Source organism: Sceloporus occidentalis, unplaced genomic scaffold, assembly GCF_023333645.1.
Source record: "Sceloporus occidentalis isolate IW3139 unplaced genomic scaffold, rSceOcc1.0.p SCAF_38, whole genome shotgun sequence".
Lineage (NCBI taxonomy): Eukaryota > Metazoa > Chordata > Lepidosauria > Squamata > Phrynosomatidae > Sceloporus > Sceloporus occidentalis.
The window spans coordinates 5,778,688-5,894,726 of NW_028317018.1; the positions used below are offsets into that span (position 1 = coordinate 5,778,688).

Here is a 116,039-nt window from a genome sequence, read left to right on the forward strand (position 1 = left end):
TTACTTCCTAATTGTTCTAAAGAACAGCTTCTCCTTGGGTATTTCTGTTTTAAATCATCTAGCCCCTCCCTCGATGTAGATTGCTGCTGCAGCAGGTTAGGGCAGTTCTTGGCATGTATGGCCTCTTGCTGAATTTCTGTTAGCCTGAGGCACACGCATGATGTTGAAAAGATCCATTTATAAGTAGATAAAATAGACTGTGTGTACGTACTGCTGCAAACCTATAAATTCATATTGGTAACGAATAAATACTGGTCTCTATATGCATGCTTGCCAATATGTAGTGCCTCTTAGTCCAGGCGTGCGAAAGTATCAACCTTTTGCATAACAACATGTTGGAGAAAAAAAACTACAGTTTAAGGAATTTAAACTATTTCTGTTGAAATGTTGGAGGCATGTTACAATTAAATTAAGTTGAATATTTACACTGCTTTTAGTGTGTCCAGCTATAGAAAAAAATTACAGATCATTAATATGATTTAAAGAAGTTGCAGGGTATAAGCAAACAAGAACATGCCTCAAAGGCCTGTATAACAAAGTATGGTACCAGAGATGTATAGTAAGTAGAGAGGTATGTGGGGCCAACCAAGGGGCTCATTGAATGAAATATGAATACACTAGATCTGTGGCATATCCCTTGTTATGTGTGAGGGTATATTGTATTGAGCATTGTACTGAAGAGTTCTTTATTATCAATGAGACTTCCCTGATCAATATGTAGTGATGCGCTGTCTGCAGCAGCAAAAGTTGAAGCAATCAGTATAGCATCTTGTTATATACGTATATGTCCCTATATGTTGTTTGTCTGTCACAACTATCATTTTGCATCTGAATTTTTGTATGTATTCACTGACTAGAGTTTATGTTCTAGATGCCTCCCCATTCCAACATTATTTGTTCTGCTTTCTCCAGTTTTGCATTTAAAATTCTAGTGCAAAGCCCTGATAACGATTTCATTAACATTCAGGTTATAAAATATGTTGCAGATGTCTATGCAAATGTGTAAGTCTGACCTTTGAATGGGCTGAATCTCAGGCATACAGAGCGGAAATTGTGTATATGCCGTGTCTAGTTCTTGCATCACACACAGGAAACACAGCTTATGCCTTGCTGATACCAAGACTGAAAATAAATGTTTTTTTGTTGTTTTTTTTGAACGTCTGGTCACAACACCCATTCTTGTCTGCTTCGGTCTGGAACCTTATAACCACAGATAAAACCCCAATACATCAGAATTGCTGGCCACAACTTAATTACATTCCCCAACCAGCATTACCATAACAGTCATGAAACAACATACCTTATGCCGAGCCCACTTTTTTCCTTTTCTGATGTTGCCTGGGTCATCAAGGACCCTAGCCCAGTGGGTACTATGAGCTACTCTAACCCCATTTAGGTGTGCCCTTCCGAGTGTAAGCCGCTAAGACATGTCATAGGAACACGGGTCTTGATGGGGAAGGGTTTTCCAGGAATAATGTTTAAAAGCAGCCAGGCTGAAACAATATAGCTAATTTGCAGGGCCTTGGTCTCAGCTTTTCCCACCCAATAAAGTAAATAATTACTAGTACGGAGTGTCGCTCAACAAGAAATGATTTATTGGCAACAAAACTGTTTTTTTATGCATTGTACAACTATGGGTTACTCAATGTGGTGCCTCTTCCCCTGCTGGGCAATTAGTTGTTGGGGGAGTGGGCATGGCCAAACAGAGTGCCCCTGTCTGAAAAAAACCTGAGGTCAGAAACATTCAGCAAAATAAATCTTGTAAAGACTGATAATAGGTGGGACAGAATGATAACTTATCCAAAAAGCAATTTATTTTTTTTGTGTAGTTGCTATGTTTCAAAGGGAAGTATAACTTCCCCAATAACCAAATATTATAGTTGCTTCTTTTTAAACAGATGCTCCCATCTAGTGTGGGAGTGGCATCTGAGTGGCAATACGATAGAGAACATGTAAAAGAACTCTAAAACTTGAGGGGTTTTTAGCTTTTCCTCCTCATACACATTGTTTTTCCCTGGCACTAAGCTAAGTTTTTTATAGCCTCTCTGTAATATATCTCAGTGGAAATCGTAATTATTTTTAAGGTGTGCCCATTGTTAAAGGGTACATCTGGTCGCCCCATACTCAAGTGGTGCATTAATCGCTTTAAGTGGCCTGCAGTAGTATTGTGGTAGTTCACGCATCAGAGCTCCGCACAAAGTAAGTGTGTGGTGTGGTTGTATTGAAATAGAATCCCTATATGGGGAGATTTATGACATGGAGAGTGTCTGTATGTGTCAGAGCCGTAGCTAGCTCTTTTTGCACCCAAGGCAAGAATGGAAAATTGTGCCCCCCAGCTATTTTTTTTACAGAGGTTATTTTATTTACACTGCCCTTACACAGTCTTTACACACACCTGTCCATAAATGCACATAGACGCTGCCTTTACACACACCTGCCCATTAATACGCATATAAGCATACACTGCCCTTACACACACCTTCCCATAAATACACATAGAGTGCCCTTACATATGACTGTTCTTAACCACAACTGCCCATTAACACGCATATACTCATACACTGCCCTTACACAACCCTGCCTTTGCACATATACACACACACCAGTTTACAAACATTCAAATACCCACACTGCTCTTACACACACTGCCTATACACACACCAGCTTACAAACACACACATATGCATATACTGTCCTTACACACACCTGCTCATTAACACGCATATACACATACACTGCCCTTACACACACGTGCCCATAAACACACATATACACATACACTGCCCTCACACTCCCCTGCCTTTACACACTGTGACAGAAAGGCCGGTACAGTAGTGGATGGGTGGTATATACGCCCTACTTTGGCTAATTTTGCGTGTCCTTATATGTAAAATTAAAGCCCCAGGAAAAGAGAAGCACAATAAAGAAAACTACAATATAGGAAGTGACTTGTAAATTGTGTAATGGGTCCCTGGGGTGGAGTATCCAGAAGAGCAGGGTGGGCTGGTGCTCCAACAGCTTTTAAAATCCAGACCAGGATTTACAGGTGACCAAGTATAGCTCACCTGGTCTAATCAGGAGGGTTTAAAAAGCCCAGCTTGGTTCAATTCACTGGCTCAAGAGAGCTGGCAATAAGACAAGTGACTCTGAAAGATCTCTGACTAACTCCTTGTGCTTCAAAGGACGTTCAGTTACAACACATATATACACACACCAGCTTACAAACACACAAATACCTACACTGCTCTTACACACACATTGCCCATACACATACACAAGCTTACAAACACACTGCCCTTACACACACAAGCTTACAAACACACACATAAACACAGCCCTTTCTCCCCATCTCTTACTTTTCTCATCTTCCATCATCTTCTGTTTTCCATCCTGTGGTGGGAGCGCGAGGTCTGTCACTCCAGGCCTCTGTTTTAGTGCTCCCTCATCACTATGCGCCGGCTATTGATGCAGAGCGCCAGGGTGACGTCTTATCATGGCGCTCTGCATTATTTGCCGGCACACAGTGATTAAGGAGCATGGAAGCCGAGGTCTGAATTGACAGACTTCGTACTCCCTAATGTTGGGTCGGTTGGAGGGGGATTTTGATCTCCCCAACCATCCCCGCTCATCGGACACCTCCTAGCCAGACACATGCTCATGATGCCTGGGTGCGCACTGCCCATGGGGGCGTTTGATGAGCAGGGCTGGTTGTGGAGAGCACAATCGTGCATCTGCCTCGGCAGTCCCCTGTAGACCGGCCCATGGGAGGCGGCCTGTCTGCTCGCCCCCTCCCCTATAGATACAATTCTTTTTTTTAGGGGCTTCGTGGTTAATTACATTGCTGGCAGCTATGTGATTCACCACAGGGCCCTGTTGAGCTGGTTACAGAGATGCGTGATCTCCCCAACCAGTTCTGGAGGCTGCAGCTGCTGATTGGGCGGCTGTGCAGAGGCGAGGGTCTCTCTCGCCTCACCCTTCCTATGGCCCTGGTAAGTGTGAATGTATGGTGTTAGCATGAGTGTGTGTTACTGTATGGCAGTGGACTTGCGATCACAAGGTGGCTCTAGCTCTTTAAGACCAGTGGCTGACTGATGATGTAGGTGCACAGTCACAAGCTACGTTGTTATGCTTTGACATATTCAGCTGCTTTTGCCCAGTGTACCAGATGGCCAGTCGGGCCCGAACATTTCAGCTGGAGGCAGGAAGAGGCAGTGCCAGAGGTTTGAGTGACTCCCTGCCTTACCAGAAGAGCCACTTTGCATTACTCAGCCCTACTTAGGAGCTGCAATGGAGATCTATTCTAATGACAGGCTGGACTCTCTCCTGTCAACAGAAGCCAGTGTGGCTGCAACAGAAGCAACATTGTCCCCTAGTTTCAAAACTGGTGAGGTTAACTTGCTTTATGAGTTGTTTCAAAAGCCATGCAAAACTGCTTTTAACACCTCTATCCCAAAACACCTGCCCTTTGTGGGCTGAACAAGCCAAGCAAAAACCTTTCCTCACTCTCCATGGAGGTGAAGTAAAGAAGGCCCTGTGCCCCAGAATACAGGGGAAAACTTGTTGCGCACATGGGGGTAGATTTGAGTTGGGGAGGGGGCACTGAGGAATTCCTTTGCTTCTCTGCCCAGCCCCCTCTTGTGCCAGTCACCCTGTGCTCATAAGACCCCCGTCTGGTTTGACTCCCATGAACTAGCTGGCTATGGGGGCTCTAAATGGCCGAAAAAAAATCCATGGAACTGTGTGGCAGTTAAAAACCGCAGGGATGCCTGAAAACAATTAGAACTGCATTGCTACGGACACCTTTGAAACCCCGGTGGGAGTGTCGGGCAGCAGCAGAGGTTGTCTACGCCTATCGTGCAGACATCGACCAGCTTCCCCCACTAGACGCCAGGGAGTCTGGAGCATGAGGGGCAAGTCTTGGGATGCATTGGTAAGTCTGGTGGGGGAAAATGGCATATAGGGGGGTATAAGACACATCTGGGGGAGCAGAGTGACATATCTGGGGGTCTAAAGTATATGTGGGGGTCAGAGTGGCATATCTGGTGTGCAGATGTGCATAACTGGGGGGCAGGTTGGCAAATAAAAGGAAATAAAAACAAAAAATGCATTTTTCTCAATCAAAATAGTTTACATGTGAATTAATATGTACTAGTAAAATATTTTTCCTATAGGGTAGTCTTATATTCAGGCTTTTTCTTTTTTTCCTAAATTAATATTCAAATGTTGGGGGTCGTCTTGTAATCAGGGTTGTTCTAATTGAGCAAATACGGTAAGATAGACACCCTCTTATACCCTTCTAGCTCATCAAAACAGAAAAGTATCAGCAGTAGATGAATCTCAACCATGAACCCCCCGAATTCCCCAGAACAATATCTGTGTTTGTCTCCTCCCCCTGATCGAGTAAGCACATACTACGTGTTTTGCTCAAAGGCTTTGTCAGATGCGTACCTTACTGCTCCACCTTTATCATCAAAAGTCGATCTTTGTGATAGCCAATGTTAGTCATTAATTTGCATGAGAGAGGGAGGAGATGAGGGAGGTGAAGTAGGTTTCCTTAGCAATTTTGAGAGCAGAGTAGTAGGAACGTGTCATGAATTTATAGGGCAGAAAGTCAGACATGAAAAGAGCAGATGTGAGGATGGAATCATAGGGAAAGGTAGCGTTAGGCCATGACAAAGAGGAGAGCGAGTAAATTGGTTGAGAATTTCTGAAGGTTAAGGTGTCTGGTTAGGAGAGGTTTGGGGGGCAAGGGAATGAGTTGGAGGCACTGCTAGAGAGCATGATAGGAAGTGGTGGTCAGAGAAGGGGAATAAGAGAATTTAGAAAACGTCCAGGAGGTCCAGGGTGTGATCTTCATTATGAGTATGAGGTAATGAAAAGAAATGTTAAAGCCATGGGACTCAAAGGGCTGCCAACTGGGATGTTGAAGTCTCCAATGATGTCAGAAGGAACATCAGAGAAGATGAAGAGGGGAACCCATAAGGAGAAGTGGTCAAGAAAAATGTTAGCACAAGTTGGGGAAAGTAGGAAGCTTACCCCAACACCCTGTCATCAGGTCTGGGAGTTAGACTGAGGCCACTATGGGAGAGAGCAGCAGGAGAAGCAGCGTTACAAGAAGTTAGCTAGGTTTTAGTTAGAAGGTGCAGGGAACTAGAGGCGAAGTAGTCATGTAAGGCTGTTTGGGAATAGGAGTTGTGTGAGCAGAGAGGTTTCTGGGAGTAAGGGAGGTGGGGAAAAGAGAGGATGTGAAGGTGAGAAGTGCCTGGCATGAGAGAAGAGGAGAAGGAAGTAATGAGGGAGCAATACAGACATAGTGGAAAGAGATAACTGTTGGGAATGGGGCAGCACTCAGGGGAGGGCTGGCAGCCTAAGGCCTGGGGGGCAGGTCTAGTCAGCCCACCATCCATGCCCACCTTTTCCTGATTTTCTAACGCATATTGATGTAATGTGATGTGATTGGGAGTACATCAGTACACTAAAAAAAAAAAAAGGCAAAATGCACGGGAACAATTTTGTGCCACTAATCCTTTTTAAGTAGAGTAAATAACACAAAACTTTTCCTCTCACTGATTTCTGGGCCTTGAATGTTTTGTCCTCTGAAGTGACTACAAATTCAGGAGAGAGTTTTATCTCTTGATAAGTAAAAATTAAATGGTTCAGTTTATTCCTACAGTAAGTAAAGCGCCAGGAAACAGATGACCAAACATACACACTGACACCCAAACACACACACCAGGACAGGCTCTGCCACACCGACAGCCAAACACGCACAGCAGGACTGGCTCTGCCACACCGAAACCCAAACACACACACAGCAGGACTGGCTCTGCCACACCGACGCACACACACACCAGGACAGGCTCTGTCCCACCGACACCAAACACACACCAGGACAGGCTCTGCCACACCGACGCCAAACACACACACCAGGACAGGCTCTGCCACACCGACAGCCAAACACGCAGAGCAGGACTGGCTCTGCCACACCGAGACCCAAACACACACACACCAGGACAGGCTCTGCCACACCGACACCAAACACACACAAGGACAGTGTCAGGACCAGGGCGAGCAGGTCGGGTAGGAGTCCATGTGCAGGGGATACGGGGGACTCTGTCTGTACTCCTTTATGCATGGTGACAGAGAGATAGGTACAGACAGAGTAGCAGAACTGGAAAAGACGGGAGCTGAGGCACAGAGATGGGAGCAGAGGAAGGTGCAGGCTCGGGAGCTGAGGCAGAGAGACGGGAGTTGAGGCAGGTACAGGCTCGGGTGCAGGTGCAGGTACCGGCTCGGGTGCAGGTGCAGGCACAGGCACAGGTTCGGGTGCAGGTGCGGGTTCGGGTGCAGGTGCAGGCACCGGCTCGGGTGCAGGTGCAGGCACAGGTTCGGGTGCAGGTGCAGGTGCAGGCACAGGCTCGGGTGCGGGCCCACTGGCAGGTAAGCCCACAGGCAGGTTCAGGTACAGGCTCAGGTGCGGGCCCACTGGCAGGTAAGCCCACAGGCAGGTTCAGGCACAGGTACAGGCTCAGGTGCGGGCCCACTGGCAGGTAAGCCCACAGGCAGGTTCAGGCACAGGTACAGGTGAGGCCCACTGGCAAGGCGGACGGGAACGGAGGCCCACTGGCAGGGTGGACGGGAACGGAGGCCCACTGGCAGGGCGGACGGGAACGGAGGCCCACTGGCAGGGCGGACGGGAACGGAGTACTACCGGGCCAGGCACGTGTACAGGTTCATGCACGGGTACGGACTTATGCTCGGGTACTGGATCATGCACGAGTACTGGATCATGCACGAGTACTGGATCATGCACGAGTACCGGCTCAGGCACGGGTACAGGAACGGGCTCAGGCACGGGTTCAGGCTCAGGCACGGGTTCAGGCTCAGGCGCAAGCTCAGGTACAGGTAGCGGCTCAGAGCAAAGGCAGTCCTTTAACATCAATGCCAAGGCCCTGACTGATGGGCAGGGCATGTCTTATAAAGGCAGGGTTCACTCAGTTCATGAGGCGCAGCTGTACCTGATAATCAGGTTCAGCTCACTCCAGAGGGAGGAGGGTGGCCACTAGTGGTAGCAGATGTATTAGCTTGATGTATGATTCAGCCATGGTTCAGGGAGCAGAGAGTGGACCCTGACAGACAGGCTCTGACATACCGACATCCAAACACACACACACCAGGACATGCTCTGCCACACCTGCGCCCAAACACACCAGACAGCATTTGCCACACCGACACCCAAACACACACCAGGACAGGCTCTGCCATACCGACAGCCAGACACACACACCAGGACACGCTCTGTCACACAGACAGCCAGACACACAGACACCAGGACAGACACTGCCACACCGACAGCCAGCCACACACACCAGGACAGCCTCTGCCACACTGCCACCCAAACACATACACCAGGACACGCTCTGTCACACCGACACCCAAACACACACACCGGGACAGCCTCTGCCATACTGACACCCAAACACACACACACTGGGACTGGCTCTGCCACACTGACACCCACATCCACACAGGCTAAGCTACAACAATAAAAAAAAATCTATTTTCCACAGTGCTTTGTCGTTGACTTTTGTGTTTTTGCCAACACCAAACACACACCAGGACAGCCTCTTCCACATCAACACCAAACACACACACTAGGACAGGCTCTGCCACACCAACACCAAACACACACCAGGACAGCCTCTTCCACATCAACACCAAACACACACCAGGACAGGCTCTGCCACACCGACATCCAAACACACACCAGGACAGCCTCTTCCACATCGACATTCAAACACACACACTAGGACAGGCTCTGCCACACCAACACCAAACACATACCAGGACAAGCTCTGACACAACGACATCCAAACACACACGCACTGGGACAGGCACTACCACACCCATGCCCAAACACACACCAGGACAGGCTCTGCTTTATCCCACCACCCAGCCCCACTTTAGTATTGATTTATGTGATGTCCCCAGCCAGCACCCTCTTGTTAAATAATCCCCTCCCCCTTTATTATGTCAGCCCTGGCACCTTGATTGCATCCACAGGATCTGCCCAACACCCAGATAGGACTTGCCACCTTTGCCCCCAAACAGCCTGCCTGTGGCATCCTAGCCTCAAACAGCCTGCATGTGGCATCCTAGCCTCAAACAGCTTCCCTGTGTCATGCTTTCCCCCAACTTACACATCCATGCTATCACACACATATTCATTAATTTACAAACATTCATTCACTTAGTCACAGATATTCTTCCACAGAAACTCACTCCCTCATTCACAGATACTCATTCATTCCCTCAATCACGCATACCCGTTCATAAATCCTCCCCCACCCTCTTACCTGAACTGCAAGGCTCTTGGTGCCGTTTGCAGGCTTCCACTGTGGCTGCTGCTTCCCTCTGTGTTGCTTGCACTCTGTATGAACATCTTCTCTTTTACCACCCAGGGGAAGCAGGAACGGAGCAGGATCATGTGATGTGACGTAAATGCACGTGACTCCACTGGGTTCCTGCTTCCCCTGGGCGGAACAAGAGTTTGCTCCCACAGTGTTTGTGAGAAACGCACAGGTAAGCAGCAGGGCCCCTGCGGAAGTGATCGGGCCTGGTGGCAGTTGCCACATCTGCAATCTCGGTTGCTGCGGGCTTTTGCCCCGCAGTAAAGACAGCCCCGCACGGCCATTTGGTTTAGGTTTAGGTTTAGGGCGGCCTGGAGGGCAGCACTTGATCGCGGCTCAATGGAGTAGCGACTGATGGCAGCCTCCTTCCTCTGTGTCCTTCCTTGTTGCCCTCCTTGATGAATTCCTATTCAGTAGCACTTAGTAAACTGGCAGTTAGATGGAAAGTGGCCTGTGCCTCCAAAGTCAGATCAGATATAAGGGATGGATGTTTGTTAGGTATTTACCAATTTATTAATTACCCCACAGTAAAATCATGGACACATGGGAGAGAGGGGAGGATAGCTAACATGATACTAATAATTCCATATAGACAAATCAGGGGAGGAACAAAGGGGTAATACAAATCAGTTTATGATGATGAGTATGGGATGAGTATCAGCAGAGTATGCAGTAACATGAATACCTTGGTAAGCTCCCATTCAGTGGCACTTAGTAAACTGGCACTTTAGATGAAAACTGGCCATTTTCACATTTTACCAGTGTCAGACTTTTTAAGTGCAGGGGGATGTTAAAGTTAATACTTCCAGTACGGTTTTTTGGCCTAGGACTAGGGTGGCAGGTCCAGGGAGTAGTAGTCCTCCTGCTGCAAAACCAGGTTGCCCTCTTGGCTGATCAGGCCACCCAGTGTGCTGCCACTGCTTTTTGCTAAATTCCACTTTTTAAAATTGTATTCATAAAAAATAATGTCTTATGTAATTATACGTTCAATAGAAAGCCCTACTTGTGCCCGAAAAAACCCAAATGGTATAATTTGTGTGGGTACGCTAAATGAGAAATACAGTACATGGCAAACTCACAAAAATAGCACTGGTCCTTAAGTAGTTAACACATGAAGCGCCTAAGTAATATATAACCAAGTAATACAGATCATAGGGACTAATATAAAAACATGTTTTAATTCTTCTTTTTGAATGTTAAAGTCAAAGTGGGTAAATAAAAAAGGATGTAGGAAGTGCTCTTTATTACAGTGTATAAGCCTGCTTCATCTATTCCTCGAAAGTTTGAACAATTTGATGATCATTCTTATTTATCCAAATCAGAAGACATGATGGTTTTCCATGGTAAAAAATGTAGAAGGAACATCCTGTATTTTCAGGGAAACAGATAACATTTTGGATTAAGGTTAGGATATCCTGCATCCCTGTTTCACGATAGATTATATACACATCTGGCTTGTTAGGAATGGGTGAAAGAAATTGGTAGAAATCCTTTTGCACATACAGTATGAGTCACAGAGAATATGTGGACACTAGTACAGCAGAAGGTTGCCCTCAAGGATGGTACAGGAGGATGTCAGGACAAATTCACAGGAAGTATTGTGATGCAGAGTTCGAAGTTGGGTCAACACAGGCTCAAGTCAAAGGGGGTGTTTGGGTATCAAAGTGGAACTCTAATAAACAAGAATGTTTCAACACAGCATAAGACAAATATTTTTTAACCAAAATCACTTCCAGCATGCAATCCTTGGAAAACAGCCATGTGTACCCAATAAGTAGACACAACTACCTTCAATTGAGTACAGCAGAAATGAACATTTTATTGAACGGAACAGAGTATATTTATACACAGGAACATCAAGACAACAACCAAGATTAAACAACAGAACAAAAAGGCTCAACCATATCAGTACATAGCTGAATTACATCACACAATATTAACAAGATTTAACAAGAGGAAGTTTGACCATGTCAGAGTTGTCACTAGCACTTGACACCTTGATGGCTTTGTTTGACTACCTGCTGTGTATTTGCTAATCAAATACTGCCCTTCCTTCATACCGTTACACACAGATTATTTTAACTAGAACAATTTAAAAACTAGTTAATTTAAGATGCAGGGAAACAAAGACCATGGTAGGGGCCTCCCATGGTGCGACTTTTCATAATGGAGGTTCCAAGTTGCAGAGTCTCAAGTGCTACAAGTGTGGATGAGGTCAGATAACCCAACGATAGCTCTCTTTTGGAGCAAACTACATTATTCGTTTAAATTGGATTGGGTAAAAGTCATAGAGAGGAAAAGGTCAGATAGGTCAGGACAGTTCTCATCATAAACTTTATATATAAAAACTTTTTAATACACTGAATGGTATGGCTTATAGTTGGTACAAGGGAAATGGCTACTTATTCCTTAGAACAGAATATACAAAAACATAATACAAAACACATGAATGCAGGATGTCAAGGAATTAATCAGACCAACCCATGTTAAGTTGCTGTTTATTTTATTAAAGTTTGTTGATGTTTACCGTTTAGGTCACAAACATGAGATAACACCCCAGAGTCAGCAAATGGCACTCATCCAGAATGACTTCTTGCCATACCCTGGGAAAAGGCAGAAGTGAAGTACACGTGGTTTCAGGTAGCCAAACTGTTAGGCTTCTCATGGTGGATATGTTCTATTATTCCTTATGTATGTTTTCTTACCTGTGCAAATGGAAGTGTACAACGGTAAAAATGGTTATCCCAAGGTAAACCTGGGTTCTACTGCATTTGCTCAGCAGTACAAGCAGCTTTAAATGTGGTGGATGTGTTTGGAGCACCATAGCTGAGGTGGAAGTCATGGGAGGAGACACAAAAGGGCAGAATTGAGGTTAGCACATGGTTGCATCGTGTTGTGGCGGGATCAGGCTACAAGCAGGTAGATATTTTGCAAAGGAGAGGTAAACATGTGTTGTAGTGGCTCAAGATGACAAACATTTTATAGGTTTGTGGAGGTTTTTTAGGTGGATGAGGGTTGGAGGGGTTTGTCAAGGTTTCAGATTGTGTGGTGTCAGCCAGAGAGAGAGAAGTGGATATCTGAGAACATCAATTTAGTGGGCGACATTACATTTGGATATGGTAGTGCACTGGAAAGAAAGAGGTGTGGAAAAACTATTTAGAAGGAAGAGGGATTGTCTATAGATATAAGAATAGTAGATATAAAATACTTAAACAATGCTTCTGGTAGTGAACCAGAATGTTCAAACCAAATCAGAGCAGCCCATGAGGCAATTACCTTGTCACCCCCGTTGCTTATCTTTACACCCAACAGATAATGTAAATTATCTGTTCGTGTTTCTCTACTTTAAAACATATATTGTAGTCAAAAAGCACTAAGATAAAGTTTGGCACACTTGTGTTGTTTTCTCCCCTACACCATTTTAAGAGATCAGAGGCACAACATTGTTTTAATGGTACTGACATCTCTGTGCTATAGACAAATGGTTACAAAATAAATTACAGTACAGTCTTAGGAAGCCTGATATTTATGGTTCCCTTACTTCAGGAGAAGTAACATTAGGAGCCATTGAAGTAAAAATGGAAGAATCACACATGACATTCACCATCATGTGACATGACCAAGTGCATTATTACTGGTAATAACAATGGCTAGAAACTGAGGAAAGGCCGGCACATGGGTTTGAGCACACATACTTGGAAAAATAATTTGGTGAAAGGATTTTGTGCGTGTGTGCGCTTTTTTTTTTAGGCTTCTCCACCTCATCCACATCATGATCCCCTGTTGATACCAGGATCTGAGTGAATTAACCTGGTCAACCAGGAGAACAAGGGCAGCGCACATGGTTGTATGCCACCAGTGCTTAGTGGCCTCTGGTACTTGCCTGGATAATCAGGTCAGCATCAATGTGGCCAGGGCCATGTATAGCAGCAAATACTTTTCTCCCCCAATACACTGCTTATTATGATGGTGGCAGGCTTGGACTGGCCACCTGGCACACTAAGCAAATGTCTGGTAGGCCGATAGTCAATAGAGCCAATACTCACCAGATCTGGACTTTAGTGGCGAATCTGGTACCACGGTTTTCATCCACCAAATGGATATGCCCACCGCATGCTACTGGAGCATGAAAATGAAAAATGTGGCCTGTCATATGCAGTTTTCAGTTTATGTCTTTAAGTAGGTACCATCCTTAAAGTGTCATGGCCACCTTGTTATTCCCAGTCTGGCCTTGGATGGGGCAGTTTAAAATGCTTATGTATGTGAGGCATGGAGCTTATCTCATGTCCCCCCCACAAACTTTCCTACAGACTATGTGTGTGTTAGCTAATGATAGCAGATTTTGGAATTGGACTTAAATCTAATGGGTGCACTCACATTTTTGTAAATAGACCTCCCTGTATAGTACTGAAAATCCCTTCTTGACAAAAAAAAATAAAAATTCTTAAACGCTTCTGCACTACTTGCAGTCATCGTCTCCTATGTTTTCCAGTACATTGCCTTACATAAATATATGAAATGGTGTTTCAATAAGCACCTCATGTGTGTACAAGTGGTAGCAGTCCTCACAACTTCCTGTTCTCATTGTCTCTGTGAAACACCATTAGGTTGCTGATCCCTTGTTGTTAAGTTTATTCCAATGAACCTGCTTTCTGTATAGACCAAGGGGCTGTCTTTGTAGGCAGTTGTAATATTTGGGTGACTTTTGACTTCTTTAATCAAACACAACACCCAGCTGTTTGTGGTAATGCTAATAAAGTTGTCCTTATCCAGCGAAATCCTTACCACCATTAATTGCAGTTGTCCACCTGGATGATTAAGACATTCAGCTGCTTACTACAAGGTGGTATGAAAAGGGGTTTGTTTAGTGTACTGGGCTAAGATAACAGAGCTAGAACACCTACATATTGTTGACATGCAGCTTTCAATGTGTGTTACTTTGGTTGGGGAAAAGGAAATTGGGTGACACAACAAAATATTGAGAAATATTTTACATTTCCTTTGAGATACAAGTAAAGGGCAACTGTTGTGCTATTGCACATGCAGATAATGTTTGAAATACTTTGCAAAATTTTGTACTACTTTGCAAAAAAAAATAGTGAAATAGCCTTGCAACTGCAGAGGTAGAAGCACATCTTAAAAGGATATGCATGTAGCTGTGATCATTGCTTGTGATACCTATAGTAACAGGATAAATGTGACACAGATGTTATTAGAGCTGTTTTTAATTATAGTAGGACCTAGGCCACGCCTCCTCCAACCCAATTATACATATTCCAGAGACCATTCATCCTTGATTTATCTTTGTCTCATTCTTTAACATCACAAAAAAACTGGCATTTTAATAGGGATGTGTAGACTTTTTATATCCACTGTATATTACATGGTTATTCACCCATTTATCCTGAGCTTAAGAGTCTTTTTGTTTAGAATTTATGCTGCCCCACATTACTTTTATTATAAGCCATTTGGTCACTCTGCTGTATAGTCTACTGCACTAAGACCTTCAGGATGTCCATCAGAGGAAGGGCAGAGAGTAGTGCTGTGGCTTTGTCTAATGGCATTACATAATTAATCATTGTTTAATTGATGATTTTTGTATTTACTGAAGTATCTGATTTTGCAGTTGTCACTTCAAATGTTAGATCTATTATGATGGTTGATGGAGTGTGATCCAGTACATATGGAGCAATAGGGAATAATTCATAGGGCGGTGTAGTCATGTTATTAGCTATTACAAGCCATTGTGCTTAATTGCAGGTGGATTTCTCATAAGCAAAGAGTCTTTTTAGAGATGGGATGGATTCCAGCCCTTGGGTATCTAGGTGGAAGTTGCAGCAACAGTCTTAGGCAAGAAAAACACACCGACACACTGCTGCCTCTTATGGGAGAATTTTACAAATGACTAAGATTGCAAACTTATGATTCCATATCCTGGTGCTCTGAGTCATTGCTTACACAGATCTGCACTTAAAGCAGAGAAACAGGATACAAAATCAGAAAAAGACTTATCCCCTTCATACGGTACAGAAAATTGAGAATTGCTGGCTTCCCTGAGGTCAAATTAACAGTTTCCTTGCAAATTCATATAGTTTCAGTATATGTTGAAACAAATTATTAGCTTAGTGAATATTACAATGGAAAACCTAGATCATTCAGAGGATGGATTTTTACATTATCATGGGAGCAAATCAATATCATAGTGTAAGCAAACATTAAACTCTGATGATCTCACATGTGGTCACACTTTCTAGAAATTGAATTGCTAATTTTCTTATCTTTTATTTAAATAGAGATGATGTACGCTGTGATTCTTACAGTCCATACATTCTAAGAGTATGACAAAAGGTGAATTGACAGACAAACATATATTAGGTTAAGAGGGTCCCACTCGCAAGGATGGTCAGTCATTAACATAACTGGGAGCTCTCCTGTGGCAAGTCAACATGGCACTACATAATGTTAATTGGTCGGTTGAGGAGATAAAATGGCTTCAGAACACATTGCAGTTTGTTGAGTATTGGGCTGCACTTACAATGGTCACGTGAGGATAGACCACAGAGCAATGGAAGAAGTTAGCCTGGTCTAATGAATTATGTTTCTTTAACATCATGTGCATGGCCAGGTGCGTTTACCTGGAGAACACATAAGAACCAGGATGCATCCATGGATGCCCCACCTCGCAACTTTCAGGAGTTAAAGGATTAAATCTGCAAACGTCTTGGTGCCAGATACCAGAGCACACCTTCAGAGGTCTAGTGAAGTCATTGCCTCGATGGGCAGGGCTGTTTTGTGGCAAGGGAGACCTACACAGTATTAGGCAGATAGTCACAATGTTATGGCTGATCAGTGTATAAAACCAATTAGACATGTAGAATAATAGTTTGTTATGTCAATGACCACTTCCTAAGCTCATATCGGTGTTGCTGAAATGCTTTGACATTGAGGCATTCAACAACACAAAAAAAAGCACCCTTTGAGAATAACCATAAGCACCATCAGTGGGAGAAACGTTGCCACTCACAAGATAGAGGCACCAACTAAAAATCAAACAGGTTCACAGAGGAATGCAGCCCAGCTTTCTAATCACTATGTGATTAGTAAAATATATGAGGGGGGGAGAAAAGAAAAATAGTTAAACTCTAGTAGCCCCAAAACAATCTGACAAACATTTGCATGGATGGTACCACTGTACTCAGGAGTTGCTGAATACATATTGGGGTGTTTGTCAGTGTGACATACCAGGGGCTGTAAATTCATACATAAAATTAGTACATGAAAAGAGTTTTGTTTTTTTTTGTAAATTCTCCGTTTATTGACAGATTTATGGTAGAAGACAACAGATTGTAACACATTGCTGCAGGGAGGTACATAATGAATACAGTCAATATAAGGCATACAGTAAGACCGTGGAAAACAAAGCATTCATAGGGCAGTAAAAATCCAATGCAAAGAAGATAACTTTAAAATGTAACATACTTGTACCAATGAGAAGGTCACAGGTGCATGAGTAGCCCCAAGCGTCGGACTAGGGAGTAAACATAAACAAGTAAAGCCTCCCTCATGGATCACAGGCTTTGATGGAATTACCAATTGTGAAGAATAAGCATCCCAAACAGCTAGAGAACAATCAAGTCGTACGGAAGTATCGGAGAACCATGGCTGGGTAAACATAACACTGTAGGAACCCAGTATTACAACAAAACAAAGAAAGGAAAAAAAAAATGGGGAAAATAAAGGGACGAAAAGCGATGCGTGTATTGGTGTTAACAGCTGTCAAAGTGAAGGTGTATCAGGCAGAGGCACGCCCATACATGAGGTAGGTACAGAACCCAGAAAGGGTGCACCGGAGGACGCAGACCAGGAGGGAATACAGTCAATGTAGTAGCTCAGGGAATCTCTGGGAGGAAGTGAGATCCTTCCACCAGAACCAGCGCCGATTATATTGAAACTCCTTGCCTCGGGACGCCCAAACCAACTCCTCCATATGTGAAATAAATTGCACCTTACTGAGCCATATTTGTATAGGGGGGGTTACTTTCTTCCTCCAAAAGAGAGGGATGACAGCCTTGGCGGCACACAGGATGTGGTAGGAGACCGAATGTTTATATGAAGTGACTGAGAGGGAGGTGTGATGTAGCAAAGCTGCCTCCGGGGTTAGGATAAGAGCCGGGTCAGACACCTCTCGTAATGCACGCTCCACAACCTTCCAATACGGCACAACCAGTGGGCAATCCCACCAGATGTGCAGGAAGGTGCCCGGTCCCCCCTCACATCTCCAGCAAAGGTCGGGTATATCAGAAATAAATCTATGTAGGTCATGAGGAACACGGTACCACCTAATAAGTAGCTTGTAGGAGGCCTCTTGTATTTTACTAGCCAATGTACCCTTGTGTGTTAGATGAATGATTTTATCCCAGTCCTCGTCAGACGAGGGGGAGGTCTCGTTCCCAAAGGGCTAGGAAATACGGTTTGGACTTGGTGTCCAAGGCAAGTAACATGGAGTATAACACTGACATCAGATGGGCCGGTTCGGAGGAGGCGGTGCATAAGTGTTCAAAGTCCGTCAAAGGTCTACAGTAGTCAGAGCGGCGAGGCAGAGAGGTAATGAAGTGTGAAAGTTGGAGATAAAAGAAAGTGTCCTGTGCGTGCGGCGGGCGAGTGCCCAACAACTCCCTCATGGGTTTCACAGCGCTGCCCGCATAGGCATGGTGAAAACGCAGTGTACCCACAGGGGAGGGCGAAAAACGAGCCGCACGGCCAGTAAGGTACCCGGGCGAGAAGGCAGGATTATCAGAAAGAGGATATAATGGGCTAGGCTGGGCTAAAAGGCGCCCCTGAGAAATGTACTTTTTAAAGATACGGAGAGTTGGTGAGATGGTGGGGTGTCTGATGTTAGTGGTGCGGCCCAATACAGTCGGCAACCACGGGAAAGCATGAATAGGATGGGGCAGCATCTCCCCCTCCAGCAAAACCCACTGTTTGGGGGAGCGGATCGTCCACTCAATCACCCTACGCAGATGAGCTGCGTGATAATACAATTCCAAATGAGGAACCCCCAGCCCCCCACAGAGTTTAGGGCGAACGAGGTGAGCGAAGGCGAGGCGGTGCGAGCTGGAGGACCAAATATACTTCAGAAAAGTACGGTGACACTGTTTGAAATAGGCCCGAGGAATGAAAATTGGCAATGTATGGAATAAATATAAAAACCTCGGCAAAATATTCATTTTAATAACGGAGACTCTTCCGAACCATGACACATGCGGGAAAGACCATCGGCGCAGGCCTCTGGACACCCTATCCAAAAGGGGGAGAAAGTTGAGGGAAAATAATAGAGAAAGGTCTTCCGGGATCAGCAGTCCCAGGAATTTAAAGTGAGTATCACACCATTTGATGGGGAAACGCTGGCGAAGGGTACATGCAACAGAGGTCGGAAACCGTATTCCCAAAATTTCGGATTTCTCCAAATTTATTTTATAGTTGGAGAACTTGCAATAAGTCTCCAGCTCAATAAGAAAACTAGAGAGAGACGAAACGGGGTCCATCAACATGCCCAACATATCATCAGCAAAAAGAGCTAATTTATGTTCTACATCTGAGACCTTAACCCCTCTAATGTCGGGATTGGCGCGTATGGCGTTCGCGAGAGGTTCCATAGCAATGATGAAAAGGAGGGGAGAGAGGGGGCATCCCTGGCGTGTGCCATTAGACAGGACCACGGGCTCCGAAAGGGAACCGTTGACCCGAATTCGAGCGGTCGGGTTAAAGTAAAGGGCGGATATCCAATTACAAAACGTCCGTCCAAGACCCAAATGCCGGAGAGCCTGGAAGAGATAGGGCCAAGAGACCCTATCAAAGGCTTTCTCCGCATCAGTGGAGACCAAGATCATAGGGGTATCGTGGCGTTTAGCATAAGTAATCACATCAAGCACCCGAATGGTATTATCATGTGCCTCCCGCCCCGGGACGAACCCCACCTGATCCAAATGTATTACATTAGGAATGAGGGGTTTCAGACGGGTCGCCAATATCTTGGCCAGCAGCTTGATATCGGTATTAAGCAAAGAAATCGGTCTATAATTGCCACAGAGGTCCGCACTTTTACCGGGTTTCAATAAAAGGGCTATATGAGCCGTGTTAGTGAACGGGTCAAAATGATCGCCTCCCGCAAGTTTATTAAACAAAGTGACCAAGTGAGGGCCCAGTATGTGCAAAAATTTTTTATAATAGGCTTTCGTTAAACCATCTGGACCTGGGCTCTTTCCATGGCAGTTTCCACTTCCTGCAAGTCAATAGGGGCATCCAACAACTCTGAATCCGCCCTAGAGATGCGGGCCGGAAGGAATTTATTTAAATACTGTTTAAGCGATTCCCTAAAGGTAGGGGACGAGCCAGGGGCAGGAGGCAAACCATAGAGTGACTTATAGTAACTATGGAAACAAGACGCTATGTCAGGGGTAGAGTGAAAATTCCTGCCTGAGTGGTCCCGTATTTTAGAAATATATGACATCGCTCGCTTTGCCCGTATGGCTCTAGCAAGGAGTTTCCCTGCCTTGTCCCCCATTTCGTAGAAATGACTACGAGAGATGAGATAGTGCCTCTTAGCGCGTGCATTAACCAGGGATGCCAGCCTCTCTCTCAACACACCCAGTTGGATCAGAAGATCAGGTTTGAGGGAGAACTTATGGGACCCCTCTAGAATGGCTATTTCATTGGTAAGGTGCATAATTTCCCCCAAGGCAAGCCGCTTCGTGGCAGCCCCCAGGCGTATGAGGTGACCCCGGATAACAGATTTGTGGGCCTCCCACACTGTAGGGAAAGATATGTCAGGGGAGATGTTGGAAGCAAAATAGCTGCGCAACTCCTCTGAAAGAGTGTGCACATTTGCCGGGGAAGACAAAAGGGATTCGTTTAGTTTCCAACTCCACACTTTAGGTGGTAAATTAGCAAAAGATAAAGTAATGTGAAGGGGGGCATGATCTCCAATAGTCGTGGGCCCGATGCTGGAGGAGGAGAGCATGGGTAAGTGATGATGCGTAATAAAAATGGAATCAATTCGTGTATAACGGGCGTGAAGTGAAGAGTAGTATGTATAATCCTTAACTGTTGGGTGCTGAACTCGCCACGCATCGACTAATTGCAAGTCATGAAGGGTCCTCCTAACTTTGGAAATACGTGAATATGGGATGTGAGAGCGGCCAGAAGAACAGTCCAGTCTGGGGTCAAGCGGCATGTTAAAGTCGCCCCCCACCACAGAGATCCCCTCTTGGAAATCGGCCAGTTTACGAAACACCGACACCAAGAAACTCGTCTGATTTCGATTGGGGGCGTATATACAGGCAAAGGTAACCATCTGAGATATAATATATCCTTTAATAAAGACACACCGCCCCTCAGAGTCCCTCCAGGTGTCAACTAACTGGAATGGCAAAGACTTATGAAGTAAAATAGCTACTCCCCTAGACTTAGTGTCACGGGAGCTTGAAAAAAAGGCGAGGGGGGAAGCGGTAAGCGCATAATTTCGGTTCCTTGCCATCTCTGAAGTGGGTTTCTTGGAGGAAGGCCACCCTAGATTTAGTGGATTGTAAGAAATGAGAGAGACTGGAACGGCTTTCCGGCTTATTGAGGCCCCGTACATTTAAGGTGACAAATTTAACTATATTAGGCTGCATGAGAATGACACCTGAAAAGACACATAGGTGACAGCCGAAGTACACGCATCGCAAAGACTGCAGACAGCAGTCAGGGCTACAAACAACAGGAAAAGAACCAAACAGAACACTGTATTCCCGCAGAGCGGGTTCCAGCAAGATGCAGATACATCAAAGGGAGAGCCGTTCGATCCAAGAAATGGACGATACCGAAAACTTGACACACAAGGTGTCTGGATGGTCGGCTCAGGGGGCCAAACAAGTGAACATAAATCCATTGCGAACAGAGATACCATATATATAATGTAAAAGAAAGGAGAGAAAAAAAAAAAAACATGCGCAGGTTCCAGGACCCACTGCTGGTTACTATAACAAAAAGCTGACGGCGCAGCTTGTGAACATTGGCAACATTAAACATAAAAGGAGGTGTAGTGTAGGAGTGTATGCACAAATGTGCAAAGAAGGGAGCAAGACTTCCCAACACTTTAATGAGGACAGCAAGCGTGACATGGACATAAGAGTTGTGTACGAGAGGGTGACGTAGAGTCCCAACACATCCCACAGGAGTTGGGGAAGGGAAAAACACATCACTAGGCACTAAGGGCTAGAGGAATGTCAGCTGTAAGAGACGGGTTGTGCGTGAATGTATAGAGTGGGTGTGTGTGTAGGGGTGCATTGCAGGGGGAGGGGGGCCCCCAACATAAAGGTCAGAGCACAAACATATGTGGTATACAAACCCTCACAGCACAAGATAAACAAAGAAAATGTTAAAAATATATTAGCAACAAAACATGAATAAGAATAGCGTCCATAAAGATGCTGAGAGAAGCAATCTCGTTGATACCTGGACCCCGGGCATCGAGGAAGATCTAGATGAAGTCCCTCGTAGTAGGTGTGAGAGGGCATGCTGCAGCAGATAGGGTACGCCGGATCCCAGTAAAAACAGAGAAGCTGATTGTCCGGTGCGAACGCTGGGTGATCGAAGACGTGAGTAAGGTGAGGTCCAAACAACAGGACGAACGAACAGGCAACCCAGGTGAGTAATGCGAGTGCAATGTAGAAGCAACGTGGTGAAATTGCGATGTGTAGAACAATGTTGGTGTTGGAGAACATGCAGAAGCAGAGGGTTTGCTCAAGAAGGCAGAGGATGATTACTCCTGGGCCGGTGGCGGCGCTGCGGCCTAGAGGACCAGTCGCGAGTAGGGTCAGCCAATTTAGGTGGAGGAACATAATTGAGTTCCCAGTCCGGAACATCGATAGCCGGTAGGCCCAATTGTTCAAGCACTCCAGGGACATCAGCCGCACTACGTATAGTAAACCGGTCGGAGCCCTTGCGGACCATCAAGGAGAAGGGAAAGCCCCACTGATGCGGAATACCGGCCTCACGAAGGGCAGAGGTAAGTGGGCGCAAGGTCCGGCGATATTGCAAAGTTATGGGGGATAAATCAGGAAATACCTGAATTGGATGGCCGTCCCATTCCAGGGAGCCAGCTCTACGGTACTCAGCGAGTATGGCATCCTTTACCACATACTCCGAAAAGCAGCAAACAACATCACGAGAAGGGCGATCGTCAGGTGGTCGAGGCCTCAGCGCTCGGTGGGCTCTGTCAAATTTGATCTCGGCATCCTCTGGCTGCCGAAGCAGCCGGTTAAAGATGGAGCTGATAACAGGTATTACATCCGAACTGGAAACTGACTCCGGGAGCCCGCGAATACGTAAATTAGACCTACGGCCGCGATTGTCAAGATCCTCAATCTTTTGCTTCAGCTGAATAATTGTGGTAGCTTGCGTATGCAATTGACCTGAAATTGCATCAACTGTTGATCGGGCAATAAGAGCATCAGACTCCCATGTGTTGCAGGTCCTTCTTAATTTCGGAGAGATCAGCTTTTAATGGCGCTTGCGCCTCCGTGATGATAGAAATGAGGTCGGATTTAGTTGGCAAGTCCTTAAGTGCACTACGCCAGTTATCCTCGACCGGATTAGATATAGGATGCAAAGGATCTCGACCGGATTCAGACGGCAGGTCAGAAAATTGACTCCCAGGGCTGCCAGGCGGTGAGGCCTTCTGCATGGAGTCGTGGGAATCCGCATCCTGCAGGGTATGAAAGAACGACTTGACCGAGGCACATCCTGGCTTGTCTTTCGGTGGAGGATGCTTCGGAGTAGCGGTGGGTTTGTTATGTTTCCCCATTTGCCGAGGTGTAGTGCCAATGTAAGACAAATTAAAGCAGTGGGTCCGTGGAGCAAAAGATTTATGCGTCCATCTTCTACATGAAAAGAGTTGACTTGCTAGCATTTGAAATATCCTAGGGTGTCTAGTTAAAAAAAAAAAATGGTTTGGTGGGGGTGAATTAAATTGGCTAGCTTCAAAGATGTCCCAGATAGGACATGGGGGCAGGATGACCACAATAGAAAATGATTTTGCAATAGCAATACGCTACTTGTAATAATTGCCCTATAACTTCCAATTTATTTTTTTTATAATAATAGAGGGTATTTCTAAACTCAGGAAAAATATTAGAATCGATTCAGTGTTTTTTCCCCCATTAGCTTTTGTAGATGAGTAAAAGATTGTCAAAGATTTTTTCACCATATTTTATTATTTATTTATTTTTTTATAATAAATTAGATATCAAAATACTTTCTAAAGAAAGCCCTTCTTGTCCTGAAAAAGCAATATATAACTCGTGTGGGTACAGACAAAAGAGAAAAATAATTACAAATAACAGACCTAAAAAAAATAGCCAAAGTGTACGAAATCTAAAAAAAACCTTGTTATTAAAGGGTAGCAGAATCCAATTTGGAGCACTTTATGTCTGGAAGAAGTTTGTCCAGTGCTATTACTGGAAGTGATAAATTGCTTAATTGTTGCCCCCCAACCCTGAAAGCGCTCTGGGTGAAAAAACTCACACAAAACATGGAGGAGGTTGCTACAATATATATTTTTCTTTTTTTATGAAAAAGTAACACACAGAACTGTCCAACATAACATCTTAAAAAATAGAACACAAAAAAAGACTAACTTTTATTCCACAGCAAGATTGTCTGAAAAACCATGGTGTAAAAGGCAGTTAAGTGCTTTTATCTGGCACTGCGTACCAGCATGAAATCCTTGTCATTTAAACAGTAGCAGTTAGGTACAGTACAAATACGGTAGTGTGAGCTGAGCTTGTATTTATATATGTGTGTGATCCCAGGTCATTTACAAACACAAATTATGAAAAGAAAGAAAAACTTTTCTAGTCAGATTGTGTTAAATATCTCTCCTTTTTCTCTAACTGCAGAATGTTCACAGTTTTAAAATGTGTTTTTTAAATTTCTACATATATATATATATATCTATGGTGAAATATATGTATGTGTGTGTGTACATATAAATATATACGCACGCGTAATTTTTGTGTAGGTATGTCATATATATATATATATATATATATATATATATATATATATATATATATATGACACATATGCATACACACACATAATAGTGTGTGTGTAGATACACACAAACATGTACATACAATTGCTTATATTTATATATATTTATACATCTGTCTCAAAAGTTGAATTCATCTAAAGATGTACATGAACAGAGGTTTTGTCCAGAATATACTTCATGATCTTAATCGCCAATCTAGGTTACAAGCACACAGCTCACTTTCATCATGAATTATACTCCAGGATAACAATCTCTGAAACCTTTCATAAACCCTAAATATTTGTTTAAAAAAAATACATGCCTGTGCATTTCATGTATTATGAACGATTCTTATTCCAAGTGCTTTATGTTTCTATTTTTACTATTCACGACTGTCTCTCTCAAGTGACAAAGGCCTAATCACTGTCACTTGTCACTGTTATGTTGTTCATGAGTTTTCCCTCATTTCTCAGTTGCCTTCTAGAAAGCATTATTTATACGTATGAGGAAAAACCTAGCATTTACCCTACAATCTTTACAATGTTTTCTTAACTCATGTACCTGTACAGCGAGTGTAGACTATGCCCTAGGTAACATGCAACCATCAGATACTGTGCCTGTGTTATCAAAAAAGCTTTGCAGTCATAATTTGAAACATTTTCATTCAAAGCTGTTCTTATTTCCAATTACATTCCTTAGGAGAGGCATGTGCTAAGATCAGGCAACTTCTCTTTCTTACAACCGTTAGTGTATGAATAATCAAGACAAATGTCTGCTAGACTGGTTACATGCTCAACAGATTATATGATGACGGGCACTCCGTCTGTGTTAAAGATCATTCCTGTGGTGGGTTCATAGGTTCCAGCCAAGTAATAAAGATCCTCACTGTCTTGATACTTTTTTGTCTTTAACATCTGCTCATATTGCTCAAGAGCAACCACCAAACATTTGTGAGATACGGTCTGAACATCATTTTCATCCACATGAGAGGACTGGTACAAGGCACGCTGCAGTACAGAAAAGGACATATTATAAGACAATCACACTGTAGATGGAGTAAAAATATATCATGCAAATACATAAAAAGAAGTGCATCAACAAGATTGTAGTCTGTTTCAGACAAAGAAAAGTAGGATTCCTCACAAGCAGAACTGATATACATTGATAACTTAGACACTATACATTTCTATTTTATATGACAACTTCACTTACCTCCATAAAATCCTTCCTCAGACTGGATATGTGCAGACCAGATGTTGTGCCTTTGTTAGATTTGTGGTCCCTGCTCTGTTTGCAAAGAGAAAAACACATTTATTTATTTGGTTTTGTTATTACACACACGTTGATGAGGCACTGTTAAAGAGAAATATAATCGCAAACCATATATACTTTGTATGCAAAAATCAACTCCGTTCTTGTGTATATTGGGACAGTACAGCTTTCTTTATGGAGGAAAGAACTTTACATATTTAGCAAAAATAAACTATATGGATAAAAGAATTGGCCATTACACCAACAGGGCATTTGATGACATTGCATTCTAAATACATAGACGCTAATATTTAATTAGTCCCCCTTTTGCAGCTATAACAGCTCCCACTTCTGGGAAGGCTTTCTGCAAGATTTTGGAGTGTTTATGCGAGAGCTGCTTATTCATCCAGTAGAGCATTTGTAATGTCAGGCACTTATGTTTGAATGAGAAGGCCTGGCTTGCAGTCTCCTTTCCAGTTCATCCCAAAGGTGTTGTCACGGTCTGCCCAGGCTGCGGAGCTGCATATCTGTCCTGCTTTAGTTTCTCTGCTTTGTTTTGATCCATTCCTGGATTTCCTTTTGCTTTGTTCTATTTTCCATTCCTTGCTTCTGCTCCGACTCTTTGCTTCAGCTCTGCTTCCTTTATTAGGTTTGCCCCACCTGTGTTCTGTTTGTCTCAGTCTGCAGTCTGCAGTCTAAGGTATGTCTCTGTGCTGTGTTTGGTTTACATGATATGGCCATAGTATGCTTAGCCCACCACTACGCCAAAGTACTCCAATGACGGTGGGTCCTAACGCTAATCCCTGCTGACAAGATACAAAACAAACCACACATGTAAACCAAACACAGCACAGAGACATACCTTAGACTGCAGACTGCGACAAACAGAACACAGGTGGGGCACACCTAATAAAGGAAGCAGAGCTGAAGCAAAGAGTCGGAGCAGAAGCAAGGAATGGAAAATAGAACAAAGCAAAAGGAAATCCAGGAATGGATCAAAGCAAAGCAGAGAAACTAAAGCAGGACAGATATGCAGCTCCGCAGCCTGGGCAGACCGTGACAGGTGTTCAATGGGGTTGAGGGGCTTTGTGCAGGCCAGTCTAGTTCTTCCACACCAAACTTATCCAACCATGTCTTTATGGACCTATGCACTGGGACACAGTCATGCTGAAATAGAAAAGGGTCTTCCCCAAACTGTTCCCACAAAGTTGCATTGTCCAAAATGTATTGGTATGCTGAAGCTTTAAGATTTTCCTCCACTGGGTTTAGCCCAAACACTGATTTCAATAATTAATGGTATGTTTCAATACTTTTGCCCATATAGCAGTACACAAAGCAAAGTCCAGAATTGGAGAAAGGGAGAGAGGATAGAAAGATAAAGGTGAGAGAAATAACGAGGGGGAGCGATATAGAGAAGTGGGAGATATAATGAGAAGAGATGGAGACAAATGGGGAGGCAAAGTAAACAGAAGAGATATAATGAAATAAAGGTGAGTTAGTGAGTTAGAGACTGGGGATTGATGAAAAGCAGGAGAGATAGAAACAGTTGTGTCGGAAGGGGGGCCAGAGGGGCCCGTGCCCCCCGCGTTCCCCCCAATTGAAACGCCATTTTTTATTATTATTTGCAGCCGCGAGGGAGCATTGATTGACGCCGAGGAGAGGGGGACCAAGGGGTCGCTCACGAATACGTTTTCAGCAACTTGGCGCCCCTCACTCTCCTCTGTGAGGCCTCTGTCTTGGTCACGGTGCCGGTATTTCATGCTGATCGCCGGAATATGACTTCATATACCGGCGCTCATCAGTGAAGCAGCGCGCACTGCAGCGAAGCAACGCGCACTGCAGCAGCGGAGTGAGACAGAGGCCTTGCGCTCCCACTGCAGGACTTCTGCAAGGTAAGTGAACTACAAATGGGGGAGGGTAGCTAGTGAGAAAAGGGAGGAGAGGTAACTAGTGAGAAAGGGGGGTAGTAAGAATATTATAATAAATAAAGAGTAAGAATGAGGGAATGGATGAATGTGGGGATGCACTGTGTGAATGAGAAAATGAAAGAATTAGTGTGGATGGATTGTGTGAAAGAGAATGAATTAATGTGTGGATGAATTGTGTAAATGAGTGTGAGAATTAATGAATTTGTGTGAATGCATCAATTAATGTGTAAACTATTTGTGTGAATGAATAAGAGAATAAATGATTGTGTGAATGAAAATGTGAATTAGTGAGTGACTGTAAAAGTGTTTCTATGTATCATAGATATATAATTGATTTGTGGAAAGGCAAAATGGCACAAGCAGGGTGTTTGAGCCTTGGGGACCAAGATGGCACAGACAGGGCTTTTCTGGGACAAAGATGGTACAGGCAGGGCGTTTCTGAGACAAAGATGGCACAGGCTGTGTGTATTTGATTTATACCCTCAGTGCTGAGTTTACATGTGATTTCCAGTTGATCTATACCTGCAATGGTGGGTCTGTGTGTTCTGTTAATCTATACCTGCAATGCTGTTTCCATACATTATTGTATACCTGCAAATACAGGATTTGTATGTCTGATTCTGTTTATTTGATGTATACATACTTGCTAATTTACCCCCTTACCTGAACTGCAGATCTCTCACTCGCATACTACTGCAGGGGCCCTGCTGCTTCCTCTCGAACAACTTCTCTGGCCACGATCCCAGGGGAAGAAGGAACGTAGCAGAGTCATGTGATTCACGTGACTCCGCTGGGTTCCTGCTTTTCCTGGCCAAGATGCTGCTCGCACAGAGCAAAGCGCAGGTAAGCAGCCCAGCCCCTGCGGACGATTATTTTCGTCCGTTTTTGGTTATTTCGGCATTTTGCAGATAATGCCCTTTTTGGTCGATATATTTCGGCCACCGATATATTGGTGCATCCCTAGTCTGCGCGCATCGCACAGACACCCCCACCAGCTGTCAGAGAGGAGGATCCGGGTCCCCTGCAGCGCTGCCAGGGATCTGGATCTTAGTGTTATTATACAACCTCTATTTGAGGTTGGATTATTAGACGAAGGGTAATATAATTTATTTGTGGTTTTGTATGTGATTTTTCAGTTGCGCTATACCTGCTATACCTACCTATCCATGTGGTGTTTATTTAACCTATACCCAGAGGGAAAAGAGAGGTGAGGCACAGTGAATGTGGGGACAAAGGGACAAGTGAGATGATGACGGGGGGGGGGGCACAGGGCACCTGAGCACCTAAGGTGCTGCTCTTTACATCCTACACGACTCTCCACTCTCTAGCTCCTCTCCCTTGTCAGACATGCATTTTGCTCAACTCTTGTTAAGAACATTGGATGGTTTTCTTCCAGGGTATCTTAATTTGTATTCATGTTTTCTGAGGCTGTTTGAAAGACTGTGGACTGGAGTTTTATATTTCTTCAAGACTGATGGTGCCTTCTGGGGTGTTTAAATATAAAATATACTTTTACCAGACCTGTTTAGTAAACTCAGATGAATGTTGCAGACAGATATACTTGCACACTCTCAGATTTCTCAGAAAACGTATAGAATGGCACATTGCTATCATTATTACCGTATTTGCTCGATTATAAGACGATCCTGATTATAAGACGACCCCCCAAATCTTAATATTAATTTAGGAAAAAAAGAAAAAGCCTGAATATAAGACGACCCTATAGGAAAAAAGTTTTACCAGTAAATTTTAATTCATTTAAACACTTTTTTTAATAAAAGCTATGCTTGAGAAAAATATTTTGGTTTTATTTCCTTCTATTTTCCAACCTGCCTCCTAGTTATGCACATCTGCCCCAGAAGTGCCTTATACCCCCTATATGCCACTGTGCCCCATGATATGCCTTTTAACCCTCTAAATGCCACAGTGCCCCATAATATGCCTTTTAACCCTATATGCCACTGTGCCCCATTATATGCCTTTTAACCCTATATGCCACTCTGGCACTTAGAGGATTAAAAGGCATATTATGGCATATAGGGAGGTTTAAGGCATTTCAGGAGGCAGAGTGGCATTAAAGGGGTTAAAAAGCATTTCACAGAGCACTCTGCCTCCAGAAATGCCTTACACCCCCCATTTAACACTCCCCCTCCCTCTTCCAAACTTACCGGTGCTTCTGAGTTGGGGGGGCGCATAACACAGGAGGATCCAGGTCCCCTGCATCTGAGCCCCCGGTGCTTAGTCCGGGCAGCATGTAGAGCTCCACGCGATATAATCGCGTAGAGCTCTACACGATTGTATCGTGTAGAGCTCTACACGCAGCCCGGACTAAGCACCGGGGACTCAGAAGCACCGGTAAGTTGGGGGGGGGGGGTTAACACAGGAGGATCCAGGTCCTCTGCATCGCTGCGGGGGATCTGGATCTTAGTCTCATAATCAGACCTATTTGAGGTCTGATTATAAGACGACCCTGATTATAAGACGAGGGGTATTTTTCAGAGCATTTGCTCTGGAAAAAACCTCGTCTTATAATCGAGCAAATACGGTATTATTTATTCAATAATGTTCCTGTTTAGTTAGACTGGAAACATAATGTAAGGTCATCTCCACTCATTAAATTTTTTCACAAGAGGATACAAGAACTTTCAAGTATAAACATTTCAAAGGGTATTAGGAAGGAAGGAAGGAAAGGTGGGAAAAGAGAAGACTTACTTTGCCTTCATGCAGTTTCTTTCCAGGATTAGTTTCTTCTGGATGATAGAACCACTTGACTCTAACAACCATGTTATTGCCCCACGATTCCCACATACTTTGGATGCGCCCAATGTATGGCAAGTTTGGCCTCCCAGCAGATAAGAATACTGCACAATCTCCAATTCTGATTATTTCCTTGCCACGAACAATAGCCTTGTAGAACAACTTCCTTGCCTTTCCTTTCATTCCTCTCCTCTGTAAAAGCATCAAAAATATATTAGCACATTACTTCACAGTTATATAATAAGGGAATAATTTACATTCAGCACACATCAAATTAATTCTACTAGAATAACAACCTCACTATAGATCTTAGGGAGTCTAGGGTATAGGGTTTAATTTGTCACAGTTTCACTAAACTCTTCCTATAATATCTAGGGAACATACTTTTTAAGTAATAGCAGCCATATTATGCCCGCAAATGTTTACTGGAATTATGTCTGGGACACCTCTTTAAAATCAAATGTCTAAATGTCTCAGAGCCCCAAAGCATACACGCACGATAAGACTATTTAAATGTGTATGAATCATAGAAGAAAACTGTAAACCTTTTCATAGACAATTGGCAACATCTAGAGATCCCTACAGACACCTATCAAAGGTATCTTATGTATAGTTTTTCTGCATTTAAACTTCTTGTATATATAAAAGTATATGTTTCCTTTTAAAAGTGATGACATTTTTCATTGCAATGCAGTGTACTGATTAGAAAAGCTTAAGTCAGCTCTTCCCTTGCTATCCCTTTATCATACCTCTTACCTTAGGCTACACATATGTGAGCTCAACAAGGATCGCAAAACAGCAACTCTAGAGATCTGTGATTGAAGAGACACAAATCTTTGTTCTGTGGTCAACCAGGTGGCTGATGGTTGCACAGTGACATTTTTGCTGTTTGTTCGGGTTGCTATATAATGTTATATCAGAGACAGTGATGCTTTTTTTTCTTCTTTTACACATAATAATAATAATTTTTACCCTAATTATATATTTGTTTTTCTTCACAAGTTATAAATATTACAGCACTAAGAGATTTTAAAACATCTCCTGCAAGGCATTTTAGTTGGGGTTGTGGAGTGGGGTAAATGCATATGGAGGGCTTCTGCACACTCCTCTCATGGATTTGCAAAATGGGCAACATGGAAACTTAAAGAGACCACTCAACTATCATATGCATTAAAGTGCACACCATCAATTGTTAATAATTTAAAGAAAACAACACAACTAGAAATCAACCCCTAGCTACAAAATACAATACTGCTATGTGTTAGTGGGACTGTTAAATGCAAGCTATGGATTTAAAGATTGAGGTTGCTCTGAAATTACAATTTGACACATATTCTAAATTATGAAGATCACAAAATTAACCATCTGTAAATACCAAGCATACCTGTGTGGGCTTCCCAAACCATTTCCAGAGCTGTCTGGCTGGAAGGAATGCAGCAATCTTGGGTCTGTTCTCCACAGAGGGTAGCCTTTGCCTTTTGGCCAGCTCCTTGGTTGTAGGCAGATGTATTCCTTCTCTTTTCTTGGGTTTACCTTTACAACCTTTCTGTTGTGCTTGTTTTTGTGGCTTCTGGCTCTGAATATGGATGGAAACTTTGCAGTCACTGCTTGCTTTAATGTCTTTGACTTGCAGATGATGATGTGTATCTGCTGAGCTTGAAGCAATCTCTTGGGCTTCATCTTCTGAGCTACTAGAGGAGTCATCTGTTGTGGAAGAGGAGGAAGAACTGGAGCTTGAGGATGATGAAGTTGATGAGGAAGAGGAAGAAGACGATGAGGATGTTGACGATGAGCTACTGCTGGAAGAAGATGAAGTTTTACTTGAAGATACAGTTGTTGAGGTTGAGCTACTGCTTGTACTATCTTTCTGTGATTGGCTTTCTTTGGGATTTCTGTCATCATCTCCCTCAGATTCTGAACTACTGCTACTGCTGCTTTCATTCTCCTCTTTAGGCTCTTGAATTTCTTGGCTTTGATCAGATTTACTCTTCGAGCTGCCTCCAATACTATCAAATGCTTCAGTTCCAAATAGGGGAGTATGAGAATCCGGTGGATGAGTCTTTGATCTAGAAGACTTTTCTTTGGCTTCACTGGTGCACACTGTTGAGTAGCCTAGACTAGTAATATTTTTTTCCCCTCTAACTGAAATGTTGGGGTCTTCAAGCCTCATCATAGCCTCCTTAGTTGTTCTAGTTTTTGGAGACATAACCCCTTCATGGTCTAATTTTACCAGTAGTTCACCATCTGTCTTCCTTTGGCTTTTGGCACTAGGTACAAACTCTCCTTGTTCCTCTGTCTGTCTCCTTTTCTTTTTATTCACATTTGCTTCTTGTACATTCTGGCTAAACAAAGCTATGCCGGTGTCGGAGAGTACATCTCCACTGACCATATTTGAAAACACGGATTCTGGATAACACTTTTGTTTCGTACTGCAGACCTTAGTGGTGATCTTCACTTTTCCTAGCCTGGCTATTTTTGGTGATACAAATGAAGTTGAAGATTCTGCTGGCATGTGAGAGTTTTTCCTTTCTCTTGTTGTGTTTGGCTTTATTACATTTGGTTGGATGTCTTGGCCTGACTTGGAGCTCATTGAAGATTCATCTTCACCTGTGCTTTCTTGCACTGTTACTTCCCCTTTGACAAAAACAACTTGTTTAATTCAATTGCACAGAAGAAATAGTTGTCAATCATGATTATCCAGTTTTCCCCAAATACTATTAAACCTCAAGCCTCACATGATGCCTTACTTTGGTTTATGTTTAGGACAGCTTTATCCCAATCCTACATATCCTTAAAATGCCTGTATTATAAAATGTATTAATGTCCACTATTATGCTGGATGGCTATATCAGGCATCCACTAGACTCCCTTGTGAAGTAATACTTTTTTACATTACATTTAAGTGTAATCATGTTTTACACTGACCTCTTGTCGGAGCATTTATCCTTTTGTAACCTGTACTTAACCTGTACTGTGTCATTTAATAAGTTAGATTGATGATTAGTATCCAATACATGTTTTTAAAAGGAAATTAAAACAAAAAACATTTTTCTCAACCATAGTTTTTATTAAACATGAAAAAATAGCTTACAGGTGAATTAATATTTACTAATAATATTTACTAAAAAAACGTATTGGGTAGTCTTATATCCAGGCTTTTTCTTTACTAAATTAATATTCAAATTTTGGAGGGTCGTCTTATAATCAAGCAAATATGGTAGTACGGTCAAAGTCTAAAGCACATAAATAACCGGAATAGAGAGGGGAAAAAAAAAAAAAGAATATACAGAAGTTAACAATTTCCATAACAAGCCCTATGGTGATCAGACATAAGTGTAAGTTTTAAGATATCCTAACACTTGCACAGTTGGCTAAATCAATGGCTCCCTTAAAGATTGTTATGCAGCTTTTAGGTGTAATATATATATATATGTATAGGTTTAAAGATATGTATACGCCTACATATATTATCCAGTAAAATTTATTATATAGCCCCTGCGGTTTTCAGTTAAGAATAACCAAAGTTAACAATAATGTGCCCAGCTGTATACAACACAATTGTGCACCCGGTGGAAGCGTTTTTTATCCATACAAGTCTGTGTTTGTATGTGTGTGTGATGCTGTCACTTTGGGAATTGTTGAGAGAGGGAGATAATCAGAAAGTTGAGAGAGGGGCGGGCATGGGACAAGACATGGGTAAAAATTGTATTTAATTACGGTAAGGTAGAACATCCACATACCAGATATCGGCTTGACACTTGGTTTCCGTCCCCTTGGTTTGTTCTTTACCAACACCTCTTCGCAACCGACAGAGCCTCCACTTTTCCCTTCTACTTGCTCCTTGCTGGATTTCCTAACTCTGCGTTTTGCGCTAGGTACAAGTAAAGCTGGAGATGGCTCTGCACCTGCAGAAATAATGATATCACCAATGTCAGCTGTAGCTGCATGTAAACAGATAGGTCCAGGAAGCTTAACTGACCTAATAAAACAGTTTAAAAATGCAGAATAGCCTGTCTTTTTTAGTGTGTCAGAATATGTACTTACACTGTATTTTGTAATCTGGTGGTAAGAGGCGTATGTGAGACAGTGGAATTCGTCCTGTATCTCCATCATCAAACTCCACCGTAATAAGATCTTTATCATCCTCCTGGTCTAAGTCTCCTAACCAAAGAGAAAAATTATCACATCCGACAAACTTTCTCTGAGCCCTAAACATTGTTATAAGTCATTGTTTAGCCAACAGTTGACCCCTCACCTTGCATGATGGTGCCTGGATACAAACAACGATACTGTTGGCTCCAATAAGCCGCAATTCGGGTACCTTCGGGCAGGTAGCGAATTGAAGGTGGCTTAACATCTATGATCTATTCCAAAGGAAAATACATACTCAATGACAAGGGTAGCACTGTATGTTTACAAGTGACACCAGATAATAGCAAATACATAAATCTTGCTGTATATGATGTTAATACCATCAGAAAGCAGTATAGTCAATAATACAAGAGGGTACAATCCAGGAAAATCTGATACACACATATATTGTCTGGTTTCTATATAGGAGTAACATTTATTTTACGTATCAGTAGTACTTTATATGTCTTTTATTACATATGCACTATATATGCAATACGTGGTTTCTATTGTTAATCCTAGTTAAGGTAGATTTAATCCTATATACATATCCAATCTATTAAAATGTACAATCTATTTAAATAACCATTTGAATAATATAATGGTTGTTTGCTGTTTGTCACACATTCAAGTTAACATTACTCAAAATATTATTCTAGAACTTTGTTTTCCAGGCTGAACCTGATAATCACTGACCAGCACTTACGTCAGGCATTCCTGATTCTGGAAAATAAGTTTATTTATTTATCCAATAATTGTATCATCATATTAGGGCTGAAACAACTAATCGATAAAATCGATAATAAATCGATAATGAAAATCGTTGTCAACGATTTTCTTTATCGATTAATCGAATCGATTTTTATCGATTATAAAAATTATAATCCGACCTCAAACAGAGATCGGATTATAACACTAGAATCCAGATCCCCCGCAACGCTGCAGGGGACCTGGATTCCCCTCACTGTCGGCCGGTCTCTCACTTCCGTCTCTCTCCCCCTCCCATACATCACTCTGCCTCTCTACCCGGCTCCGTTACTGACTTCATAGAAGCCTCAGCGTAAGTGAAGGGCAGTAACGGAGGCTGGCTGTGCGCATCGTTTAGACCCCCACCGGCTGACAGAGGATCATCTTCTCTGTCAGCCGGTGGGGGGTCTGCATCGCATAGACAGCCTCCGTTACTCACCTTCACTTATGCTGAGGCTTCTATGAAGCTGCAGTGAAAGTTCCTGTCAGTAACGGAGCCGGGTAGAGAGGCAGAGCGGTGTATGGGAGGGGGGAGGAGTCAGAGGGGTGTATGGGAGCCACCCTCCCATACACCACTCTGGCTCCTCCCCCTTCCATTCGGCACTCTGCCTCTCTACCCGGCTCCCTGGTGTCTTGTGAACCTCAGTGGCTGACGGGAAGCAAAGTGGAGTATGGGAGGGGGGAGGAGGCAGATTGGAGTATGGGAGGGGGGAGGAGGCAAAGTGATGTATGGGAGGGGGAGGAGGCAGAGTGGAGTATGGGAGGGGGCAAAGTGGTATATGGGAGGGGGAAGGAGGCAAATTGATGTATGGGAGGGGAAGGGGGCAGAGTGGTGTATGGGAGGGGGAGGGGGCAAAGTGGTGTATGGGAGGGGGAGGAGGCAGAGTGGTGTATGGGAGGGGGAGGAGGCAGAGTGGTGTATGGGAGGGGGGAGGAGGCAGAGTGGAGTATGGGAGGGGGAGGAGGCAGAGTGGAGTATGGGAGGGGGAGGAGGCAAAGTGGAGTATGGGAGGGGGAGGAGGCAGAGTGGAGTATGGGAGGGGGCAAAGTGGTATATGGGAGGGGGAGGAGGCAGAGTGGTGTATGGGAGGGGGGGAGGAGCCAGAGTGGTGTATGTGAGGGGGAGGAGCCAGAGTGGTGTATGGGAGGGGGAGGAGCCAGAGTGGTGTATGGGTGAGTTATAGTGGTGTATGGGGGGTATTATGAATTTCAGGGCATATAGGGGGTATAAGGCATATCGATATTAGGCATATCAGGGGGGGCATAAAACATATCTGGGGGTAAAAGGTATATCAGGGGGCTCAGTTGCATATCACTGGCATATAAGAGGTATAAGGCATATATGGGGCAGAGTGGCAAGCTGGGGGTCAGTTGTGCATAACCGGGGGCAGTTTGGTAAATAAAAAAAAAAATTTTCTTTAAAAAAGCACCAAAAAAACATGCTGCCACTCTGCCCCCCCACCCCGAGATATGCTGCCACTTCCCCCCCGAGATATAATGCCACTGTCCTCCCCCCCCCAAGATATGCTGCCACTCTGCCCCCCCCCCGACTTACCAGAGCAGACTCCCGGGTGTCTTGCGGGGCCGGCGGGGGACAGCTACGCAATACGCGTATACAACTTCCGGTGCTGGCACTCAGCTCACCTCCCCCCGTGGGAATTCCCGGCAAGGGAGATTATTAAAGCACATCGTGCAGACGTGCCGGCAGCGGAGGCAGTTTACCCCCATCGCCGCAGCCGGTGACCGTCCGCACGATGCGCTTAGACAACCTCCCGTGCCGGCACCCCCCCGTGGAAAGTGCTGGCAGGGGAGGCTGTCTGAGCGTATCGGAGAGTAGGATACAGGTCCCTGCTGCAGGGGATCTGTATCCTAACCCAGCTGCCTGCCCGGCGCCCGGGACTGCATCAGGCGCTAGACCCCGAATATAGGCCGCACCCCCACTTTAAAGACTTAAAGTGGGGGGAAAAAGTGCGGCCTATATTCGGGCCAATACGGTATTTTCTGTTTTCCATTTTCACTGGCATCTGGCCAATGCACCACACAGACACTTCTTGTCTGTTAAACTTTTCGAAAACTCTTACTCCTTCTCATTAATACTTTACCTGGTCTTTTTGGTATTTTATGATCATCTTATGACAAGTGCTGGTATTTACTGTCCTTCCAAAACATGAAGGGAGCCAGATTAATCACAAAGAAGTTACTGATCAGGAACCCATAATCATGCACCAAAGTGGTATAGTTTCACCTCATCCTCCTTGTATCCTATTATATTGTAGTTTTGGATGAGTTGGCTGGAATTACTGAATAAGTAGTTTGTTAGCCTGCTGGGTCAGAACTTCCATTTCCTCTGACTCCCAAGTCATCCCCCTAGGGGTTAGATGCCTTTGTTTTGGAGTCTGCATTCACATAACAATATTGGCTATATTACACATAGATTCTAACTTAACACATAGTAAACTCCTTTGTGGCCAGACTGACTTTTGTACCCTTTTGTTCTGCTGTGTTTGTGTTTTTCTTCTCTCTCATTCAGTGTCCCCACACATTTTATTTTCCAGGACAAGAAGGGAATTCTTTAGATACCACCAATGCATAGGTTTGTCGGGTTGTTTGAAATGCGCATGTGCCAAATGTGGCTTTTTAGCATACAGTTTTTCAACTAGGAATTTCCATATCCTATTTGCCTGGAGGAGGGGATGGCTGCTCTTAACCCTGCGCAGGAGCAACACGCACCGGAGGTGGTGAAGCTGTTTTCGTCGTCGCCCTGGCACGCCAAAGTGCCTCACGTTATAATAGGGGAGACGGCAAAATAAGGATCAGAGGGGTCCCTGAGCCTGCGGCCTCTGAGGATTTACTGGCCCTTCTCACCGAGCTCTTTTCCGGTATCTGTTGAAGCCCCCCTGCCACAACCTCTCTGACCTAACGTTGCAGGTGCGACGGGCATTACGACCTCTCAAAGTGGAATTACAGAGACTCCGGATTCACTCTCTCTGGGGTCACCCATTCACACAGCTGGTACGGCACAATAATACCTACTTATCTCTGAGGTACTATCATGAGCTTCCTCGCATACTACAAGAGTTGGGTCTCCCTGACATTCCTATCGTGGACTGAGCTCTGCTGGTACTTGATATGGATGAGGCGTCCTTGGGGCCTTCTCTACCGCGGCTTGACCGTAGACGGGCGTCTGGACGACGGGGTGTAGGTCTGCCTGTTGCTGACGAGTTACCTGGGCCCCTGCATCTCCCACGACCAAGGGACATCGAGGAGTGCTTGCCGACAGAGCGCAAGGAAGAGATTTTTTCCCCCATACCCAACGGGAGAGATTGAGCGTTTCTGTCATGACAAATGCAGCTGCGAAATATCGAGGTCCGCTGGCCTTGATGAGTTCTTGTGGCTAATAAATGCATCACTTCCCCCTTTTTTTTTTCAATGCCCCATAGCATCAAGACCGAAGTGATCGATGTTGCCACATAGATTCTCTGCTACCTCTACGCGCTGTTCCTTCCCCTTTAAGTGTCTAATGTGCAACTCCACAAGATGAAGATGTACTTTCTCTTACACCACTATGCATGAGGGCACTGGTCTCTGTTCGGTGCCTCTGGTTCTCTGTTTCCCTTATTCGGTCCTTCCGTGGCAACACCAGTGGGACTACCGGCTTTACCTGTTGCGCCTTATGTTCCCGATTAGTATGCACCACGGATAAGTTTACATTCTCTTTATTATTCTTATTATATAATTTATGTAAAAAAAAATTCATGATCTGTTTCCGCCCATCTTGAGCGGTCGGATAGCGTGTGTATATCTCACCCTTACTGCAACAGTTCTCATTGTTATCACTGGTTTTATGTGTCATACATCTCGTGGTCCCTTGTGGTGATCGCTAATGCCTTATATATTTGTTTTTTCTATTATTTATTTATTTAATTGCCTCATCTTTGAAGGGGTTGCCCTCTTTTTTTCCTTCTCTCTCTCTCCAACTGATTTCTTAGGCTTCATTGTTGATTATAACTGTCATCACTACGAGGCGCGCAGGCTGTTTACACGGTTATTTACTTTTTTGTGCATTATTATACGATTTGCTTTTTTTCTATACATTTGATTTGTTTGGTCGACTATGCTCCCGCACAATAACGCCCTTGTATTGTCGAGTGTGCCCTCTTTCTGGGTGTGTGGAGCGGTTGTGAGACTCCCTCAACAGGCGTCCTCTGTGTGCAACACGGCCTTTTTGGTCATTTGGTACGCATCCATGGTTCCTACCCCCTTCCCAATTTTCCTCTCGTCTTCCCTTCACTTCTCCCTTTCTTCTCCTTTTCCCTTCACTCCCCTTTACCTCCCCCCACTATTGTTATGTTGTCCCCTGTACGTCCTGCATCCCTCAATCTGCTGTCTATCAATGCTCGCGAGTTGAACATCCCTGAGAAACGCTTGTATCTGCTTCGTGACCTGAGGCGTGAAAGGGTAGATGTGGCATTTATACAAGAGACCCACTTCCTCGGCAATTGGATCCCTAAAATCTAACCGGTTTTATACCACAGGATTCTTTAGTTGTAATCCGACCGCTAAGCCTAAAGGTGTGGCCATTCTCATCTCGAAATATTTGCCCTTCGCCAATCTCTATTTGCCCAATAGAAATCATCATCTCCTGCTTCGCATGTTGGAGGATTTTCAGGACAGTATTCTGGTTCTGGCGGGGGGGGGGGGGTTAATGTTTCTCTCCATCCCACTCTGGACACCTCTACGGGTACGACACATACCCCACGGCGTGTGTTGAGCAAAATCTTTTCTCTTGGCGACTATGCTGAATCGTAACCTACAAAGGGCTTACTTGCGTTCCAGAGCATTGTTTCACGAATACGGTGATAAACCAGGGAAATACCTGGCGAGAGCTCTCAGTGCCTCCCGTAAATTTACCTATATCCCGAAGGTACTCTCTGCGACAGGCAGCCCCAATTTTGTAGAGGCTTTTAACTATTTTGGAAGGTTGCCGGATCCATGCCCATACTTTATCTGCCTCAATTTAATTGATCCCCAAGGAAGGTTAAGACCCTGAGAACTGTGGTAGCTACCAACCTATTTCACTCCTTAATTCTGATCTCAAATTATTTGCTAAAATTCTCAACAATCGCATTAAGCCATTCATGTCTATGTTGGTCCATCCCGCTAAGCACTCGGCTGCCCCTACCCTCTTCCTTTCTACAGATGCAGAGAAGGCTTTTGACAGGGTGGACTGGTCTTTTATGCTGGCTACACTTTGTCACATGGGTTTTGGCCCTGGACTGCTTGCCTGAATCCAGTTGCTCTATCGAGCTCCCACGGCGCACCTTTGTATTAATGGGTCTCTTTCAGACTTTTTTTTGCTTCAACTCGTTCCACCTTTCTTCGATTTAGTTGGGGTCCCCACGCACCACACATTAAATTCAACATGCTGATCATTCCAAAATCTAGAGGTGGCCTTGCTCTGCCTTGCTCGCGGCCGTATTACAGGAGTGTCGTGGAATGGTTTCAAGCCTCTCAACACAAGCAATGGGTTGGAGTTGAAGGTGAGCTCGTTGGTATCCCGATTGGTTCCATCCCATGGCTTGCGGTTGACACGACGAGGCGTATGGCTTCTCCTCTTCCTTTTATATGAGATAAGTTGTGAGTTTGGAACACCTTGACTCGTAGCACGCAGATCTCTTCCATTCCATATCCGCTCACCCCAATCAGGGACAATCACGATTTCCCTCCCAGGACGGGGGTTGATTTATTCGATGTAGCTTCGTCCAGGGAGGGCTCAAGGATCCGCTCATTTACGACCCATAAGGGTCTTCGGCTGCTGGAACACCTGGTGGAGCCTGATAGTTCCCTTTTGGTCAGCTATACATAAATGTGTACAGTCCTTCACAGACAAGACTATCCCCTTCACACCTGAATTCTACCTTCTTCAACACATGCCTTTTTTCGTCTCCTGGTACAAGAAATCGATTGTACGGCACCTGCTGACGGCTGCAAAGGCACTGGTACCTTTGCACTGGAGTGATCCATTCCCACGTTTGCGGAACGGTTTCTCCGAGTAGAGCATAAACGGGAGCTGGAAGAGCTGGCTTGTAGTTGAGCAGTACCAAAGGACTAGGCTTCACTGGTTAACATTTGCCAATGGCCCTCAGGTCCGAACCTTTCTGTCTGATGTGCCTGTATGAGTTTTTAGGGGATTGCTGGATCTGGTGCTCTACTCTGCAGTTCCCATGTTTTCCTTTTTTCATCCCCTTGTCCCCCCCCACGCCTCCTTTTCATGTGTGTGTTTGTATCTGTCTGTGTCTGTAGCTGTATATGTGGGTATGTATATTTGTATAATTATTTATTTTTTTCTCTTCTCATTTTTTATTTTTCTTCTTCCAAGCCCTCCTCACCTCTCAATTAAGACATACCACCCCTGTCGTCCTTCTTGTGTTGATCTGAATCTGTATTGGTCTGCTAGAAACGCCTTGTTACTGAAGTGGTCTCTGCTACTACGAATGTTGCTTTATTACTTATATAATAAGTACTGCGAGATGCTATGCCTTTGTATACACTATACTGATTAAATGGATCTTGTATTCTCTTTTGCTTTCTGCGTTCCCCTCATTCCCTTTTTTCTCTCTGTAACCTTCTTATCTACTAAAACAAATAGACATTTGATTTACCATAAAAATCACATTAACATTTAGATTAATTCCCATACTTAAATCCTCAATGTACTTATTTGGTGTTTGTTATTGCACATATTCCTATTGTCATATATCTGACTATACACATCAGAGTTATTAATAATTAATCTTTCTATTTGTAACTGTCTGTCGATTCTGGTTCTGTTAAATGTTTTTTTGGCTAGACTGTATATTACACACGGTGTACAGTTGTCTTCCGGATGTGCTTTGGGATGAACGTTGCCTGCTCTCCCCAGTACATTAGAATTGCCATAAAAAAAACAGCTCAGTGTGATGTTTGAGCAGAGAAAGTCACCCAAGACTGTCTACAACAGCAACATCCAACTTGAATAACCTGCTTTAAAATCTTTACATAGTAAGTAAATATTTCAAACCCCTATGGATGGTTTCAGGGTCATTGATGGTCTCAGAAGTTTTTAATAATCCAATATTAATGTATTCTTGTTCTATTCATGCACAGTGAAGGATCAAATAACCTAGCATCGGCCACATCGCTTTCCTATACTGCAGCATGCCTATTCATGAACCAGACAAGTTTAATAATATTAGAACATACTGAGAAGTGTCAACAGTAAAGACAATGTTTAAGTGGCTATCGCACAAACAAAATGTTTAACAATCAATGGGGGATAAAACAAGACAAAGTGACATGCTTACTTGTAAATTGTACTTCTTGACAACTAAACATTTGTCATCAAATGTTTGCACTGTATTAAAATGTATAGTTTCAAAAGGGTACTTCCAAAAAAGGACAAATTGCAGCATATTTATGCTTTTTGTCACAGTGTGGCATATTTAGACTGTCAATAGGCTAACCAGTAACGTGTGCTAACTAGGTTTCTGCTATGTGAAGCAGAAGAGGAGAAAAAGATAGTTTTACATGGGTGGCCCTAAGGTCCTGTTTTGCAGTGTGATTTATCTGCAGAAAATCCATTGTTCACTACAGTTCAGTATTACTTTTCCAACACAAGTCTAAGCCAATGTCAAAAGCGAATACATGAATAAAGACGCTATTTGCTATTTTTTACACTAAACATATCCCGTGTAAGGGGCGTTTGACGCCACTAGCGGCATAAATATTACATTAATATTTTGCATGCAGTGTCATGTGTGACACAATTAAGTGTTGTGTTCTGATCTCCAAGAGACTTCCAGGTAATTAGAACTAGTTTCTCCATTAGCTGAGGATCCTGGGCAGATAAGTACTATTTACTGAGTCTTACATGAGTTTTTGTGACAAACATTACTTATATAAAAATGTGGTGAGAGTTCCCCTTTGATACAAAGCATTAAACACAATATGCCACATAATAACATTACACCAGAAATTCCAGATTAAGCTGCAAACCCACCTTATAAAATATACCTCAATATTACTCATCCTACACATAGTTCTAACTGTATAACTTACAGCTTCTTGAAGGAGCTGCTCCTGACAGTAGATATGCGGGCGGTTTCCTCTTTCACCCTCTATAACCACGCGATATCTGTGGAGAAAAGATAGAGTTTTAAAAATAAATGGAATTGAATGGCCATTCTATAATTTTACAATGTCCATTTTACATAGGTTGGCTGATTACTTACATGTCTGGAGAGTGGACAGTCTGTACATGGCCAGCATAAAGGAGTTTATCATCCATGGGAATGAGAACACGCAACCCATCCTTTAGGTCATCTTTATCAATGATACAGGAGTGTGGTGCTAAAAAGAAAATAAAATGTAGATGTCAAACATGTCCCAGTCTTTACCAATGAAGTCATTACCAATTTAACTGGTATTCCTCAAAATAAAGCTCACCAGGTGTGATTGGGCGCTCAGGATGCAAACCATGGGTTACATTCTCATCTTCAGAGAAGCTGCTATCCTGACTGGGCTCAAAGTCCTCCTCAGCAGCCATGCTTTCCATCAGCTTGCTTACTGCACCACCCTTTCCACGATTCTAAAAATAATATAACAATAAGCAAGGTCTTAATAAGCATCAAACACTCATACACATCAGCTGATTGGTTTAGTCATAATATATATCTGTATTGTTAAATAAAAGCATGCCAAAACATTCTCAGGCTGCAACACCTGTTTTGGTGATCCTGAGGTACCAATGATCTACATGAGAGTTAATGGAAGAACACATTATTAGTATGGAGAGTCCGGGGATTTCCTTGAGGTTATAGTCAGCCATGCATTCTGCCTATGGAACTATTGCTAAATTTTATGTGTAGCACCCATAACGTAAATTTTACCATGACTGTGATAATGAAATAATCCATTCACACAAGCGTAATGAAGGATTACTTGGCTACTTTGGTCAAAGTCTGCATTTTCATAAAGCCAAAATGTAACTTTAGAATGGACATTTTTCTTTTTAAGTGTTTGACATCGATTTCTCAATGTCAAAGTACCTTACAGTCATGTATCATTCAACTTTGAGCAACCAGTGGATTTCATTTGGAAAACTTCATCCAAGCATAACTGAAGAGTCCTACCAAAAGGGAAGAACTCACTGCTGTACCTACAGGGTCTACAGCTGCAAATGGGCCAGAGAAGGTTTTTTGATGGTCCACAACAGTTTGATTTGCACACAGAATGTTCTCCCCAATAACCAGGGTTAGAAAATGAGAGCACATATATCCTGGATGTTTATTTATGTATGTGCACTATATGACCTAAAGTATACAGGAACCTGATCACACTTATATGAGATCACATTCCAAAATCATGGGCATTAATACCCATGATTTTGGAGTCTCTATGGGAATTTTGCCCATTCAGCCAAAAGAGAATTTGTGCGGTCAAGCATTGATGTTGGATGAGATGGCCTGGATCACAATCAGTGTTCCAATTCATCCCAAAGGTGTTAAGGTCAGTGCTTTGTGCAGGCCCCTCAAAGTCTCGGCTCACCAAACACATCTTTATAGACCTTACTTTGTGCACAGGGGCAAGGCCATGCTGGAACAGGAAAGGGTGTTCCCCAAAGGAATGCCACAAAGTTGCAAGCATACAGTTGTCTAAAATGCCTTTGTATGCTGTAGCATTAAGTACTACCCTTGAACTAGCCCAACCCCCGAAAAACACCCCCAGACCATTATCCCTCCTCCATCAAACTTTACAGTAGGCTTTATGTTTATGGTAGGAAGCGTTTCCCTAGGCACCCGCAAAACCCAGATTTTTCCATCAGACTTCCACATAGTGAAGTGTGATTTATCACTACAGAGAACACGTTTCACTAGACACACCCAAGTGTAAACTTTTTGGAAGACATTTGTCCAGTTACATCTGGCATAAAGATATCAGGATTCCACAATAAGATCATCATACCAACAGTCAGACTGAGGTACTAGTGTTATGCTCTATGGCTGCTTTTTCTGCTTCAGCACCTGGGTGACTTGCCAATTGATGGAACCATGAATTTATCTACCAGAAAAGCCTGAAAGACTGTCATCAGTTTGTGACCGATTGAGATGCTGTGGAAACACCTAAACTCACTAATTAGAAGGGTGTCCATATACGTTTGGTCATACAGTTTTGTTTTTATTTATTTCTCTCTCTGCGTTACATTGGAGAATGCATGGGCTACTGGGACTAGAAAGTCTTACGGTTCAACCTGGTGAATTTGGGCTGGTTGGTGCATGGCTCGGGACCTAGATCCCGTTTCAGCAGCTGTAGTTGAGGTGGTCACATTTTTGTCTTTGTTATTTGAACATCAATGTTTATTGCTTGACAATTTCCGCTTCTCATTTGGGATTTTGGGGGGTTCCGTAGGGTCAACATCCCCTGGTTTGTCATCTGATGAAAGGTGTTAGGTTGTCTCATCCACCTAGGGCTAAATATCAATATAGGTGGGACGTTAATTTGGTTTTGAATCTGTTTGAATCGTGGCCTGTTAATGAGGAGTTACACCTTCATCAATTATCTTCAAATGGGTTACATCATTCTGTTTGATTTCATGCAAGCGTGTGGCAGAGGTTAGAGCTTTAGATTCGGATGCTTGAATTTTTTCTCCGGAGGGCGTTCTATTCAACATTTCCCGTTGTTAGGGACTTCGATTAAGTCGTTTTTTTTTATCTGGCGTTTCCTGACAACCCTAAATTATGTCCAGTACTCGGTCTTCGGGAGTAAGAGCATAGGGTATCTTCTTTTCACCCTAGTGACATGTCCCAATTATTATCATCATTACGGGCTCCGTTTCGTCAAGTTTCTTCGGCCCGTTGGGTGAAGACTGTTGTCATCTGCTGAAGTGGACATGGAAGTTTTTGCCGCTCACTCTGTCAGCGGAACTTCGGCTTCCAAGGTCTTCACGTTAGGAGGGGTCGGTCACAGGAGTCTACATTCCATACCTTTTACTTTAAACTGATTTCACATGTTTCAGTTATTGTGCAGTTTTAAACTTGCACAGTAGGAGCCTCGGTCTCTTGTACTATTTCAGGACGAGAAGTCATGATTTTATTAAAGACACGGAGGTGAGTATTGCCCCCCCCCCACACACACACACTTTCTTGGATACTTCCATTAGGTGATTTTAGTGTATCTATTTCATTTTTGCAGACTCCGTTCGGTATGGTGCAAATGTTTGTGATTTAATAATTTTTATATGTTTTTTCCTTTTCTAGGAAATGTAATACCATATTTTCTCTTATTTCCAGCTTGAAACCCTTTGGAGTTTTATGATATTCGCCTACTTCTACAGTTTGATTTCTGGAGATTTTTTTCTGGCTGTCAGAAGATGTTATTGTGTCAAAGAAAGGATTTGTTTGGTTTTGGGTTTATATATGGTCTGATGGGGCGGAGTTGGGACAGTCTATGGGCATCTCTGCTATGTTATGTTTTTCCCGTCATGAAATAGTGAAACCATGCAATTATCTAGATTGTGGAGCAAGATTTTTTCATTTTTTCCCCTACAGCTATACAACTATAGGCACACCCAAGCCCCAAAATAGCTTCCTCTTTTTTACGTTATGAAAACAACTAGATTCCCATCTGCAAGTGAATTTGTCACTATTCTGCAATACATTTTTGAAAAACTAAAAATATGTTTTATGATTATTAAACAGTCCATCTATACCATCTATACATGGATTGTATATGCTTTCACCATTTTCTATGCAACAGCCTACTACTGATCCAATTTTCTCTTCCTCTTTTTTGTGTATTACGTAATTCCAATGTTATTCTCAAAGAGATATTGATGCTCCTTAAATTTTATATTGTGACATGTTTTTCATTGAATATTTTTTTGACCATCTATTTAACTTACTTGCTATGCATGTACTAACAAAAAATAACTGATTAAGAATAAATAATAATAAGAATAAACAACTCAGTATCATGCCTCTTATTTAACAAAAAGTATGAAATGACTGCATACGATCTCTAGATTTGCAGATACAATTAACTGAAACAATGGGAAACAGTGCTACACCTATATTACAAAATAGAATAATACTCTATTGCTTTTGAAAAGCACAAAGTAAAACAATGTGGTGGATCGATGAGAGGTAGATAATATCTAAACAGTCGAAAGGCAGAAAGGGGTTAAAATATACTTTGAAGGAAGAGAAACTACTTGCAAGATGTCAAAATCTAAAATAGGGGCAGGGAAAATTATATGCAATATAAGGTGTCTATGATTACACAGAATACCTTTCCAGAAATTTAGGCAGCCGTGGGATGGGAATAAGGCTGTCCTCCTAATAAGGCCAGTAACAATAAGTTTCATGGCCTCATTATAGGTAGGAAATGGTGACTAGATGGATACAACGGATCTTCACATCTGCTGTAAAATGTCTGTTTTTATAATGTCCATTAAGTTTGAGTAGCTGTTTTACTATTTAATGTTCTATGGTAATACACCTTTATATAACCAAATAGCTTAAGTAACATCCATCAAATTCAACCTGTTGAAAAACAAGACAATAGCCTTCAAGCTCACTGATCAGTTGAAATAAAGATAAAATAGGAAATTGTGTGGCTGATCACGCACAACCTTTATAACAACGGAAACATGTTTCATTTTAACCCCTTGACTGCTAACGACGGCATGGTGCAAATATTTGGAATCTGCTGGGTGTGCTGAAAAACACAATATATGGTTTGTATAGTTTATTCCCAAGAAATTTACTTCTAAATGCATTTAAACGTGAGATGCACCAAAATGCCGAAAACCAGCTTAGCAGCCAAGGGGTTAAACAACCTGCATCCTTTATTTCAATCTGTATTGTATCGATGGAAAGCCTACAGCATGAAATTCATATACACCATTAAACTGAAAAAGTTTATCATAAACCATTTCCCCTAATTTATCACTGCTTATCAGCTGTGTACTTATGTTGGGCACTGCTCTAGCTCCATGGCAGCTGCGTGCCGAGATGTCATATTCTGACACTCTGCCTATTAAGGTACAGCATTCAATCGAGGCTGTACTGATCAGACATGGTCATCTATAAATAAAATGTAATGCCCTCTATTTTGTAATCGAGCCAGTTGGTGAAAATCAGAGATGTCCCTTGTAACGGACTCACTGAGCATCAGTTCCCTGGGAAGCATCCACTGACATTATCTAGGTAGCCTATTTACAATCCTCACCTCCTTCTTTATGTCCTTCGATTTCAACCTCAATTTACTCTTTCGACCGCAATTTACAGAGGTTGTGACAAAGAACTGTTCTTCAGGAGCAGAGCTGCTGCTGCTGCTGCCAGTGAAAGGAAACGTCTCCTTATTTTTCTTCTAAAGAAACAAAAGTATAGTAAATAAAATGCAATTCAATAGTTCCGGAAACATCAAAAATATTGTAACCCACAGCAGAGGACATTGATTACCACAGTGTGCACTGACACTTGTCACTCTTTTGCCAGAAGCCTAACATGTTTCATTTTATAATTTACATTGATAATGCCAGGGCACAAAATTTTTCAGATACTTCAAAATGCAAAGGCAAGGTTAGGATGTATTAAACTGAATGTACTCCAACACCTTTAAAGCTCACAATAAAGTGTTCCGGGTATTTTACGATACCTTTTTGTATTTGATTTGCATGCAATAAAAAGTAAGATGGACTCCATATGCATTAAAAATGATATGACATTGTTAGCATCGATAGGCTTTGTATTTCATCTCTTAAGCAAAGGCTGTTTCACCAAACTCGTGATTTATAAGAGGTGTTTTTATGTAAATCCCTTCAGTCTCATACAAAGCCTCTAGCTGCATGCACTACAGATGCATCCATTTTAAGTTTTAGAGAAAGGTGACTACCTAATGTCACTTAAAGACATGCACACACCTTGCAATAGTATTCTTTTCGTTCTTTGCCTTTCTTTGGGTTCACCATTGAAAGCTTGCTGCTGCGAACAGGTTTAGAAGCAGTATGTGAATTGGCGGTTGTCACTGGCAAGAGAGTTGCAGTACTGGTCGCATCATGAAGGAAGATCCTCTCACTTCGACGCCTACTCCACAGGTCATCGTCACTAACTTCTGATCCAAATTCATGGCTGATGTCCTTAGGAGATTTTAGTTTATTTAACTTCTGTGGCTTGTCAAAGAGCTTCACCTTCTCAGTACTGCAGTCTTCCATCATACCCAATGTTGCCCTCACAGATTCTGTTACGATTGTAGGGGTCATGCTTGGTGAAACGTTCTTCAGTATCTTTGCCTCATTTTCTGAATCTGTGTATTCAAACTCTGAACCTGTGGATAGGATGCGCAAAACAACAACAGCAACAATGAATACACAACTGGAGCCCATTTTATTGTTATACTGAATGTTCGAGAACACCATAAGTGCAATATCCCTTATGAATTTTAACTGTCAGCATTAACACATTAATTTAGCAGAAACATTCTGCCAGCAGATGCTAGGGTGAGTAGCAAAAAACATCTCTGGCACAAAAGAGCATTGAATGCTCTCCATACATATTGCCTCAGTCGTTTGTTTAGTACTGTCACTTAAAAGGGGCCGTGCAGTACTAGACATGAGAGGCAGTAATAGTTAGGCAACATCAGCTTATATCCACACTCTCATTACTTGACAGATGTTTGTATGGAGCTCAGTTACTGATACATCACTTTATACAAGTTATACAATAGATACACTTTATCAGGACGGAGTGTAAGATACAAAATATAGATCAGTATATGGGTTAGGATGCAGGAGATTATTAATTTATACTTTGCGCACATATGTGTGGGTGTGGGGCTAGGGAAGCCAAATAGTGGTGTGTGCTGTGTACCATGTGAATAAGCAACCTCCTGCGCTCCAAGAAAGAAGAAATAGAGGGAAATGAGAGAGGAGAGAGACAAAAGCAAGAAAGGAGAAAGATGGGACAAGAGAGGAGAGAGCAGGGGAAAAAAAACAGAAAGAGGAGGTACAGAAGAAATGGAGTGATGAGAAATGACAAGACGAATGACAAGAAAAAGTAGGGGGAGAGAGAAGAAAGAGGAAAAAATATATTGCATATATATATATATGCAAGTAGTTGGGTCTTTATAATGCTTTGGTTGATTCACAGGCACTATGTCCTGTTCACAAATTACATGTAAGCAATGTGATCAATTTTAAATTCACTGTGGTTGTTGGGACTCAGCATCATATTGGTATTTACCTAATAAACCTACTTCATGGATAAAATAAAATTAGTTAAAATTTAGTGTTGCACATAAAACTCAAAGAGCTTACACAAAAACAAGACACAATCATATTTGTGTACCGACTCACCAGTCAGACTTTTTCTCTCCTCCTTGTCAGCCTTTTCTTTTGCTTCCATCTCAATGACCAACCGAGGTGAAGAGGTGACGGGGCTAGGCAGAACACTTGCAGCAAACCGAGCAAGAAGGCCCAGGCCACTTTCCTCCATGTAGTGAGGGGTCAAATGATCTAAACTGTAATCAAAATCTTCCTCCTCCACAGAGCTATAATCTAACAAACGAAGAGAGAGTTAATCACTAATCACAAAATACCAAATGTTTAGTAAGAACAACAATCACCAATCTAAATTATTACAATGTTTGAGAACAAATGTCACTGGCAAGTATGCTTACGGGTATGAATAAGTTGCAGATACAATAAACAAGGTGAGACATTTCCATAGACCAAGGGTTCTCCCTCAGCCAGTATTTCACCGTAGGGTGAATAAAGGATTAAAGTGGGGCCAATATTAAGTAAACACTAGCAAAATAATGTGTATACAATAATACATACACATAACAAGAAAAGATGGCACCCTTACATGGATATTATCTAAATATCCATGTAGTAGTAGTAGTAGTAATAATAATAATAATAAAATGTTAAAGTTGGCTGCACACTAAGACTGGGAAAAGTGGCACATGACCCACCAGTTTAATACTTTTCTAGTTCAGTATTTCGGGGGTGAAGATTTTTATCTATTATCTGCCCAATTGAACGCAAAAGACTTACCATTACTCTAAAAGGAAGCGTACATCACAATGAAACATTAAGCAGATGTGAACAGAGGATACTGACATTGTCATGGTATTTTGGCTCGTACTATACATCCATTTAACAAACTGTATTTCAGGCGTTCCTACTGTTTCTCTAATGGAATACTCTAATCCCATCTAAAATCTTTACATTAACCAACAAAGAACTATTGTTAACCTTTCAACAGTAACGTAAGATATTTAGCAATGTTTGCACTTATCTATCCTGAAAATATTTAGTATTATTCCTGCGCAATACAAAACCATTATGTACTATTCTTCAGCTTCGGTTGAAGGGAACAAGTTTGACAATTTCCCCACAAGCATAATGAGATTTAAAACAGGTAGGCTTTGGGGATTATTCACTGAACTTTCAACATAATGATTTCTACACGCATCAAGAAGGGCTACTCTCCCGCAAGAAGAGTGTGGGTGGGCACTGTATAATGCAGTAAAATCAGTGAGATTTAATGAAAATCACCCTAATTTTTTGAAATTGATATTAAATAGAGCTACCACTGCCCTACTTACAGGAGGATCTTGGGAGTACTGTCCCATCAAAATGCATCATGAAATTAGTAAACTGAAAATACAACTTTTCTACAAACTCATCTGCAAAGCAACTACTACTAGGTGAATAAGCAAAGTATTTTTGATAGGCAAACGTTTTGAAAATGGTGCAAGAACAGATTTTTTCACATGCTCTGTTGATTAGTTTGAAGTTGCTTCTTGGTTTAAGGTCCAAGTTAGGACCATAGTATGTTAGACAATAAATAGAAATGTTACATGTTAAGCAGTGACAGAATTCCAGAAAGTTTTTTTTTAGTTTCTAAAAAAGACCGATGTGCAACAGGACAGGATGGATTTTGAAGCAGTCTAGGAAGGAACAAATACAGACAATGGACGGAATACAGACCCATTACAAACGGCAGGACATATTCTGTCACAATGCCAGGCAGGCAAGAGAGCATACAAAGCAGGCTAGGTGAAGGCAGACCATAGACAGCTACTGGGTCCTTACTCTCTGGCTTTCCTTTCCTTCATTATTTAAACAGAAAAAAAAAAAAAAAAAAAAAAAAAAAAAAAAAAAAAAAAAAAAAAAAAAATCGCCTCATGAGAGATTAGGCCTCAATCACAGGTTTTTGGTTTTTTTAAGAAAATTTGTGAATTTTATTCTGGTTTAGCAACAATGCAAAACAACCTTGCTTTTACATGCACAAGCTTCAGGTACAAAAATGAATTAAAGTCTACTGTGTACATATATTGCATTATATAAAAACACAGCACAAGACCCAAGAGATTTTATAACCGTTCAATTGACTACACTGGGGGAAAAAATGGCAAGTAAGATAAGTACTGTTTTTTGTTCACTTTTATGTCTGCTGTAAACAGAGGTACTTAATGCATTATGACTTCCTTTTGAAAATTCAAACGGCCCTACAAAGGGGAACATTTGAGCAACTTTATGGAACACAAGAGCCAGTATGGAGAATTTCATAAAGCTTTTGAACTTTATAAAATTACAAAGGGAAAGGATTTCGCCTACCTACATTAAAGTGTTCATGGTTCTGGTGGCTTGCAAACTGACCCACGCTGTGCGGTGTCTGCCCTACTCCAGCCAATCACTTTGCTTCCTTAGTGCAGTGCGAGAACAAATGCAAGAGACCGATACAGACATTCAAAGCATCATGGGGTAAGGGTCAAGGATGAAGGAATGCTCAAGCAGCTGCAAGGAAAAAGCAAGCATTCTAGAAAAGTTTGGTTAATTTCTGCAACTGGTGTTTTGGCTCATTTTTTGTTTAGTGTTAAGGAAAGTTTTTGCACCCAATATTATTCAAATATCCCTTATGCAAACTGTAGTTATTTACAATATTTTTGTAAATACCGGAACTGGATCAAAACTATAGAAGACTCTTGAGTTTATCAAGAAACTTTAAAATACTGAATTTGCACATCCGTACTTGGTATGGTAATTCATGTTAAGTCATTCTTTATAATAAATAAAAAAAAGTCAGTCATCTTTTTCTTGCTTTCATTAATAAAGATCAAAATCTTACAATAGCGAAAGCAAAGATCCTAAGTATGTTGCCACTATCTGTAAGACATACCCTAACATCTGTCAGTGTGGTTTAAGTTTTTTTCTGTAACCTCTTTAAATTTACAGTCGTTTTACTATATTTTTAGATTATATAAATGTTTACATGTTGCCTCTGTAATAGTTGGGTTTAAGGACTGATTTCCCCAGGTTGTCTATCATGGGGAAATACATTTACATAAAGCCCCCCCCCCCAAAAAAAAAATCAAAGTGATTTTTAAGATATGTATGAGTAATTTAGACCCAACTTTGGAGGAAAAACTCTAGTACATGTCATATATATCGTATGTGTATAATACAAATGCCATTCTTCCCTTAACAGACCATGGCTATTTTTGTGATGTTTAAATGTATCTAAAAAAAGATTAACAATTAGTCACAACTGTTAGTGAGGAGGGATATTTGAATAATAGTGACTGCGTGATTATATCAGCAAAACAGAAGCCATTGATGTGATGTGAGGGATGGAGAAAAGCAGAATGAATTAAAGCCATTCTTAGATTACCTATTAGAATGCACCGCAAGAGACACAAAAGCACACTGGTTTAGTTTAAAAATGAATTTGAAATGTTTAATAAAACTTGGTAATACAAACATCAAATCACACCCCACATAAAATCTCAATAAAAAAAATCTTGTGAAAATATAAAAAGTCATGATGGAAAAAACAGACAGGAGGCTAAATACAGCTCAAAAAGAGCCAATATTCAAAACAAAAAACTTTACAGATATAAAATTTTTTTTTTCAATATAGCAGACAATGCTGCAAAATGCAAAGATGGTCCATCTGTGACCATCATCAGATCCCACCACACCCAATTATAACACTTTTTTGTGAATCTAGTAACCTTGGTCAAGCGAGTCCTCCGTTGAATCACTGAAGAATGATGCAGCCTCTCCATTTGGCAGCAATGAACAAAAGGGTTTATTTCTACCGACTTCTTGCTTAGACTTGACAGTCCCACAACTGGACGTTGCACTTCCTGGAGAAAGAAGACATTCTGGAGTTTTTCGGATCTTCCTAGACAACAAGTTGTACATAGGATGCATTGATCTGGAGCTGGAGGGCCAATCTGTTCTAGGATACTGCTCATCTTCTGTGTCTGTATCTGAAATCAAATAAAGTTTTCAAATAATGTGAGTCAACAAAAATATCAATGTTTTGAACTGAGTGGTAAATATCAAACTTCTCTGCTCAAAGAATGAAGATTCTGCCTGTTCTAGTATGAATAAGAACACAAGGTGGAATTAACATTGCATTGCACAAATGTTTAAACCGTGACATCATAAAAAATGTGCAGACTGAATTTTATTTAACATTTTCTTTTTCGTTTTTGGAAGCGTCTGAAGCTGTAGAAAACCACCCAGTACCTAGTAACTGCTGAAACCAAAATTGCTAGATCATATTCTTGATGGTTATTAGAAAAATCTATGCTTTAAGTTATCCTAAGCGAGATGAAGATCAGAAAACCCGACCATTACTCACTATATGAGCAGCTGCTCACTTCTGACAGTGTGGACGTGTGAGTTTTCAAAAGCTTTGACATCACATCCATCTTCTTTAATTTTGTAGTCATTTTGTTTTTGCCTTGTTTTGGGATTATAAAGGGAAAGTGCAAAGTGTGTATCTGTTTGGATTCTGTGACTGATGCAGTCTTTTTTCCTTCACATCTCTGCTTCCCAGCACTGTTCTCTGAAAGCTTAAACTGAGTCTTTAGGTTGTCCTGTTTACCGAGATACAAGGCTTTGTCCAGCTTGGTTGCCAACAGATCCTGGTCATTTGACTTCCTTTTCTTTCTGCACCTGCTTTGTACCTAATGTGAAAAAATAATCCAATAATTTGTTATTTCTATGGATGTCAACAACATTTCTATTGCTTCTCAAGGACAAAAACATTAACGAGAAGTGTTCTCAGAAACTGGGTGCACTGATGACAAATATACTCAAATACAAAGGTGTTTTTACATATTGTGATAAATGTTATCAGTATTCAATTAAAAGGTGCTATTCAACTTAAATACAGCATCACTGTACATTACACTACTGAATGTCCTTCCTACACATAACAGTGTCATCATGAAAAATGTTCTACTATCCCTTGCAAATCTAAGTGGAACACCTTTAAAAGTGGCATATGCAGAGGTATATATTGGGACCCAATATATAATGCGATCTCTTGTCCAACATTTCAAGTCCACTCCTGAATTATTTAGCCAAATTATTACATTGTAACTTTTTTTACCTTCCCAGTGAGTAGGTGAGCATTCATGTAAACCTTCCTGCAACAAACTGAAGTGAACACATGCAGTGCAATGTATGTGGTTACTTACCAGCATAATGATAGCTTTTGCCCCATAAGCAGAAAATGTGACATAGTAGTAGTAGTAACTTTTTTGTGCAGTTTTCTGCAATTTATCCAGTATTTGTTAACAGAGTTTGTCACATTCAGTTTTTACCGTTTACTAACCTCGTACTTTGAACCTGAAGATCTGTCCATTTCCACCCAACGTTGCATTCTGCTTTTCAGTTTTTCACTTACATTTTCCATCTCATCCTCTTCTAGAACATTCATCAGTCTATTTCTTAAAAATTCCCCTGTCTCCGAATCTTCAGAAAACAGAAGACACTTGCTGTAAGAAAACACAATTGAAGTATGAATAAGAGAAATAGGAAAAAAATACAAATGCTGGGAGCTCAAATAAAATACGTCCTTGTAATAAGTAACGCCGGGATATAAATTATAGCGGTTACGGAGAAGTTTGATATTATTTGTTTCCAAAATGAAATCATATCCAATTCTTCTGATACCTGTCAGAATGACCATCAATACCATGTTCCAGAGCAGTCATGACACTTGATAAAGCAATACTAAGTTTCAAAACATCCAACCATTCAGCTGAATAACACCTTAAAAAATTCTTCAAATAGTTAGAAAACTGTCATCATATGTCCAAGGCATGTAAGTGCTTCTTTAACGATGGCTACATGGCTGAGACTCCATATTTACCATCTTGCTAGGTTTGTTGAGTTATCCGACACTTTGCAATTATTAACCTTGGGAGTAAAGCACTATAGGATACAAGGCGTCACTCAGCAAAACTGTTATATTAAAAAAAGCATGACAATAGACATAACCATTGTAATGCCAAGTTCTTTGGAATCACAATAAAGAGTGCAAAACCAACAGGAATTACGCAGTTGTAGGTTTAGACTGGTTAAAAGCCCTAGTCTTCCAGCGGCCAAAAGAAGGAAAAAAAATCACTAGTACTGGTTAGACGATTAGGCTCCTATCACACTGCTGCCTTACTTTCTGCTCTTGTTGGCATTCTTCTCTCTCTCCAGCAGGGGAGATAGAACACTTGTTCCATGATTCCTCTTCCTGGGCCTCCCAGGGCCTCTTCTTCCCAAGCTCCTACTCTTCTCCTCACGCGTCTCCCTAAAAATAACTTACTGTTACCAAAAACCTAGGGCCAGTTGAAAAAGAAAATGCCAGGATAATTTCATGTAAACTTGCCTCTGCTCCATAAGTTCACTGTAGGCAAAATGTTATTCTGAAACAAAACCACACAAAAATACAACCTCGTTTACCTCTCCAGATGAAAGAAGAAAAAAAAATTATCGCCAAACATGATGGCAGAATTTACTGCACACCAGATTGCAGGGAGAGTCTCCTACAGTCAGTAAAAGTCAGCATCGCTAGTTTGCTGACAGATCATTAAGTGTAATGGCACTCTGTACAAGCACCGGTTACACTTAAGGTTTTTGAATAACCTGCTTTCTGATCACTGTGCGATCTGCAGGAAGGAAAAAGAGTGAAAAAATTAAGCAGAAATATTTTCAAATTGTAGTACAAACGCAGAACAAAAAACGTCACTGCCAAACCAAGGGTATTTAACAAAAAAAAAAAAGAATAGTATAGTGTACAAGGGACTGGTTTGGCCCTCAGATACCTATGCATGTGTGATAGTCTACCTGGTGAATGTTGCTAAACGTTTTGCAGATGACACATATCCTGTGAAGAAAACTAAAAAAATAAATACAAATTTTCTTCAATTTTTGTCTGTTTTTTGTGTAAGTCCTAATACAGAGTGTATAAAACTAAAAATTCCTAATAAGTACCGCTGAGAAACAGTTGACAAAATAAAGCATAAATTGAGAAAACAGGAAATTAGGGTTAAAGAAAGACATAGTAAAAACAAAGGTTGCTCTGGTCCTGCACATTTAAAATAGCCAGGGCAGGATTAACAAATGGGCCAAAAGCTTCAGACCCACTTCACTTTTCCTACAGCAGGCTGGAGAAGACTGCACTGTAAAGGGTGTCTGGAAAGGGATAAGATGTAATGGAAGGGTTTAATTTATGGAATGAAGGTGGAAGGGTGTATAGATACAGAAGTGATAGGGGAGGAAGAAAGAGGAAGGTACAGGGTAACAGTATTTTAGGCTGAAAACACACAGGTCCGTTAAGCTCAGCCCTGGTGTTGGTCCAGAAGAAGGCAAAAACCCCCATAATTTGCACCTCAAACAAAGGAAAAGGTTGAGGGGTGTAAACGAATTGATGGGGATATATGACTAATAAAGGATAATATGTATTGACAAATAAGCGCAAGAAATAGGGTTGGAGAGGAAGATTAGAAATGATGAATATTCAAACCCATGGAAGGGAGAAAATTCCCTTTGGTGTAGAATATGTGAAAAGCAAAATAGGTTCAAAATAACGAATGTAGTGGAAGAAAAAGGAATAAAGCAAAAAAAAAAAAAAAAAAAAAAAAAAGATGGATGAAAAGTCACAAGGGCAAGAAAGAAGGGACAGAGGAAGAGTAGGGGTAAGGAGGAATATATGGGAGAAGGAATTCATGGGGTAGTTGAATAATGAATAGTTATGTGTACAGGTTGGCAAATGTTCAGCTTAGTAGAAAGCCAACTCACATGGCCCAGGAAACCAGCTGCCCAAAACACGTTTGGCACACAGACTTCCCAAACAAGCTCACCGATCACTACTGTCCAAACACACACACACTCCAAAATGGTGTGGAAAGTGCACAGAAGGATCACACATTGTTACTATGAATGAACAGGGCTGGATTAACATAGGGACAGATGGAGCCGAAGATCAAGGCCCATGTTTAGGCCTACCAAAATTGTCAGCTCCTCAGCCATGAATCCAGCACTGCCTGGTCCTTAAGGTGTTAAGCCTCCAATAAGGATTACAACTCATTCTGCAGGTTCTATGAAAAAAGTCACACAAGACCAGCGTAATGTTACTTCAGCACAACTATTTTTTTTTTTTAATATAAACAATGAAGTAAGCTGTCAAAGTCCTTAGGTGCTACAAATAAGCACAGATTAAAGAAAAAAAACATCAGATAGACATCACTGCACACCCAGGATAGGTAAATGAATAATACCAAAGAATTACTGAACATGAAATAGTATTTAGAGACAAACACAAAGTAAAGCTTGAAGGGAAACACATTTATTAAGTGGTGTTTGTGCTCAGCTGTAATTTTCTTCTACCCAATTTAGAGTACACACAAATTTTATATATTTTTTCAGGACAATTTTGATCATATCATAATGTATTATAAAAATAAATAAAATATGGTGAAAAATTACTTCCACAAAAGCTAAAGAAAAAACAATGCTAAATAGAATCTAAAGATTTGTCCTGAGTGGAAAAAAATTTCAATCTATGTGTTTTTTGGAAGTTATAGGGCAAGTTCAAGTAGCGTTTGCTATACTAAAAGAAATCTGAGCATCCTTCACCTTGTCCTATTTGGGACACATTTAAAGCAGACAAATTCAATTAACTTAAACAAACCATATATTTTTATAAATTAGGTACCCTGGGGTATTTCAAATGGTGGTATTTTTGGTATTTTGACACTTTCCATGTATTAATTCTACCAGCCTTTGACATAGTTTGCAGTAGTAATTTTTCTTGCTCCCCCCCCCCCCACTTACTTCAGGTATGAATTTACAGCTTGTGGTTTTATTATCACTGCCAAACACCACCCCAATATGTGTTTAGCAAAATCCTGAGTACAGTGGTACACCAATGCATAGGTTTGTTGGGTTGTTTGTGGGCTAAAAGGCCACATTTGGGACATGAGCAATTCAGTATTTTTTAATTGAAATTAGTCATCCTCCTTCCCATGTCCTAGTCGGGACATCTTTGAAAAGAAAAGGTGGTTGAATTTTAAATTTAATTGGTCAGGTTCAAACGTAGATACTCAAGGGTATTTCAACACTTTCCATGCACTAATTTACTACAAAGTATTTACTAATACTACTACAAAGTTTGACAAAGGCTGGTGGTAGAATTAGTGCATGGAATGGTCTGGAGTGTCTAGTTTGATGGGGGTAAATTGAAGTGGTCAGCTTCAAAGATGTTCCAAATAGGACATGTGTACAGGATGACCAGGTGTCAAAATTCCAAATTGAAATAGCACCCAAATGACCTGTGCATGAGTGGTATCACTGTACTGAGAAATATTGAAGTGTTTGGCAGTGGCATATACCAGGAGCCATAAAGTCATACCCGAAGTACAAGTGCGGGTACCCCCCCCCCCCAAAAAACTACCACAAACTTAAAATGGTTAAAATAACACCATTTGAAATTATCTGGGATGTCTTGTTTTCAAAAATATAGGTTACATTGGGGGCATATTGAATTGGCCAGCTTTAAAAATGTCCCAAATAGGACATGGGGGGCATAATAGACAACATGTCAAAATTCCACCTGGAATGTGCAACTGAAATTTAATTTTACAAAAATAATAATATTTTATATAAATCATTCAAATACAAATGTTATAATTTATTAAAAAATGACACGAAAAATAAACCTCTAAAAAAAATGCAGACAGCAAAAAAGTTCTGCTATGCAAGATCACTGACTATACAGTGATCAATTGCAAGGAAGAGGTTAAAAACACCTTTGCCAATAAATATATGCCATTAGATCATTGGATGTTCCTTATTGGATGTTGCCAATGCGGCAACACGTGAAGCTCTTGTCTGGAAAAATGCAATGCTGAGCAAAGGAAGTGATGACTGAGCGCTTCCTAAACACTCTTTCCAGCGGCAGGGCATCGCCACATTGTAAGACATTGTGTCTTTCAACAACAGATTAAACAGTGACCCTACATATTTTTTGTTGCTGAATGGCTCCGATGTAAATGCTACCTAAACAGTAGCCTGAAGGCTGTATGTGGAACTGCAAGTAAAACTGGTAGTGGCTCAAAAGCTTAAAGGAGTAGCCCAAAGGGCACCTACCTCCCTGGTCCTCATGCCAGCACTCCCCAGGGCTAATGGAAGCATTTTAGGAAATATGTCTTTAACAGAGTGTAGAAATATAAAAAATAAATGTTTGGAAATTGCCTTTTTTCAATGTCTCCAAGACTCAAACACAGAATATGAAAACAGGTTAACTTACACAGATTCTCTTCTCTGCAACTTGACCAGTTCCCTCTGCTTTTCTTTGTACAGTCTCTGCAGCTCTGTCAGTCTCAACCTATAGTCAAGTTCCATAGAATCCATGTGATCAAGTGAGGACTTTACAGAAAACAGCTGCATGCAAAACAAGAGATAAATATTAAAAACAGAGAAAAGAAAAACAAAATTATTTATTCCACTTACAAGTAAGTAGTGACAGATTTCTATGCAAACAGATTTCAGTTCTACATCAAAGAGAGAGAACTGTAAGACATACAAGCTATTTTAAATTTAGTAAACCAAATCAAAATGGTTTTGAGGTGGCAGTGCAATGAATCCTTAGTGACAGCTTTTGATGCTATCAAACATACAGAATCACACCATTGTACACAGCATAATAAACGCTTCTCAAGATATACATGTGGGTTGGCATTTCATAATGTTTAGCTAATTAGAAGATTGTATGATGTTGGTGAACTTGGTTATACTTTGTGCTTTAGTATTCATGTCTTTGGCCTCATGCTCTCTTCTAATTTATCTAACCATTTTTGTGTTTCTCTAGAAAGGCAAGTTCTTACTACTAATTAATCAAGTGTTTTCTGCATTTCCAGACATTGTCCAGCGTGCAGAATTCCAAGATGGCCACATTCATCAGGTGCATTAATAAAACTGGAGCTAAATAGTTTTTCCTTTTAATACAAATCTGCATGGATTATAACTAAATGTTAATGTATTGCCAGTTTACATATAATGTATTTCCCATGCCATAGTCATAATGGTCACATACTTTTATCATTCAACATTATTCTGAGCCCATTTTGTTCAGAAGCTATATTCTTAAGACAACAGTCTTACTTACCCTCTCCTCTTTTTTGTGCCTCCAGCTGTATTTCTTCTTGGGATTCAGTTCTCGAGACAACTTAATAGATTCTGCTTTCAAAGAGTCCAGGGTGGGGGGTGAAAGCTCTTCCATCAACATTTGTGTGCTGGCAGCGAGCAAGCTCTCCAAAGAAACTCGAGCTTGGGAAGCTTTTAGGTCTGGTAACACAAAAGAAACGCCATAAAACACCAAAGCAGACTTCTACAGAGTACATGCATCTAACTACACAATTTCATTTATAATTCTCCTTCTCCATGAATATGTATTAAAAGCACACTATACATTGATGTATTACTACAGTTTGCATTAAAAACACACACACTACCTAATCTACTAAAACTTGCTTTCATTTTCACTGAAACAAGAATATTTAAAAAATATATATATATTTGTATTACCCTGATTTCCACCAGCAAAAAAAACCCAGACATTAGCCATTTGTAATTACACAGGGTAACAATGTACATAGCACACAGCATAAAGTGTCTGGGGTTTGCTGGTCTAGAGAAAATAAAACTGTTGTCACCTCCTTTTAAATTGTCTATCAAACTGTCCACACATCTTATATTTTAGCTCTGAATAAAACCTAATTCACATCTTTGTGCTGTAAAGAGTAAATACCTGCTGGCTGGCACACACATTATATATATAATATATAAAAACATACACTTAAAATTACTGGTAAATGAAAATGGGCCCAGGCAGAGGCCAGTAAATCTCATGATGAAGACATGTTGATGATGTTGTCGGGCACAGGCTAACTAAGCGTTTGCCCAGTGTGCATGATGGCCAGCCCAGGCCTAATATGCATCTATAGTATGATCATGTGTCTATAGTTATGCATTTACTGAACAAAACAAGCATTTTGAATAGAAAGTTTAATATACATACTTTCCATTTCTTGATTTATTTTCTCAAGTTCAATTTCTGCCATTTCACTCAGAAGTGTTATGCCTTCTAAGAGAGCAGGATCCAGAGACCGGTCAGAATTCAAGATGACACTGTCCCTAGGTAAATAGGCATATGACTCTGGCATTTCAGTTGCAGCCACTAGAGCATTCATACCAGCCAGTGGATCTTCTTGTTTAATGTCAATGCATGGTATGTTAGATTGCTGGTGGGATACATCAGCACCTCCACTACATACAATTTCAGACACATGTTTCATGTCCTCCAGTTGCTGGTTTTCTTCTTTGCATTCATTCAGCTCTCCTGAATCACTTATGCGTTGAGAAAGTTTGTTTTGAGGTGTGAAGACTGGATTCACCAGGTCATTATCACTGTCATCGAAGGTGTTGCTGAAGTCTGCTTGAGTTGGGTTGGTCTCTTTAACAGGATAAGGATGTATATCTTGAAGAGAGGATTCTTGGCATATATCTAAATCTCTACTAGTCTCACTTTGGTGTACAACAATTTGATGTTCCATGTGTTCTTTTTGAAATTCCTCTTTATGGTCATTTGTGTTCTGCTCAGATGCAGCATCCAGGATATTATCCTCAGTCTTTACTATAACTCCCAGAGTCTCTGCACTAGTATCTGTTACATCAGGTTCATAATCTGGAATAACCAGGTGCGTAGGTTTTAACTCCAGAGAGGTTTCCATAGGATTAGAACTTCTGGTTGGAACTGGAACATCTGGAGCATAACAAACTGCATCAGAAGCAGCAGATGGTTGGACCAAGTAAGTGTAGTGCTGTCTGAACGGATGGGAAATAGATTGGAATGGGTAACCTGAGGAGGCATCTGAGAGAAAAGAAGGAAGAAAAAAAAAAACAAAAAACAATGTTATTTGATTATTCTTTGTTACATACATCACATAGTGTGCTCGCATCACCTTCTATGAGTGCTACGTAATCACTACAAGAAAAAAACCAAAAAAAAACAAGAGGTGGGTTTGGTTGCCCACTTATCAACCCTAGGAAATATCCAGCCACAAATGACCTGGTAAACATAGAAACCCACAAACACAATAACTTTAACCTATCCAGTCTTGGATCATCAACGTGTATCCTCAAAAGGGATTTTATAGGAGATTTTATTAAACAAAACAACAAATAGATGCCCCTAAAACTGCATATGTAAGACTTATTATTTCTTGACAAACCTTGGAATGTGGAGGTGTCCTTTTTAATATCAATGTCCTCATTTCTGCTGTCCTCAGAAGGCCTCTCTAGGGTAGATATAGCAGCAGTGGTAGGTGCAGAAGTAGCAGCAGGTGGGCTGGGAGAGCGAGAATTTGTAGAATATACAAAGGATTCCTTTGGTGCTGCATCTTCCCGTTTATGGACAACCTCTGTTTTGAGCATGGGAACTATGGAGTGTTCGGGGGGAAAGGCAGTAGGGCTGTGCATTTCGCTAAGGGACACAGAAACAGGAGGCGAAAGTACCCTCTGCATAAGCTCTTTTGAAGAAGTCCCCTGTTTATTGGACTCTGTGTTCTGCTTTGCTACTTTGTCCTGCACCTCTGTCTGTTGCTCACTCACTTTCATTTTTTCCTGGGAAAAGATGAAGAAACAATGATCATCTTAGTATCTTTGAGGCCGTGTTGCACGAACCTGTAGTATATAAGGAAAACCAAGCCCCTATAAATTCTGCATTACATTCAGAGTTTAACTAAAACAGGTGTTAATGTAAAGCTGTGTATGAGAGTGAGGGGTATCAAAGTCCTTGGGGCTGATTATAGCTTAGAAAATGCCACATTAACCAGAGGTAAAATGCCACATTTAAGAAGATTTAACCCACTAGTGATGAAATGTGTGCTGGGTCAAAGCTTCAATGTTCTTGAGTAGATCATTGAAAGATTCACCACAGCAACATCAATGCTCCAAAAAATATGTACTGTTTGGATTAATTAAAACCCATGACATGTCTACACGATCACCGGTTAATTTATGAATTCAGGGAACACTCAAGTGCTTGTTAGCAGTGAGATTTGCTTCCTACTACCGTGTTTCCCCGAAAGTAAGACAGCGTCTTACTTTCTTTTTATCCCTAAAAGCCCCACTATGTCTTACTTTCGGGGTATGTCTTATATTGGGAAAAAATTTTCGAATTTAATGCTTTCCTACCTTTCCTTTCTTCTTTCAGCTTCTTTTCCTCCTCTTCGCCAGTTCTTGTCTCCTTCCGGGTCAGAGGGCACGGACAGCGGTGGGCGCGGCTTCAGTGTTGTGCGCCGGGATCTGACAAGAAACCCCGGCGCACAACAGCTGTTGCCGCGCAGATCACAAGGGAGCGGTATCGGAGGTCATTAACAGACCTCCGGCTCCCTTGAGTGATTTTAAGCCGGGTTGAACCCGGCTTAAAATCACTCAAGGGAGCCGGAGGTCTGTTAAAGACCTCCGATACCGCTCCCTTGCGAGCCTGCTCCTCCAGCGGCGGACATTACTGTCCGTCTCTGGAGGGGTGCCGGGTGCCGCAGGTTGGCACCCCCTGGAGTGTGGCGCCCTGTGCGGTCGCACACCCCAAAGGTCGGCCCTGCTCTAAGGGGCCGGCCTTAGGGGTCTGCGGCCGCACAGGGTTTAAATAAAAACATCGGGGTTTTTTTTCAACTTTATTTAACATCCTCCATGTTAAATAAAGTTAAAAAAACTTTATTTAACATCCTCCATGTTAAATAAAGTTTTTTTTAACTTTATTTAACATGGAGGATGTTAAATAAAGTTAAAAAAAAACCCCCGATGTTTTAATTTAAATCCTGTGCGGCCGCAGACACGTAAGGCCGGCCTTGGTGGGGACTTCCCGGCCCCTTAGAGTGGCGGACCCGGTCGCAGGTGCGGCGGGCCTAAGGGGCAGGCGCCCCTTATGCCCTGCGTTAATGCGGCCGTAGGCCGTAGGCAAATCCCCCGTGTTTCCCCGAAAGTAAGACATATGTCTTACTTTCGGGGTACGGCTTATATTAGCTGACCCCTCTGAAACTCCCGATACGTCTTACTATCGGGGGTGTCTTACTATCGGGGAAACACGGTAGCATCACTTGAACATTGTTTAAAAGATGGTGTCGTTTTATATTTGTGACACCAACATGGGTTTCAACAGATGGTCTTTACTATGTGCAATCATACTGACATGTGGTAGTACACAGTTAACAATAACATTTCTCTCGTCAAATAAATGTCTAAAGGGGAATAGCTCTGATAATAGCAATGAGCTCAGGTGTGGTTTGTTAAAATATCCAATGACTGTTCACAAAGGGGAAACCACGTTGGAACAATAAGAAACAAAATACTATTCTTTGGTATTGCATTTTACAGGAGTCACAGGGCTTCTTATTTAATTAATGGAAATAAAATGAAACAAAAGAAACTGTTCACTCTATAGAAAGGGATGCATGGGCCATTTAATGAGCAGCTGCTGGTCAGATTTTTCTTGCTGTCTCCAGCTTTCATGCCAACAACCCAGTTGGTTTGCACTTGCAGAGATTAATGAATGAAACCAACACCAGTGCTGGGTGATGTGAAATAAATATATTATATATATATTCTGGAAAGCAGTAGGACACATCACCTCTAGTTGCTTGCTCCTCTGATGTTCCAGAGCATCCAGCTGCGTACTCCTCTGCAATTCTAGTGCTTCTAGCTGCACGGTTCTTTGCAATTCTAGAGCATCTATCTGTACACTTCTCTGCAGTTCTATAGCATCAAGCTGTACATTCCTTTGCATCTCCATTGCATGTGCTGCCTGCTGCTGAAGCATGAACAGCTCATGCTGCCGTAGAAGCTGCTGCTGGGACAAAAGCTGGAGGTGATGTGCATGCTGAAGAGAAGCGCGTGTCGGAGAGTACATGGCTGGCCAAAGAGCGGGCATCCTGTCCAGTATCTCTGTGAAGAGGAAGCATGGGAGCAGAGTTTACAGAAGGTTTTACCATTATACACACACCACACGGTGTATCAAGGATACACTTTTCGTAAAAATGCGGGCAGGAGTTTTTCATAAATGTACTAGAATAGATTAAAATTATAAAAATAGGTACATAGAGAATTGTGATTGTATGTTATTAAGAGGAGATATAAGCAAGAACATTTAACTTGGATGCTATGGTACTTGTAACAATTTAACCACCTCCGCACCAGAATTGCGATTTTCACATAATCCCAAACGTTTTTGTTTTGCCTTAACAATGCAGAATTTTAACCCCTTAATGACAAAGCTCGTACATGTACGGGCTCAAAATGCATTGTTTTCAATGGGTTTAGTGACTGCCCATTGTCCTTAAGGGGTTAACCAATGCTACAAACATATGTACATATTCAAGTACACATAAGAATTAGAGTTCAAAGCAAAACAAGAAATGACAAATGGCATTGTGGGAAGGAAATGTGATGACCCTGCATATCTGGAATCAGCTTGACAATTTTTACCTAACAGCAAAAATACAGACATCCTTATACATACCAAGATGTGACAGCTGTTCAGTTGGGATCACCACAATCTGGCCAGTCTGAGGGTCTCTGGCAAAATGATACGCAGTAGGCAAGGAGGCAGCCATCCCAGGAGGGAAGCCTGGGGTTATTCCTTGATGAATAGATGGGTGGCCCAAACCTGGAAAGACAAAAAAAAATTAAATCAGGTAGTAACAGTGTGATCATCTACACGCATGTCCTATATATCCTGGAAACTAAGCGGATACTGTCAGGGACTTGTGCAATTTTGCTTGCAGTTCTTCATCATCACATTTTTCTGTGGGGTAGTTTAAAAAAAAACAAAAAAAAAACAATGAGGATCCTAATGAGATGCCAGTAGGGCTGAAACAACTAATCGATAAAATCGATAATGAAAATCGTTGTCAACGATTTTCATTATCGATTAGTCGAATCGATTTTTATCGATTATAAAAAGGTTTTTTTTCAGAGCAAATGCTCTGAAAAACTCCTCTACTTATATAATCCGACCTCAAACAGAGATCGAATTATAACACTAGAATCCAGATCCCCCGCAACGCTGCAGGGGACCTGGATTCCCCTCACTGTTAGCCGGCGGGTGTCAGTCTCCCCCTCCCATACACCTCTCTCCCGACTCCCTGGTGTTCTGTGAACCTCCATTGCTGACAGGCACTTTCACTGCAGCTTCATAGAAGCCTCAGCGTAAGTGAATGGTAGTAACGGAGGCTGTCTGTGCGATGCAGACCCCCACCAGCTGACAGAGAGGATGATCCTCTGCAGGAGACCTCGCTTCTCTGTCATCCAGTGGGGGTCTGCACGATGTGCACAGACAGCCTCCGTTACTGCCCTTCACTTACGCTGAGGCTTCTATGAAGCTGCAGTGAAAGTGCATGTCAGCAACGGAGGTTCACAAAACACCAGGGAGTCAGGAGAGAGGCAGAGTGGTGTATGGGAGGGGGGGAGGAGTCAGAGGGGTGTATGGGAGCCACCCTCCCATACACCACTCTGGCTCCTCCCCCTCCCATACGCCACTCTGCCTCTCTACCCGGCTCCCTGGTGTCTTGTGAACTTCCGTTGCTGACAGGAGGCAGAGTGGAGTATGGGAGGGGGGAAGGAGGCATAGTGGTGTATGGGAGGGGTGAGGAGGCAGAGTGGAGTATGGGAGGGGGGAGGAGGCAGAGTGGAGTATGGGAGGGGGGAGGAGGCAGAGTGGAGTATGGGTGAGTCCAGGGCCAGCCCTACAATGGAGCCGACTGGGGCAATTGCCCCAGGCGGCACTTCAGAAGGGGCGGCACTTTGCCGCCCCAAGCGGTTTTTTTTTTGGTTTTTTTTTTTAAGCGGAGGAGAGAGAGAGGGGCACCGAGTGGTTTTCGCTTACCCGCTCGGCGCCCCTCTCTCTCTCCTCTGCGGCGAGTTTCCCTGTTCGGTCTCTGTGCCGGCTTGTAATGCAGAGCGCCGGAAGTGACGTGAATTTCCGGCGCTCAGCATTACAAGCCGGCACCGTGGCAGCACAGGGAGACTCGCCGCAGGACTGTTTAAGGGTAAGTACCGGTGGGGGGCGGGTAGATAATGCCGCCCCCCCCGGCGTCGGCGGGGGGCGGCATTTTAAACTTCGCCCCAGGCGGCGTTAAGTCTTCGGCCGGCCCTGGGTGAGTCATAGTGGTGTATGGGGGTATAATGAATTTCAGGTTAGCAGAGTTGTGTATGGGGATGTAATGAATTTCAGAGTGGCATATCTGGGGGAGGCAGAGTGGTGAATCAGGGAGTATAATGAATTTCAGGGTGGTGCAGGGCATTTATGGGGGGGCGGAGTGGCATATCAGGGGGCACAGTGGCATATAGGGGGTATAAGGCATATTGATATTAGGCATATCAAGGGGGGCATAAGACATATCTGGGGGTAAAAGGTATATCAGGGGGCTCAGTTGCATATCACTGGCATATAAGGAGTATAAGGCATATCGGGGGCACAGTGGCATATCAGGGGGCACAGTGGAATCTCTGGCATATAAGAGGTATAAGGCATAAATGGGGGCAGAGTGGCAAGCTGGGGGTCAGATGTGCATAACCGGGGGCAGTTTGGTAAATAAAAGGCTTTTTTCTCAGTTTTTATTAAATAAAAATATTTACTAATAACTTTGTATTAAAACCTAGTTTGAGAAACACCGTGTTTGGGTTCTTGCAGCTTTTATTATGTCAGTAAAATAAGAAGGTGAATAGAGAGAAGCCATTGCAATAAAGAGATGAAAGTGTAAATTGTATGTTTTTTATTACATTATTTTAAATTTAAAAAATTGCATTTTTTATTCGATTAATCGAAAAAATAAATCAGCCAACTAATCGATTATTAAAATAATCGTTAGTTGCAGCCCTAGATGCCAAGTATATTAATTTTGTCCTCTTATAAGAAATGTTACAATTGCTTACCACCTAATAAAAAAAAAGTATTAATGGTTTTTCAAATGGTATTTTTTATGTTTTTATTTTGTAATTGTGAAAAGAAAGTGAACACATACATTCATTTACATGCAGTAAAACTCTAATCCATAGTCCTCTCAATTGACATAACAATATAAAGTGTCAGGGATCACATGCTCTTTGGTAGAAGAAGAAACAGCTCACTATGCCAAACTCTGCAATAATTGCATTTTTTGTTCCCAGACCCCACTATCTGGTGCTAAATTACATATAAGTATTTATGAAGTTTGTATTTATCTGCAGCATAAAGGATCATTATCTTACTAAATGTACACATTTGGCTTAATCTGGTCTCAAAAAAAACTAAAGATAACTCTTATAGACAAAAAAGAAAACTGGGCCCAAAGACAAAAAATAAAACGACACAAAACAAAAGATTTTTTGATGTCTATGCTTACCATATGGATGACCAGCAAGCCACATGGAAGGGGCGGTTGCCCTCGGCAACCAAGGAGGTGCTGCCAAGTGCGACGCCGTTTCAGTTGACCAACGTCCAGCAGTTCCAAGGGTTGGACCGCCAGTTACCATTAGATTAGGGTTCAAGCCACCAGCAGCACATCCAGCCGTGTGCATCCGTGCTAGGTCTGCCAGATCCTTGCTTTCCCTACACAGAATATCACTCTTGTTACCAGACAGTCTAGAATAGCAAAATAAAAGCAAACCAACCCACAACTATAAAATGACCTGTTATATATATATATGACCTGTTGAGGCCCCAACAATGCTATTTTCTAATAGAATTAAAAAAGGATCTTTCAAAAGTAAAAGCTCCTCCAATATAGATATAGAAACAATCATCATGCGGGAGCACTTTGTTGAGGGGAGGAGTGGTTGGAAAGAGCGTTATGGGCATGTTATATTGGAATTTTGCACACAATACGAAAGTAATATGAGTATCTATCCCCCATGGTTTGCTCTAATTTTGTAGACATCCTAGTTGCAACTGAACCCTAGGTTAAATAGGTCATTACTAGACCTGAAGAGCAATTCCCTTTTCACCAGTTAGGGCAGTTTAACATATGGTATGTTGACCTCACCACCAAGCCTGGGACCAACCAACTGCATGAATACCCCAAGGATAAGGACTACACATGAATACGATCTGCTATGTTAACATACCACTTGTTCTCGTGAGGAGAAAAATAAAAATAAAAAAATAAAAAACACACAAAAAAAAAAACTCAACATGGTTTTAGAATGAATGTCTGGACACTCACCGAAGAAGTTTCTCCTGTTCCCGATCCAGTCTCCCTACAAACAGACGTTCATCATGATGCCTAATCCGCTCATCTCCATTCTCCTCATCCAAGCGCCCTAAACCAATTAATACAAATATAAAGTCACCTAATTCTAAGTTTAAATTACATAGGAGCAAAAAGAACTATTAAAAACACCAATGTGTTTCTATAGAGCAAGCTTTAATCACACATCTTTTTATTAGTTTAAGCAATGTCATTGGTGCATTGAATGCAGTAAAGACATATTCTTTAGGGAAAGAAAATAAAAATACAAAGCAGAGTAACAGAGGTATTTTCAGGCTTTTCACAATTATTTGTAAATGTATACATGGTAATAAAACACAAACGTGACTCCTGTATTACTGCATTTAGAATAAATACCCTTCAGGATAATAATGCATAATAAAGGTAAATAAAAAAATACAAAAACAAACAAACAAAACAATGGCACATTGAATGTGATTTAGAGCAAGCCTTAAAAGAATTCTTTACACCGACACATAGATTACAATGGCATAGACAGGGCGATAAGGATTCATAATTAAGTTTACTAAGAGAGCATTACGATCCACTGAAGCTGACAAGGTAGAGCAGAGTTCTGTACCAGTTGACAGAAAAAAAAAAAACCGCTTGACGAGTTAGAACAATATGCTCCATTGTAGCTAAAACAGGAATGCGCTCTGTTACAGCTCAACAAGCCGGTTAGTTTCTGTTACACGTTAAACCGCTCTGCTTCTTCAGCAGTAACAAAGTGCTCAGAGGAGGCCAAACAACACGCTGATCTTCTACAGCTGCACGGCCACAGTTAGCAATTCTAGAGGAACTTGCTCTAGCAGGAAAAATTTTAAATCCCATAGGCACAACATCTGAAAAATTGCAATATCTTAATATACACACAGAAGACAGTCAACTTTAGTTAAATGTAACGCCAATGCACCCTACACAAATCATTAGCAAATATGTAGTAACCATGTTATTTATTGTAGGGCTGCAACAACTAATCAATAAAATCGATAATAAAAATCGTTCCCAACGAATTTCATTATCGATTAGTTGAATCGATTTTTATCGATTATAAAATGAGGGTTTTTTCAGAGCAAACACTCTGAAAAATACCCCTCATTATATAAACCGTTTCAGTGACTCACAGCAGCAGCTCCTACTTACCAGTCCCTACCTGTAATCACTGTGACAACTGGCCCCGCCCCTTCCTTCTCCAGGCCAGAACCACATGGCTGTGACACTCATCTAACTAAGTATAAAATTAATATTTGGGCTGCTGAAAGTTAGGGGAGGTGGGGGTTAATTTAGGGGAAGTTATGGTTAATGGGGTGTTTAGGGGCAGCTGTGGTTAATGGGGTGTTTGGGGTTAATTTGAGGCAGTTGTGGTTAATGGGGTGTTTAGGGTTAATTTAGGGGCTGTTGTGGTTGATGGGGGTCTCTAGGGTTAATTTAGGGGATGCTGTGGTTAATGGGGTGTTTAGGGTTAATTTAGGGTAGTTGTGTTTGATGGGGTATTTAGAGTTAATTTAGGGGCAGTTATGGTTAATGGGGTGTTTAGTGTTAATTTAATGATGAGGACTGAGGGTTAATTTAATAAAGTTAACTTAAGGCGCGGTTAGAGGTAAAGGGGGGCAGACTAAGGGGAATCTAAATCCTGGGGGCAGTGAAGATTAACCCAGTACTTATTTATAAAAGTATGGTCTGTGACTCTGAGGGGACTATGAGATATCTGGGGGTATAAGGCATATACGGTATATAAGGCATATGTGGGGAGGGCAGCGTGGCATGTCTGGGAGGCAGTGTGGCATGTCTGGGGAGGATGGAGTGGTGTATCAGGGGGTATAAGGCGTATCAGGCACAGTGGCATATGTGGGGGTAGAGTGGAGTGGCATATGTGGGAGGCAGCGTGGAGTGGCATATGTGGGGGGCAGCGTGGAGTGGCATATGTGGGGGGCAGCGTGGAGTGGCATATGTGGGAGGCAGCGTGGAGTGGTATATGTGGGAGGCAGCGTGGAGTGGTATATGTGGGAGGCAGCGTGGCATATGTGGGAGGCAGCGTGGCAAGCCTGGGCTCAAATGTGCATGTGGGAGGCAGCGTGGAGTGGCATATGTGGGAGGCAGCGTGGAGTGGCATATGTGGGAGGCAGCGTGGCGTGGCATATGTGGGAGGCAGCGTGGCGTGGCATATGTGGGAGGCAGCGTGGCGTGGCATATGTGGGAGGCAGCGTGGCGTGGCATATGTGGGAGGCAGCGTGGAGTGGTATATGTGGGAGGCAGCGTGGAGTGGTATATGTGGGAGGCAGCGTGGAGTGGCATGTCTGGGAGGCAGCGTGGAGTGGCATGTCTGGGAGGCAGCGTGGAGTGGCATGTCTGGGAGGCAGCGTGGAGTGGCATGTCTGGGAGGCAGCGTGGCATGTCTGGGAGGCAGCGTGGCATGTCTGGGAGGCAGCGTGGCATGTCTGGGAGGCAGCGTGGCATGTCTGGGAGGCAGCGTGGCATGTCTGGGAGGCAGCGTGGCAAGCCTGTGCTCAAATGTGCATAAATTGGGGGGGCTGGTTGGGAAATAAAGAAATGCATTTTATCAGTTTTTTTTTTTTATTCTGCGTTTGTATTTAACATCATTTGTTTATTAAATTATTTTAAATAAATGAAAAATGTACATTCATTTTTTTATCCGATTAATCGAAAAAATAATCGGCCAACTAATCGATTATGAAAATAATCGTTAGTTGCAGCCCTAATTTATTGTTTTATCAGCTGAAGGATAGTTAATGTTTGCAGTACTAGAAGTGCAAGGCTCCAGGTCATCTCTTCTGCATTACTGCTCGTTTAAAAGATTAAAGTTGCTTAGTATGCTAAACAAATACACATAGGCAGATATCCCTGGTTATCCTTTCCGCAGAAGGCTTAACCACAAACATTTTATGACGCCATTTCAGTTGCCAGCTTGTGTGTCACACGATAATTACGTGTTGTGGCCAAAAAAATATGAGTGAGGTAAAATACTGCACAATTAAAGTATTATTTCTGTTAAGGTATTAGAGATTCAGTAGTACTAGGAACAAAGTTCTAATGGACGGAGCACCAGCATGACATTGCCTTCCCAAATTTTTTTTTATTTTTTTAAATGGTAAAAATGATTTTCCATTGTATGTCACCATCAGGGGAACCTTCCAGTTCCAAAAAACACGTAGACGTCTGCATGGCCGGCCCCCGGACCAGGGAAATCAGCAAGTGAAGTAAGAGGGTGCGGGAGAATGAATAGGTAAGTGGATGAATGAATTAAGTTATTAAGTTAGTGTTTAGGGCAAAAATGGCACAGGCAGGCTGATTTGGGGGGGGCAGAGGTGGCACAGACAGGCTGCTAAATCAACTTGTGCCAAAACATAAATGACAGTGCGTACACAGATGGATTCACTGCTAGCACTCTTAATCGGCTAGAATTGTCGGTGCTTCGTCTTTAAGGACCTCCATAGTTGGAGCAAAACAGCTATAGAAAATAAAGAGCGTACATCCATCTATTTAACTTTCATTTAAAGGGTAAATGTGTGATGTCGCCGAAAGGCACATTGAGATGTCCCAATCAACGAAGAGCTCCATATCTTCATTAAACACCAATAATCTTACTAATAATGATTACAAGAACAAAACAATATAGTATTCTTAACCTCTGTGGTGGAAAATATCTTAAAAGAAAACCCCCCAGCTATCCTATTGCCAATTGCTGCCACCACCATATATGCCAGGGCTTGACAAATTTATTGTGAATCTAGGCGCCAGCTAAAGAAGTTAGGAGCCAGGATTTTTTTTTGAACTAACAGTTGGTCAGGAGTGATCTGATCATCATCAGCCCACTTACTAAACTCACAGCATTTGACCTGGAAGCACCCTGGACTGTCAGGTCAGTGCTGTTTTTTTTTTTATATATATATATATATATATATTTTATTTTTTTTAATGCTTTCAATGCTGATGTTCCATTGAAGCACAGCATTGACTGATATTTAGTCCCCACAAGCTTGTGGGGACAAATGTTAACCCCTGCAATGCCACAAATGTGTTATACACAATTGTGGAATTGAAGGGGTTAACGCTGCACTGTCGCTCTAATGGAGCGATCAGGCAGCAGGGGGGGGAAGCAATTGCTGGTCTATAGACCAGCCATTGCAGGGGGGAGTCTGACGACTGCTGTAGGCTTCCATGCCTACAGGAATCACCAAAGGGCTTGTGGGGGCTCGTTTTTGCTGTTGCCGGTCTGCCTGGGCTTCCAGGCAGACCACCAGAAGCAGAGCCCCGTACAAAACGGGAATTAACCCCTAAAATGCCGCGATCGCGGCATTGAAGGGGTTAATGCTGCCCTGTCGCTCTCATGGAGCAGGGGGGGTGTTGTGTTTGGTCCCCACACTTGTGTGGGGACCCAATCAACACCGAACCCCCTTTCCTGAAGCTGCCTGTGGCAGCTGAAAACGCTATTGCAGGTTTTCCTGCAATCGTGGTTTCAGCCTACAGGATCACTCCGTGAGAGTGATCTCGGGCTCGGGGGCAGGCTCTGAGTGGTTGTGCTGTCTGCCCAGACTCCTGGGCAGACAGCAGCAGCAGCGCCCCCGCGTGGTGACAAACTCCTAGGCGCCAGGACAAAATTCTGAGTCGCCATGGCGACCTGGGATTTGTCGAGCCCTGATATATGCAATATTTATTATTAACAATGTATCCTGCATCTCAGACATTAACCCCTTAAGGACTGGGCTCATTTTTCGTTTTGTACCCTGTGGGACCGAGGCTGTTTTGACACTTTTGTGGTGCTTGTGTTCAGCTGTAATTTTCTCCTCACCCATTTAGTGTACCCACATAAGTTATATATTGTTTTTTTCAGGACAAGATGGGCTTTCTTCAGATACCATTATTTTGATCGTATCATCTTATTTACTATAAAAAAAAATAAAAAAACATGGTGAAAAATTGAAAAAAAACACATTTTATGACTTTTATTTGAAAAATCTTTTACTCACCTAAAAAAGCAAGTAAAAAAACTAGCTAAATAGATTCTACTACTTGTCCTGAGTTTAGAAATACCCAATGTTTTTATGTTTTTTTGCTGTTTTTTGTAAGTTATAGGGCAATAAGTACAAGCAGCGTTTTATGATTTCCAAATCTTTTTTAACAAATCTGGTCAGTCTGCCTCCATCTCCTCTTTGGAACATCTTTGAAGCCGGTTAACTCAATTTAACCCATTCAAACCATATATTTTTGAAAACTAGACACCCCAGGGTATTCCAAATGCTGTTATTTTAACCCTTTCCATGCACCAATTATACAACTACACTTTGTCAAACTTTGTAATAGTATTTTTTTTTCTTTTTTTTCCCACACAAATTGTACTTTAGTTATAGATATACAGGTGCTGGTATATGTCACTGTCAAACAACACCCCAATATGTGTTCAGCAACATCTCCTGAGTACAGCGATACCCCACATGCATGGGTTTGTCAGATTGTTTGGCTGGTAAAAGGCTACTTTTGGGGCATGCGTAATTCAGGTGGTCATTTGGTCATTGTGCCTCCCTCTCCTCTTTGGAATATCTTTGAAGCCGGTTAACTCAATTTAACCCATTCAAACCATATATTTTTGAAAACTAGACACCCCAGGGTATTCCAAATGCTGTTATTTTAACCCTTTCCATGCACCAATTATAGAACTACACTTTGTCAAACTTTGTAATAGTAATTTTTTTTTCACACAAATTGTACTTTAGTTATAGATATACAGGTCCTGGTATATGCCACTGTCAAACAACACGCCAATGTGTGTTCAGGAACATCTCCTGAGTGCAGTGATACCCGACATGCATGGGTTTGTCGGGTTGTTTCAGATTTAAAATGCCACATTTGGGAAGTGCGCTTTTTTTCTCCATTTTGGTCAGTCTGTACCTATGCCCTATCTTTGAGCTAGGCCACTCCAATTTATCCCATCAGCCATTTTTTATATATATTAGACACCCCTTGGGTATTTGAAGTGCTTTTATTTTAACTCTTTGTTGAGATTTTTGAGAAATTTTAGCACTTGCTCAAAATAATAAACTTTATTTTTTAATTTTATTTTATTTTTTTAATACTTTTTTTATATATTTTTTTACACATTTTGCTGGTACTGGATGGTTCATCTAGTGACATCACTGCATAATTATTTTTAAATGTTAGCACATTTTTTTGTAATTTTTTTTTTTTTTTAATATTTTACTAATCACATAGTGATTAGAAAGCTGGGCTCCATTGACTTGCATGGTTGAATGCAGTACCTGTATTCAACCAGCAAGTGGAGCCAATTCTCTAGAGGGTCTGGAGACCCTCTAGCGAACTTTTTCGTCTTTATTGTTTTATTTCCCGGGCCGCCGCCATCTTGCTTGATGGCGAAGATCACCGGCAGCTGTGACCGCTCTCCGGAGCGGTCACAGCCCACCCAGAGGTAAGTGTTTGGTGTCGCTGGATGCCTCCTGATCGAGGCATTCCAGCGACACCATTTAAGTTGATCGCCTCCTAAACGCTTTTAAAACGGGCGTCCGCCGCCATACAATGTATGGCGGCTGTTGACGCCCCGGGGAGGGGCCAGACATGGCCCCCGATGCCGATCTCGGCCTTGCTGAATGCCTCGACATCGAGGCATTGCAGCAAGGCCGTTTAAGCGAAGAAAGTGATCCTTGATCACTTTCTAAGCTTATTTAATTTTTTGACGGTTCAGGACCGTCAAAGGTCATTTAGTGACCTTCTTGTTATGACGGTCCTGAACCGGCAAAGGTCGCGAAGGGGTTAAGTAACTACCCAAACTCTACTTTCTACAAAAATCAGCACTTCCCTCACATATAAAACTTTTTCGTCCATAATCAGGCATCTTTTGCCACTAATTGGCTGCTTGAAGAAGTCAGTGGCAGAAAAGTGCTCCTATTGAAATTAATGCAAGAACATTCCACCTCGAGCCAATGTCTGAGCTGACTGGAGGAGAGTACATAGCGTGCAGAGAGGAGTATTGTACTGAATGCATCTCCTGTAGGGCATTTAGCCGGGGTGGGAGGACAAAAATTTAGAAAGTGGACCACGCATTAACGTGCATGTGATGGCTAGAGTTTCCCCGTAATTCTTAATCTCCTCCAGCATGAACAAGCCTACTATACACACTAGACTTGTACATTTGTTTACGTAAAACTTTATTTTGGCACTAACCATTGAAAACGAGGGTGATCTCTGACGAATTGATGAAAAGGAACAGCAAACGTTCAGAAAATCTACCATGTGTAGCCACTGCCATTACAAGCCATTCTACTACTCGTTGATGAGGTAAATTGAGTACATACCAATGACTGATGGGTAGAAGTAACCCCCCCCCAAAAAAAAGGGGGGGGTTGATCTCATTGATTGTTATGGCTGTGATTGGCAGGCCCAACAACTTGTGGGAGTTTTTCCTTACTTTTTTCATTCTGGCCAATCAGCATTTACAAGACTGATGCCATTTTTACTTGCCAGTAGCAGCAGTTACACACTGAGAAGAGTTGGAGCGCGAGACAGTGACAGTTAGCTTGACAGAGGCTGAGATTAATCCTCATTGCTCACCTACTATACTGCAAGCTAATGGTTTATTTTAGTGCAGAAAATGTACTGTTGTATGGTGGATAGGAGAAGCTGTAGTGGCTACTGTGGTGTATTACAGGGACTGCAACAGACAAGTCAAGTGATTTTTTTTCTATCATATCATCCATTATACAATATAATATGTATAATATATAATATTGTAGAAATTCAGTCCACAGGACTGTGGTGGAGAATAAGTCCTGCTACATGGGGCTGCATGTGCCCATTATCTGCCAACGTTTGCCTGCCCAGGCCCAGTGCCCTCCTACTGCACTTCTTTTACCATCCTGAATCTTTTTTTTTTTTTTTTTTTATTCTATACTAAAAAGGCCAGAACATGTCAGGTACCTCCTTCTTTTGGGAACACCCCCCAAATGCCATTCCAAATCAAAGAAGGCTCCCCAAATTTAGTCCGAGCGGAACGGCAAGGAAACAAAATGTGTTGCCTGAAAATGCATGCATCAAAAACGACAATTTAGTCCTAACTGATTTTTCTTGCTGTGCACATATTTTTAAGGTTCTCTAGTGGAAGTTGTGTGTAATGTCCTTCCCAGTCTTGTTTTTTTTTTTTGCTGTCTATCATTACTTACACCTGCAACCTAGTTTCTAATTTTGTGAAACATGCAACCTAGTTTTTTTTTCTTTTTCTTTCTTCTCAATGAATCTTAGCTTGCTGCACACCATAGTACAATCTTTGAACATCACCCCATCATTTTGTGGGTCCCTACCCTTTAGAACCCATCAGAAAGTTTGCCAGACTTCTGTAATAAGAATTGTAATGAGGGGCTTACAAGGGAAGACATAACACTTTTTATTTTATTCTTCTGTACGTTTCAACAGAGGAAACCCTATAGGTTGAACCTCTCTTCAGCCTTATTCACATACCTGGGAACTTTTGGGCTCCGGCTACCTGGAGCCTACCCATGCGGGACGCAGTCAGGACTACCCGCTGACGTCAGTGGGTGGTCCAGATGATATATCGGGCAGTCCCATTGAGGTCTGTGGGTGGGCACAATAACATTGCGGGCAGTCCCGCCGAAGTCGGTGGGCGCCCCCTGAAGATGTCACAGGACACCACCATTTAAGATGGAAATTAGTAGGGCATCTCAGGACCCCATTTTGCTGATCTGGAGGATTCGGGTGCTGACCCGGAGAAGTGGCGCAACAGGTTAAAAACCCATCACCAGGAGGCTGAGCTGTAATAAACAATATCAACTGCTCTCATTCACACAACCAATACATTTTTAAAAGAATATAGCGTAAATGAATATAAAACACACAGAAGAAAGCCCTGCGCTCAACATGGCAGGCAAGCTTCCAGTTTAAATGGCCATTGGAGTGAAACTAAAAAACTCCATTTGTCTTAATAAGCATTGGGATTTGGCATAGTGCGCAGGTAACTATTTTTTTGGTGTTTAGTCTAAAATAAGCTTTTCGGCCAAGTTTTTCCCCTTTTTTCATTTGGGTTTAAAAAACCAATTTGTTTGGACAGACGCTTTCTTGTGGGGCAAAAATGAGGACTGGTGGTTTCAATGATCATTGCTGCATGGATTATGAGAAAAGTAAATTCCCCACTGATAAAGGTTTTAACCTCTTGAATGCTAAGGAAATGTAAATAGTGATTTTTTTCATTATTTCTGTATGAGGGAAGTGGCAAATGTCGGAAAGTTTCTCATTGAATTCCCATACTTCACCTGTAAACCATCAACTTGTGAAAAGGCTATTTAGCGAACAGTCATCAACATATCCAGTACGTTAGAGAAGGCAAAGTGAGCAACATTCACCTGTATTAAGGACTCAGAAACTGAGATATTCCTATACATATACCGTATCTCCTCTCTCTTGTTTCTGGCAGTAATATGCACTAATAAAATTGCCCTGAAGGTTTGATTATAAATAGAAAAATGCTATTCTGCTTGAATTGCATATCTTAAAGCGGAAGTAAATAATTTGGTTTGGGACATACTCCTTTACTCTGCGAGATACTGGAGGGTGTGAATAACATAATCATACATTAACTCAAAGAGGGTGATCGGCTCCCTGTTTGGTGGCAGAGGGACTGCTGCACAAGGCCAGGATACACCACTGGTTCAAATGGATGAGGAGACAATGAAATCACCAAGTATGATCCACGAAACATGCCATGTTCACAGCCCTCAAGAACTGAAACCGGATAAGAATGCAATGTCAGCATTTAGAGGAGATAAAAAAGGTATAATTTAAGGTATTTATTTAAAATCATTTGAGTCACACGAGAAGTAAAAGGGGTATGGCATGTCTGATAAAGTGGAATTTTTACAAAACTATTCGATTCTGTTAAACCACAACATTTCACAACTGATGACAAAAGAGGAAAACCCAACCAAGACTTTTGACAGTATTGCCAAGATGCAAATAAGAATTGTGAACTTTGGTACAATACTCTTATTCCTGCATCATCACAGTTAATATTAAAAACTAAAGTTTGAGAGAAAAAAAACCCCCCACAATAAATTTTAAGGTACATCCATAAAGTATTTGTTAACCCTTTACTTGACAAAGTACAACACATTAGGAGAAACATATTTCTTAGCAATTCTAGCACAGACAGTTTAAAGCCTAATCTTACCAACAATAATTGAACTCCACTAGTTACTAGAAATATAATTTGATAGCACATAAGGGCAATTTGGCCCACACCTAGTCTTTTTCCTGTGGTAAAAATCAAACCTTACTCGGTTTTAGACGATAACAAGTTATCCATTTCTCCCCTGTGTTCTATTGACTCCAACAGCATTCTTTGCAAGACAGTCTCCATAAATCAATGCATTTGCTTGCATGATTTACATCATTTTTTAAGCCCATATAAACAACACTAGTAGACAGGAATAGTACATTTGATATCTATACAATGTGGAATCAATTTATATAATGAAAAAAACTCTTATACAGAGAAGCCAATTTCAGACCAGAAAATAGAGGGGAGTATAAAAGCAACAGAATATAGTTTCTAAACATTTTACAATAATGGTGTTCCTGAAAGGCTGAAACATACTAGGCAATAAACAGTAGAGTGTATCATATATTAGAGTGTATCACAAATTCTACAGTCTTACCTTTTGAGCCGCCAATTTTACTTCCACCGTTATCCTTCTGGCGAGCTACAGCTACAGCGATGCCCACAGGTGGGTGCCGAACCTCCACCTCTCCCTGGGGGCCCATGCTGTCCCGCCCAATAGATTTGGCACCCTCTGGTCTCTCTGTGTCTCTCTTTACTCCTGGCTGCGAGAGGCACTGCTGAATCTTGGCTGTGTTCATCTGATTTGCGTCCAATTTCATATTCCCAAGACCCCCGAATGGGCTTTTCTTACCACTATTCTTCCAAGCAGCTGCTTCCTTGGCAAAGCTCCCACTGTATTTAATAAGGTTCTGCATAGCAGAGCTCTCCCCATGAGTGGGGGTGTGCAGGCATTCAGAACTGGTCCTGCAGTTGCTCAAAGACCTTGGGAGGTTGCTAGAATCCATATAGACTTTCTTGGCATCTTCTGCGTGGTTTACCTGGTTATGCTGTGCTGCCAGAACAGCCATCTGAGTGGTGGCAAAGTTGTTCATCTCAAATGGCTTCCATTTTTGTTGAGGCAGCTTTCTCTGGGAATGTTCTGTGTGCTGCCTGGGTGAATCTATCAAATCACATACCTTGGATGCTTCCCTAACACGAAGACCTCGCTCTCGACTATCTGATTCTTTATTGCTCACAAAGTCCCTGTTCTCAGGAGAGACAAGTCCAGGACGACTCAAGAAAGAATCAGAGGCCACAGACCGTTTTAGGGATGAGCTGGAGCGAATTACGGAGCCCTTTTCCCTTGAACCATCTACTCTCTTATGCTCATTGCTAGAAAAATCCTGTGGTAATATATTTCGTGGGACATCTGTTCTTTCTGTTGATTTACCTTCCTTCCCTTTCTGGTCACGGGCCTGGGAAGCAATTTGTACAGGTCCGATTCTTTCGTCAAATGCCTCAATAGAAGGCACAAAGGTGGGTGCTGTTACCTTGTGTTCCCTTCCTGGCTCTTTACCGGCTGGGAAAACTGTATAGCTGTTGGAATGGACATGCTGGGAAGGGAATGTGGAGGTTGCTGCCATTCTAGCAGGTGACTGTATAGGTGGTGTAGAGGAACAGCTACACAGAATGTTTAAATTGCCAGCTGAGGTCACCATAGAGTCACAACGTTTAGATAGGTCTAAGTGCAGATGGCCTGAAGGCCTCATATTTTCATCATGTCTACCTGGATCTCTGGCACATCTGCCCTGTTCAGGGCCTAATGATTTAGCCAATGGATCACCTCCAGCATTACAGTTATTTAGATATGAGGTCTGAAGAGGGTTTTTGGATTTTGTTTCCCCGCTGCTGGATCCCCGATTTGGCACAAGGTCTGCATTAAATGGCGAGAGGTATTCACCCATCTTAGATGTCCTTTGTATCCCAGTCCTTTTTCGGTCTCCCTCAAGCTTAGCATCCTGGGTTAGATCCACCACATTATGAGCCTGTAACTCATCCCTAGTCCGTGCATCTTTCTTGGATGAGGACATCAACATCTCATTCTGACAAGCTCTTTCCCTTGCTTCCTTAGCAACCTCTTTGGAGTTTCTATGGGATTGACTAGGCAGGTCTTTTTCTTGCAGCTGGGGGTTCTGATCTTGGTTAGATGAAGGCCGCAATATTGGTGGTTGAATGTGTAAAGATGACTGTCCGGCATGGCTAGAGAAGTAAAAGCCATCTAGTAAAAAAAAATAAAAAAAAAAATTATATATATATATATATATATATATATATATATACATACATACACACAGCACAAATGTCAATAATAATAAATATATACTGTCCATGTTTCTCTCCATATAAAAAAGGACAAATATCCCTTACATAAAACATAACAACATTACCTATACATAGATGTTTATGGAGAGCCCAAAAAAATAAAAAATACAAACCCCTGCAAATACTGTAAGCTAAGGACACAAGGAATGCCCACAAGAACAGTTTGCGGTGCTCAAACCTACCTATAAACCAGCAGGTATTTGCCCCTGTAACAGTGTGTAAGGTATCAAAAGTTGGTATTACTACAAGAAAATCTCCACCTAGTGCATTGCTTGCTCAGTTCAGATCAGGATTGTCTTTAGGCATGCCCTTACCAACATAAAAGGTAGGTTATATTGGTCTATACACAGAAACAGATTTGCAGGACAGACAATAACCGTATAAGGACATTTATAATAAGGCTCTCTACATCCATTTTAAGTATACATGTGTATAGCAAATGCTCATCGCTACAGAACACATGGTAACTATATATCACAGGTAACTATAGATTATACAGTGCCAGAGAACAACTGGGTATTACATTAGGTTTTCAATACCTTTTGGTGACTCAAACAGGCTGTGTGGCCCTAACTGGCCAAGTAAGGGGTTCCCACCAGCAGCAGGTTCCAGGTGACTCAAGGGAATGTAGGAAGGATATAAATTGCTGGTCAGGTGAGAAAACCCTAAAAAAAAAAACAAAAAAAAAAAACCATAAGACTCGATTCTTTGTAATTATAAAACAAATAGTCAGGGTTCCAAATTCCACATGCTTGATTTTGTGCTGCTATGTCATCTTTGCAACAAAGAACCACAACAAAGTTTGTATAATTCAAAACAATACCGATTTCATACACCAATTTCACAGGTAGATCTATATTAGGTCTACTCACTACTGTTTATTATGAAGGGCCAACACTGTCAACAAGAAGGAAAAAGCAGGCCGTGCATAATAAACTAATTCAATTGATGAAACATTTAATTTTAAATGGATATAAGAGCCATTGTTTACAAAGTAAAAAAATTTTCACATATATTGGGCACCCTTGTTGTCGTTATTTTTTTAAATTATTATTATTGCAATCAAAAATGTAAATATGTGCAGAAAATTCTTACAAGAAGATCCCCTGCCTCATTACGGCAGCCATTCAATATGAGATGCAGTGAATGAACGGTCCTTAACCTTGTGCTGTTCAGGGCACATTTTACCTCTGGGCCAACTTTTGTAGTTTGGTTATATATAGGTTTCCCAGATAAATTGCAAGCTTTGAATTTTTTAGGTAAGCCAGGCAAAACTATGTATCCAATCACATGGCATAAACACAGAAAAAACAATTCTCATAAATTCCAAACCAAGTATTAAAAGTAATAGACAATTTTTTCTTAAAAAGATTAATTTATGGGAGAAGACGAAGGCACTTAGGCCAACTTTCTTTTATCACCTCTGGAGCACCTGATTTCAAAAGGGTACACATTCAATCAACCTAGACATCATTTTGGCTGATGGGAGTTGTAGTGCACAGAACAATCCAATGTTTATTTTTATGGGAAGGAGCGCTAGTGATGCCAATTTCGGATTCCTGCAAGGTAGCAAGCATCAGGCTTTTTTTGCCGGCCAGGCTAAAGGGAGATATCCCAAATTTAGTAATGTAGTTTAGCATTGACAAAAACGTGCTTTTTGTTCCAATAGACCTAGATGCTGCCATTTTGTTACTTTCCTTGCTCTAACATCACACCGAGCTGACTATTACAATTAGGCCTGCAACAACTAATCGATAAAATCGATAATAATCGATAATGAAAATTGTTGCCAACGAATTTCATTGATTAGTTGAATCGATTTTTATCGATTATAAAATGAGGGTTTTTTCAGAGCAAACGCTCTGAAAAATACCCCTCATTATATAAACCGTTTCAGTGACTCACAGCAGCAGCTCCTACTTACCAGTCCCTCCCTGTAATCACTGTGGCAACTGGCCCCGCCCCCTTCCTTCTCCCAGAAGGCCAGAACCACATGGCTGTGACACTCATCTAACTGTAAGTATAAAATTAATATTTGGGCTGCTGAAAGTTAGGGGAGGTGGGGGTTAATTTAGGGGCAGTTATGGTTAATGGGGTGTTTAGGGGAAGTTATGGTTAATGGGGTGTTTAGGGGCAGCTATGGTTAATGGGGTGTTTAGGGTTAATATAGGAGCAGCTGTGGTTAATGGGGTGTTTGGGGTTAATTTGAGGCAGTTGTGGTTAATGGGGTGTTTAGGGTTAATTTAGGGGCTGTTGTGGTTGATGGGGGTCTTTAGGGTTAATTTAGGGGATGCTGTGGTTAATGGGGTGTTTAGGGTTAATTTAGGGTAGTTGTGTTTGATGGGGTATTTAGAGTTAATTTAGGGGTAGTTATGGTTAATGGGGTGTTTAGTGTTAATTTAATGATGAGGACTGAGGGTTAATTTTATAAAGTTAACTTAAGGCGCAGTTAGAGGTAAAGGGGGGCAGACTAAGGGGAATCTAAATCCTGGGGGCAGTGAAGATTAACCCAGTACTTATTTATAAAAGTATGGTGTCAGTGTGATGCGAACAGGTCTGAGGGGACTATGAGATATCTGGGGGGGTATAAGGCATATACGGTATATAAGGCATATGTGGGGAGGGCAGCGTGGCATGTCTGGGAGGCAGTGTGGCATGTCTGGGGAGGATGGAGTGGTGTATCAGGGGGTATAAGGCGTATCAGGCACAGTGGCATATGTGGGGGTAGAGTGGAGTGGAATATGTGAGAGGCAGCGTGGCACATGTGGGAGGCAGCGTGGAGTGGCACATGTGGGAGGCAGCGTGGAGTGGCACATGTGGGAGGCAGCGTGGCAAGCCTGGGCTCAAATGTGCATGTGGGAGGCAGCGTGGAGTGGAATATGTGGGAGGCAGCGTGGCAAGCCTTGGCTCAAATGTGCATGTGGGAGGCAGCGTGGAGTGGAATATGTGGGAGGCAGCGTGGAGTGGAATATGTGGGAGGCAGCGTGGAGCGGAATATGTGGGAGGCAGCGTGGAGCGGTATATGTGGGAGGCAGCGTGGAGCGGCATGTCTGGGAGGCAGCGTGGCATGTCTGGGAGGCAGCGTGGCATGTCTGGGAGGCAGCGTGGCATGTCTGGGAGGCAGCGTGGCATGTCTGGGAGGCAGCGTGGCATGTCTGGGAGGCAGCGTGGCATGTCTGGGAGGCAGCGTGGCATGTCTGGGAGGCAGCGTGGCATGTCTGGGAGGCAGCGTGGCATGTCTGGGAGGCAGCGTGGCATGTCTGGGAGGCAGCGTGGCATGTCTGGGAGGCAGCGTGGCAAGCCTGTGCTCAAATGTGCATAAATTGGGGGGGCTGGTTGGGAAATAAAGACAAGAAATGCATTTTATCAGTTTTTTTTTTTTTATTCTGCGTTTGTATTTAACATCATTTGTTTATTAAATTATTTTAAATAAATGAAAAATGTACATTCATTTTTTTATCCGATTAATCGAAAAAATAATCGGCCAACTAATCGATTATGAAAATAATCGTTAGTTGCAGCCCTAATTACAATGCTAAGTCAGCTCCTCCATAGACTTTCATTGTGGCTGGGTGAGCGAGACTAAGCCACAGTCTTGTTTACCACAGACAGGATAAGGGGTCAGGGTGTTTATGTAGAACTGTTCAAGAATAGTGAGGTTTAAATTATTTATTTTTGTAATTATTGCTTGTATCATATTAAAATAAAGCCAATTGGTGGGAGTTCCTTTAAGATCGCAAAACCCCTTTCCAAGGTCTGTTACTATGGGGATGTTGGGGATGTGCCCCAACCTGCATTTTGTTCAACCCTTTCACATTTACATTCACTAGGCAAGTCATCCCCACCCAAAGAACTGACAATGATGTGCTACAATACAATTGTTCATAAGTGTCTGGTTTCATACAGTGTAAGGCTTTGGCTCTAAAACGCGCTCACTGAAGCGCCAAACAAGTCAGGACACCTACAAAACATTCCTGCTTACGCATAAATAAGGAAGACTCCAACTAGATTTATGCCTGTTTTTTGTTTGTTTTTTTTAATAAGAAAGCCTACTTAGTTTGCCTCTTAGAGAGTTATATAGACTGATGGTGTACTAGAGTATCTCAGCAAATGTTTATAGTTGGGGGGCATCTATGACATCATTGTCCCAACAAACTATCATAATAGGTCAGCTAGCACTATGCTGGTGTTCTTATTTAGTGTCATTGGTTGCCAAAGTAGCAAGCAGTCAAGCAGTCACAGACCGAACAGTGGGCTTCTCTCCTCTTCAGTTGAGGCTTCTTGTTTGCTTAACAGTAAACGTTAGATGTCCATCTTTAACAGCAGTTGTGTGTATTCTGTTAAACATGCAAGACTTACACCATGGGAGATAAGATGTTGATCATTTTTCCATCACAGCATTTTCCATGTATAGGATACATAGCTGGCACTCAGAGGTTTTAAGGAGATAATATAAATTAATATGATCTACAAATGTGTAAGAATAGCACTTACAAAGCTAAGGAAAATAGGCCAGTCTGAGTAATGGTAATGTCTAACTCTTGACAACTTTATGACAATGATTAATGACACTAACTGAAAGTGCTCCAGATTGCACATGTAGTAAGCTGCTCTACCTGGGCTCCAACTAAACACCTTGCAGAATGAGCCGGCCTTGGTGCTCTCATGTATTAGTATGTTCTAAGGCTTGCTTAGTTTAACGTTGCCCATGTGTGAATTGTTAGTTCTTTCCATGTGTCGAACAATATATTCGCATGTGTCCTGTTATAGCCATTGATACACAGCTGCTCTTAGTAGGTCACAGCACACGAGTAAATTACATACATATAAAGCAGAATCCTTACAGACATAAATCTGAGCGCCATGCATGCACACATTTACTACAAATATATATATATATATATATATATATATATATATATATATATATATATATATATATATATATATATCACACACACACACACACAATAACAGAAACCAGGGAAAAATTTAACATTTTCTCTGGACAAGTTATTCATAGACGCATAGTTTACATCAAATGTGAATCATACCACATGATACAACGGTGTGGAAAAAAAGTCTGCCACACCACAGAGAAAAAAACAAAAACAAAAACACCACATTTTCTTAAAGCCCCCATATTAAACTAAACAAGCTATGAATAGTTTAAATACAATTAAAGGGACATTCCAGCCATCATATGCAGTTTAAAGTAATGTGGGGATTCTGCAGAATTTGCCCACACCAGTTGCCGAGCACAAGATGTGTTCAGCTGTTGGGTCTAACATGCCCAAAAGGCATTGATTCCAATTGATTAGCCTGAAGCAGCCAATCAGAGGAGACTGCTGAGAAGGTGGGGAGCTGCAGCTTCTTCTTAAGGTAATGGCATTTTTTTTCATTTTAAAGAATGAATATTATAATACTCACTATATAGTTTAAAAGGGACAGTGTAACTAAAGAAGAATTAATCTTGCTGTGCTGAAAGCTGTGATCCAACAGTTCTCACGGTGTCATCAAATATAGGGCTTCGGGAAATGTTATGTGATATTACTGATATTTGCAGGGAGATTTTATATATATATTTATTACACACACACACACACACACACACAGATAATGTGTTTCCGAAACATTATGAACAATAAATGCACTTTTCTGTTATCTTTTTGACATTTGGACAAGTCACATGGTTACTTAACATAGGTTCCCCATGGAAAACAGATTGGAACAGAGATTCATAACCTTGAACCTCAAAGCCTAACAGTTGGGGGGTTTCAGGATTTAGCACGGATGGGCTTGCGGAAAAGGTTAAGAGCTGGAATGTGCTACCTGTACTCATGAGAGCTCATACTGAAGACCTGCATGTGAAACCAGCAGTATTTACATGGACACAGGAACCACCCTCTGCCATTAAGCATGTACAGGTAATATTACAGCACTGCCATGAAGCACAGAAGCTGTCATGCATGCTTTACATTATTATTCAATAACATGATGCAGTCACAATATAAAGCAAAATGTGGGGATGTCACAATTGTTGCTAGAAAAACATTGTCTAAAACAATTTTCCAAGATGCAATGTGTGTTCATAGCATTATTTTTACAGGGCTACACAAATATCACAAAGAGTTAGCACGCTTACCAAAGAAAATTACAGGCATCACATTTTTAGCCACTGATAAGTAAAGGCCCGGCCTGTAAGTCTAGTTTCCCACTGGTCAGTATGAGTCACAATACAAACGAACGCTTTATAAAATGGGTACATTACAGTCAGCAACATTGCAAATAGCACTTTATTAATACAAGAAAATACTCTATACGGCTCTCTTTAGATTCCTCCCCCACTTTCCAAGCACAGATCGCCCGTTTCACTAACAAAGCTTTTTCTTGCCCTATTCCATTTTTCACAAGTGTGATGGGTTCACACCATTCCTCCCATGTAATGTCTTAAAAAGAGGTTATTCTCCACCCTAAGTGATAAGTTACCAAATTTCAATTTTATACATGTGGATAGGTCTCACATTCAATAGATGAAATCGTGAGCACAATTATAAGGACTGAGAATTCAAAATAGTAATTATTTATTTAAAAATAATAAAAATTACAGAAATACAAAATTAAAACAGAGTATAACAGAATGCCTATTAAAGCTTATATGCATAAAAATAAACATACCAGTCAGTCTCGATATGAAGTCTAGCTTCCGTCTCTCGGTCTGCTCCAGATTATAAACAAAGATCTACATATATATATATATAAGGTTTTGTAACTAGACCTGCGTATAGCTACCTCAAAAAGAGTACCAACGGTCAGAAAAAATAAAAATAAAAAAGACTCAGGAGAGGAAAATCACCAAGGCCAAGCTGTTGATCATTTTTACAGAATAGCAAAAATATTCTAATCTTAAAACATAAAAAATCATATGTAACAGAAGCTACTAGTACTGCGTAGTTAAATCCTTAACCTTAACTTCTACTGAGACCTGTAACAGTCATTAACCTTAACATCTACTGAGGCCTCTAACACAAGGAAACGTGACTCTTAACTACAAGCTTAAAACAGGGGCAAACCATCTAAAGAAGAGATCTATGAGATCACAAACGTTTTTGTACCATCTTCTTGTATGCTTGCTCAATTAAATAAAATTAATTACATCGAAAAAAACAAGTTATCACCTTTGACTAAAGACTCCATGTAGTCTTTGCTGCTATATTCTGATCTTCCTAGTCCCTCCTCTTGCGGTTACTACGTCCCTTTCTCTTCTTCCTCCAATGGAGGGATGTTTGGAAAGTAGAATTAAAATGCAAGTTGAATCATACTACATCTCACTAGAGATCTCTCTCTTAGAACAGGTTGCTATAGTGCTTCTTAATGTCATGGAAAGGACATCCACAAACGCCATGTGCATATCAACAGCACTGAGTCTACAGACTTAGCATCGTCAGGGGCATAAAAGGAATTGCTGCTGTAATATGTGAAAAGGATAGTGTAACCAGACATTTTGTATTTAGGTTGTAAGAGAACAGTTAAATTTAAAGAAGCTACGAGTCTGCATGCATGTGCGGTACACTGGCAACTCGCTAATTAAATATACATTAATGAAGCCGTAATCTTGAAAACGTATACAACCTCTCGTAAATCAATAACCACAATAATATTTGTTTTATAAGCATAACTTTTGCAGTGGGGATCGCTGTTGCAATTTGGTAGGAAAACAAGGTTTATGGTCCCGGTATCTTGCCAAGGTTATTATTACACAACATAGCAAAACAGGATAATTGGGGAGCACACAGTTCTTTTTCTGGTAAGGGAGAAAACAACCCCTTCTCCACCCTCCTTCCTTTAGTCCCCCTTCCTATTTGCCCCACAAGCCACTTTCCATGAACATTCGCCAGAGCTGGGGGGTTTTCTCATTTTTCACTTCCATAAGCTTCTTTCATCAAATATTTTTTCCAATGAATTCTTCAGCAAAATCTACAGTGGTTTTCTCTCAATGTTCGTGTGAGAAGTGTGCACTAAAACAGTCTGATTATGTGGTCACTTGTTCAATGTGACTGCTTAAGTCCTTTAGAGAAAGGACAAGCTAATATATATTATACATTATATATAATTATACACACATTTATATAAGCTATAAATATACAACCTATAAGCATCAGATCTGGTACATACTTCTCCCCTATGTGGCCCTGGTTTGCATTAACCCTTGCACATCCAGTCAGCATGATATAAAGTTTATTTGTTTAAATGTCTCGTGTTTTTAAAAGCATATTAACGTTAGTTTATACCTAACTCTAGCCATCGCCCCCACAATGTAAGCAGAATGAACACAATGCTGTGTCTTCTGGATTGCTACACCGTTTACTGCCCTAAGTCTATAGTTCTTCTAGCCAGTGATAAGCGTGGTGTTGGTTGGTTCAAGACTAACAGCCACCAGATCCTTAACATATGAAATCGGTATATAAAATTGTGACCTAAGGGGAAAAATTTTAATCTGATTCAGTTATATTAATATTTTTGTAGAATTAATCATTTTCTGTTTTGCAAAATAGGTAACCCAAAATCAACATTTTGCATCAGTGATACATAAAATATAAGAATGAAATCATAACAGGGTCTATTCACTAAAAGGAGAGTTGTGTTTCTCATAACTTCACTACAAAAAGTCAACACTAACAGGGTTCTTCAGCATGAAGGGCTGAGAAGGCCCTGTGTAATGTATTCTTCAATTAGTCCGAAGACTTAAGAGATGTCACCGATTTAACTGTGCATTATATTCTGGCAGATGCTCATTTAGGATGGACCTTCATGTTTAGCAAAGTCAACAAATTAAAATAACTTCTAGTAAATAGACCATAATGTATTTGATTAAAACAAACAAAAAAAAAAAGTTTTAGCCTTGTAATGAGATTTAATTGTTTGAATGGGTTTGCATCCAGTAGAATTTAGTGCATAAAACAAGTGATAAAAGACACATAATTCTATAAATAAAATTGTATGTAGTGCATGTATACACCTTGGAAATACCAGCAGTTAAATTGACCTAGGGCGATCTGGGCCCTTGGGATTTCCTTAGGACAGCTGTAGCAAATGCCAACATTTTAGAAATGTATGTACATTACACTCGGGCTAAGAGCATATGCAAGCTGGGCAGAAGTGACATTTCCCAAGCCAATTCAGTTGCCACAAAACCTCAAAATATAAAAAGTGAGGTCATCCATATAGCACAGACAAACCATGAATGTCACAGACTCTGCCAACCACACAGAGACCTCTTAAATTGGTTGGCAGCTGCTAACAAGTCTTTCTGTGGAAAGATAAGCTGCCCATGTTGGTTTCATACACATAATTCTAGAACGCCATAAGGGAAAAAAATATTTTCATATGTATCCAACCAAGAAGTGGCTATGCTCTACCATTTGCTTATGCAACGCAGCAGCACAATACAAATGATACATGCGAAATTTAATATAATTGTTACATTCATGCTAATAGTGAAGCAGTCCTCTGCTCAGAGTAATCCAACATGTCTCCTATCATACAGCAGTTATTATAAACCCGTATACGAATATACAAGATCAGGTTATTAGGTTCCTGCAGCAAGACGCTAAAAATATGCGTCCAGAATTTAAACGGGTGCCCCATTAGGGGCTGAAATTCTGATTTTCTACTAGTTCAGTGCCTTCTGTTATATTTTCAACATTAATATTCTATAATAATATATTCTATATTCTATTAAAAAAAAAAAAAAAAAAAAGGTGACAGCATTGAAATTTGCTAAATGTAGTTGTGATGTACATTTAAGGAGAGCTATTTTCATAAACTATCAATATTTAACAGATTAACAAATGCTTTAGTTTTATTTTATGAATGCGTTTGATATTTTATAAAGTCTAAACTAAGAATGTTTAATCAATATACAAGGTCACAGTACAATTTGTGTACTTGCAAAAAATATACCAAAAATAAAAAAATATGGCACAAAATTGGAAGCAGAGATTTGATTCCTTCCTATGCAAAAATATACATTCCACCACATTTTAGTGGTTTAGAGCAGGATTTCTAAAAAGCTGGAAAAATAAATTGGTGATCTTGTGGCTATGAAACAATTTCCCATACATGGACCGAAGAAATAAAATTCAAACAAATTTAGCTCTCCTGGAAATTATTCCTGTTTCGGGCCCTAGATTTTAGATCACTGCAAAAGAATTGTATGATTATTAAACTGAATTGTTTTAGGTACTCAATTTTTCTTTATAATCTTCACTGCAGCCTAGTATAAAGCACCCCGTAAGAGACACAAGTATACCAGGATATAAATCTAGGTTAAAACATAGTAGAGAAAAATATATTTTCACGCATTTAAATGACATGTGAAATTATATGATTTTATGTATGTCTTACCTGGATGGGAGTGCAAGTTAAGAGCTGTTGGAAGGTACTTTGCAGAAGAAAGCTGGGTTAAGTGTCCAGCGGATGGTGTAAGACGCCCCGCAGAACCACTGGCAGCATTCCTGCCCCCCTCCAGTGGCAATCCTGACAACACCGGGGGAGGCATATGCACAAAATCCCGGCCATCCATCCTCAAAGTTATACCTTAAACCGCACCATGTTCCAAAGCCCGTCTGGGAGCCTAGATCATAGATATAAAAAGAGTGTGAACGGTGCTGCTTCATTACATGGTCCACGTATGAAATAGTCAAAAACCTGAAATTTGCATAATATTGCATACGGCACCCTCTCCAAACTCAGAACCTTGGTTTAACTCTTAACGACTGGAGTTACTGGACTTAAGTGTTTCCGCACAGCGAACACAGACGTGAACAGTCAATTAGTATTTGTGATGGTAAAGGGGTGATGTGGGCATATTCCAAAGCTATAGACCAGAGGATAAGATGGTGGATAGAGAACCCGAGGATGTCGATGGTGCATGAACGCATACGCACATAAACACATTCATTATGTTAGCGTGTGTGTGTGTGTTTATCATTTAGGCGATCAGACGGACACACTAATTAAGTCATACAAAAAGGGTGCAAACAGTCTAGTTTCTCCTTCTTTCATAAATACACATTTGCAAAAGTATTTTTTAGCACTGGGCAAAGCAATGACAGCGAGATAGGAATATGTGGCACATACATGTAACATGTATTTTACATACAAAATACATTTGAAGAGACTGGTATATGGAAAGGGTCACACCCCCTTCTCCTTGCTACATTTCCAAGCACTGTTTATAGGAGCAGGACTGCTTATTAATATCGGTGTTTCTTCCATAGACAGAGATGGCTTGTTATGGGCAAACCTGCGTGTCTCTGCAGTATACACACACACATATATATTTATATTACACACATATGTATATATACATTCACACATACATGAGAAATGACAGATATTCTCTCTTTATGTTAATGTTTCATAAATAGACTTTATTTAACCCAAGAATAAAAGTTTTATTTATCGAACAACGCTGGTGTATCGCGCATAATCCGAACAAAAACCTTAATAAGAGTGACGTGAAATGGAGCTGGAAAGCATACTAAAGTTTCCCGTATAATGCAGCTACTGTGACGTATTTAGTATAAACGGTATAGATTTGCGGATCCCCTTGGCATATGTCATATTCCGCACACCGTATTCTCCGAAGTTGCGTTCGTATTAGTTGCTTTGTTTATTATGATTATTTCCTTTAGCGTTAGAAACATTCTGAGCAGGCATTGTGGAAGGCATGTAGAAAGTGGCGACTTGATTGAAGAGCAAGGAGGTAGGGGAAAGAACCCTGACATGGAGCTAAAATGGCTGAATTCCTGTTTTTAATTAAAACCCCAGAACATGTCTCTTGTTCTTGGCAAACTGCTCATCATTCCATATATCCCGCGTACGTTCACAGACGAGGGGTAAGTCAGCTTGAGCAGCTTTAACTAGAAAATTGAACCCTATAGATCCATCCAACATTTTAGTAAATGTTCGAGGGGTATTTTTACCTTGTTGTTGGTCCAAGCAGCTCCTTCTCTCTATTCTACTCCGGTAGCTCCAGAGCCCAAACTCCCTTTGCCCGTACGATCCGAATGGTTTTCCAGTCTTTGTGATCCGCAATGATTCACATACCATGCCCCTGTAAATCCAATCACTTTCCTTGGAACGGTCTCCAAGACAGAGCTCGAAGAATGCCCATCGCACAAAACCCTTCACGGTCCCCCATCCAAGCACTGAACTAACTATCTAGCAATGAAACAAGCATTGTGTCGCTAGTCCCACCTTGTTTCAGGCTGTCCAACCAGCGTCACATAGTAAACATCTTATTGGCCCAACTACTTGCCAATCAACCACATGTAAACACTTTGGCCCACAGCCATTCCTATAAAGCCAGTTATGGACTAAAAACTGTGCCTGTTTCAAGGCTCCCCGGGGAAGGCTGAATAATCAAAGAGAGTGGTGAGAATTTTTTCACGCCGTTTCAAGGCCACCCAAGGTCTGAGTTCTCCAGATATTAGATAAATAGCAGCCCCCCATCCCCCTACGTTATTTTAAACGCCGTCGGGCCTCAAATAGACGCTTGTTACTGGTACGACAGGGCTCTCGACGAACTGGACCTTTAGCAGCGGTTTATTTCACCGTTACCGAATGAAGGCGTATGCTCATATCTGAAATATGTAATGACATACCGGTTTTGATTTTCATCTTTTTTAGGATTAGTTTGTAACGTGCTATATCTCGGTAAACGAAAATTAGACCTTACGCGCCAGGCGCAGAATTCTAATTCCTTTTCTAGCACCGCAGGGGGCGTTATCTTTTGATCATCACCGTAAATATGAAGAGGTCTGTGCGAAGTTTCTACCCCATATTGCACCTACACGGTCGGAACCGTCTTAAAAACGCGTCAAATTATTCTTCTAAAACGTAGTACGGTATATTTTTTTCTGTATACGCGTAGAGTAACCTTTACTTAAAATAAACAGGAGTTTGAGCTAGCGACTGTTTCAAGCCACCCTCAACCAAACCCAAGTGGGCAGTTTCAAGGCGCCCATCAAGTAGCTCAGAGATCAGCAGCTTGGAAAACAAGAATGGGACACGAAAAGGAGGGACGACGGTAGAGCTGGGAGGGAACCAGCCATCTAGAAAACAAGCCCTCCAGCATACCTTCTGGTGTAAAATTATAAGCCAAAACAAGTAGTAGTAAGGTTTTTAAACTAGGGCTAGGTTGGGTGGGTGATATCATAAAACAATACCTCGAAGCTAGGTTGTCGGTGTATGTAAATTTATGAAGACTGCTCACCCGAAGGATAGCGCTTTGTCTCGTATTTTGGGAGCTGTATCCTCTGACCTACATTCACAGATCTCTACTAGTTTTTTTTCCCCTTCCAATTTGAGCACTGCATAGTTAACAGACTCCCAGTGACAGCCAATCATGAATAGCAGGGGGCGGGGCTGCTTATTGCTAGAAAACTGGCCCTAGAAGTCATCAGATCAAAGAAAACACCCAAACTGGTGAAAACTACAACACTTAACAACACAACGAATTCAAGAAAACGGCTAATGCTCCCATATGCCGTCCCTAGGTGCTGGGGCAGGTCCTTATGTGTGCAATCTGGGTGCTGATGCAAGTCCTAGGTGCGGAATATGTATATTTATATACAACGCTGTACAATTGTTTAATGGGAGTGGGGGTAAAAATGATGTAAGAATGCTTTCAAAAATAGACATGTTAATTTTTTTTTTAGAATTTAGAACAGAAGAAAAATTTGTCAACTCAATATTTGGTGTTGCCACCCTTTGCCTTCAAAGCAGCCTCAATTCTTCTAGGTACACATGAACACAGTTTAGGGAGCTGGGCAGGTAGGTTGTTCCAAGCATCTTGGAGAACTAACCATAAATCCTCTGTGGATTTAGGCACCCTCACTTGCTTCTTTACATTTGGGGGGCCCGGGGGGGGGGGAGTTTTCATCTGAGCCTCCTCACTGTTAGGACTAGGACTTAGATGATCCCATCTCTAGGGTTCTGCGGTGAGTGCTCAGGTTATGACAGACATGACACGTATATTAAATCTACATAGTACATAAGGTTGAAAAAAGACCTAAGTCCATCAAGTTCAACCCTTCTACCTAACCTTCCTACTCTTGATCCAAAAGAAGGCAAAAAAACTCTAATTAAGCTACTTCGAATTCTGCCATCAAGGGGAAAAAAATCCTTCTTGACTCCAAAAGGCAATCGGATTTCTCCTTGGATCAAGAAGCTCTAAAATATTGATTTTATTTATAGCCCTGTATCTCATGCCTTTCTAAAAGACCCCTTTTGAAGGCATCTACTGTATTTGATAACACCACCCCCCTAGGCAGTGATTTCCATACCTTTATTGCCCTTACTGTAAAGAATCCCTTCCTTTGTCGTCTATGAAATCTCCGCTCTTCCGGTGACCTCTTGTTCTTTGTACATTTCTGCTAATGAACAGGTCACTGAAGAGCTCTTTATATTGGTCCTGCATATATTTATTTAATGTTATCATATCCCCCTCTAAGATGCAATTTTTCCAGTGTATATCCTTTCAACTTTTTTAGTCTCTCTTCATAACTAGTATCTCCCAATCCCCTTATTCATTTTGTAGCCCTCCTTTTCACTTTTTCTAGTTCCATAATGTCCCTTTTAAGGACTGGTGCCCAGAATTGTACAGCATGTTCAAGGTGAGGTCTTACCATTGACCTGTAAAGAGGTCCTCCTCCCGTGAATCAATACCTCATTGTATGCATGCCAAAACCTTATTGGCCCTTGCAACTGCTTGCTGGCATTGTGTACTGTTGTCAAGTCTATTGTCTACCATTATTCCTAAATCTTTCTCATTGGTAGTTTTCCCCAAGGATATTCCATTCATAGTATAGGTTGCATTTTTATTATTTTTACCATAAGGCATAACTTTGCATTTATCTATGTTGAACCTCATCTGCCACTTGCACACCCACAGTCCCTAACTCTGTCTAAATCTAAAAATAATCTCTGTGATCTGTTTTGAAGCATATAACTCTCCAGGGGTTAGAGTATGTTAATTTATATAAAAAATTTACAATTTCACAGTACTGTTCAATATTTGTGTAGTTTTATTATAGTCTGTATTGTTTTATTTTTTTCCCGTTTTAAACCTCGGTTCTTTAGTCAACTACTTCTATGAAACCATACATTACATAATGATACTGTCTTATTTGGTATTAGGGGCATTCTCTGTAGCTGCGTATTAATCATGTTTTTAGATTCCCTTGGCAGCATCTACTGAAAGCAGGAAGCATACTAGAGTATCCTGGATGCACATGCCCAGTAGCATTCACGTTCTAGCCAAATAAATTTAATTTGAGCGTACCTGTGGATGCACATGGGGTTTTTATTAGACCTCCTGGAACGCTTGCTGAACCAGAGCTAGAGCTGACAGTGAGTGTATTACATGACAGTAAATGGTTTGGGTTTTTTGGTGGGGGAGGCAAGTTTATATGTCGGAATCTGCAGAATACCTCCATGCCTTTGCAAGGGGAATACCTGTGGTAGTTTGTGCCTTGTTTGTAGGGTACTCTGACAGCAGGGCAAGACACAGAGAGTTAAAAAAAAAAAAAATCCCTTTTATTTCATGCTGTAGCCAAATAGTCTCTTAACAGCAGAGACTCACAGCTTGTTAATAAACAGCAAATTAAAGAAAAACAATTCTCTTCACACATAGGAGAGTATACAACTCGCTTCCAACAACTGCAGCATTTTTAAAACAAAAATTGCCATGATCTACCTGTGCAGCTGCTGTCTGTGCACCTCAGGCAGAATTTGAAAGGCCTGATTCCCTGCCCTTGTTTGTAGGCTTTAACCCCTTAATGACAATTGCCGGTCCTGGCACGGCACGGAAAAGCATGTGCTTTACGACAATTGACGTGCCAGGACCGGCACGTCTTTAAACGGGTGCAGAAAGCGATCTACTATCGCTTTCTGCACCCAAAAAGCGTTGCTGAATGCCTCGACCTCGAGGCATTCAGCAACGCCGCGATCGGCACGAAGGGGCCATCTCTGGCCCCTCCACGGGGCGTCAACATCCGCCATACTTTGTATGGCGGCGGACGCCCGTTTTAAAAGCGTTTAGGAGGCGATCGACGATCGCCTCCTAAACTTAAATGGTGTCGCTGGAATGCCTCGATCAGGAGGCATCCAGCGACACCAAACACTAACCTTTTGATGGGCTGTGACCGCTCCGGAGAGCGGTCACAGCCGCAGCTGCCGGCAATCTTCGCCATCAAGGAAGATGGCCGCCGTCGTGTAACAGGAACCACAAATTTTAAAAGATCGCTAGATGGTCCAGACCATCTAGAGAACTTTGGCTCCACTTGCAGGTTGAATACAGGTACTGCATTCACCATGCAAGTCAATGGAGCCCAGCTTTCTAATCACAGTGTGATTAGTAAAAATAAATTAAAAAATAAAATAAAATTAATAATAATTAGAAAAAAATAGTAAAAAAACAGTAAAATGTAAAAATCATTTCCCACTGATGTCACTATCAGGGGAACCTCCAAGTTGAAAAAAAATGTTAAATTTTTTTTAAAAAAAAATAAAAAAAAAAAATATATATATATAAAAAATATATTTTTGTGAGCAAGTCCTAAAATTAGCATATTAGCTTAAAACAATTCTCGCATGGAAAGAGTTAAAATACTGGCATATTAAATGCCCGTGGGGTGTCTACTTTTAAAAAATGTATGATTTGATGGGGTAAATTGAATGGGCCAGGTTCAACAACGTCCCAATTAACACGGGGGGAAGGATGGCCACACATCTAATTTCCAATTAGAAAAATGCACACGTACCAAATGTGGCCTTTTAGTTCCCCCAAAAAATGACACACCCATGCATGTGGGGTATCACTGCACTCAGGAGATGTTGCTGAACACATTATGGGGTGTTGTGTGACAGCGGCATATACCAGGAGCTGTAAATTCATACATAAAGTAGGTGTGTGTGGGAAAAATACACACACAAAAATATTACTGCAAACTTTGAAAAAATGCTGGTGGTAAAATATGTGCATGCAAAGAGTTAAAATACCAGCATTTAAAATACCCTGGGGTGTCTAGTTTTGAAAAATATATGGCTTTGTTGGGCACACTGAAATGGCCCGGCTCAAAGATGTACCAAATAGGGCATGGGCAGTGGATCCCAAATGCCAAAGTTCAACATTGAAAAAAGCGCATGCCCCAAATGTGGCCCTTTTGCCCCAAAACAGCCAGGCAAAATCATTCATGTGAGGTATCGCTGTACTCAGGAGATGTTGCTGAACACATATTGGGGTGTTTTGTGATAGTGACATACACGAGAACATTTTAATTCATGCCTGAATTAAAATGTGTGTGGAAAACCAAATGCAAAAAAATGACTACCACAAAGTTTGACAAAGACTGGTGGTAGATATGGTGCATGGAAAGAGTTAAAATACTAGCATTTGAAATACCCTGGGGTGTCTAGTTTTCAAAAATATATGGGTTTATTGGGCACACTGAAATGGCCCGGCTCAAAGATGTACCAAATAGGGCATGGGCAGTGGATCCCCAAATGCCAAAGTTCAACATTGAAAAATGCGCATGCCCCAAATGTGGCCCTTTTGCCCCCAAACAGCCAGGCAAAATCATTCATGTGGGGTATCGCTGCGCTCAGGAGATGTTGCTGAACACATATTGGGGTGTTTTGTGATAGTGACATAAACTAGAACATTTTAATTCATACCTGAAGTAAAATGTGTATGACAAAACAAATGCAAAAAAATGACTACCATAAAGTTTGACAAAGACTGGTGGTAGATATGGTGCATGGAAAGAGTTAAAATACTAGCATTTGGAATACCCTGGGCTGTCTAGTTTTCAAAAATATATGACTTGATGGGGTAAATTGCATTGGCCGGGTTCAAAGATACCCGAAATGGCACATGGGGGGAAGAATTACCAGATTTGGAAAAAATGGCTTTGAAATAGCAAAACGCTACCTGTACTTATTGCCCCATAATGGGTAGAAAAAAGCAAAAAAACATAAAAACATTGGGTATTTCTAAACTCAGGACAAATAGTAGAATCTATTTAGCAGGTTTTTTCATTACCTTTTATAGATGAGTAAAAGATTTTTCAACTAAAAGTTAGAAACAGTCATTTTTTTCTAAATTTTTCACCATATTTTATAATTTTTTTAATAGTAAATAATATGATACAATCAAAACAATGTCATCTAAAGAAAGCCCTTCTTGTCCTGAAAAAAACAATATCTAATGTGTGTGGGTTCAGTAAACGGGAAAGAAGAAAATTACAGCTAAACACAAGCAGCGCAGAAATGTTAAAAAGGCCATTGTCACAAAGGGTACAAAAAGTAAAATCAGCCTTTGTCTCGAAGGGGTTAAACTCCTTAGTGACTTGTTTGGGTGAAGGATTTATGCATCACACACACCACACACATTTAAAGTGGGCACTTAGCTATGAAGTGCATGGCTGATGGCTGGAGTCTTATCCAGTTTATGAGATAAATGTTAAAGAATAAATGCAAGCAATTATTTGCAATCCCATGTTCTTGCAGTTGACTTAGCTGAGACATACACTCCTTGCTCCACTGATAATGAGAGTATAGAAAATGTAGAGATGTATTTCTATTTCACTTGATAACAGCAATTTTCCAGTGTTTGTGGTTCAGGGCCAAGAACATAAAGGGCTAAAGGTTCTCTATTCTTCAAGGTTAATACTTGTTAGTATTTCTTGGGGAAGATTAGATATGTGCCTATAGGCTCTTGGATTCTCAATTTTGTTAGGTTGGCGTGCATCCTCATATTTTCATAAATGAACACAAAAATGCATATGTAATGTTTCCATAAGTTATGCTTTGCATATTCAAAGACTTGACTGGTTAGGAGAAGAAAGACATGATAGAAATAAATATAAAATCTATGGGGTGTCTGCATAAAATGATAATACAAGGTCATATAAAAATGCTGTTTTGTGCATTTTTATGCATCTTTATCATCTATTCCCAATCACTTTGAGTGCATATGAAATTTGTAAAAACAAACAAAAAAAGTGGCCTATGTATTTCTACAGGAATGTAGGTGCAGCTAAAGACCTAGGAAGATAAAAAGCACCCTTCATCTTATAATACAGCAGAGACGTACTGCTGCTTTTGGCTTTATTTGGTAATCTGTAGATATAACGTGGACAATGACATGACTCTAATCACACAATTTCTGCTGATGTACTTAATGGCCTCTGTCTTGTAGGGAACATTCCCTCCCTCTCCTTCTCTTGGTTACAGTCTCGTCCCTTCTCTGCAGCGCTAAGGACCCATTCACTGAGGATTTTTTCCCATAAGCAAAATCAGGAATCTGAAAGGATCCCCCAAAATACATTTGAAAGGGAGGAGGGGGTTGATGGTTGCTGGCATTGTGCCACAGACACTATTAGTGAGAGAATGTAATAAACCACTCACTGTACTATTGCTGAATAGCTGGGAAGGATTAAGAGGGGGTAACAGAATTTGCTTGTCACAGGCAGGCAGCAGAAGAATGTAGAGATATTTACTGAATTAGTATTCATTCTGTAATGCTGATAATGCAGCATAATTGTATTTAGTTTGGTCCACATAAAACATATTCCCAGACCAGGTTACATCATTAACATTCACTGAAGCACTGTCCAAAACTACACCCTACAACAGCACCAGAATGAGTGCTGTGTGGGTGAGGTGTTTGTGTGTGAAAGTGATGAGTGTTGTGTGGGTGAGGCTGCTTTGCAGGAAAAAATACTTTATGGTGTTATATGTAGAAGTGTAATCACATGAGAGAGCATGAGTAAAAATGAGGGTGTAATTATGGAACCTATTGAAATGATTTGAGGCGGGGACATATAATTGATAAATGATAAATTAACAATTGCTGAATAATGGAACACTATTAAGGGAAATATATTGAAGAGAAGGGGTTATTTAATACAGGGGAAGTCAACATTTGTTAAAATGATGATAATGTGGTATAACCTTAGACAGTGTTATATGATGAATGGGGTGCTCTGTTAAACTACTCATGTACAATACATAGTAATTACAATTACAAGACATGTTAGGTGTTAATTTTGAAACCATTTTTTGATGGCCTGACTTTTGAGGCTATGATTCCCCACTTTATGTAATCAAAAGCAACACTAGTTAGGAAATGTCTAATTAAACATTTAACTATATATATGGGTATATGACTCCTCTCACATTACCAGATTGTCAAAAATCTGATAATGTGAGAGGAAACATATTGCCAGATTGTCAAAAATCTATTGCTTTATTGTTTTGCTGATGTATCTTTATGAAATCTGGATCATAGAAATATGTCCCTTATTTTTAAATACTTTTTATTTAGGGTAATTTAACCACTCTATGCTATGTTGTAGCTATGGTCTGTATATTATCTCATGTATTGCTGCAATAATATAACTTGCATAAAAAAGAAAATTAAATGGTTTCATTATGGTACAATAGATTTTGCACAACTATCCCAATAATAGACAGATCTTGCACATTAAACAATTCCAATGATAACTATTAATTTATAAATAACAATAAATGCATAAAATTCATATAACTGTCAACAGTCGTATTTGAGCATGACCCTGTTTCAATAGCAAAATACTCTAAAAGAGGGTCATTTTGTATTAACCCCTTAATGACAATTGCCGGTCCTGGCACGGCACGGAAAAGCATGTGCTTTACGACAATTGACGTGCCAGGACCGGCACGTCTTTAAACGGGTGCAGAAAGCGATCTACTATCGCTTTCTGCACCCAAAAAGCGTTGCTGAATGCCTCGACCTCGAGGCATTCAGCAACGCCGCGATCGGCACGAAGGGGCCATCTCTGGCCCCTCCACGGGGCGTCAACATCCGCCATACTTTGTATGGCGGCGGACGCCCGTTTTAAAAGCGTTTAGGAGGCGATCGACGATCGCCTCCTAAACTTAAATGGTGTCGCTGGAATGCCTCGATCAGGAGGCATCCAGCGACACCAAACACTAACCTTTTGATGGGCTGTGACCGCTCCGGAGAGCGGTCACAGCCGCAGCTGCCGGCAATCTTCGCCATCAAGGAAGATGGCCGCCGTCCTGTAACAGGAACCACAAATTTTAAAAGTTCGCTAGATAGTCCAGACCATCTAGAGAACTTTGGCTCCACTTGCAGGTTGAATACAGGTACTGCATTCACCATGCAAGTCAATGGAGCCCAGCTTTCTAATCACAGTGTGATTAGTAAAAATAAATTAAAAAATAAAATAAAATTAATAATAATTAGAAAAAAATAGTAAAAAAACAGTAAAATGTAAAAATCATTTCCCACTGATGTCACTATCAGGGGAACCTCCAAGTTGAAAAAAAATGTTAAATTTTTTTTAAAAAAAAATAAAAAATATATATATATAAAAAATATATTTTTGTGAGCAAGTCCTAAAATTAGCATATTAGCTTAAAACAATTCTCGCATGGAAAGAGTTAAAATACTGGCATATTAAATGCCCGTGGGGTGTCTACTTTTAAAAAATGTATGATTTGATGGGGTAAATTGAATGGGCCAGGTTCAACAACGTCCCAATTAACACGGGGGGGAGGATGGCCACACATCTAATTTCCAATTAGAAAAATGCACACGTACCAAATGTGGCCTTTTAGTTCCCCCCAAAAATGACACACCCATGCATGTGGGGTATCACTGCACTCAGGAGATGTTGCTGAACACATTATGGGGTGTCGTGTGACAGCGGCATATACCAGGAGCTGTAAATTCATACATAAAGTAGGTGTGTGGGGGAAAAATACACACACAAAAATATTACTGCAAACTTTGAAAAAATGCTGGTGGTAAAATATGTGCATGCAAAGAGTTAAAATACCAGCATTTAAAATACCCTGTGGTGTCTAGTTTTGAAAAATATATGGTTTTGTTGGGCACACTGAAATGGCCCGGCTCAAAGATGTACCAAATAGGGCATGGGCAGTGGATCCCAAATGCCAAAGTTCAACATTGAAAAAAGCGCATGCCCCAAATGTGGCCCTTTTGCCCCAAAACAGCCAGGCAAAATCATTCATGTGAGGTATCGCTGTACTCAGGAGATGTTGCTGAACACATATTGGGGTGTTTTGTGATAGTGACATATACGAGAACATTTTAATTCATACCTGAATTAAAATGTGTGTGGAAAACCAAATGCAAAAAATGACTACCACAAAGTTTGACAAAGACTGGTGGTAGATATGGTGCATGGAAAGAGTTAAAATACTAGCATTTGAAATACCCTGGGGTGTCTAGTTTTCAAAAATATATGGGTTTATTGGGCACACTGAAATGGCCCGGCTCAAAGATGTACCAAATAGGGCATGGGCAGTGGATCCCCAAATGCCAAAGTTCAACATTGAAAAATGCGCATGCCCCAAATGTGGCCCTTTTGCCCCCAAACAGCCAGGCAAAATCATTCATGTGGGGTATCGCTGCGCTCAGGAGATGTTGCTGAACACATATTGGGGTGTTTTGTGATAGTGACATAAACTAGAACATTTTAATTCATACCTGAAGTAAAATGTGTATGACAAAACAAATGCAAAAAAATGACTACCATAAAGTTTGACAAAGACTGGTGGTAGATATGGTGCATGGAAAGAGTTAAAATACTAGCATTTGGAATACCCTGGGCTGTCTAGTTTTCAAAAATATATGACTTGATGGGGTAAATTGCATTGGCCGGGTTCAAAGATACCCGAAATGGCACATGGGGGGAAGAATTACCAGATTTGGAAAAAATGGCTTTGAAATAGCAAAACGCTACCTGTACTTATTGCCCCATAATGGGTAGAAAAAAGCAAAAAAACATAAAAACATTGGGTATTTCTAAACTCAGGACAAATAGTAGAATCTATTTAGCAGGTTTTTTCATTACCTTTTATAGATGAGTAAAAGATTTTTCAACTAAAAGTTAGAAACAGTCATTTTTTTCTAAATTTTTCACCATATTTTATAATTTTTTTAATAGTAAATAATATGATACAATCAAAACAATGTCATCTAAAGAAAGCCCTTCTTGTCCTGAAAAAAACAATATCTAATGTGCGTGGGTTCAGTAAACGGGAAAGAAGAAAATTACAGCTAAACACAAGCAGCGCAGAAATGTTAAAAAGGCCATTGTCACAAAGGGTACAAAAAGTAAAATCAGCCTTTGTCTCGAAGGGGTTAATAAAGGCTGAATGTGAATTGACTTGGAGTTCAGTCACCCCCCCTTGCTGGATTTTGCAGTAGTGCAGTGTACTGAAACACCAGAGAGAATGAATAGTGCTAAAACAAAGGGGAACAAAAAACTATATTTTCCATTTTATCAGTGCTTATATCTTCTGATTTGTGTTGCTTCATATTTTTTTCTCATCTTCTACTCCTAACTTGCCTTTATGTTCAAATATCATTTGTTTCTGTCTCTCAGTCCTTGGTCATTTTCACTCCATTGATTTCCTTTTACTCAGGCCATACTCGCCCTCATTCCAACCATTCAAATGCATTTCCTCTACAGTCATTACAAAAACAGTCTAAGGTCCCCTGCATTATCCATAATACTAATTCACACTCGTGTTTCTCAGTCCCATTCATCTCATGTTCAAAAGCTGTCACTCCTCTTTTCATAGCTGGGTTGTCCCCCTCCCCCACAATCTAAAGCCCCTGGTCTCCAAACCATTCATCACAGGTTGACTGAGCCTCCTCCATCCATCTTATGAATGCTCTACTGCTCTACAGCCCAGCTTTATCACTGCACCAACTATTAGGGAAATTGCAGTGTTTTTTGTATGGAATGTGTGCATATAGTGCATATACAGTACAACGGCTGCATAGATTATATATGTTTTTGCAAGTGTCAAATAAGAATTACTAAACTTGCTATAGTCATCCAACACCAATGCTGGCCAGCATTAAACTATTTATTAACACTGAGCAAAATCAATTCAGGTTATCTTTTATTGTATATGGAGCATTCTTTTTTTTGGACAACAAAGTTCTGATGGCTTATTAATTTCAAAATGAAATTTGGTGCATTATTTTCTGTAGTTGAGGTTTAAGCTACCTTCTGCACTAACATTTACTTACTGAAGATTTACTTCAAGCAGCATAATTTTAGCATTGCAGAACCACCAGCACCAAAGGCACTACTCCCATCCAGCACATGGGACTGAATTTACACTTTTTTTTTTTTTAATTTAAAAAAGATCCCTCACAGTAAGAAAGGTGATAAGAGCGACAGCAGCAACAATAGGGCAATGGGAAGGCACAAAAATTGAAAGGATTTTTATGAATTGATGCCTCAGAGTAAGGAAGGTCATAGAGCTGCTGCAGCAGCAGTAGGGCAAAGGGCAGACTCTGGCCATAACACATGACTATTGCCTTCACTTCATGCAAGGATTGTATTAGCTACTTCTATCTCAGAATCATTTATGCTGAACCCTCTTACACACAGTCTTTTCTCACTTCTCTGCTGTGGATTGTAATGGCACCCAAATGGATCTTTTATTGTATATGGAGCATTCTTTTTTTGGACAACAAAGTTCTGATGGCTTATTAATTTCAAAATGAAATTTGGTGCATTATTTTCTGTAGTTGAGGTCTAAGCTACCTTCTGCACTAACATTTACTTACTGAAGATTTACTTCAAGCAGCATAATTTTAGCATTGCAGAACCACCAGTACCAAAGGCACTACTCCCATCCAGCACATGGGACTGAATTTACACTTTTTTTTTTATTTAAAAAAGATCCCTCACAGTAAGAAAGGTGATAAGAGCGACAGCAGCAACAATAGGGCAATGGGAGGCACAAAAATTGGAAGGATTTTTATGAATTGATGCCTCAGAGTAAGGAAGGTCATAGAGCTGCTGCAGTAGCAGCAGCAGTAGGGCAAAGGGCAGACTCTGGCCATAACACATGACTATTGCCTTCACTTCATGCAAGGATTGTATTAGCTACTTCTATCTCAGAATCATTTATGCTGAACCCTCTTACACACAGTCTCTTCTCACTTCTCTGCTGTGGATTGTAATGGCACCCAAATGGACAAACAAAAGGATAACTAATATTTTGAGGTTTCATGTTTTCATTTGTTTCATTGTAGGACACTTCTAGTCTTCGGAGATTCATACGAGTGCACAGATTGGCCGAAAAATAGGGAATATGATTGCACAAGTCTACTACCTATGTAGGACATGGATTTTTTCATACAGACTGGGTCCCATAGAGGGATCCTGAAGCCCACATGTGGCCAGTAGGCCACCAGACTAATAGTTATGTTCTATTTATGTACTCATTTCAGAAAATGCTTACCAGTAAATATATTTGCTTTCTTGTTCTGACTCCCAAGGTTGCAGACAGACTTGTCTGTGTAGGAGTTGTGCAAACTTTTCTCCTCCTAAGGTGATATTTGAAATCAGCCATGTTGTACCACAAAAAAACTGAACTGAATCAAAATAGAAGTTGATGTATTTGGTTCCAGGAAATAGTGTATCAAATTACACGACTGGCAGACTTCACACATTTTTCAAACAATAAAAAAAAGTATACAAGAAGTGTATGGTAAAATCATGTTATTTACAGTTATGAATGAGTCTATGGGAAGGAGAGATGTTTCTTATGCTACAGGAGCATCTAGTGGATAAAGTGTGTCATTGCATACTATTAACAATGGGTAACTAATTGAGCCCCTGTCTATGAAGCCACGGCCCAGGGCAAAAGAGGCAGCTGCCTGGGGCCCTGGCTTTATAGACAGGGGCTCAATTAGTTACCCTTCCATCATCTAGCCTAGGCTGACAGGTTTGGGGGGGGAGGGGGCTTGTCTCGGCAGACACTGCTTTGCCACCAAACCAGTGGAAGATCACCCTCAGGGGTGTAACTAAAAACCAAGGGGCCCTGGTGTTTCCCCATCAGCTTCAACAGTTGGTCTGTGCCATCATTGCCCCCACACAACTGGTCTGTGCCTTCTTTGCCCCTTGCCCCCCTTCCAACATACAACATATTTAAATTTATTAGGTACACCTTGCTAGTAACGGGTTGGACCCCTTTTGCCTTCAGAACTGTCTTCGTTCTTTGTGGCATGTTGTGCGTTCAGAGACGGTATTCTGCATACCTTGGTTGTAACAAGTGGTTATTTGAGTTACTGTTGCCTTTCTGTCATCTCAAACCAGTCTGCCCATTCTCATCTGACCTCTGACAACATCAAGGCATTTTCCTCCACACAACTGCCGCTTACTGGATGTTTTCTCTTTTTTGGATTATTCTCTGTAAAACCTAGAAATGGTTGTGCGTGAAAATCCAAGTAGATCAGCAGTTTCTGAAATACTCAGACCAGCCCGTGTGGCACCAACAACCATGCCATGTTTAAAGTCACTTAAATCCCCTTTCTTCCCCATTCTGATGCTCGGTTTGAACTTCAGCAAGTTGGCTTGACCATGTGTACATGCCTAAATGCATTGAGTTACTGCCATGTGATTGGCTGATTAGCTATTTTTGTTACCAAGCATTTGAACTGGTGTACCTATTAAAATGGCCAGTGAGTGTGTGTGTATATATACATACAAACATATTTACATATATCCCGACTCCCGCCCCCGCTTACCTCTCAACGCTCCTGCAGTATTCTCTCTGACTACACAGTGTACAGGCAGCCTCGGTTTCACCGACGGGTCACATGACCCTGAGATGTTTCTGTTTCCCCGTGCCAGTTCAAAATAGTCCAGACAGGGCCCTTATGACCTGGATCGGTGAAGTCCAGGTCGGAAGGACCCTTTCTAAACAATTTTAAACTGTACGAGGAGACAGGAAGAAGGGGTGGCAGAGATCGCACTGGGCCCCCTATAGACACAGGGCCGGTCGCAGCTGTGACCGCTGCGACACCCTGCAGTTACGCCAGTGATCACCCTGTTAGAGATCAGTCTGCTTGGTGTGCTGTTGGTCAGGTCACTGGTTACAAGGAGATCTCTGATCTCCCCAACTGTCCCATAAACCACTATGGAGGACATTGCCACAGCTTTCATATTGTGCTGTGCTTCCTTAATAGGAGGAGTACAAGAAAATTACATCATATCCAGTGCTCAGCAGTAGGAACATCACCCATAGAGAAAACAGTTGAGGTGTTGTCCTGAGTCAGGTCCAAGTATACGGTATTGCTGTGTGTCAGGGTATGACTAAAGGCAAGGAAGTAGCTGGGAATATTAAGTAAAACTGCAGAGAAGGGTGTCAGTTTCATGGGTAATAGAAAGTCTGCTTGCTTTTGTGTAATATTCTGTCCTGGGAAGGATCTGAAAAGCCAGGTGCTGTAGTCTAGGAGATGTTGCACCTACTTCATTTTGTCAGGATTTATCTGAATGTAATCCTGAAGATTCCAAGGTGCAAACGATAGAAATGCAAATCATAATGCTTTCACGTCTTCAAAATTTGAAGACATCAGACAGTCTTGATTTGTCTAAGCGCCAGAAACCTGGGCTCCATTTAGATGATTTTCCGAACCCAATAGGGAGACATCTATGGTGATTGTCGGTTTCCTGCTCAACAGGTTTTGAAAATTGTGCCACTATTGCCCTTTCTGACTTCTGGTACCCTGGTCTCTGTTCCAGGCTTGTAATATTGCCTGCTGCAAAAGTCTGAAATGAACCCTGGCACAAGCAATTGCTGGAATAGTGGTTGTTAACAGACTAAAACTTCTCATTGCATACACGGTCCAATATTTTCAGAGCTGTCTGAACTTTGAATTTCTTGACAAATTTTTAGTACCTTGTCCCTGGAAAGAAACATTTGTTTCTTCTTGTTGGCGCAATCAGGCTACTATAACCACTACTAACTTTGTAAAGACCCTTGTTGTGAAGGCCCTGAACTGGAAATTGGCACGTCATGCTGTTGAGGTTCCGTATATTGCAAATCTTAGGAACTTCCTGTAATCCACCGCTATAGGGGACACGGAGACAGCTGTCCTTCAAGTCCAGAAGAATCAGCCAGTGCCCTGTGAAACTGACTTCTTGAAATGTTCCTGTTTCATGAATCTAGAATAGGATGTAATGACCACCTGGTTTTGGAACCAATAATAACATGAAGTAGGTACCATAACCACTTTGCTGCATTGGTAATTCTATCACTCTTTTTTGTAATAAATAGTTAACTGATAGATTGGCGTTGTAGATAATAATAATAAAATAAACCTCTTTAATAATAATCAATATCCATTAGTCTAATGTGTAGTCCTCCAACAGGGTGTCGAGACTGCCCGGTTTCAATATGGTGTTCATTTTCCTTGATAAAAAAGAGAATGCCAAATGTTTAGTTTTCACAGCCTCCTTTTTTGCTCAACATTTCTAGTTGAAGGTTGTTTGGTCTCAGACATCATGTAAAATAAAGTAAGTAAAACCCTAAGCTTTAACTAGTTGAATACCGTGCTTGACAATATACGCAGAGTCAGGGTAAATCCTACCCACGACACACTCTCAGAGGCTAGACAGGACCTACGAACCTTGTAACAGAGCTACATATGAAGAAAAAATCCAACATACCCCTACAAAACAGCTCTTTCAATAGAAATATGACAGTGTTGCTAGGTAACCAAAGTACTGCCGCCCTACAGTGGCCCCACCTGGCTGATAGTGTGACCAGCCTAGGTCCAAAGTATGCAGTTCTGCCAAAGAGGTCGCTGCTGTCTGACAGCGGCTCCCAGCGGTGCATTGTCTCTGAACACAACACATCTTTAGAAGTCAGCAAGGGAAGGAATCAAAGCAATCGTTCACCCCTGAGATGCCACTATACAGCTACAATGACTAACTGAAAGAGGACAGGAAAACACAGGGAAGATATGAGCAGGGGTGGCTACATATTATGTGGGGGGGGCTGGCTTTATTTTAGATCTGGCATCTGTCCTACAGTTGGAAAGACAGAAAACCCTGCTGTTGCTGTCACATGGATGTTAAGAACGATGTATTTTTAATCTGATACTAGTAATAAAATAATTTGGTAGGAGTAACCCTTTCAGTGAGCACCATTTATTTTTTTAAGCCCAAATGTAGAGATCCAATTCCCAAATTTACTTATGCCAAGTCTGTTAATGAATCACAGCAGACAGACACCCATCTTCTTCCTCGCCCAACTCCAGCCAGAAGGCCTGCATGATGAGCAGGTTCTTCAGTCCCCTTGCTGACAGTGCTTGGAGACTGCAAAACATTTCCACTCTCGCCAGCCAGAAGAATAGCGGAAGGTTTGAATCTCCATTGCGAACCACATGGAACCCCAGGGCTTTACTGGCATTTTTCCAGGGAGTGACAGGGCCAGAACTGTTGGGGAGTGGTGGCGAAGGCCAGTAAGTCTATCAAAAGGTGTTCATTTTCCCTGGACTTGGACCCACTGTGGCATTTCCAAAACTGTGAAATTTTGATTCCTGCTGCAAGTTACCCTACAAAAGGGTAAAGAGGAATTATTATTTTCACTAAGAGGTGTAACTTTACAGCCCCTGAAAGGCACACCTTTGGTTTCTTCTTACAAAATGGCCTGTAGACTGTGATTTAAAGGGAATGTTTTTTGAGAAACCATATACCCTGTACTACACAGAGAACTTAAGAACAAGAGGAAAACATACACATAGTCATAAGCAGCACAGAAACATTAACATAATGTATTGTATTTGCTCGATTATAAGACATGTTTTTTTCCAGAGCAAATGGAGGTCTGACTACAAGACTAAGATCCAGATCCCCCGCGGCGCTGCAGGAAACCTGGATCCTCCTCTCTGGCACCCGGTGGACATTTGCACGATGCGCGAAGACAACCTCCGCTGCTGCTGCCACTTCTGCCGGGGCTTCTATGAGGGAGCACGGCGTGACATGACTTTCCGACGCTCCGCCATAGAAGCCCCAGCGGAAGTGCTGGCAGCAGCGGAGGTTGCGTTCACCTGCTGCCACAGAGGAGGATCCCTCGCAACACTGCAGGGAAATCTATCATCCTCTCTGACAGCCGGTGAATGTCTGCACGATGCGTGTAGACAACCTCCGCTGCTACCCGACACTTCCACCGGGCCTTCTGTGATGGAGCACCAGCATGACGTGACCTTCCGGTGCTCAGTCGTAGAAGCCCCGGCAGAAGTCCCGGGTAGCAGCAGAGGTTGTCTACACGCATCGCACAGATGTCCATCAGCTGCCCCTACTTGACACCAGGGAGTAATGGGACAAGTCTAGGGGTGCATCGGTAAGTCGGGGAGGGGCATATAGGGAGTATAAGGCATATCAGGGGGGGCAGATTGGCAAATAGGGGGCTATAAGGCATATCTGGGGGGTGGAGTGGCAGTTAGGGGGTATAAGGCATATCAGGGAGGCAGAGTGGCAAATAGGTGGTATAAGGCATATCTGGGGGCAGAGTGGCATATAGGGGTATAAAGCATATCAGTGGGCAGATTGGCATATAAGGGGTATAAGGCATATCTGGGGGGCAGAGTGACATATAAGGGGTATAAGGCATATCTGGGGGCAGAGTGGCATATAGGGGTATAAGGCATATCAGGGGGGCAGAGTGGCATATAGGGGGGTATAAGGCAACTCTGGGGGCAGATGTTTTTATTAAATATGAAAAATAGTTTGCATGTGAATTCATATTTACTAATAACTTTTTTCCTATAGTGTAGTCTTAAATTCCGGCTTTTTCTTCTAAATTAATATTCAAATTTTGGGGAGTGGTCTTATAATCAGTGTAGTCTTACAATCAAGCAAATACTGTAGTTCTCCACCAATTGAGAGATCACAAGCTATGCTGAACACAAGCTCTGTGGAACATTTTCATTTTTAGTTGCAGACTTTAATCTTTGTGTTGTTCACATAAACAAATTACAGCTAACAAAGGAAAGACGTAACTAGAAACCATAGGGCCACGGTGCAAAAATTGCCTGAGGCCACTCAACTTCACCAAGTAACATGTCCCACAGGGCCAGCTTTGCCCCCTTACAGTTTGTGGGTGCCATATTTACCCCAACAGCTTATAATTACCATCTTTGTCCATAGATTGTCTGTGCCATCTTTGTCCCCAGATTGTCTGTGCCCCCAGTTTGTCTGCTACATGTTTGTCCCAAACAACTGGTCAGTACCCACAGCTTGTCTGTACCATCTTTGCCACCAAACAGCCTGTCTGTGTCCCTGCCTACACCACTTCCCTGCAGTAGTGGTTTGTCTCTCTTGTTCTGTGCAGACTGATCCAGCATGCAGAAAGTGGATGTGATGTCATTTCTTGCATGATGAATCAGCTGAGAGTTGCCCAGAATGTCAGGCCTGGCTGCAGTTGCGACCCCTGCAACCATGATTGTTACAGCCCTGGTAGCAACACCAATGAAGAATACCGTATTAGCTCGAATATAGGCCGCACTTTTTCCCCCCACTTTAAGTCTTTAAAGTGGGGGTGCGGCCTATATTCGGGGTCTAGCGCCCGACGCATGCAGTTACGGGCGCCGGGCAGGCAGCAGGGTTAGGATACAGATCCCCCGCAGCGGTGCAGGGGACCTGCATCCTACTCTCTGATATGCTGAGACAGCCTCCCCTGCTGGCACTTTCCACGGGAGGAGTGCCGGCACTGGAGGTTGTCTAAGCGCATCGTGCAGACGTGCAGCGGCGATGTGCGTAAACAGCCTCCGCTGCCGGCACGTCTGCACAATGTGCTTTAACAATCTCCCTTGCCGGGAATTCCCACGGGGGGAGCAACGGGGGTTGTTTACGCACAGTGAACGTCCGCACGATGCGTTTTACCTCTGCCCCCAAGACTTACCAGAGCAGACTCCCGGGTGTCTTGCGGGGCTGGCGGGGGACATCTACGCAATACGCGTATTCAACTTCCGGTGCCGCAAGACACCCGGGAGTCTGCTCTGGTAAGTCGGGGGGCAGAGTGGCAGCATATCTCGGGGGGGGGGACAGAGTGGCAGCATGTCTATTAAAAAAAACTTTCTTTAAAAAAGCACCAAACTTTTAGGGTGCGGCCTATATACGGGGGCGGCCTATATCTGAGCCAATACGGTACATATTAAAGTACATTGTATTCTTCAGTCTGTTAAAGGGACTTACTGTAAGAAGCTGCAGCTCTACATCTCCATGTTCTTCATGCTTGAAGCAGCCAATTAGTAGCAGGAAAGCCCTCTTATTGAAATCAGTGGGAAAACCTTCTGCACAAGTACACGGGTGGGTTAATCAGATCCTCCCAGGAATCCTTGCAGGAGCTGATTGGCATTGAGTATACCACACAGGCAAAAGCAGCAGGAGTTGAGTTTATCTTTAATGTTTCTGTTTTATCTGCAATTCGGCACCACTCGTAGTCTCAAGTATTTTATGCAGCTGTTATACCATAGCTGCATCCTATTTTTGTTTCTAAAATAATTTTAGCGTAGTGTATACGTAGTGTATATTGACTAGTAGTTGGTATGGGAGACTATTCACTAAAGGCAGAGTTCACAGAAGAGATGTGTTTCAGCTCCTATACATTATGAAAGCCCTGCCCCAGTGAGTTTCTGTTTTAGGAAACGCTATAGTTAAATCAGTATGATTTCTCCATTGTGAATTACGCAAGGCCAGCTCAACCATTCTCAC

At 41.6% G+C, this 116,039-nt stretch overlaps 1 protein-coding gene across 1 annotated transcript; it reads right to left on the bottom strand.

The window, feature by feature from the left end:
* Positions 1 to 25,286: 25,286 nt before the first annotated feature.
* On the bottom strand, positions 25,287 to 93,988 carry LOC149290669 (trinucleotide repeat-containing gene 18 protein-like). Its single transcript, XM_089488455.1, has 29 exons — positions 93,811 to 93,988; positions 83,943 to 84,068; positions 81,638 to 83,299; positions 80,562 to 80,582; positions 70,899 to 71,025; positions 70,080 to 70,285; positions 67,217 to 67,363; positions 66,473 to 66,642; positions 63,930 to 64,320; positions 62,717 to 63,568; positions 61,805 to 61,983; positions 60,947 to 61,080; positions 56,819 to 56,947; positions 55,979 to 56,141; positions 55,244 to 55,325; positions 54,447 to 54,620; positions 50,692 to 50,892; positions 49,261 to 49,664; positions 48,567 to 48,707; positions 43,785 to 43,926; positions 43,571 to 43,688; positions 43,398 to 43,473; positions 34,678 to 34,786; positions 34,467 to 34,583; positions 34,163 to 34,327; positions 31,807 to 33,056; positions 30,378 to 30,614; positions 25,699 to 25,773; positions 25,287 to 25,493 (listed from the first exon to the last, which is right to left on the bottom strand). The coding sequence occupies exons 1-29, from the start codon at positions 93,986 to 93,988 to the stop codon at positions 25,287 to 25,289; spliced, it is 7,983 nt and encodes a 2,660-aa protein (XP_089344581.1).
* Positions 93,989 to 116,039: the final 22,051 nt, after the last annotated feature.

Excerpts from the sequence above, each read along its gene's own strand:
- LOC149290669 (XM_089488455.1), bottom strand. The coding sequence starts at position 93,988 with ATGGATGGCCGGGATTTTGTGCATATGCCTCCCCCGGTGTTGTCAGGA. Across the intron at positions 43,474-43,570 it reads ACTGTCCACTCTCCAGACAT|ATATCGCGTGGTTATAGAGG; the intron begins GTAAGTAATCAG and ends TTTTCTCCACAG. Across the intron at positions 33,057-34,162 it reads AAGTGTCAAGCCGATATCTG|GGGAAGTAACAGTGCAAGAA; the intron begins GTATGTGGATGT and ends TTTTTGTCAAAG.